The sequence below is a fragment of the Vipera ursinii genome (assembly GCF_947247035.1).
Source record: "Vipera ursinii genome assembly, chromosome: 1".
NCBI classification, from domain to species: domain Eukaryota; kingdom Metazoa; phylum Chordata; class Lepidosauria; order Squamata; family Viperidae; genus Vipera; species Vipera ursinii.
Window position 1 is genome coordinate 113,064,730 of NC_139512.1, and position 129,062 is coordinate 113,193,791.

The following is a 129,062-nucleotide window of genomic DNA, read 5'->3' on the forward strand; positions in this document are numbered from 1 at the left end:
ACAGAGAAGGCCCTCCCCTGGGGGTCGCCAGCCGACATTGTCTGGCCGAAGGCACCCTGAGAAGGCCCTCTCTGTGTGAGCGCACAGGGCGATGGGAAAACGTTCCTGGCAGCAGATGGTCCTGCAAATATCCCGGGCCTAAGCCATGTAGGGCTTTATAGGTAAGAACCAGCACCTTGAATCTCACCCAGAGGGCAACCGGTAGCCAATGCAGCTCACGCAGGAGGGGTGTAATATGGGAGTGTTGGGATGCTCCCATCACAACCCATGCGGCTGCATTCTGCACCAGCTGAACCCTCCGGGTGTTCTTCAAGGGCAGCCCCATGTAGAGAGCATTGCAGTAATCCACCCGGGAGGTGACGAGTGCATGAGTGACTGTACGTAAAGCATCTCGGTCCAGATAGGGTTGCAACTGGTGCACCAGGAGAACCTGTGCAAATGCCCCCCTGGCCACAACTCCTATATGATCTTCTAAACTGAGTCGTGCATCCAGGAGGACACCTAAGTTGCACACCCTATCAACGGGAGGCAACACCTCTCCCCCCATAACCAAAGATGGAAGATCTTGGACTACACGAGATGCCGATATATAAAGCCACTCGGTCTTGGCCGGGTTGAGCTGGAGCCTGTTCTTCCCCATCCAGATTCGTACTGCTTCCAGGCACCGGGACATCACGTCGAGGGCATCACTGTGTTGGTTCAGGGTGGAGATGAAAAGCTGGGTATCATCCACATATTGATGATACCTCAACCCGAAACCACGGATGATCTCGCCCAGTGGCTTCATATAGATGTTGAACGGGAGGGGAGAGAGGACCGACCCCTGAGGCACCCCACAATCAAGGGGCCTCAAGGTTGACCTCTGTCCTCCTACCAACACCGTCTGCGAACGGCCCGAGAGGTAGGAGGAGAACCACCGTAAAACGGTGCCTCCCACTCCCAACCCCCAGAGACGTCGCAGCAGGATACCATGGTCGATGGTAATAAAAACTGCTGAGAGATCTAATAGGACTAAGACAGAGGAATAACCCCTATCCCGAGCCCGCCAGAGATCATCGACCAGCGCGACCAATGCCGTCTCCATGCTGTACCCAGGCCTGAAACCCAATTGGTATGGATCCAGATACTCAGTTTCCTCCAGGACCAACGGGAGTTGCCGTGACACCACACTCTCAACAACCTTCGCAAGAAAGCGAAGGTTGGAGGCAGGACGAAATTATTCAAAATGGCTGGGTCCAGGGCAGGTTTCTTGAGGAGGGGCCTCACCACCGCCTCCTTCAAGGTGGCAGGGAAGCACCCCTCACTCAGAGAAGCATTAATCACTGCCTGGAGCCAGCCTCGTGTGACCTCCCGAGCCACATAAACCAGCCAAGAGGGACACGGGTCCAACAAACACGTGGCGGCACTCAATCTATCCATGATCCTGTTCACTTCATCTGGAGTCACAGGGTCAAACTCCTCCCAAATAATGTTCGCCAGACCCATCGCTTCCCCCTCGTCAGATACTGCCCAGTCGGAGTCCAGACCGGTCCGGATCTGAGCAATTTTGACCAGCAGATGCTGACTAAACTCCTTGGTCTGTCCTCGCAAGGGGTCCTCCCCTGTCCCCTGATTTAAAAGGGAATGGGTCACCCTAAATAGGATGGCCGGACAATTATCTGCAGACGCAATGAGGGTGGCGAAGTAGACATGCTTCGCTGACTCCATTGCCACAAGGTAGGATCTGGTGAAAGATCTTAACTGTGTTCAGTCAAATTCAGACCGACTGGTTCTCCAAATGCTCTCTAGGCCCCTCCTCTGGCGCTTCATCTCCCGAAGGTCCACAGAAAACCAAGGGGCCAACCGGGACCTGCACCGGGTCAGAGGCCACAAAGGCACAATGCGGTCAAGAGCCTCAGAAGCAGCCCATTGCCAGGTGTCAACCAAGGTCTTGACCGGGCTGTGGGAAAGGGAGGCAGGAATCAGTCCAAGTGCCGTCTGAAACCCTTCCGGGTCCATCAGGCGTCTGGGACAGAACCACCTGGTCGGTTCCGCATCCCAGCAGCGGGAGGTGGCATGACGGAGGCCCAGCCGCAGGAGATAATGATCTGTCCATGAGAGGAGTTGAGTAGATGGAGAAACCCCACCCAGACCATTAAGCCACCACCTGGAGATAAAAATAAGGTTGGGCGAGTTTCCCCCCTCGAGGGTCAGACCCTGAATAATCTGGATCAGGTCCATGGCCATCATGGAAGCCATGAACTCTCGGGCCACTTCCGAGGTCTCCCCCAAGGAAGGCAAGTTGAAATACCCCAGAACTATAAGTCTGGGAAACTCAACCACCAACCCCGAGAGAGCGTTGAGCAGCCTGGGCAGGGCCATTGCCATGCAGCTGGGAGAAAGGTACGCGAGCAACAGGCCCAACTGACCTCCAGGGCCCCACCTCAGGAGGAGGGATTCACGTCCGCCTATCTGCAGGGCCGTGGCCTCCCACGGTCAAAGGGCCTCCTTGATGACAACTGCCACCCCTCCGCCCCTACCCTGAGCCTGAGGCTGATGCAGCACACGGAAACCTGGTGGACATAATTCAATCAGAGGGACTCCTCCCTCCGGGCCCAACCAAGTTTTCGTAATGCATGCCAGGTCTGCGTCTTCCTCCTCGATCAAATCCCGGATGAGGGGAGCTTTATTCACCACAGACCTGGCATTCAAATAGACCAGCTTGAGCTCAGGTACCTGTCCTCTCCTACCCCCGGAAAAGCAGGATGAAGCCAGAGGGTCAGAGCACGCCACCACTCGAAGATAGCAGGGGCGGGATCCCAGATTTCGATATGGCCCTCTGTTCATCCATCTGCCACCATTCCCAATCACCATGGGGATCACTGTCCCCACCCCATCCCCTCGGGCCCCAAAACTCCCCACCGTGGCCCCCCCCATCGCCATGACTGTCTACCAACCTGGACTGAGAAAGGTCCGGCAAAATCCCCCCATCTTTCTGCCAGGCCTTACGTCCCTCCCCCCTCCCTAACCCATTAAAAAGTTTAAAAAGAAAATCCCTAAGCCTCCTTTTTGTGCCATGCCACCTCTCGGGGTCCCAGTACCCATCATTAAGGAACCGGTGGCATAGATTAGAGGGCCACGCCTGGGAGAGGGGGGAATCTCTCAGGGCAAGCAGTTTGCCCGCGGAATAAGCCATCAATAAAAGTAAAATAAAAATAAAATAAGATAAAAGCAGGAAGGAAGGAATCGGCAAGAACCAATACAGTGAATATTAATTTATTTATTTATTTATTTATTTATTGTATTTATATACCGCCCTTTCCCGAAGGACAAGTCCACAAAGCTGGACAGTGACTCCTGAGCATGGTCACCCTCTCACAGTGACCAAGATCTTCTGGCATTGGGGAGAAACCACTATCCAGCTCCGAGCAGGTCGCAGAGCGGAAAAAGTCTGATGACTGGGTGATAGTAATAAGTCCATTTGTCAGTGAGGGCATCCATAGCTCCGGCGAAGGACAGATGTAGACACGTCTCTGGCTTCAGGTTCCAGGCCCAGCTGACAACAGTCGGGCCCCCCTGCTGCCCAACATCGCCAGGCCCCACCGCCAACACCTCCAAAGCCACCAAAGGTGTCAAATGGCAGCAACAAAATCCGGACCAGTCATCCATCTCCATCTCTAGATATAACTCACGACCAAAAAGTGCTATAGTAGGCCTCAAGGCACAGATGTCATCCAGGGAAATAGGGTGGTCTCACCGCTGATCTTCGAGTGGCCTTGTCGGCAGCCTCCACCCTCCAAAAACGGCCTCAAAAGGGCCTCTGCAGAGGGGGAAGCTCGCCCTCGGCCCGTTGGTCGGTACGCCTCCACCCCCCGAGGAACCTCCACCGGAGAGGAAAGCCCACCGACCAAATCATCAATTGGGCACTCGGCTACTGCAGGCCCCAGGTGCTTTGCCGCCTGAATTGTCTCACCATCATCACGACCGCCGCAGGCCCCAGGTGCCTCGCCGCCTGGATCATCATCTCCAATGGCCTGAAAAGGAGTTGACACTGTCACTGCAGGCCCCAGGCGCCTCGCTGCCTAGATCATCTCGACCGCCACAGGCCCCAGGTGCCTCGCCGCCCGGATCATCTCCAATGGCCTCAAGAGAGGTTGCCGTGGCCACCGCAGGCCTCAGGCATTTCTCTGCCTGGACCATCACACTACCATCATCCACAGCCTCAAGAGGAGTTGCCGTGGGCCCAGGGGCTCCCAGTGCCCAGCCGAGGCCGTATGGCAATCAGCAGCCTCATCAAAATTCAAGAAGCCGAAGCTCGTTGTTCTGCATCCCTTAGCTCAGCCACGGGTAAAAAAAAATAATGGAGCTGGACTCCGGCTCCGCGAACTCTGTCATTTTGCATGAGACCTAACAGTTAATCTGCAATAGGAGCAGCCAGTGGGTTCCCTTGAGGCCATCTAGCATCAATCTTACCGATTTTCAGAATACCCCAATACAAGTCCAGGGGGAGGCTACTTTCTCTGTGCGGTACAGGGAGTTCCAGGGGCCCTTGGACGTCCTAATGGTCAAGGGACAGAGGAATAGCCTGTTAGGGTTAGACTGGTTCCAAGCACTGGGAATTCGCATTATGGGAATTCACCAGACCCAGACTCTCAGCATCGAATCGGTGTGCAAGGCGTTTGCAGACGTGTTCGATGAAATGCTGGGAAAATACAAAGGACCACCAATTGCGTTCAAATTGAACCCCAACATTCAACCCATCAAAATCAAGCCCCGGATGGTACCATTTGCATTAAAACACAAAATCGAGCAGGAACTCGGCAAGCTAGTTATGCAGGGGGTGTTGCACCCAGTCGAGGGAGCTGAGTGCGAAACCCCCATCGTTACCCCACTCAAGGCAAATGGTGACATAAGAATCTGCACTGATTATAAATGTACAATCAATAAAGTGCTAAACCCACACGCGTACCCAGTGCCCACAGTCAGCAGCATCCTTGCATCACTCCAAGGAGGCGCGATCTTCGCCAAACTGGATCTCACTCAGGCTTATTTGCAACTCCCAGTCAACCCAGAGACCGCAGCTGCACGAACAATAGTCACCCACAAGGGTGCGTTCCGGGTAGACCGGTTGCATTTCTGAGTTAGCGTAGCTCCAGGCATCTTCCAGGAGGTAATGGAGCGAACGCTAAAGGGTATACCGTGAGTCTGCCCATACTTTGATGATGTTCTCATCGCAGGGGACACAGAGGAGATTTTGGCAGAACAACTGCAGGCTGTTTTGGGAAGATTTCGTGCTGCTGGCCTTAAGCTTAAAAGAGATAAGTGCAGCATTGGGGTGCCAGAAATGGAATTTTTGGGGTTTAGAATTGATGCTCAGGGGGTTCATCCCACAGCATCCAAGGTGCAAACAATCAAAGAGTCTTCCACACCCAAAAACAAGGCGGAGCTGCAAGCTTTCCTGGGGTTACTTAACTTTTATCATGCTTTTTTACCCCACAAGGCATCTATTGCTGAACCATTGCACAGATTATTGAACAAGAACTCCACATGGAACTGGACCAAGACACATTTATTTATTATTTATTTATTAATTGAATTTATATACCGCCCTATTCCCGAAGGACTCAGGGCGGTTCACAGGGCAAGTTAAAAACAATACAAAAAGAGAGAATAAAATAGAATTAAATTAATACAAGCCTACAAAATTAAGATAACATTAAAATTGAAATTTAAAATTAATTTAATTTAATTTAATTATTTAATAATTTAATTTAATTTAATTTAATTTAATTTAATTTAATTTAATTTAATTTAATTTAATTTAATTTAATTAATTTATTATTTAATTTAATTTAATTTACCTCAGTCCAGGCCAGACAATTCAAACAACCAGGTTTTTAAGTCCCGGCAAAACGAGCGAAGGTCGGGGGCAGTCCGAAGTTCCATCGGCAGTTCGTTCCAAAGGGTGGGCACACCCACAGAGAACGCCCTCCCCCTGGGAATCACCCACCGGCAATCTCTAACTGGCAGAACCCTAAGGAGGCCCTCCCTGTGGGCGCGCACAAAACGATGGGAAGCTGATGCTGGCAGCAGGTGCTCCCTAAGGTAATCTGAACCCATGCCATTTAGGGCTTTATATGTTATCACCAGCACCTTGAATCTCACCCGGAGGGCAACTGGAAGCCAATGCAGCTCGCGGAGAAGAGGTGTTACATGAGAGTATCAGGAAACTCCCATTACTACTCGCGCAGCTGCATTCTGCACCAGCTGAAGCCTCCGAGTGGTCTTCAAGGGCAGCCCCATGTAGAGAGCATTGCAGTAGTCTAACCGGGAGGTCACGAGCAAATGAGTGACTGTGTGTAGGGCATCTCGGTCCAGATAGGGCCGCAACTGGTGCACCAGGCGAATCTGGGCAAAAGCCCCCCTGGTCACAGCTCCTATATGATCTTCCAAACTGGGCCGTGAATCCAGGAGGATGCCCAAGTTATGAGCCCTATCGACAGGGGGTAACACCTCACCCCCATCATTAAAGATGGAGAAGAATGGTTCACTCGAGATGCCAGTATGTACAGCCACTCAGTCTTGGCAGGATTGAGTCGGAGCCTGTTTCTCCCCATCCAAACCCGAAAGGCCTCCAGGCAACGGGACATCATGTCGAGGGCATCGCTGAGTTGGTTCGGGGTGGAAAGAAAAAGTTGGGTATCATCAGCGTACTGATGATACCCCACCCCGAAACCACAATTGATCTCACCCAGCAGCTTCATATAGATGTTGAACAGGAGGAGAGAGAGGACCGAGCCCTGAGGAACTCCACAAACGAGAGGCCTCAGGGCGGACCTCTGCCCGCCCATCAACACTGAATGCGAACGGCCCAGGAGGTAGGAGGAGAACCACTGTAAAACAGTGCTCCCCACTCCCAACCCCCTGAGACGTCGCAGCAGGATACCATGGTCGATGGTATCAAAGGCCGCTGAGAGATCTAATAGGACTAGGACAGAGGAGCAACCCCTGTCCCGAGCCCGCCAGAGATCATTCATCAGCACGACCAATGCCGTCTCCATGCTGTACCTGGGCCTGAAGCCCGATTGGTATGGGTCAAGATAATCAGTTTCATCCAGGAACAGAGGAAGTTGATGCGCTACCACTCTCTCAACAACCTTCGACAAAAAGCGAAAATTGGAGACCGGACGATAGTTATTCAGAATAGCTGGATCCAGGGCAGGCTTCTTGAGAAGGGGTCTCACCACCGCCTCCTTCAAGGTGGCAGGGAAGACACCCTCACTCAAAGAAGCAGATATCACTGCCTGGAACCAGCCTCGTGTCTCCTCCCGAGCTGAATAAACCAGCCAGGAGGGGCATGGGTCCAATATTTATTTATTTATTTATTTATTTATTTATTTATTTATTTATTTATTTATTTAAATTCCATTTATATCCCGCCCTTCTCCGAAGATCAGGGCGGCCTACAAGCGTGGTAGAGCTCAGCCTCCCCATAATCCTGTCCACCTCCTCAGGAGTCACAGGATCAAACTCAGTCCAGATAATACTACTCTCAAGACCGCTCGATTCCTCCCCATCAGACTCTGCCCAGTCAGAGTCCAAACCGGTCCGAATCTGAGCGATTTTGTCCGCCAGATGCTGGCTGAACTCCTCAGCCTGCCCCTGTAAGGGCTCCTCCCTCACCTCCTGATTAAGGAGGGAACGAGTTACCCTAAACAGGGCGGCCGGGTGATTATCTGCGGACGCGATGAGGGCAGCGAAGTAATTAGACTTCCCCGTCCTCATCGCCACGAGATAAGACCTAGTAAAAGATCTTAGTTGCAATTGGTCAGATTCAGACCAGCTGGATCTCCAACAGCTCTCCAGACTCCATCTCTGACGCTTCATCTCCCGGAGCTCCACAGAAAACCATGGAGCCCATCGGGATCTGCCCCAGGTCAGGGGTCGCAAGGGTACAACATGGTCAAGTGCCTCGGTGGCAGCTGTCTCCCAAGCCTCCACCAAGGCATCGGCCGGGCTGTGAGTGAGGGAGATAGGTATAGACCCAAGTGCCGTCTGGAACCATTCTGGATCCATTAGGCGCCTGGGGTGGAACCACCTAGTTGGCTCCGCAGCCCAGCAGTGAGTGGTAGCATATCGGAAGACCAGCCGTAGGAGATGATGATCAGACAATGACAGGGGGACAATATTTGGCGAGCCCCCTCCCAGATCATCAAACCACTGCCCAGATAGGAAAACCAGGTCGAGAGTGTGACCCCCTCCATGGGTTGGACCCTGAATTATCTGGGTCAGGTCCATGGCCATGAACTCCCAAGCTAACTCTGATGACCCGCCCAGGGATGGAAGGTTGAAATCACCCAGAACAATAAGTCTGGGAAGTTCAACCACCAGCCCTGAAAGGGTGTCGAGAAGCCCAGGCAGGGCCGTTGCAACACAGCTGGGTGCCAGGTATGTCAGCAACAAGCCCAACTGAGCCCCAGAACCATACCTCAGGAGGAGTGACTCACTCCCGCCAAGCTGTATGACAGTGGTCTCCCGTGGGTATAAGGTCTCCCATATAACCACCGCCACACCACCGCCCCTACCCTGAGCCTGCAGCCGGTGCAGCACACAGAAACCTGGGAGGCAGAGCTCAGTCAGAGGGACACCTCCCTCTGAGCCCAACCAGGTTTCCGTAATACATGCCAGATCCGCGCGTTCCTCCTCGATCAAATCTCGGATGAGGGGAGCTTTGTTCACCATGGATCTGGCATTAAAATACACCAGCCTAAGCTCAGGGGCCCGATCTCCCTCACCCCTGGATAAACGGGTATCAACCGGAGGGTTGGAGCACGCCACCGCTTGGAGACAGCGGGGGCGTGATCCCAGATGTTGGTATGTCCCTCCGTGCAGCCGCTTGCTACCATTCCCAATCGTCATGGGGATTTGAAACCTCACCCCACAGCTGGGAAAACCAGAAGTCCCCAACCCCAACCCCGTCTCCCTGGGAACCGTCTCCGGCCTGGACTGACAGCTGGTTGATAAAATACCCTTATCCCTCCCACCCCTATCATTCACTCCCCTCCCTAACCCCCTAAAACAACCAGCTAAAAACATAGTAGGGGCTTTTTAATCTGATTCAGCCAACAGCCCCTATCTATGCCAGTTTCCAGTCCTTAAAAAATCTTTTGGCAAGCAATGCCACAATTACCCATTTTATAGAAAACAAACCAATTTGCATTGCTTGTGATGCATCCCCTTATGGAGTGGGGGCTGTGTTGAGTGACCTAGAGGAGGATGGCAGACAAGTCCCTATTGCATATTACTCCAGGACATTGTCAGCGGCTGAGCGGAACTATGCACAGATAGATAAGGAAGCCCTGGCAATAGTTGCTGGAGTAAAGAAATTCCATGACTATTTGTATGGTAGGAATTTCACTATTTTTACAGATCATAAACCCTTACTAGGTCTGTTTACCACAGACAAGCAGACCCCACAGATTATGTCACCCAGAATGCTCCGGTGGTCCATTTTCCTGTTGGTTTACTCATTAAATTAGTGCACAAGATGGGCAAGGAAATGGGCCATGCTGACGGCCTAAGCAGATTTCCTTTAAACAATACTGAACCAGATCCAGCACCTGCAGCCCAAATATTGGCCATTCAAGATCTGCCAGAATGTCCTCTCAGTGCCAGGGACATTGCAACTGAAACACCAAAAGACAAGATTTTGAGTAGGGTCCAGACGTGGGTGAACACGGGGTGGGAAGACAAATCCCCAGGGCCTGAATTCATGGCATTCTTCACCAGGAGGCACGAGTTGTCCTCACACAAGTACTGCCTATTGTGGGGATGCCGGATCATCATACCACAAACATTGAGAGACAGAGTCATTCACTCACTACACGAGGGTCACCCGGGGGTGGTACGGATGAAGGCATTGGCAAGAAGTTATTTGTGGTGGCCAGGCCTTGACAAGGAAATTGAGGAACAGGTAGCTGGTTGCTACACCTGCCAAAGATCTCAGCCACCACAGCCGCACGCCCCAGTCCACAAGTGGGAGGAAACACACACACCCTGGTCCTGAATACACATTGACTATGCAGGCCCCTTGCACAACCAATCATTCTTGGTAGTGGTGGACAGCCACTCCAAATGGTTGGAGGTGGTACCTGTGAGTAGCATGACCACAACAGGGACTGTCCAAGTGCTCATGGGACTGTTTGCCACTCATGGCCTTCCTGATGTATTGGTCTCTGATAACGGTCCACAATTTACCTCCTCGGAATTTCAGGCATTTCTGAAGACCAATGGGATTAGACACGTCACCTCTGCTCCTTTCCATCCTTCAACTAATGGCTTGGCTGAACGCATGGTGCGCACCACAAAGGACGCATTGAAGCACATCATCCAAGTGGACTGGAAACAATGCTTGGCCAAGTTTTTACTACACCAAAACACCACACCCTGCACTGCTACCTGAAAAAGCCCAGCCGAACTTCGTTGGGGAAGGCGTCTCATAACTACTCTTGGCAGACTACACCCAGAGTGGCAGCAGACATGGAACACCCAAAAGCCCCCAGGGAATTTTCAGAAGGGGACTCCATTTGGGCAAGGAACTACAGGTCTGGGGAAGCATAGGTGCAGGGGGAAGTGGTTGAGAGAACAGGCCCATTGTCATACGTTGTAAGGGTGGACGGGAGCCTCCAATGGAGGAGACATGTTGACCAGCTCAGGCGTCGAGCACCTGAAAAGGTGCCAGCCAGCAACAATCAGGAGGCCCTACCCAGACCTGAACCTACTCAGAGGGACCAAAGAGACACAGTAATTTAATAATTTAATAATAATTTAATTTCTATACCGCCCTTCTCCCGAAGGACTCAGGGCGGTGAACAGGGCAATACATAATAAAAATCAGATACAAAAATTAAAAAACTATTAAAAAACCATTAAACATCATGCCCATAAAATCAATACATATTAAGTTAAAAACTAATTTTAAAAACCCAACCCCATCCCGTCAGACCAGGCCAGCTTGTTCGAAAAAAAATGTTTTAAGATCGCGCCGGAAGGAGCGAAGGTCGGGGGCCGTCCGGAGCTCAACCGGTAAGCTGTTCCAAAGGTCTGGCGCGCCCACAGAGAACGCTCTCCCCCTGGGGGTCACCAATCAGCATTCTTTGATCGGCGGCACCCTGAGGAGGCCCTCTCTGTGGGAGCGCACTGGACGGAGGGAAGTTGACGCCGGTCGCAGGTGTTGCCGTAGGTAATCCGGACCCATGCCATGAAGGGCTTTGTACGTCATAACTAACACCTTGAACCTCACCCGGAGAGCAACCGGTAGCCAATGCAGCTCGCGGAGCAGAGGTGTAACATGGGAGTATCGGGAAACTCCCAAGACGACTCGCGCGGCTGCATTCTGCACCAGCTGGAGTCTCCGGGTGGACCTCAAGGGCAGCCCCATGTAGAGAGCATTACAGTAGTCTAGACGAGAGGTCACGAGCACATGAGTGACTGTGCGCAAGGCATCCCGGTCTAGATAGTGCCGCAACTGGCGCACCAGGCGAACCTGGGCAAAGGCCCCCCTAGTCACAGCTCCAATATGCTCTTCCAAAGAGAGCTGTGAATCTAGAAGGACCCCCAAGTTGCGGGCCCTATCTACGGGGGGTAATAGCTCACCCCCCATGGCCAATGATGGGATAATCGGAATTTCCCGGGATGCCGGCACGAACAGCCACTCAGTCTTGTCAGGGTTGAGTCGAAGCCTGTTCCTCCCCATCCAGACCCGGACCGCCTCCAGGCAACGGGACATCACGTCGAGGGCATCGCTGGGGTGGTTTGGGGTAGAAATAAAAAGTTGGGTATCATCAGCATATTGGTGATAACCAACTCCAAAACCACGAATGATCTCACCCAGCGGCTTCATATAGATGTTGAACAGGAGAGGCGAGAGAACCGACCCCTGAGGAACTCCACAAATGAGAGGTCTCAGGGTCGATCTCTGCCCCCCTGCCAACACCGACTGCGAACGTCCCAGGAGGTAAGAGGAGAACCACTGGAGAACCGTGCCTCCCACTCCTAACCCCCTGAGACGTCGCAGCAGGATACCATGGTCGATGGTATCGAAAGCCGCTGAGAGGTCTAAAAGGACTAGGACAGAGGAACAACCCCTGTCCCGAGCCCGCCAGAGATCATTCACCAGCGCGACCAATGCCGTCTCCGTGCTGTACCCGGGCCTGAAACCCGATTGGTACGGGTCTAGGTAGTCAGCTTCCTCCAAGAACAAAGGGAGCTGATGCGCCACCACGCTCTCAACAACCTTCGCCAAAAAGCGAAGGTTGGAGACCGGACGATAGTTGTTTAAAATTGCTGGGTCCAAGGCAGGCTTCTTGAGGAGGGGTCTCACCACCGCCTCCTTCAAGGCGGCGGGAAAACTACCCTGACTCAAAGAAGCAGTAATGACTGCCTGGAGCCAGCCTCGTGTCCCCTCCCGGGCTGCATAAGTCAGCCAGGAGGGGCACGGGTCCAGTAAACAGAGAAGCATTTCCCAATCCTTGGGTTTTGGATCTAGGCAGACTCCACCAACATCCGGACCAGAGTAATGGGGTTACAACATCTTGTACAAGCCCAGGGAGTCCCCATAACTTCAGGTCCAATGAGGACAGGTGCATCCCCACACCTGAAACACCACCTGCACATGGGGCACACCACAAGCCCAGGTCAAACAACTCAAAGATCAACACCAGGCCAGAAGGGGGGGAACCCCTGAGACGTTCTGGCCAATCCCACAGGCCTCCTGCTTACCTCTCAGAGGATGTGCAAACTTGAGGGGTGGCAGGGGAAGCCTGTGTGGGAATTAAGTGTATATAGTTATGTTGGGGGAGAAAGGTTGGAAATTGGAAAAGGGTATTGTCTTTGCTTATGGGGGAAGGGGTGTTGTGTATGCTGGCATAGCATACACGTGTAACAGCAGAATAAGGAGGCTCGGAGCTCGACAGCTCCGTGCAGGAACAGCGTTCGGTGGGAAAGCTGGATTTAAAGGGATTGGCTGCCCAGCCGGTGGGAAACCTGAGTTTAAACCTATTGGCCAGGCATTCACCTGGTCAGGTATAAAAGAAGGCAGGTAACCTTTGCTCCCCAGTTCGGACCACGCTTTCTCCTAATAAAGGCTCTAACACACCTAACATCTGTGTCTCATCGATCCGCGAACCCTACCTAACACTTAACATTAAGAAAACCAAGATCTTGGCATCCAGCCCTCTCAATTCCTGGCAAATAGATGGGGAAGAAATGGAGGTAGTGACAGATTTTATTTTCCTGGGCTCCAAGATCACTGCAGATGGGGACTGTAGCCAAGAAATTAAAAGACGCTTGCTCCTCGGGAGGAAAGCCATGGCAAATCTAGACAGCACACTAAAAAGCAGAGACATCACCCTGTCAACCAAAGTGTGTCTAGTCAAGGCTATGGTCTTCCCAGTTGCAATGTACGGCAGTGAAAGTTGAACCATAAGAGGCTGAGCACCAAAGAATTGAGGTCTTTGAACTATGGTGCTGGAGAAGACTCCTGCGAGTCCCTTGGACTGCAAGGCGATCAAACCGGTCAGTCCTAGAGGAGATTAACCCTGACTGCTCTTTAGAAGGCCAGATCCTGAAGCTAAAACTGAAATACTTTGGCCACCTAATGAGAACGAAGGACTCACTGGAGAAGAGCCTAATGTTGGGAAAGATTGAGGGCAATAGAAGAAGGGGCCAACAGAGTATGAGGTGGCTGGATGGAGTCACTGAAACAGTAGGCATGAGCTTAAATAGACTCCAGAAGATGGTAGAGGACAGGAAGGCCTGGAGGAACGTTGTCCATAGGGTCGCGATGGGTCGGATACAACTTTGCAGCTAAAAACAACAACAAGGAATTGCTGCTGAGCTTGCCAAAAGACCCCATAGGCAAACGTTGTAGCGAAGGCAGGAACATTGCACTCTTCCCTACTCCCCAACTACTCCATCTCAACTAGGTAAGTAAGATATTATTTGCAAATAGGATATCCAAGTATGACTCGAGGAAATTTTCCCTGCATGGAGGGAGTAGTGGTTTGTTTTACTTTTCAAATTTTTGTAGGGAAGAAATGATGATTAGAAAAAGGCAGAAAGTTATTTTTATTAGGAAGAATTCATTTATCCCATGCTAGATCTTTGGGAGCTTAATACCACCAGCACAGAACATTTGCTTTTCTGAAACTTCATTCAAATTCAATCGCTGATAGGGGCATTTGGGGAAAAAATGTTATTTATTAAATTTATATGCTGACTATCTCACCAGAATGACTTTGAAGTCAAGGAGAGGGCTTGCAACTTCTGTTTGTAGTTATCCACGCTTCTGCACATTGAGATAATCGGCCATTGTACAAATACAGAGCCTATCATGCTTTTATATTTATATGGAACAGATACATTACCTGAAATTTTTGGAATGTGTAAAAAATTTGAACCAGCCCAGAAACTCATTTCCCATTGTTGTGTATATAGAAAGTAAACTCTGAAATAGATTTGGAAAGAGCAAGGACTTTGATTAAATGGAAATGTTGCTAAGCATAGAACTGTTGAGTTAATTTGCAGCTGTTTCTGCTGTTTTCTTTTTATGTGCTTATGATTTTACATCACATTTTAAAATCAGCCAAATTGAATAGGAATAAGATTGTGACTGAAAGAATACTAATTCTGAAATATAGTAAATATCTTTAACAAGTAACATTAAATTTAGCTTTAGTGTAATTTGCTTGTTTACTGTAGCTAAAACTGGAAATTATATTTCTAAAGCATTAGTTTGGATCATTGGAAAGAAAAAAAGATTTAATATTTATGATTCAAAAATATAAATATGTGAGAAACTTGTTTTTAAAGACCTTTGCAGCTTGTTCTCATATATACCCTGCCACAAAGGAATAACTAAAATTATGAAATTTAGAATCTACCAAGCTTCCCTCCCATGGACAGAAGACAATCCATGGGAAATGTGAACCCGTAATCCACAGCTTTAGCAGCAATAATAAATCTAATTATGCTATGCATATTTAAGTTAGCCAAACCCTGGAGCAGTGGTAGCAATCTTCTATCACAATGGCAAGCCCTTTAAGATTATATATTGTTAATCATATAAGTGAAGAAATGAGGAAAACTGTGGTTAAAGTAATTGTTAGATCCAATAATAAAATTTCATTGATAATTGATGAATCAACCACAATAAGCAAAAAACCCTACCCTCATAGTATTTGTTCGATGCTGTATCGAAGGTATGGGAATGAATTCACCAGTAAATTTGTTTTTGGACTTGGTAGAACTTGAAAAAGTAACAGCAGAAGGAATATTTGATTCCTTACTCCAATGTCTTTACTCTTATGGGATGGCAGAAGATAATTTGAAAAAATATTTGATTTCTCTGGCATGCAATGGCACCGCTGTGATGATGGGATGTAAAAGTGGAGTGAAAAAATTGCTGTCAGAACGTTTTCCTTCTATTATAGTTTGGTATTGTGCTAATCACAGACTAGAATTATCAGTAGGTGATGCTGCCAAGGAAACTTCAGGAATAAATAGATTCCAATCATTTATTGATAAACTGTATGTCATATACCATACTTTACCAAAGAATAGCAGAGAGTTGCATTCATGAGCAGAATTACTGGGGACTGAGCTGCTGAAAATTGGAAGAATTTTAAGTACCCGATGGGTGTCATCTAGTTTGCGTACGGTTTTGGCTTTATGGAATAATTTTGAATCACTTGTGTATCATTTTGAACAAGCAATGCATGATCCTACAAGAGATAAAAATGATAAATGCACTTATGATGGCTTGAAAAGAAAAATAACATCTACAGAATTTTTATTGGACCTAGGATTGATGTGTGACGCTCCCCAAGAATTGTCAGATTTAAGCAGTGGCGTAGCGTGGGTTGTCAGCACCTGGGGCAAGGCAACCGGAAGCGGAAATAGAGGGGCGGGCGGGCGGTGACGTCACGGCACTGCTGAAAAGACGCGCCCCGCAGCGGCGTAGACTTTCCAAGAAGAGTCGCGCGCATGCGGGATGCTTCCGGGTCCCTCTCGAGGGTAGCTGGGCGGGGCTCCGACCTGCAAGAGCCGCTGCATTCAAGCTCGCACGTGAGCCCCGCTAAATAAAGCCACGCATGCGCATGAAGCTAGGCCGGCCGGCCAGCGGGTCCGTGTTCGCTCGGCCAAACCTGCCAGGGTGCCTGCGGGGCACTTGCGGTTGGCCTGAGCCTGGGCGGAGAGTTGGCCGCTTCTATTTATTTTATTCAGTTTATGTGGCCGCCCATCTCACCTGCCGGACTCATTTCGCTTTGCAAGAAAGAGCAGCTCGAGAGCGGAGCCAAGCCAACTCTGTGCAGCCCTTGGGGCTCCCTGAGCAGCTCAGTGCGAGCGCCCCCCCAAATGTTGCACCCGGTGCGGCCGGCCCCCCCTGCACCCCCCACGCTACGCCACTGGATTTAAGTTTGGATCTACAGGACCACAACATCAACTTGTATAAGGCAAATAAGAAAATAAAAATACTGGTACAAGTTTTTGAAGAAAGAAGACAGAACTTTGGGCCCTATTATAAATGTGCTTTTGCTGCTGTAAGTGATCTTCACTTTTGTGGAATTTTACTTCGCAAAAGAGATTCAAAAAAGGATCCTCCCATTGACACAAGTATATTTTATACAAAATTGAAAGAGTCAATTTAAAAAAGATTACTTGATAGCAAAGACGATGAGTTGGCGTATTGATCTCATGTACTTGATCAGAAGTACATGAAGATGTTAATACTCAACTGACATTTGTTGAAGTGGAAATTAGAAACTTATCAATCAGACTGCAACTAAATGAAAGAGAAATGATTTGTGGATTCCATGAATACATTCTCGAAAAGACATATGCAGAAAAACTGTTGCATTTGATATGGACTCTGAATACCATTCCTATTTCTTCAAGTGAATGTGAACGTGGGTTTTCGCAGATGAATCTAATTGCCACACCAACAAGAGCTTCGTTAAAGACTAAGACAATATCAGCACTTTTGTTCATCAAACTTGTCGGACCACTCTGAGACTTTTCGATCCTTCAAAGTACATTGATCTGTGGTTACTCAGAGGACGGCATTCGACCATAGATACTAAGAGCAAGGAAAGGAGTCAAGAAGATTTGCCAGATGAGAATTGGACAAAAGTTTGAAATTTTCTATGAACATTTGCCTTAAATACAATAAATTAAATGTATGTTAAGAATTAGTTAGTTTAGTTTATTAGACTTATATACCGCCCTTCTCCCGTAGGACTCAATTCAAGAATTGAATATATAATTGTTTAATTGTATAAATATATAAATAAAATTATATAAATAAAAGATTAACAAGATGAGAGTTCCGGCACCTTTTTTTTTTTTTTTAGAAAAAAAGCACTGGGAATAGTGAATGAGAGTTTAATTTTGGAACTGAGCAGGTCAGTTTCCTACATTCTGTATATGAAGACTTTACTGAAAGGGCTATGATAAACAATACTTCATTTTCTGCAGTAAATAAAAAGCTCCAAAGCAAAAAGGTTTCAGATTCTCTGAATAATAATAATATGACCTTTGCACATCAGAGTGGACTTAACAAGCAACAGGCAAACAACGAAGCAGAAAACAATACATTAATCAAGAAACTACCAAGAAAAAAACCTACACCCCCACCAAAATGACAGGGCAAGCTACTCTTTATGTCCTGCCCTCTGTGAAAGGAGAAAACATTCATGCGATTGTTCAGGTAAGTATAGGTGTGATGTGGGTGCTTTTGGCAAGACTTGCAGAAGTGCTGAGCGAAAGGAGCCAGGCATTTAGGAGCAATATCTTTATAGCCAGAGTTGTAAATTGCAGGAGATTTGTCTGGAGAGATAGCAGCAGTCAGGTAGGTGAGAGGCAACAGAAGAGGAGTTTCTAGAAGCAGAAGGAAAGAACATGCGTGAGCACACAGGCTTACCAGAGGCTGAGGAGCAAGCATCATCCAAGCAGACAGTTCATAGTCCAATACTGCACAATAAGTTGAAAATTACCAAAGGACAACAGAGAGATTTGGTCAGGAATAAGCCAAAGTCAAAATGAAGCAGGAGACAAGATCAGGATTTCACAATGCACAAAGTCAGATGCAAAATTTGTTTCCAACAACGGAGGGCACTCTATGCACAATTTAAATGCTTTCTCCATTTAGTGGGCACAGGTGAGGCTTTGCTTGCTCAAAGGTTGCTAATGAGGCACTACACTTGCTTGCAGGCTCAGCATTTTGCTGCTTATTAGCAAGGTTCCTACTCTTAGGCTGATGGGCTCTGTCCTGCAGCTTAGAGCCTGGTTCTGAGGCCATAGCACTACTGTATGTAAACAGAAAGTGTACTGTTTACAAATAGAAAATAAACACCACACTCATGGGCACTGATAATGTTACTTAGTCAGCTAATGAAATATCTACTTGCAAACAAGGAAGCTCAGGTTGTACCAAGGACTTCACAGAATGGACATGTTCATGATATTGCATAGCCACTTTGATGAATTTTCCTAGGATCCAGGGCAGACTGAAAACAAGACTTCAGCTCAGTGAACACTCTAAAAGCCTGATTACTGATTTATGTACAACTGCATCATTTAATCAGCTTGATGGAGAATTAACAACTAAGCTTACTATGCAAGGGCAAATGACAAAAATATCAAGGAAAATCTAAGAGATATATATTATTTTCTTCCTACAATTTTTGACCCAAAGATCAGACCCACTAATTATAACTGTACTGTAGATGAATAGTATACCTTATGGTAGATTCATGTTCACTTCTTAACATATTGTATACGTATTTTCATTACAGACTAAGAGAAACATTTCAATAATCTGTTCTTTGCATTCCACGTATTTGAGTGCACTTGCTTCATGGAACACACAGTTGAACTCTGTGTCAAAAAAGAAATGCATTATATGTACAGCTTACCAAAAATTAGTGGTACATTGAATGACAACTCTACCATCTGATCACAGAGAATTACATGAACCTAACATCAAGGGCTAACCAGTTACAGTTCCTGGCGGACAAGACTCTTTGTCTCTTGCAAATAACATCCAGGTCTATTTCAATAGAAGTTTAACATCCCGGTTGCAATCCTGCATGTATTTCTTTGACATTGGATAAAATGAATTCCTACTGAAGGATCTGCTAGACTTGCATTTTTTCCTAGCTATAAAAAAGGGGTTTTTAAGTTTTAGTTAACTTTTTTCCAAAACCTTTATTTTTCCAAACGTTGATGTAGATCAAGCTGTATGCCTGCTTGAATGTTTCAAAACATTCTTCATATGCCCACATATTGCAAAGCACTTCTTTTGAAAGGTTTGCCCAGTCCTAATACCAAGTTGTATTTCTTTCTATTAGATGGAGATCCAGCCTAATTTGTTCAACAGTAAATAGTATAAATTGTTCAAGTGAAATCATGGATTCTTTTTGGAAAGCCACTCCAAAATTTGTTCTCTCCAGATGTGTTACATGCTCCATTAGCTATGTCAGTTCTGTTAGACATGCAGGGCAGAACAAATATCAGGTTATCCTAAGGGCAGGTGAATCTGGACTTATTCCTAGTTAACATGAAAAATCTATTTCTGTTTCAGCAGAATAATAATATCAATACTATGGTTTTCTAAAATATCCAAGCACAATCCCTAATGACAACTATAACGTTAAATGCTTTGAGAAAAGATTGCAAGAAAAATATGATTTTGGAATATAACCAAATGTCCTCTGTGATACAGTGCCCCTTACAGAGGCCTTGGTCCACATTTTCTTCAAGAAGCCATTGCTGTACCCAACCATTCTGGACAGTTTTTATCTAGTACCCAATTTTCCCTTTGGGGAGAAGATTGTTGAGAAGATGGTCACACGATAACTTCAGAAGGTCCAAGATGAAATTGTTTATTTGGACCCATTTTAGTTGAGTTTGGGGCCTGACTATGGGACTGAGCATTGCTTGCACTTTTTGATCACCTCTGGCAAGAGCTGGATAGAGGTAATGCATTTATCCTTCTTCTTCTTGACCTCTCAGTAGCCTTCAATACCATCAAGCATGATATCCTTCTGGACTGGCTGTTCTGAGCTGGTACTTTTCCTTCCTCATCAGCCAGTTTCAGTCAGTGCTATTTGTGCACTACATATCTGCCCTTAGCTCTAAATTGTAAGGTACTGCAGGATTAGATACACTCCTGCTTAACATCTACTTGAAACCACAGGATGAGGTCATCCAGAGCCATAGGGTAAGGTGACATTAATATACTGATGACATCCAGCTATATATCTCACCCCTGGTAAAGTAAGTAATGCTGCCAAGGTCTTGTCTCAGCATGTTGACACTATAGGGCAGGGGTGTCAAACTACTGGCCCACGGGCCAGTTTCATCATACTGAAGCCACGCCCACCCCATTGCCGGCAATGCAAAAAGAGTTGCGATACGTTGTGACACATCATGTGACATGGCAAGTTTGACACCCCATCAGCTCAATTCTGGCAACATTGAGTAGCTTTGGGTTGGGTGGGGGCACCTGGATCTTGGAATTTACTATCTTGGTTTTGGATGAGATTGTCCTTCCTCAGACAAACCCAGTGCTCAATCTGGGGAGCATTTGGAACTCATGACTCCTGCTCAAAGTGCAGTAGGTACTTGTGGCTAGGAAGGCCTTTGTACAATTTCAAGTTGCATGCCAGTTGCACCCAGTCCTGAGTCACAATGCTCTATACTGAGTTATTTATGTCCTTGCCATCTCCCATATGGCTTACTGTAATGTGCTTTACCATAAGACTGCCCTTAAAGAGTACTAAAAATTTTCAGCTGGTGCAAAATTCAGTAGCATGGGCAGTTTGGGGTATGCCTAGATATGAGCATGTTACATCTGTGCTCTGCAAGCTGGATTAGTTACCAAATGGTTTCTGGGCTCAATTGAAGATGCTGGTGATAACCTATAAAGCCTGAGGCAGGGTTATTTGAGGTGGGGTTATTTGAGGGACTGCCTCCCCCCAGTGATATCTACATATTCAACAATGAAAGAGACTTACTGCCTCCAAAAAAACCAGCTACACAACACTGGTGACGAAGGTGGGATCCTGCTTCTTTGAAAGAGCTGAAAGTCACTAGGGGGTGAGGCCAGCACAGTGCCTGGCAGGGACTGTGTTTCCACCCCCCCCAGTCGGCCTAGCAAGCCACACTAGCGACCACCTGCCCTGCGGTCCAGTCCCAGGGCCTATGAAGAAGAAGCAGCAAGAGACAATGCGAGGCCAAGCCCCGAAAACTTTACGCCATGTTGAAGGTCAGAAAGCTTGAGGAGTTCGATGTCACTCACCCAGAGAGATGGTCGTCCCACATTTCAAGAGTAGACAACTACCTCTGTGCAATCCAAGTTGTCAAAGATGGCCTGAAGGCCGCAACACTTCTCTCTGCACACCTGCAACGTTTGACATCATGGAGAACCTAGTCACACCGGTGCAGCTGGAGTCCATTACGCAGACCTGGAGAAATGGCTCGGCGACCATTTCTAACCAAAGCTGTCAGTGATAGTGTGGAGGCATGCCTTCGAACAATGAGTACAAGAACCTGGCAAGACAGCCACAGAATTCATTGCGGCATTGAGACAAGCTTTGCACCTGTGCCAATTTTCACACTTGGAAGAAAGGCTTCGTGACCAGCTCATCTGTGGACTCAGGAGCAAAGAGTTACAACAAAAACTTTTTGCAAAAAAGACTCTCTCGCTCCAAGAAGCTTTAAAAGTGGTCATGGCAAATGAAGCCACCGGCAGGGCCATGAAGGTGTTGTGGCCCACCAAAAGCACTCCTCATGAGGAAGCTGTCCACCACGAGGACAATGAGCATCAAGAAGACATTGACTCTGACCACAAAGTCGACAAGATTCAGCAGCACTACGACAAGGAACTGAAGCCCCCTTACAAGGCAGTTCCCTTCCTTCGGTGTTTGGGCTGTGGCGGCCACCACCAATGAGCAGACTGCCGGTTCCAGACAGCCACGTGTTGGGCCTGTGGAAAATCCAGCCACATCGCAGCTGTCTGTAGAGGTCGCCAGAAGGACCACCAATCAGACAATCCGATTAGGAGAGGTACTGTGTGCCCTGGGGCAGCATAGAGTAGGGTTCTACTCCAGTTGCCAGAGCGTTTGCCGCACTGGAGCTCACCACCCCCTTAAACCAAAACTTCGGCTTCACATCGAGCTGCAAGGTATTCCTTGCAGAATGGAACTGGACACTGGTACAGCTGTATCTATTATTTCCCTAGAGACTTTCTGGTTTGTGTGCAACTGCAGCAAGAGATGGGCCAAGCTTAGGCCATCTGATCATTTTAACTGACTTCCAGAATTTGCGAGTAGCTGTCAAAGGCAAGGCCACCTTGGCCATCAAATTCAAGTGGTTTTCAGGGGCCCTAGATGTGATTGTGGTGGAGAGCCAGAGAACAAGCTTAATAGGGCTTGATTGTTTTGATGTGATATGCAGGTTCTGAGGTTTTGCTGGTAAAAAATACAGGAAACCAAAAGTTGCCTTCAAGCTTTACGTTTTTATTCAGCTGAACAAAAAGATGGGCTCCTCTAAATGAGAGCAGCCCCAAAAGACAAGAAATCCTTGTATTTATTCTTTCTGATTACATAAGCAAGCCATCCAGCAAAGCTGACACGCATATGATAAAGATTTCACCCAGTAAGTCTGGCATACTGTAGATAAGAGAGCAGAAGTAACAAACATGTTCCCTTTTGGGTGTTTCCCTAAAGATATAGTATGTTCTTGGGTGGGTTAGGACATTTGCAACAGCCCAAAGACAGTAGGGCCATCTGCACATTCACAATTGATATTTCCTATACTGTCCCCTAATTCTGGGTCAACAGATGCACTGAGCATTCAAGTAACTGGGAACCATCGAACACAAGCAGCGAACTTGGCATCAGTAGGCGAGGAATTTGCAGATAGTTTTGACACAAGCCTGGGAGAGTGCAAGGGCCCTCCGATAGCCTTTAAGCTTGATCCAGCTGTAACGCCTATTAGGATCAAGCCCCGTAGAGTGCCATTTGCACTAAAACAGAAAATCGATGCAGAGCTGGACAAGCTAGTCAGTCAGAGGTGCTACAGCCCTTAGATGGGGATGAATGGGAAACTCCCATTGTCACGCCACTTAAGGCCAATGGGGAGGTCAAGATTTGCACTGATTACAAGTGCACCATTAACCGGGCACTACAGCAGCACGCGTACCCGGGGCCGGTCATTAGCCACATTTGGGCATTGCTGCAAGGGGGTACCGTGTTTGCTAAGTTAGATTTGGCATGGGCCTATCAGCAGTTACCTGTGGATGAGGCCACAGCGTCTGCACAAACAAGTGTGACACATGGGAGCTTTTAAAGTCAAACGCCTTCAATTCGGGGTTAGTGTAGCCCCAGGGATCTTCCAGGGAGTTATGAAGCGTACACTCAAGGACATTCTGGGGGTCTGCCCCTACTTTAACGATGTGCTCATCGCCGGTGATTCCACTGAGGCACTTGCAAGGAGGATCAAAGCCATCCTTCAACGGTTCCGCACAGCGGGACTCAAACTGGAAAAGGACAAATGTAAAATTGGTGTCCCTTCCACTGAGTTCTTGGGATTCTGTATTGATACTGAAGGTATTCGTCATGTGGAGTCCAAGCTGAAGGCAATTCAGCTGGCACCAAGTCCCAGATCCAAGGTAGAGCTCCAGGCATTCCTGGGTCTCCTGAATGTTTACCATGCATTCCTGCCTAGCAAGGCTGCAGTGGCAGAGCCATTACACTGGCTCTTAGAAACCATACAGACGATGGAAAAATTGATTAATGAGAACCAAATAAAGGCTGAAAATAATAGGTACTTTGTCTGGTTAACCAGCTGGATTCCTAATTTGGGTCTATGGGGGCAGAGGTTACTTAGCTTGAGCATCCTGATTATAGTATTGCTTTTGAGCTTATGTTGCATGCAATGTATCCCGCTACTTATTTCATCCTTTAGGGAAGGAATTATGAATAATGGTCAAATTAAATTAATGAAGGTGACGCTAGCCCGGATAAGCCAACCTCCCAGGATTGAGGATATTGAAAAGGCAAATAAAATGCTACAAGAATTTGAAAGATATCAGTCTGTGGAGAATTCCAATGGGTATGTAAAAGAAAAAGAGTGGATTGTGAGATATAATATAATAAATTGTAATTTTCCACAATGTAGACTAGCATACAGCTTATGAATGATAAGATTTATTCTTTGTTCAAATTACCTAGAGTTAGTATTTTAAATATAACCACACACTACTACACATCCAAAGCACAGCCATGCTTAACCGATGCATGAACTCTGCTAGGCAATGATATGCACAGCTTCTGACTTGAGATATGTACCAGGTACTGCATTGAACAGATAAACAAGAGAACTGATAAGGGAATACCCAAGAAGTGAGAAATGAAGGGGATAAGTGCTTAGCAAGTTTGGATGACAATAAGGGCTTAATTAACTTTAAGCATTTAAGTGTGATGACAGCTTATAGGCAGACTGTTAGCATGTGATTGACCTAGGCCTATCAACTGGGCCTGGGAAGGATGGACTGTGCAGCCAGGATAGAAATGTATTTAAACTGCTGAGATCTGTAACTAGCTGTGGTCTCTCTCTCTCTTGCTTGTATGCTTAGAGATCCGCCAGCTTTTGCAAAAGCTCTAATAAAACTTTGTTATTTCCAACCATTTGAATGCGAGACTTGTTTCTCACATTATGCTCACCAGCAACTTAATACTGCTTATTTTGTATTTGGGTTCTTATTGTATGTGTTTCTATTTTTCCCAGTTTCACCATCCTGTATGTCAAGCTACCCACAGACTAAGGTGTAGCAACAAAAATAATTATTGTCAGCAGCAGAATCCATTCTTATGTCAGCTCAACATATCCAGTATAAGAGCACTCCATCTTGCTGGACTCATAAATTCTTGTATATGCCCAAATGTCCTACTCCTCTGTTGGGTAGGGATAAAATATGCAAATTAGAAGCTGAAATTTCTTTTGACAACAATACAATTACACTTAAAGTATCTAAGCAAGAGGGGTATAAATTATAAGCATATTTGCTAGGTCTTAAAGCCACACCGACACAAATACCTTCAGCAGTCACTGATGCAGTAGCCATGGATTTGTTAAGGAAAATAGGATGGCCTTCCTGGAGTATGCAATATATGTTAAGGAAGGCAGAAGCCTTAATCCTGAAGTTTACAGAACCCCCCTCACACACACACACAGATCAATAACTACATTTTGATTCTCACTACCAACCGGAGCACAAAATGGAAGTGAACAGAACCCTACACCATAGGGCTGAAAGTTTGCCTACCAGCAAAGATGGAAAAGAAAAAGAACTAAAACAGGTCAAGTAAGCCCTCAGAACTTGTGGCTATCCCAAATCCAAAAAAAAAGACCCAACAGGAGGTCCTCTATAACAGACAAAGAAGAGAAGAACAAACAAAGCAATATTGTCATTTCATATATTGCAGGAATATCTGAAAAGCTCAGAAGGATTTTCAACCAACACAATATATATACACACGTCTAACCCAAAAATACACTAAGGCAGAAGCTTATCCACCCCAAGAATAAAACACCTAGACACAAACTGAGCAACGTAGTACATGAAGTACAATGCGGTGAGATATGTACAGATCTGTACACTGGAGAAACAAAACAACCACTTCAAAAACAACAAACATAGAACAAACCCTTCAGGACAAGATTCAATCATCTATCTGCATTTGAAAGACAAAGGTAACTCTTTTGAAGATAGCAAAGTCCAGATTCTGGACAGAGAAGACTGCTGGTTTGAAAGAGGGGTCAAAAAAGCCATCTATATTAACAGTGAACAGCCTTCTCTCAACAGAGTGGGAAGGATACGACACCACTTATCTCCTGCGGCCTCGATGTTCAGAAAGAGTGCTAATGACTAGACAACTGCAAAGGAATATAGATCCTTCCATCCTTCCCAATTCAGTCAGAACTGAAGAAGCTTCTTGGATGATAAGTGAAGCTTCTTCAAGGAAAAACAAAGCCCAGTTGCCTTTTGAAAAAGCACTTTGGGATACACCATGGATTTGGGAAACACACATACCTGCAAGGTAAAATGAATGCAACTCCTATAGATGTAGATGTAATTCTTGGGTTCAAACTATCTTGGATTTGGCAAGAAGCCTAATAGGATTGGCACCATTTGGTTGACAATTTGTTTACAATTTGAGCTAATACAGAAATGCCTGGCTGCATTTAACCCTCATTTTATCTGTGAAAAAAACAAATTCACCTGAATGACATTTCATGCAAGATCTCACATCTGTGAACAGAGTTACTGTAATGATTCATCGTACTATACCGAACTTTACACATTATTCGCTACTCTACTGCCTGAGGGATCTAGGTTCTCTGTGATAGACTTTAAAAGATGCTTTCTATTGCATTCCATTAGATGAAGATCATCAGAAAATTTTTGCTTTTAAATAGGAAGACTTAGAGGGATATAAAACTCAAATGTGATGGTGTGTTTTACTTCAAGGATTTAACAACAGCCCCACCTTATTTGGAATTCCTCTTGCAACAGATTTTTGTTCTTGGCAACCACCTAAAACCTCCCTTTGCACTCTCCTTCAATATGTTGATGACCTATTATTTTGTACATCAATTAAAGAAGATATATTCAAGCCACCATAGACTTACTCAACTTTTTAGCTCAAGCAGATTACGAAGTATCCAAAGGTAAGGCTCAAATTACTCAACAAATTGTTACATATCTAGGTTTCATCATAAAACAAGGGAAAAGGCTGCTTTTATCAGAGCAAAAAGAAGCCATTTGTCACTTAGCCTCCACCCAAAATCAGAAACAACAGTGTGGAGTTTTGCCTTCAAGACAAATGGCAAGTTGGTTTTGCTAAAATGCCAAGGTGAGGAGATGCAAATATTCACTGATATTTCTAGATACTTTTAATGGCTGACCTCATGCATATCCTTGCTGAACCAACAAGATTAGGGAGGTCATTAAAACATTAACAAACTGGACTTCTGGTTAGGCATCATGGCGTGATGGATGCAGGAAGATGGGGCTCCATCTTCCATGTTTGATTTTGCCCCACTGGGACCCTAAAAAGGGTTGAAAGTCACCCCGGAGAGGCGACGAAGAAGGAGGGGGATCCTCGTTGATCATGGAGAGATGGCAGTCCTTCCTCTGGATCTGAGGAAGTCTTCAAACCAGATGTTTGAATATGGTTAGAAGTATAGGATTTGTAACTAGAATATTATACTTTGTTATGAGATGGGGTTTTTTAAAAAAGAGTTTGAATAAGGGAAGTTTTTGATTACCCATATATAATTTATTATGAGAAAATTATAAGGGATATATTTTGAATGCTGATGGGAAATTAAAATTTTTAAAAAGTGAAGAAAACAGGATATTGATTGAACAAATGGATTTTAAGTGCAAATACAATTGAGATATGTTCTGGCTAGAAGAGATACTGTATAAACTGACACCATTGATATTATGTGGAAAAATGTGATGAAGATGTCTATATTTAATTGTATATGTATTAACAATAACAAGAATTGTATTTGCCCAGTGTGGAAAAATGCATACCACCGGAAGAAGAGAGGACCAAGGAAGCACTGGATGGTGTAGTATTGGAACTACACTGAGAAAGTTGATATGTACCACTGAATTACCAAACGACCCAGACAACACATTGTTTATTAAGTACTCATGATTGTAAATTTAGAAAATTAATATTTATTTAAAAAAACATTACTAAACCATCTTATTGTTACATTTGGAATGCTTTCTAGCTTTGGGAGAAACTGTGGGCCACATTTCATTGCACAGATAACACAAATAGCAAAATACCTTGGTATTCAATGGAAATTACACACTATTTATACAGTAGGCCCTAAATGAGCTGAAAAATAGAGTAATTGAATTGTTCAATCAAAGGTTTTGCCATTTCCCCAAAAGAGGGAATCCAAGGATGACAGAATCCCAAGACCCCCAATAAGGCTCGAACTTGATGCTTGGTTTGTGGGTGTTTCATTCCTAAAATGGTTTTAACCCTTTCTGGTGCCAACCACCTAATCCCAGGGACAATGATGTATCCTAAGTAGGTCACTTCCTTTTTTAGGTACTGTAGCTTTAAGGGTGAGGTTTTGTGTCCTCTTTGGGTTGGTCTTGTGGGTGGTCTTAGGAGGTGTCTTAATGGGACTCGTGAGCAAGTAAACTTATAAAAATGTATTGTTTAAGGCAGGGGTGTCAAACTCAATTTCATTGAGGGCCGCATCAGCATTGCTGTTGCCCTCAGGGGGCCAGGTGGGTATGGCCAGGTTGGGCATGGCCTACTGGTTGGGCATGGCTGGAGTGCGTATGGCCTACTCGGTGGGAATGGCCAGCTCTACATCGTTCGCATCAAGGGTGCCTATGGGGGCCTGGGCAGGAGTGCAAGAGATCTGAGGGTCTTTGGCAGAAGGAGAGTCTCTGGGCCAGGGCCAAGGCAGTGGGGGCCGTTCCCTCACTGTTTCCCGCATGGCTTCACGGGCCGCATGAAACCACTTTGTGGGCCGGATCTGGCCCCTGGGCCTTGTGTTTGACATGTCAGGTTTAAGGTGTAGCATACAGTAGACAGGCATAATGGGAGTGGTCCCCCTGTGTTCTCCTTCTGTGCAGAATAAAGTATTTTCTATTTTCCACTTCAGTGTGTGTTTTCATTGGGTGTTACACGCTGGACAAGACCAGTTTTCTGAGATAACAGTCCTGCCCTCAAGTGCTTTGGAGGATAGGTAGACTGTCTCTTCTCTGTGACAGCCCCTCAAACATTGGAAGACTGCCATCATGTCCACCCTAGTCCTTCTCTTTGCTAGGCCAGATATACCTAATTCCTCCAGCCATTCATCATACAGATTAGCCTCCAAATCATCTTCATTGCTCTTTTCTGCATTCTTTCTGGAGCGTCAACATCTTTTTGTATTGTGGAGATCAGAACTGGATGCAATATTCCAACTGTGGTCTTACTAATGTGGTATAAAACAGTACTATCACTTTGTGTAATCTGATATTATCCTTCTGTTGATGCAGCCTAGCACTGTATTGGCTTTTTCGCTGGCTCATACTTATTTACTGCTGTTGAGCCAGGCACCACCTATTCTATATCTGAGCATTTGTTTTTTCTTGCCTAAGTGTAAGACCTTACTTTTCTCACCACTGAATTGCATTTTGTTGGATAGAGCCCAGGGTTCAAATCTATCAAGATCCTTCTGTATCTTGAGCCTATCTTTTGAAGTTTGGCTATTCCCCTCAAGATGGTATCATCTACTAATTTGATTTAATGTTTTATCTTGTTGTTTTCATTTCATTGTAAGCCACCTAGAATTGCCAATATTTTGATTGCATCTTTAAAATCTTAATGGATTAGATGTTCTAGATGCAATGTTGCATGTTTATGATCTTCAGATTATTTCATCTATCTATTTGATAGATTCCATATAATTCAGGCATTCTTAAAAACAATGCATGAATCTTTAATATTCAGCAATTGAACCAAATTCATGTTAGCAGTCCTTCTGATGTCAGCTCAAAATGATGAAAATAGAACAAGCCAAAACCATATGGGATAATATTTTAATTTCTTAGTTGCATCACCAATTGTCTTAGTTGCAAGACAATTATAACCTTCTGTATAAGGTATTTTAAGGTGTCCAGTATAATGAAGCATTGACAAATGTAATCAGTGGTGGGATTCAGCCATTTTGCACCAGGAAACAAATTTCAAATTATTTATTGACTTTCCTTTGATTTACCAAGACAAAATAGTCAAGTTTATTATTCCAGACATTCTGTACATAATTAGTTGAATCAGCATCCTTCAATATCCTATTCAGCAAATATTTAATTCTGAAATAGAGTAACCAAAACAAAAAAACCACTCCACTCTAAGGCATTTTTGCAATTCAGCAAATGTTTTTAAAAATGTTTTCTCCAAACTGAATTGATCCAAACTAATAATACTATAGAAAGGCTACTTTGTCCTTCTCAAATAACTAACATGTGCTATTTTTTTCAACTGAGATTATTTCATAGCGTAAGCTATTCACTATGAATAGTTTGGTATAAGTCTGGTGTAATAGTTAAGGCACCCATTTAGTATAGATCCAGTTTGGTGTAACACTTAAGATATCAGACTAGAAACTAGGAGACTTTGGGACTTCTGGTTTTTGCACCATAGCTCATGGCTGCAGGATTGCGAAACTCTGGATCCCATGTCTGTTTTTGTCCTGCCAGGGGACCCTAAATGGTCTAAAGTTGCCTCGGAGAGATGGCAAAGGAAGAGGGGCACCCCGCTGATCATGGAATGGTGGCAGTCATTCCGTTTCGATCTGGGGGAAGCTCTCTGACCCGACAGGAGAAAGGCTAACCTCATGCCAGCGGCTAGCCCAAGCTACCTACAGCCGAAGTCCAAGAGTACTAGCCAGAACAACGGTGAACAGCATGCTTGGAATTGGTGAGAGTATCTGATTTTCGCTCCTTTATTTTGCAACTAAGTCCCTGGGAAAGATCCCCAAAGCAAGAAAACCTCTGAAAGTGAGGAGAGAGGACTATATTCCCATTCCCCCATAGATGGAAGTGACAAATTAACTTTTAAGGATGAAAGAAACATATTGAAATTAAATTCAAAATACCACAATCTGATCAAATTTAGAAACTAAAACAGAATGCTAAGATTATATTCTAAAGGTTTTTGATGAAATTATATATAAAAAAGAAAAATAATAAGAATAATTTCTTGCCTGAAAGAGCTGGAAAACAAATATTCGCTGACACCTAGTGGACAATTAGAACATAGCACATTAAAGAGAATGTCCAGAAACAAAGAGAAATATGTTCCCATGAACTTTAATAGTCTTTCAGAGAAGAGATTATATACTGGGCCAGCTATAAGATTGGAAAGTGTCTGAAGGAAAAGAAATACTTTGTGCTCTAAATTTATGAAGTGTTTACAGAAAAAGAAAAGCTTTGATCTATGACTAATCTTTGAGAGGGAAAGTTACAGGAAGGATTTAAGGTGGCAAAATATATTGAATTGTAATTCTGACTTATTGACAATTAACTTCTGAAAGAAAGAATTATTATAAAACATTGATTTTACTGAAACCTTGACAATTGAAAATAGAGTGGATTATAAAAACTATATATAAAGACAAGAACTATACAAAATTGGACTGTTTGGATTTGAGTTTACAAGATTTACAAGATTTGGATACAAAAATAAATATGGAAAAGATACCTTAGGTATTAGAATATCAAAATAAACCTGAGAAGAAAGAAGACTTAACAAAGTGGACACTGCTAGGAGAATCACTGTTTGGGAGACAAAAAGCATACATCTTACATACTATCTATCCTCTACTCCTAACAACAACTATAAATATACAAGAACTGTTTGACTTGAAAATATTATTTTGGAAAACTATTTGGCAAAGGAAGAAGACCAGAGATGGGCTTAACAGACTTGATCTGCCCTACCAGATGGAACATTATACAAGCAAACACTTGTTTGAATATGGCTAAATAAACAAATAACTGGCTATAAAGGGGCTTTAGAATAAGTGGGATAAGAGATGTAAGTAATATAGTATTTTTGATAAGATACAAAATGTAAAAATACTGGGATGATGTAAGTGAACAAAAAGTTTGAATTGTAAAGATAAATTAAGTTTGAAAAAATTTAGGAATGATTGAAATATTGAAGGGAAATTTGGCTTAATAAGAAGTTTGAAAAAAGGATATATAGTGATTTAACAAATCAACTTTTACAAATAGAAGTGAAATATAAATTAATTTAAAAAGATGTTATAGGTGGGTGTTATGATAGATAACATCTATCATAGTAGTATAGTTTTGTTATAATATATGAAATATGAAAATACTGGGATGATATATTTAAATGGAAAATTTGGATACTTATATGTTAATTACCAAGAAAATTATGATTGGTAAGAATTGTTTGAATATTAAGGAGAAATTTAGCTTAAACAAGATTTATGAAAATAAGATGCATGGTGAATCAATAAGATGACTTTTACGAAAATAATATAAGTTGATAAGAAAAAATGCTATATATGGACGCTATTATTGTTGGTATAAATATAGAAGAAAATGTTTATTTTAATCATTTATATATATAAAATATCAAAAATTATATTTGTTCAATGTTGAAGAAGGAGAATACTACTGGGAGAAGAGAAGATCAAGGAAATATATTTATTTATTTATTTATTTTATTTATTTGATTTATATACCGCCCTACTCCTAGAGGACTCAGGGCGGTGTACAGGGCAATAAAATAAGAATACATTAGATAAATAATTTTAAAACCCAAATCCATCAGGCCAGGCCGGCTTGTTCGAATAGATAAGTTTTTAGATCATGCCAGAAGGAGCGAAGGTCGGGGGCCATCCGGAGTTCATCTGGTAAGCGGTTCCAAAGGATTGGAGCACCCACTGAGAATGCTCTCCCCCTGGGGGTCACCAGCCGACATTCTATGACCGGTGGTACCCTGAGGAGGCCCTCTCTGTGGGAACGTATAGGACGGAGGGACGATGATGCCGGCAGTAGGTGCTCCCGTAGGTAATCCGGACCCATGCCATGTAGGGCTTTGTATGTCATTACCAGCACCTTGAATTTCACTCGGAAGTTAACTGGAAGCCAGTGCAGCTCACGGAGCAGAGGTGTAATATGGGAGTATCGGGAGACCCCCAAAAGAACTCGTGCAGCTGCACTCTGTACCAGCTGAAGCTTCCGAGTGGTTCTCAAGGGCAGCCCCATGTAAAGAGCGTTGCAGTAGTCTAGACGAGAGGTCACAAGTGCATGGGTGACTGTACGTAAGGCATCCAGGTCCAGATAGGGTCGCAACTGGCGCAACAGATGAACCTGGGTGAAGGCCCCTCTAGTCACAGCTCCTATATGATCTTCTAAGGAGACCTGTGAATCTAAGAGGACACCCAGATTGCAAGCCTTATCTACGGGGGGTAATAACTCGCCCCCAATATTAAGAGATGGAATAATCTGAATTTCCTGACATGCCGGTATGTACAGCCATTCAGTCTTGTCCGGGTTGAGTTGAAGCCTGTTCCTCCCCATCCATTCCCGGACCGCTTCCAGGCAACAGGACATCACGTCGAGGGCATCACTGGTGTGGTTTGGGGTCGAGATGAAAAGCTGGGTGTCATCAGCATACTGATGATATCCCACTCCAAAACCACGGATGATCTCACCTATCGGCTTCATATAGATGTTAAACAGGAGAGGTGAGAGGACCGACCCCTGAGGAACTCCATAAATGAGAGGCCTCGGGGTCGATCTCTGCCCACCCGCCAACACCCATTGTGAACGTTCCAGAAGGTAGGAGGAGAACCACTGGAGAACAGTGCCTCCCACTCCCAATCTTCTGAGACGCCGCAGTAAGATACCATGGTTGATGGTATCAAAAGCCGCAGAGAGGTCTAATAGGACCAAGACAGAGGAATAACCCCTGTCCCGAGCTCGCCAGAGATCATTCATCAGAGCGACCAATGCCGTCTCCGTGCTGTGTCCAGGCCTGAAACCCAATTGGTAAGGGTCTAGATAATCAGTATCTTCGAGGAACAGAGGAAGCTGATGCGCCACTACGCTCTCAACAACCTTCGCAAGAAAGCGAAGGTTGGAGACCGGGCGAAAGTTGTTTAAAACAGCTGGGTCCAGCGAAGGCTTTTTGAGGAGGGGTCTCACCACCGCTTCTTTCAAGGCTGTGGCGAAACTGCCCTCTTTCAATGAAGCAGTTATCACTGCATGGATCCAGCCTCGTGTCCCATCTCGAGCTGCATAAACCAGCCAGGAGGGGCACGGGTCCAATAAGGATGTAGTGGAGCTCAGCTTCCTCATGATCTTGTCTACCTCGTCCAGAGTCACAGGATCGAACTCTTCCCAGATAACATCAACAAGACTGTCCATGTTCTCATCGTCAGATTCTGCCCAGTCGGAATCCAGACTGGTCCGGATCCAAGCGATTTTGTCCAGCAGATGTTGGCTAAATTCCTCGGCACGACCCTGTAAGGGATCCTCCTTCACCTCTAGATTAAGGAGGGAGCGGATCACCCTAAACAGGGCGGTCGGGCGATTATCTGTGGACGCGATAAGAGTAGCAAAGTAATTAGACCTTGCCCTCCTCAGCGCCGCGAGATAAGACCTCGTAAAGGACCTTAGTCGCGATTGGTCGGATTCGGATCGGCTGGATCTCCAACAGCTCTCTAGGCCCCGTCTCTGACGTTTCATCTCCCGGAGGTCCATAGAAAACCATGGAGCCCACTGGGATCTGCACCGGGTCAGGGGCCGCATGGGTACAACTCGGTCAAGTGCTGCTGTGGCTGCCTTTTCCCAGGCTTCCACCATGGCATTGGCCGAGCTATGAGCAAAGGAGGCAGGTGGGGGACCAAGCGCTGTTTGGAACCGTCCAGGGTCCATTAGCCGCCTGGGGCGGTACCATTTTGTTGGTTCAGTAACCCCACGACGGGGAGTGGCAAAGCGGAAGGTCAGCCGCAGGAGATGATGATCTGTCCATGACAGGGGTGTAACAATTGGGGAACCCCCACCCAGATCATCTAACCACCGTCCAGATAGGAAAATCAAATATTATTAAATGATATACTAATTATGGAAATATAAAAATTATTACTGATTGTTAATTAAGTATTATTGATTGTATATCTATCCTAAAAAATTATGAACCAAGACAACAGGCTATACACCAGGCACTAAGGTTGTAATTGTAAAAAATCAATAAAGCCTTTACAAAAAGAAAAAGGAGAGTTCTAGTTCTGCCTTAGGCACAAAGCCAGCTGAGTAACCTTGGGACAGTCACTCTATCCCAGTGCTAGGAAACAAGCAATGGGAAATCATTTCTGAAATATTGCCAATAAAATTTGTCCAGTCAGGCACCGGGATTTGAATGACACACACACACACACACACACACACACACACACACACAGACACACACACACACAAAGAGCATCTTCCTTGTATAATGTGATTAAAATCTGTTTGGAATGTGTAAAGCTCTTAAGTTCAATCCATTTATTAGTGATCCATCTCTGTCAGCTCCCCATGACAGACTAACACTACCAGTAGGACGTGAAATTTGTCACTGTAATGCTTTGACAAATGAAAAGCTTTTTTCAGATTTTGCCAGTCTCCTTTTTCTGCGTAGAAATTCTCAACCTGTGACATTCCAGGGATGAAGAGGAGGCAGAAAGAGAAGAACCAACTCTGAATCACAAGTCAGGCTGTTCTCCAAAATGAATACTGGCACAACTGATTTTGGCCCCATCACTACAGTTGGGGAAGTCAAGCTTTACAGACACCCCTCCCCCCCCATGGATCTGGATTGCAGGAGTATTTCTTTCCCTCTTCTCCGTCCCAAACTTTTCAAATACTTTTCTAAGAGGTGTGCGCATCCTCAATCCGTGGTGCGAACATGCGAAGTAAGCACGATGATATTCAGGAAGAACTTAACTTCAGACTGAATCGCAGATTGGCATTTGATCGAATTGCCTCCCGTGACTGCGGGGCTAAAGAATTGGGGCGATCTTGCTTTTTGATGAAATCAGTCAAAATAGAGGCTCCACAGAGAGACTCCAAAACTTGTTTCCCAGTTTACTGAAATCAAACGAAGGGACCTTAATTCTTATCCTTTTGCTTGCGAAGAAATAGGATTTCTATGGAACCAATAAAAGGAGTTTGCTCCCCTTACTGCAGAAAAAGCTGCCAGCCGCCAACTCCTCTTTCGGACTCGAAATTCCGAACTTCCCAGGCTCGGCCGAGTTGGCTCCGCGTTTGTTCTCCACGAGAGCAGCGGCAATGAAACTCTGTCGGCCAATCGGAGAGGGAGAAGGGGGAAATCTCTCTCGCCAGGACCCGCCCAGTCCGCCCTCCCGGTGGTGCTGAAAAGGACAGTGCCAGCTACCCCGAAGCCTCAGTCGGGAGGGTGATGGCTTCCCAGCAAGGAGAAACCGGGGTCAGGCAGAGGAGGGAGGCTGATCCCGCGGCCGATCTCTCCGGCCCTTCGCGGTGGTTTACCTGGGACGAGATCGGGCTGCGCACTGGCCAGGGAGACCCGCCACAGGAGCGCTGGCTGGTGATTGACAGGAAAGTCTATGACGTCAGCCGGTTCTACAGGAGGCACCCAGGGGGTTCTCGGGTCATCGCAAGTTACGCAGGGCAGGACGCCACGGTAAGGCGCGCGGCAGGGGCGAGACAGAGAATCGGGTGTTTCCAATACCTTGCGCCCATTCACTCTTCGTGTCAACGCTGGATTCCTTTTCTTGCTGTTGTTACTTCTTTTTTAGCTTATTTCATTTATATTGCACTAAGATATATGTAAAGATAAACCCATCTATGATGCCAGATATGGATTTCTTCCTTTCTTTTGGAAACAGACTTTTTTTTTCAATTCCTTCTTTCTAACATACTCTAATCCAATTTAATCTAATCACTGATTTTCTCCATGACAAGATTGACTTTTTTTCGGGGGGGATACCTTTTTTTTCACCTTGCAGAATTTGAACTTCAGTTTAAGTACTAATAGATGATGGTCTGAGCTACAATCAGCCCCAGGAAGTGTTTTAACAGATGCAACTGAACTTTTCCAGTGTTGCTGGCATACAATGATTTCGAATGTTGTGCATTTGGTGCTGTCCATTTTTACGAAGTTGCTTGTATTGAATAAACCATGTGTTCATTATGCTGAGATGGTTTTCCTGACAAAATTGCACTAGGCAATTCCATTTCCCTAGCTAGCCCAAACTTGTCTACTATTCTTGAAATTTCTCCTTGGCCTACTTTTGTATTGAAATCGCCCATAATGTACAAAAGATCCTTTTTGAAAGCATATTGAAGCTCACTTTTAAAAAGTTCAATTTTATCATTTGAGCCTACAGTTGGAGCATAGATTTATAGTATGTAGTATGCTATGTAATTCTCAACACATTTAGCCGCTTGTTTGCTTACGTCTGATATTGTTTCCAGAAAAATAAACCATAAACTCGTCTGATTTGAACTGATCACTCCCATATCCAGTATAACTCACTGACACCAAGGATGCCTATATTCACCCTAAACATTTCTCTTTTTACAATTTTAAGCTTCCCAAGGGACATGCCGCTAACATTCCATGATCCAATTTCCTCTCCAAATCATCTTTATTGGGTTATTTAATTTAATAATATTTCTATACCGCCCTTCTCCCGAAGGACTCAGGGCGGTGAACAGGGCAAGAATAAAAATAAAAGATTACAAAAGTTAAAACAAGATTAAATAAATGCCCATATACTAAAATACGTCTTAAAAACCCAATAAAATAACAATAACAACCCCCCCAATCCCCTCATCAGGCCAGGCCAGCTTGTTCAAAAAAATATGTTTTTAGCTCGCGGCGAAAGGAGCGAAGATTGGGCGCCGTCCGGAGCTCAACCGGTAGCTGATTCCATAGCTCCGGGGCGCCCACAGAGAAGGATCTGCCCAAACATTAGTTTCTATCTCAATTTCTTGTATCATCGTATTAAGTTCCAAAGATGTCCATATCATATCATTGATTTCAAGTCCAATGAGATCCATATCATATCGATTCTTGACCATGATTTATGTCTATTTGAGTAAAATGTATATTGTAATTTCTTTGGATTTTTCTCTCTCCATATATCTTGGACATAGAGTTCCTCTGTCATTTTAAAAAAATGCTTTAGGTAATATATGTCCTCCTTTTCTCCCTCGTTTGGCACTTTTGTAGTCCAAAGTTCCATCTGTTATTGCATTAAAGTCTCCCATTATACAAAGATTTTGATAGTTAAAATCTAATATTTTCGTATAGTTTTTGGTAAAATTGTTCTTGTTTATCATTTGGTGCATATATTGCTACCATCAGTATCTGTTTTGATCCTTTATTATTTCCACCATTAATATTCTCCCCTCTTCATCTGTGTAGATTTGTTTGGGGTTCATCGTTTCTTTAATGTATAAAGCTGTTCCTCTTTTCTTTTGAAGTGCTAATGCAAAGTGAAATTTACTAATTTTTGGTTGTTGTAACAACTTATAATGTTGTCTCTTAATGTGTGTTTCTTGAAGACAAATTATATCCATTTTTTAATTTTTGTAATTGTGTAAAGATTTTTCTCCTTTTTGAAGAAGAATTTAGTCCATTTATATTCATTAACAAAATCCCACTCTCCTCCATCTCTTTCAGTTATATCTAGGTCTTAATTTTCTAGTCGATCTTACCTGTCTCTGATCTCTTGGTCTTGCTCCTTCTTCTGTATATGTGTTTTTAATTTCTTCCTCCTGTCTTGGTTTGACTGCTCCTTCTACTGCCATTTCTTCCTGTTTCTTTGCTTCTCTCTTTGTACCAAATTCAGGGTCACCTCTTTCCAAAAATGCTGTATGGTTGTCAAAGAATTTCATTGCTTTAAGTGGTGTGTCCAGTCAATATCTTTTCACATCCCAGTAAATTAAAATCCCTTCTGGAATCAGCCATCTGAAATTCACTCCTTTTTGAATTAACTTCCTAGTTAGAAACTGGTATTCTCTTTGGAATTCTTTATTCTCCTAGGAATTTGTTTGAGGACTACAATTTCTTTTTCCTGTATTTCAAAGGTTCATCTCTTACTCTTCTCAAAATCTCGTCTCTTGTAGATCTTTTAAGAACTCTAACGTGTACTTCCCTGGGGACGTTATTTCTTCTAGCATAGTTTGAGTTGACTCAATAGAGCTGGTCTAATTCTCCTTCCATTTGCTGTTTCCCAGTTCCTAGTGTGTCTGCCAATAATTCGGTTATTAAGCTTAAGAGGCCTTCTTCCTTAACTTCCATTATATTTTGAAATCTTTAAAAGTATGAGGCTCTGTCCATCTCTATCTCAGCGATTGAGTCTTCTAGTTCTTCAATTATTTGGATCAACTTCTGATTTTCATCTTTTAAAACTTCTAGTTTCTGGTCAACCTCAGTTGATTTATATTCTATTTTTTGAATTCTTTGTTGATTATCTATGATGATCTGTCTGAAATTTTCAAATTGAGAATCCATATTGTTAATTTTTTATTCATTTTATCAAAATCACTTTTCAGCTCCTCATGGTTTCTCGATGTGACCACCATGTGAGTAGCCATTGCCTCTTGAACTGCATGTAGGGTCGCTGGAGTGTATTTTTGGAAGGATTAGCCTTTTCTTGTTGGAGCATTGTATCAATTGATCTCTGATAGACTGGACTTACAAAAGCCGAAGAGGGAGCAGGAGATCCTTCCCCTCCCAACTTTAGATAAGTTAGGAGCAGTCATCTATATCTTTACATCATATGTTGTAACCCACCAAGTAAGTCAAAATTTATAATCCAATAGGCTCCTAACAAATAGGAGAGGTAAACAATAAAAATAAGTAAAGGTAAAGTTTCCCCCGCACATGCGTGCTAGTCGTTTCCAACTCTAGGGGCTGGTTCTCATTTCCATTTCAAAGACGAAGAGCCAGCGCTTGTCCGAGGACGTCTCCGTGGTCATGTGGCTGGCATGACTAGACACCAAAGGTGCACGGAACGCTGTTACCTTCCCACCGTAGTGGTCCCTATTTTTCTACTTGTATTTTTACGTGACTTTGAACTGCTAGGTTGTCAGAAGCTGGGACGAGTAACAGGTGCTCACTCGACCCACCAAATTGCCAACCTTCTGATCAACAAGCTCAGCGTCCTAACCCACTGAGCCACCACGTCCCTTAAACAATAAAAATAGTAAATAGTACAAAAGAGCAAAAGGGAAAAAAGAAAAAATAGAAGAAAAAAATCCAAAATTTGTAATGCAAAGTATTCTTTTCAGAGGGATTTCTTGTTATTCACTCTTTCAAAACAGCTTGTAAAGATTCCAGGTCAAGCTGTGTTTGTAATCTAGGGATGTCCGATGACTTCAAACACAGTTTTTATTTATAATTGTAATCCATCCTTTAAGACAGGGCAATCCAAAAAGAGTCTTTCTTTTCCAGTCACAATCTTCAGGACTATAAATTCCAAGGACACCAAAATGTTTAAACTATAAGCAATGTCTGGGCATGCAGCCACGTTTTACTCCAATCAGAGCAAACTGCATGTAGTTCTTCGTTTTGCCACTAGATGTCATTTAGATGTCCCTTCCCACCATACTTTGAAAAAGTTTAAGAAGTTAAAAAACCCGATGGTTTCCAAACAAGAAATAAAGAAAAAATAAAAAATAAAACCGAACGTTTTCCAAGTTATTCTTCTTTTATGCCTCAGTCAACTTCACAGTATTGTTATAAGTCAATTTTAATTTCCCCAAAGCTTAAACCACCGCTTATAGTTCAGGACGGAGGGGTAAGGAAAAAATCCCCCCTCCCTGGAGCTTGGGGCTTTGCTTTTGAATGCTATTTCCCAGAACCGGTATTTCCACTAGTAGAGGGATAAGGAAAGTAGTCTCACCCAGATCAGCTGTTTTGCCTTCTACTTTAAAATTCATTGTCTTTGATGATCAGCTGCTTCTGGCAGACCACATGGGTGTGGTCAGCCTTTCTTCCTGCCAGTCCTGAGGGCTCCTTTGGATCAACTGCTGGCCCATGATCTACAAAGTTTCATCCTTTGGCCAGTCGCCTCTATGGGGCAAAGTTTGGTCCTATTGGACTCCCCAGCTGGTAGAAATTGGGCTTGGGGAAGGGAGATTCATTCCCCAGTGCCCATCTTGCAGCGACGTCTCTGGAAACTCCCCATGATCCAATTTTTTTTTATTTTTTTTTATTATTTTTTTTATTTTTTTTATTCTTTTTTTTCTTTTTTTTTGTTTTTTTGTTAGTTAACCAAATTCTTTATTGAAAAGTTTTAAAATACAATTTTCCTTTAAAAAAAACCCCTTCCCCCTCCCTCCTCCCCCCCTACCTCCCCTCCTCCCCCCTCCCTCCTCCCCCCCCTACCTCCCCCCTCCCCCCCCTACTTCCCAGAGCTGAATACAAGGTATATATATATAAAAAAAAAGCAAACCTAAGCAACCATATACTAACAACTATAAATTCTAAAATCCATCACTCTCTAGCTTATATAGGATAAAACAAACCTTAACAATATTAAATATATGTATAAAAAAAACTAGAATAAGAAAAGGACACTCTCTAGCTTATATAGAATGGAACAAACCTTAATAGTATTAAATATATATTAAAGACAAAAAAAGGAAAAAGAAGAAAAAAACCCCTTCTCAACCCTATACTTATCCTAAATAAACTCCATCCATTTTATCCATTCCATGATATAACATTCTTACAAATAATTTTCCAAATTAACCAAGGATCCCAAATCAAAAAACTTTAAAGTCAACTCTTCTGTAATCGGCCGTTCCTCTTCCAGTACCACAATCCAAAAAAGCTCACCCTTTCCACAGAACCACCAAATATAAAAATATATTGCGTCTACACCCAAATCTTTTCCCCCCTCCCCTACTTGACTACTTGACTATATCGTAAAAGTTCCATAGACTTCTGCAATTCCTGCTACTTTCTCTTCTTAGATCGTTTTGCAGCAGCACGCGTCACCCTCTGTTTTATAGATTCATCCGACGAGGTTGTATCTTGATCTCCTCCAACACCGTTGTCTTCTATCTGACCATCTTCGGCCTCTTGATGCACTCCTTCTCCAGATCCCTTTCCAGCTTCCAAAAGTGTTAATGGCGTTGCATTTAAAACATTATTGTAGAAATCACGCGCTTGCATCACAGTAACCAAACGGTACTTTTTACCTTCGTGCGTCACCATCAACCCCACTGGGATCTCCCATCTGAACCTTATATCTCGCTGCTTGAGCTCTTGCACAAGAAATGTAAAATCCTTCCTTCTCCTTAGAATCTTTGGAGGAATTTCTTTTAGGACCAAAACTTCTTGATTAGCAATCATAACTTTAGTATCATAAGCAGCTTGTATAACTTCATCTCTAGTTTCCCTTTTTGCAAAATATACCACCACATCTCTAGGCAACTTTCTCTGTCTGGCAATCCATGAATTCACACGAAACACTTTGTCCATGCCTCCTTTTATTTCAGATGCTGGCTGTTTCAACACTATTTCAAAAGCCTCAGAAACCAGCTGCTTTAGATCTTCCTTAGTATTCTCCTTTAAGCCTCTAATTCTAATGGCAAACTGCATCTGGAAATATTGAGCAAGACACAGTTCCCTTTCCATTTTATTTTCATTCTCCAATAGTTTTGCTTCTAATATAGCATTCTTTTGAGACAAGTCTTCTAGCTTTTCCTCCAATTCTTCCACACACTGAGCCACTTTAAACACTGAAGTCAAGATGTCTACCCTCATCGCTTTGAGCTTCTGTTCCATCCTCTCCTCCATTCTCTCCTCCAATTTCTCCAATTTCTCCTCCATCTGTGCAAATCTAATATTAATTGATTCCAAAATTACCTGGGTATGTTTTTCAAGAGCATCTTGTAAGTCCTTTGATGTCAATACATCAGGAGGATGCAGCGCCTGCAATAATGATTGTTGCACGGGAGAAGTTCCAGCACTCCGAAGAGTTTTAGGGGGTGGTTTAGCCGCCATCTTTTACCAAATATGACGCACTTTCACTTCAGATTTGTAATCCAAAAAAGTCCATCAAGCTGGAGAGTAAAACATAGTAATCCTCTTTACCATTTCCTCTTGTATCGCTCTGCCTGCTCCTTTAAATCATAGTCATTCCTTCAGGCAGGGGTGGTCGCAGACGGCTGGCTCTGCTCCAAGAAGTCAGGAGCAGAGGCGACGGCCAGCTGGGAGCAACCCAGGCTACGGGGGAGTTCAATCCTTCAGCCGCCCAAGCCATAAGCTCAGGCGGCCCTGGAGAACTCTACCCCTACCTGGGAGCTCGCCCCCTCCTCTTCTCCCGAGGAGGGGGCTTCGGATTCGCCCGAACAGCTGATCGGCGCTGTTTCGGGTGAAAAAACACCAGCTGAGCCGCGGGCAGCCCGGGAAGGCTCCCTCCGTCGCCGTGGAGCCACCGGAAGTCCCCCATGATCCAATTTTATATAACTTTGTCCTGTGTAGGCAACCTCTTTCATCATGGGCACCATCAATTGTTGGGCTTCCTGATGGCTTTCCTCCAACAACATCATAAAAAATCTGACTACTAAAAGCTAACCCTTGCTCTTCTCCAGTAGCTTGCAGGCTACCATCCAGCCTGGAGGGTCCACTTTTGGTATCCAACCTGAGTCATACTGAGTTATTGCCATAAAGTGAGTTTGACCCTGTTTCTTTGGATGATGTGGACAGGATTATGCATAGACTGAACGCTACAACTTGTCTATTGGACCCATGTCCCTCCTGGCTGGTTTTGGCCACTGGGGAGGTGACAGGGGGCTGGCTCCAGGTAGTTGTCAATGCTTCACTGATGGATGGTGTCTTCCCCTCTGCCTTAAAAGAGGCGGTGGTGAGGCCCCTTCTCAAGAAGCCTGCCCTGGACCCAGCCTCCTTGAATAACTATTGTCCTGTCTCCAACCTTCGCTTTGTAGCGAAGGTTGTTGAGAGTGTTTTGGTGCGTCAGCTTCTGCAATTCCTGGATGAAGCGAACTATCTGGACCTGTACCAGTCTGGTTTCAGGCCCACTTACAGCACAGAAATGGCATTGTTTGCACTGGTAGATGATCTCTGGTGGGCCCAGGACAGGGGTTGTTCCTCTGTCCTGGTCCTACTTGACCTCTCAGTGGCTTTTGATAGCATCGACCATGGTATCCTGCTGCGACAGCTTGAGGGGTTGGGAGTGGGAGGCACTGTTTTACAGTGGTTCTCCTCCTACCTCTCGGGCCACTCGCAGTTTGTATTGGCAGGGGGGCAGAGATCTACCCCGAGGCCCCTCACCTGTGGGGTGCCTCAGGGGTCGGTTCTCTCCCCACTCCTGTTTAATATCTATATGAAGCCGCTGGGTGAGATCATCCATGGCTTTGGGGTGAGGTATCACCAATATGCGGATGATACCCAGTTGTTCATCTCCACCCCGAACCAACCCAGTGATGCCCTCAACGTGATGTCCTGGTGCCTGGAGGTGGTGCGGGTCTGGATGGGAAGGAACAGGCTCAGGCTGAACCCCTCCAAGACCGAGTGGCTGTGGATACTGGCATCTCGTATTGTCCAACATGTTCCATATCTTCTGATGGGGGGAGGTATTGCCCCCCTCAGAAAGGGCTCACAACCTGGGTGTCCTCCTGGATTCACGGCTTAACTTGGAGGATCATCTAACTGCTGTGACCAGGGGGGCCTTCGCACAGGTTCGCCTGGTACGCCAGTTGCACCCCTTTTTGGACCGAGATGCCCTATGCACGGTCACCCACGCCCTTGTCACTTCTCGCCTTGATTACTGCAATGCTCTCTACATGGAGCTGCCCTTGAAGTACACCCAGAGGCTTCAGCTGGTGCAAAATGCGGCCGCGCAGGTGCTTATGGGAGTTTCTCCATAGTCCCATGTTACACCACTCCTGCGCGAGCTGCACTGGCTTCCGGTTGTCCTCCAGGTGCGATTCAAGGTGCTGGTAATCACCTTTAAAACCCTACATGGCTTATACCCGGGGTACTTGTGAGACCACCTGCTTCCATTATCAACCTCCCATCGCCCAGTTCTCTCCCACAGAGTCGGCCTCTTCAGGGTTCTGTCAGCTAAGCAATGCTGGCTGGCAACCCCCAGGGGGAGGGCCTTCTCTGTGGGCACACCGACCCTCTGGAATGAACTACCCCCGGAGCTGCGGATGGTCCCTGACCTTCCGTCCTTCCGCCGTGACCTGAAGACATGCATGTTTCAACAATCGGGCCTGGACTGACTATAGTTTTAAATTTGGTTTTATTGGGTCATGTTGTGACTCAGGGCCAGCCTGTGGGTCCGACAGCCGGCTCCGACGTATCGGAGGACTCAGATGAGGGGGAGGAGGGAGACGAACCGGCTGATGATGGTTTGGAGGCTTTGCAGAGTCCTCAGCCGGGGACCTCTTCTCAGCTGCGTGAGCCCGAGAGTGCGGAGGATGATGACCCACAGCTGGCCCTGTTCAAGGACGCCCGACGCAGGAGGCAGTCGAGCAGGAACAAACAAAGAAAGGCTATGGGACTCCTCGGGAGGAGGCACAGGGAGACCACGCCCTGAGCTCTCTATAAAAGGAGTGTTTGGGGAGGGGCTGGTTGCTGAAAGCAACTTTTCCGCTTGAGAAGACAAGCTCTAGTGTTTTTGTTAACTGCGTAATTAAATCTTGGCAGAAGCCTTTTAGCCTTGGATGCTCTCCAGTCTCTTCTTTCTGATAAGGGGTTTGTTAGAAGAGGGCTGGTTCAGAACAGTTTGCTTTCAGCCTCCCACCCCTTACAACTACGATGGAGCAGTTTCTTGCCGAGAATGCTCAGCTCACCCAGCAACTCACTTTGCTGGCAGCTCAAGTGGGGCAACTACAAGCCCAGGTACATGCTGCACCCCCACCCAGGAGGAAATGTCAGATAGCTATGCCGGATAAATTTGCTGGCAATCCAGAACTGTTTCCTGCCTTCCTGGGACAATGCCAGCTTTTTATCAGCGTGAGAGCAGCTGATTTCCCCACTGACCGAGATAAGGTGGGTTTCGTGTTGAGCCTTCTGTCGGGAGATGCAGCTCGTTGGGGCACGCCTCTGTTGGCACAGCCTAGCCCTTTGTTGGATAACTTTGGGGGGTTTTGTGACCATATGCGCCTCATGTATGAGGACCCAATTAAGGCGCAGACGGCCACCCGACGCCTGAAAGCTTTGAGGCAGGGTCAGCGCCCCCTACAGGCCTACATCAGCGATTTCCGGCTGCTTAGCCAGGATTTCGCCTGGAATGAGGCTGCGCTCGTGGATGCCTTCCAGGATGGCTTGTCGGAGGAGATGTTGGATGAGCTGGCCCGCGTGGACATTCCCTCAGACCTGAATGGGCTGATCCATCTTTGTCTGCGGATCGATGCCCGGCTGCAGCAGTGAAAGAGTCGCCGTGCCACCCCACAGACCCATGCCGCTCCTGTTGTGCGTGAGCCCCCAGTCCAGAGGGAGGAGCCAATGGAGCTGGGTGCCACCAGGTCCCGTCTATCGGAGACGGAAATGGACAGACGACGATCGGGGGGGGTTGTGTTTTTACTGTGGGGACCCTGGACATTTGGCTGCTTCTTGCCCGAAGAAGCGTCAGCGGGCGTCAGTGATCAAGCCTGCCCCAAGAAAGTCCCCTGCTTTGCTGTCGGGAAACGGCCCGAGCCCGATCTAGATGGTGTGAAAGATCGGGCGACCCACAACGACCACGCCGAGCGACGCCGTTCCGACGGTGCCTGTGAACCTCCACGGCATTTGATTCTGGAGGCACGTCTGATCCTTCCTGGCAAGCCAGAGGGGATTCCGGTCCATGCCTTAATTGACTCTGGGGCTACCACTAACTTTATGGATTCGGCCTTTGTGGCCAAATGGGCTGTTCCCCAGTGTCCAGTGGATCCGCCCATGCTTGTGGAGACCATCGATGGTCGAGTGCTCCTGTCCGGGCCTATTACGGCCGCCACGCAACCCGTGTGTATGGCCATCAGTACCCATGTGGAGGCCATTCAGTTCTACGTCACTTCGGATCTGCACTTCCCCGTGGTCTTGGGACTGGCGTGGCTCCGGGCGCATGATCCACAGATCTATTGGTCTCAGAACTTGGTCACCTTCCCAAGTTTGCAGTGCGTGGACCACACCCGCCATATCTGTGCCGGCCAGGTGGAGGGTTCCCCAGGGGTTTCCTTGCCTCCCGAACTGTCCGACTTTGCTGACGTGTTCAGCGAGTCAGAGGCGGACCAATTACCCCCGCACAGGCCCTACGACTGCTCCATTGACCTAGTCCCTGATGCGCCTCTCCCAGTGGGGCGTTTGTACTCCATGTCGGAGCCCGAGTTGGCTGCATTGCGGGACTTCCTGACAAAGAATTTGGCTCGTGGTTTCATCCGGCCCTCGTCCTCGCCAGTGTCTGCGCCCGTGCTCTTCGTCAAAAAGAAGTCGGGCGAGTTACGGCTTTGCTGTGACTACCGGAAACTCAACGCCATCACGTTGCGTAACCGCTACCCGCTGCCCCTCATCCCCGAGCTCTTGGACCGACTCCGGGAGGCTAAGATCTTCACGAAACTGGACCTGCGTGGAGCTTACAACCTCGTCAGGGTTCGGCCGGGTGATGAGTGGAAGACGGCGTTTGGTACTCGCTATGGACATTTCGAGTACACGGTGATGCCGTTTGGCTTGACCAACGCCCCCGCTGTGTTTCAGCATTTTATGAACGATATCTTTCGGGATCTGTTGGACCAGTTTGTCGTGATTTACCTGGACGACATCCTGATTTACTCCCCGTCGCGTGAAGCGCATCATCAGCATCTCCGTCAGGTCCTGCAGCGCCTCCGGGAACATCGGCTGTTTGCCAAGTTGGAGAAGTGCCAGTTCTACCAGGTGACCATCGATTTCCTGGGTCACCGCATTTCTCCTGAGGGCATCGCCATGGAGCCGAGTAAAGTCGAGTCGTTGCAGAGTTGGCAACCCCCGCGTCGCGTGAAGGACGTTCAGCGACTCCTTGGAATTGCCAACTACTATCGGACATTCATCCCTGGCTTTGCTGCCTTGACAGCCCCCCTCACCCGGCTCCTGCAGAAGAAGACTCGGTTCCAGTGGAACGCCCCCGAACAACAGGCGTTCCAGGCTTTGAAGGACGCCTTCATGAAGGAGCCCATCTTGAAACATCCCGACCCGCAATGGCCGTTTGTCGTGGAGGCGGACGCCTCCGACATTGCCATTGGGGCCGTGTTACTCCAGGCGATGACGCCCAGCGGTACCCTTTTCCCTTGCGCGTATCACTCTCGGAAATTGAACCCCTCGGAGCGCAACTATACCATCTGGGAGAAGGAGCTGCTGGCCATCAAGGCGGCGTTCGAGGCTTGGAGGCATCATCTGGAGGGGGCGCGGCATCAGATCGAGGTCCGGACGGACCACAAGAATCTGGAAAGCCTGCAGACCGCTCGGAATTTGAATCAACGCCAGATCCGGTGGTCCCTCTTCTTTGCGAGGTTTGACTTCCGGGTGCGGTACATACCAAGCGGGCACAACCAGAGAGCGGATGCTCTGTCCAGAAAGCCCGAATACACCCGAGCGGAAGACAAGCTTCCGCCCAGGACAGTGATCCCCGTCGAGTCTTTTTTTTTTTTTTTATTGAAAAGTTTTATAAAATACAATTTTCCTTTAAAAAAACCCCCCTTCCCCCTCCCTCCTCCCCTCCCTACCTCCCCCCTATCTCCCCCCCTCCCCCTCCCCCTCCTCCCTCCTCCACTTCCCCTCCTCCCCCCTCCCCCCCCCGACTTCCCAGAGCAAAATACAAGGTATATATCTAAAAGTCAATCATAAACAATCATATACTAACAATTATAAACTCTAAAATCCATCACTCTCTAGCTTGTATATAGTAAACCAATCCTTAATAATACTAAGTATATATAAAAAACTAAAATAAAAAAAACTAGCATCATTCCCATCTATGTTCTTCCACAATTCACTATTACCTTAACATATTCTCATTTGCACATTAATAAATAGTTCTTACACAAATTAACCCACATTAACCCACAAAACTTTCTTCCTCTTCCTCTGTAGTAAGTTGTCCATTAATTCCAAATTAAAAAAAAAAAATCTATTACCATACATAGCATCCCAAAACTTTTTTTTTTTTCCCTAAAAAACACAACTACCACTTAACTATAAATATTTTGTGGAAGTTCCATAGATTTCTACTGATCTTATTTTTTTTTTTCTTTTTTGAGCATTTTAAGGCAGCACGCGTCACCCTCTGTTCTCTAAGATCATCCAAAAGAGTTGCAGCTTGAACTCCTCCTGTACCCTTCTCGTCTATCTGTGCATCTTCATCCTCTTGATGTTCTCCTTCTCCAGATCCCTCTGCAGCTTCCAGAAGTGTTAATGGGGTTACTTCCAAGACATTATTATAAAAATCATGCGCTTGCTTCACATTACTCAAACAGTATCTTTTGCCATCATACATGAAGCTCAACCCAACTGGGATCTCCCATCTGAACCTTATATCTCTTTGCTTGAGCTCTTGCACAAGAAATATAAAATCCTTCCTTCTCTTTAAAATCTTTGGAGGAATTTCTTTTAAAACCAAAACTTGTTGACCAGCAATCACAACTTTGGTATCGTAGGCAGTTTGTATAACTTCATCTCTAATTTCCCTTTTTACAAAATAAACCACCACATCTCTAGGCAACTTTCTCTGTTTAGCAATCCACGAATTCACACGGAACACTTTGTCCATACCTTGTTTTAATTCAGATGCTGGATGGTTCAATACTCCCTCAAAAGCCTCAGAAACCAGCTGCTTTAAATCTTCCTTAATATTCTCTTTTAGGCCTCTAATTCTCACAGCAAACTGCATCTGGTAAAATTGGGCCAAGCTCTGTTCACTGTCAATTTTGTCTTTTAAATCTTCAATTTCCAATACTTTTGCTTCTAATAAAGCATTCTTTTGAATCAAGTCTTGCACTTGATCATCCAGCACCTCCACACATTTAGCAACTTTTTGCACTGAGGACAAAATGTCTACCTTCATTTCTCTAAGTTTCTGTTCCATCCTTTCTTCCATTCTCTGCTCCAATTTCTCCAATTTCTCCTCCATCTGTAGAAATTTAACACCCATTGACTCCAAAATTAACTGGGTATGTTTTTCAAGATCCTTCGATGTCAATACATCAGGAGAATGCAACGCCTGCAGCAATGATTGTTGTTGCACCGGAGAATTTCCAGCACTCCGAAAAGTTCTAGGGGGAGGTTTCGCCGCCATCTTTTACTTACAATTGTGACGCACTTTCACTTTAAGTTTTAAGCAAAGTCCATCAAGCTTGAGAGTAAAATAAAATCTTCTTCATCTCTTCATCTTTCCCTCTTGTACTGCTCTGCCTGCTCTTTCCCTTTCATAGTCTCTCCTTCAAGCAGGGATGGTCGCAGACGCCTGGCTCTGCTCCATAAAGTCCGGAGCAGAGACGCTGGTCAGCTGGGAGCAGCCCAGGCTACGGGGGAGTTCAATCCTTCGGCCGCCCAAGCTCCAAGCTCAGGCGGCCCCGGCGAACTCAACCCCCACCTGGGGGCTCACCCCCTCCTCTTCTCCCGAGGAGGGGGCTTCAGATTCGCCCGAACAGCTGATCGGCGCTGTTTCGGGTGAAAAAACACCAGCTGAGCCGCGGGCAGCCCGGGAAGGCTCCCTCCGTCGCCGCGGAGCCACCGGAAGTCTCCAGTGATCCCCGTCGAGTCTTTTGCTGCGGTGCGGGAGCCGGTGGATATACGGGCTCGGATCCGGGAGGCGCAGCAGCAGGAGGCGTGGGTGGCTCAGCGGAAGGAAGAGGTGGGGCCAGATTCGCCTTGGTCGGTCGCGGATGGACTCCTGTATTATCGTGACCGGCTCTATGTTCCAGGAGGGCCACTCAGGGGACTCGTCCTCAGCCAGTGTCATGATAACCCGGCTGCGGGGCATTTTGGCCTGTTCAAGACTCTGAACTTGGTCTCCCGTACTTTCTGGTGGCCCCGAGTCCGACACGATGTCCAGTCTTATGTCACCTCCTGCATTCCTTGCAGGCAGGCCAAGTCAGCGACAGGGGCCCCGCCTGGTTTACTGCAGCCCTTGCCAACACCCAAGAGACCCTGGGGGGCTGTGTCCATGGACTTTCTGACGGATCTACCCCCATCCTCCGGCTTCACGACAGTGTTTGTGGTGGTGGACATGCTGACCAAGATGGCGCACTTCATCCCTTGTCGCGGCTTACCGTCAGCTCGCGCCACTAGTCGCATGTTCATCCAACAGGTGTTCCGGCTGCACGGCCTTCCCGATAGAGTCGTCTCCGATAGGGGGGCCCAGTTTACAGCCCGCTTCTGGCAGGAGTTGATGCGGGCGTTGGACATTAAGGTTTGCCTCTCGTCCGCGCATCATCCACAAACCGACGGGGGTACCGAGAAGGTCATCGGCATCTTAGAGCAGTATCTGCGCTGCTACGTTAACCTGCAGCAGGACAATTGGGTGGACTATTTGGCCATAGCTGAGTTTGCCTTTAACAACTCGCAGCACACCTCCACGCAGATGACACCGTTCTTGGCCAACGTGGGTTATCACCCCCGGTTTTTCCCCCTTTCTCCCGTGGACTCATCGGAGCCGGCAGCGAACGAATTTATGACGGAGTTACAGGCGATCCATCGGTTGGTGCGACAGCAGCTGGAGAAGGCCAAGGCCGACTACAAGAGGTTCGCCGATCGGTCGAGAAGGGATACGCCTCCACTATCGGTGGGGGATCGGGTCTGGCTGTCCACCAGGAACCTACCATCCACTCGGCCGGCGAGGAAGCTGGACCACCGTTACCTTGGACCGTTCCCAGTCGAGGCCGTCATCAATCCGGTCGCCTATCGTTTAACTCTGCCACGTTCCCTGCGCGTGCACCCCGTCTTCCATCGGTCCTTGTTGGTCCCCGAACAACCGGCCTGTCCACTTCACCAAGCGGAACCTCCCCCATCAGGAACTCGTGATGGAGGCAGCACCCCCGAGTACGAGGTCGCCAGCATCAGGGATTCCCGCTGGCTGAAAGGTCGCTTCCAGTACCTGATCGAGTGGAAAGGGTACGGGCCGGAGGACTTCACATGGGAAGACGCGACCGCCGTTCATGCCCCTGCGTTGGTGACTGCTTTTCACGAACAGTTCCCATCCCGACCGCATCCGGATCGGCAGACCCGGGGGAAGGGCCCTGCGGTGCGGGATAGTGTTGTGACTCAGGGCCAGCCTGTGGGTCCGACAGCCGGCTCCGACGTATCGGAGGACTCAGATGAGGGGGAGGAGGGAGACGAACCGGCTGATGATGGTTTGGAGGCTTTGCAGAGTCCTCAGCCGGGGACCTCTTCTCAGCTGCGTGAGCCCGAGAGTGCGGAGGATGATGACCCACAGCTGGCCCTGTTCAAGGACGCCCGACGCAGGAGGCAGTCGAGCAGGAACAAACAAAGAAAGGCTATGGGACTCCTCGGGAGGAGGCACAGGGAGACCACGCCCTGAGCTCTCTATAAAAGGAGTGTTTGGGGAGGGGCTGGTTGCTGAAAGCAACTTTTCCGCTTGAGAAGACAAGCTCTAGTGTTTTTGTTAACTGCGTAATTAAATCTTGGCAGAAGCCTTTTAGCCTTGGACGCTCTCCAGTCTCTTCTTTCTGATAAGGGGTTTGTTAGAAGAGGGCTGGTTCAGAACAGGTCAATTGTTATGTATTTACTTCATTGTTTAATTCTTTTTTAAACTTTGTATTTTATGTTTTTTAAGTTTTTATTGTTGTGAGCCGCCCTGAATCCTTAGGGAGAAGGGCAGCATATAAATTTAATAAATTCTAATTCTAATTCTAAAGTATGTCGGTGAGATTTATTTGCAGGGTAATTCACCACTGCTTTCCCTAACTCTTCTCATTTTTTTGGGCTTGGGACTGGCATATGGTCAATGAATCATCTGTTATTATGGCCAGTAATAATCAAAGTAGTTTTAGCCTTCCTGTGGAGTAGATTTCTTGGTCTGATCCATCTAGTGCAGACATGTCAAACACAAGGCCCGGGGGCCGGATGCGGCCCGCAAAGTGGTTTTATGTGGCCCGCGAAGCCATCCTGGAAACAGTGAGGGAACGGCCACCACTGCCTTGGCCCTGGCCCAGAGACCCTCCTTCTGCCAGAAACCCTCAGATCTGTCCCACTCCTGCCCAGGCCCCCATAGGCACCCTTGATGCGAATGATTTAGAGCTGGCCATGCCCACCCAGTAGGCCATACACACTCTAGCCATGCCCACCCAGTAGGCCACACCCACCCAGGCCACACCCACCTGGCCCTTTGAGGGCAACCGCAATGCTGATGCGGCCCTCAGTGAAATTGAGTTTGACACCCCTGATCTAGTGTATCTGACAAAGGCTGTAACTTCTTGCCAGTTCTAAGACAGAGAGCAGAACAGCTGCATGCAAGTGGCTTTACTTTGAACTGTTTTCTTGAAGGAAAATAATTTTATCCTGGGTCAAACACCTCCTGGGAATTATGCCTGTGATGCCTTGAATTGGGAAGAAGCAAGGTAAAAATCAAGTATAATCACTTAGCCTAAACATGTTTCTTCCAGATTGCCTTTAAACTGGTTCTTTATTATAATATTTTTTTCTCTCTCTTTTTTCTTTATGCTTTGGCTTTAGGATCCTTTCACAGCCTTTCATGTTGACAAGACTCTAGTAAGGAAGCACATGGCATCACTTTTGATTGGGGAATTGGTACCTGATCAGCCCAGCTTTGAACCCAGTAAAAATGTAAGTTTGGAGACAGAGATTTGAGGTAGTGGCTTATGGTGTTAAAATGCAAAGCCTTAAATATTATAAGGCTTGACTCAAAGATCACTTTTGTCATTAAAACTGATCTGCTGTTAAAGGCAACAAAAGAGATTTTTATAAGGTATTCCTCAATCTTTCTGCATTGCCCTTGTATTTCACCCCAATCTCTTGGCATTTATTTTTATTTATTTATTTATTTTTATTTATTTATTTATAAATAAGTGGTTTACAGAGTTAATATTTTGCCCCCAACAATCTGGGTCCTCATTTTACTGACCCTGGAAAGATGGAAGGCTGTGTCACTCTTTAAGCCAGTCAGGATCAAACTCCTGGCTGTGGGAAGAATTAGCCTGCAATACTCCATTCTAATCACTGCACCACCATGTCTTCTAATAACCCTCTGATCACAAATCACTATGTGCATTGGAGGAGTCTCCAAATTGTTGCCAACTTGTGGACACTCAAGAAAGCTATATCAATTTGTCATAAAATTATTTTATTTAACACATTTTATGATTTTATCACTGTATTTCTTTCTCTGTGTGTGTCAGTTTCTCCATTACAGGTAGACCTCGGTTTATGACCACAACTAAGCCCAAATTTTCTGTTGCTAAGCTAGATAGTTGTTAAGTAAATTTTGCTCCATTTTACAATCTTTCTTGCCATGGTTGTTAAGTTTATCACTGCAGTTGTTAAATTAGTAACATGGTTGTTAAGTGAATCTTACTTTGCTTGTCAGAAAGTTGCAAAAAGTGATCACGTGAACCCGGGACATTGCAACCATCATAAATATGAGCCAGTTGCCAAGTTTCTGAATTTTGATCACATGATCAAGTGGGATGCTGCAACAATCATAAGTATGAAAAATTGTCATAAGTAACTTTGAATGGTCATTAATTGAATGATGAATGATGATCCATATGTCTCCAAAGTGGGTAGTAAATTGTCTAGCAGTTTCCTCTTAATGCCTCTAAAAAAGATTTGGCAGGAGAAGGACGGCAATTACCACCAAGAGTTCTTGTTGTTAACTGTTGAGGCCACTGGCTAGCTATGCAGTATTCATGGAGTCAAAATACCTGCAAATTTGTTGCGTTTTTCTCCCATAGAAATTATTAGTAGAAGATTTTCGGGAGCTGGTGTCCACTGTTGAAAAGATGGGACTCTTCAAGCCAAACCAATTGTTCTTTTTCCTGACCCTTCTGCACATTTTACTGCTGGATGCTGCTGGCTGGTTTGTGCTGTGGTATTTTGGGACATCTATAACACCTTTTCTTCTTGCGACACTTTGTTTGACCCTTGCACAGGTAATTTGCTTGATTTTATTTTTAGACAAAATTAAATTTATTTTTAGACAAAATTAAATTTCCCATTAGATAGGATTCCTACAGCACCTTTTAACTAAATTAAAATAAAATAATTTCTCTGTAAGGAAAATAACACCTATTCAGTTGTTATGAGCCTTCAGAATTTTGCTCTGAACTGTTTGGAATAACGAAGGTTGAGCAATTAAGCAATTCAGTTAGCGAAAAAACTACTTTTATTTTGCCCAACAAATATTTCTGCCAACAATTTTATTTTATTCAAAAGGTTAAAATACAAAATAAAAAATAGTGACAAAACTAAACAAAAACATTGAAAAAATGGAAATTTTTAAAAAAGGATAAAAACATATATTATGGTTAAACACTGACAGAACTATTGCAACAATAATAGCTTCCCCCACTTGCAAAGCAGGTCCAAAATTTATATATTTATATTTCCAACCCAATTGACCTGTCATACCTTACATATATGAAAGAAAAAACAGTAAACAGGTTAAACAATAGCAAAATTAATGTTCAAACCACTCTATTAACAGTCTATTGTTGTAATTTACTCATAGAAAGTCTACACAGTTTCTTATTTACCATAAATTACCCCAATCGTTATCTCTGAGCCCAGGATCAAATACCTTTCTTTGTTTGGGTTTTTAATTGGAAACTTTCCCAACAATTGCATCTCATTTTCAAAGTTAATAATTGTAAATAATTCTGCAACATCCATTGTTGAATAATTCTCCCTGACAACACAACATTCTTCTTGCCAAGAAAGTCCAGTCCATCTTTCATCATATCCATTATCTCAGAATTTCTTATATTCCTATTCTTTTTTAATCTTTTCTGGCAATTCTATATATTTCAAACCAAGCACTTTCTTTTTCACACACAGCAACAGATCAGATTCCAATTCCTCAAATTGGAAATCGGGTTCAGCTATTATTTCCTGCCTTTGGATATCCTCTTGACTTTGCCAAACTGTTACTGACTCATCAATTTCTTTGTTTATATTTTCAAATAAAGCCTGTAATTTGGAGAACATTCTTTTTCAGCTGCCTCCCAAACTATTTTGTCTCCTTTTAGAGGCATGAGAAACACTTTTATTCTCAAGGACAGAAGAAGCAAATAAATCATAACAGCTTCTACAGGGAAAGGGTCTCTGCCCCCACCATTAAAGAAAGGGAAATTTTCCCATCAAAATTTAAGAGATAAATACCACTACTTTAAAAAAGAAAAGAAAAAGAAAAATGCTGGAAGAAACAAAATTTATAGTATCATCCTGTGTAAATGTAAGTCCCACCACAACTTCTTTATGGTTAAAAATAAATAGTTTAAAATTTGATAATAAGCAATGGAAGAACAGGAAAAAAGTTGTAAAAGTCCAACAAAGAGTTCTAAAATAGGTCAGAAGTCAACTAGTCATAAATCAAGAGGCTGTGAAGCTTCAAAAATTGCAATTAAACCCAGGCATACTTAAGAAAAATGAGCAACTGAAGGGAAAATGTGGGAAGAGACCAGACCTTCAAATCACACCTTATCAAGAATTGGAGATATCTATACTCCCTGTTCTTCATTGGTGCGTAATCGTCCTAAGTTCTTCTTGGGTCCTTCCTAGTCTCGTGTTGAAAGAATGGAGGGCAAAGCTACCAAAAACCCAACTCTGGTGTTAAAATCTGTTAACCACACCATCATGGGGTAGGGGCCTGCTCAACAAATGATTCATTGGAAAAGAAGGATATTGGGTCCATCTCATCTTATATCTCAAATCTCCCATTCTGAAGAACAGTAATAGCAATAGCTGTAGCACTTAGACTTGTATACTGCTTCACAGTGCTTTACAGCCTTCTCTAAGCTGTTTACAGAGTCAGCATATTGCTCCCAACAATCTGGGTCCTCATTTTACCGCCCTCGGAAGGATGGAGTCAACCTTGAGCCGGTGGGAATTGAACTGCAGAACTGCTGGCAGCTGGCAATCAACAGAAGTAGCCTGCAGTACTGCATTCTAACCACTGCGCCACCATGGTTCTTGATGGAACACAAATAGAAATACATCACTAAAAAAAACAACCATGTCTTCCCACTGTCTATCACATTTGTGGAAGATGGTTTTATCTACAATTATATTGTAGAAAAGCTTTCTTGTGCACATCCTGTTTGGAATGTTTCTCTGGGTGGCTGCCCCTTTGACTGAATAAAAAAAAATCCTAGAATGAATTTTTATTTTAGTTATCCTAGCAATTCTTTCATAGTTATTACAAAAACCACTGCATATAGTGGGAAAGCTCCAATCCAGGAGATATAGGAGTGAGACAAAAGATGACTTCGAATTGAGAGATGTTTGGAGGGAAAGAAATTTGGAAGAAAAAGATTTTACCTTTTTTCCCGATAGACACCAATCCTTTTCTAGGATTGATTTTGTATTAACTACTAATGATTTTTTTTCTAGGATTAAGAAGATTAAGATATGTCCAAGAACTCTATCAGATCATAGTCCAGTATGGTTGGAACTGGAAAAAGAGAGTGGAGATAGGAGGTCTTGGAGATTGAATGAAAATTTGTTCAGATATCAAGAAAATGGGGAAGAATGTAAAAAATAGATGAAAGAATTTTTAAATATAAATATGCATAAGGGTACTTCTATTGAAATGGTTTGGGATGCAAGCAAAGCTTATATGAGAGGAGTGTTAATATATTTGAATAATAAACATAGGCGTAAACCGGAATATAAGCGAAAAGAGTTAGAGGAGGAAATTAAGAGGAAAGAGAAGGCTCTAATGTTGAATCCATCTGATAAGAAGATTAAAGAGGCAATTACTTTGTTACGAGGTCAGTTTAATATGTTGATGGCAGATCAAGTGGCAACCAATTTACGGTATGTTAAACATAATACTTTTTGTAATGCTAATAAGCCGGGTAGATGGTTAGCTTACTTGTTAAGGAAGAAACAAAGGTCACGTAATATAGATAGAATAGATTACAAGGGTAAAGAGGTGTTTCAGCAGAATCTTATTAAAAAGGCCTTTCTTGAATTTTATTCTAAGTTATACGTTAGGGATAAGATTCAAGATGTAGATATAGATAGATATTTACAAGAAGTTAATATCTCTGTTCTTACACAAGAGCCAAGGGAAGGGATGAATCAACTGATAAATGATGAAGAAATTATTTTAGCAATTAAACAATTAAAGGTGGGGAAAGCACCAGAAACAGATGGCTTGACTGTCATTTACTATAAAGATTTACAGTTAGAAATGGTGGAATCTTTAAAAGAATTATTTAGAACAATTCAATCTGGAGGAGAAGTGCCTCCATCGTGGAAAACAGCTTTTATATCGCTGATTCGGAAGGAAGATCAAGATCTTACCCAAACCAAAAATTATAGGCCAATATTGCTTTTAAATACTGGTTATAAGATATTTGCAAAAATTTTAGCAAATAGATTAATGAAGGCCTAGGCCCGGGATATTTGCAGGACCGTCTGCTGCTGGGAACGACTTCCCATTGCCCAGTGCGCTCACACAGAGAGGGCCTCCTCAGGCCGTCGGCTAGACAATGTCAGCTGGCGACCGCCAGGGGGAGGGCCTTCTCTGTGGGAGTGCCAGCCCTGTGGAACCAACTCCCCCTTGAGCTCCGGATGGCCCCGGATCTCCGGTCCTTTTGCCGCGGCCTTAAAACATTCCTTTTTCATCAGGCTGACCTGGACTGACGACAGGGTTTTTTAAAATGTTTTTTAATTTTAATTGTTTAATCTAACTTATTTATTGGGGCTGTTTATTTAATTTCTTTTTACTTTTGTATTGTTGTTTTTATTGTTGTTAGCCGCCCTGAGTCCTTCGGGAGATAGGGCGGCATATAAGTCCCAAAAATAAATAAATAAATAAATAAATAAGGTAATGCAGCAAATTATTCATAGTGACCAAACAGGATTTATAAGTGGTAGACAAATGAAGAATAATGTGAGACATATTGTAGATTTATTGGAATTTTTGGAAAGAAATAACCAGGTCTCTGCAGCGCTGATTTTTTTGGATGCTGAAAAAGCTTTTGATCAATTGGACTGGCAATTTTTATTTAAGGTACTGGAGAAAATGGAGTTTGGGGATAATTTTTTACAACCTACTAGGGCAATATATCAGAAGCAAACAGCTCAAATAATAATCAATGGTAGTTTGACAGAAACATGTAATATTGAAAAGGGTACAAGACAGGGGTGTCTGTTGTCACCTTTGTTGTTTGTTTTAACATTGCAAATATTATTGATTAAGATACGAGACTCAAATAAAATTAAAAGAATTAAAATAAGAGATCAAGATTATAGATTGAGAGCGTTTGCGGATGACTTGGTTATTACATTAAGTCAAACGACTTACTCAGTTGTAGATTTGATGGAGATAATAATGTCATATGGAAAAGTTTCTGGATTTAAGATAAATACGCAAGAAACTAAAATATTGTCTAAAAATATGACTATAGAACAAAAGGTTGTTTTAGAAGAGCTAACGGGATTCGAAATAGTAAAAAAGATTAAATACTTGGGAGTATATCTTTCAGCTTCAAATGTAAAATTATATAAAAATAATTATGAATTGTTATGGTTAAAAATACAAAAAGAGTTAGATAGTTGGAAAAAACTACAATTATTCTTATTGGGAAGAATTGCAGCAGTAAAAATGAATGTTTTGCCAAAATTTTTATTTTTGTTTCAAATGATACCTATACTTAAAAAAAGATTCAAATTTGGAGGAATGGCAGAAAGGTATTAATAAATTTGTTTGGGCAGGGAAAAGACCAAGAGTTAAATTTAAGATAATGCAAGATGTACATGAAAGAGGTGGTCTTAAAATGCCCAATTTTAAATTATACTATGAGGCTGCTGCTTTATCATCAATTAGTGATTGGTTTAATTTAACACAAGGGAGGTTATTGAATATTGAGGGTTATAATCACAACAGAGATATATTGTGGAATGGAGAAGATGGATCAAATATATTCAGAATAAATATGGGACTAAAAAGTTTCATTTAGCATTTGAATAAGTATTAGTTTTACATGATGTATTATCAGTTATTCATTACTGGTTAGTAATTTAGTTATGTTTAAGGGGAATTAAAGCACGATAGAATTTAATATGTTTTTTTTAGTTAGCTTATTTTAGCTTATGTTTGTAAAGTTAATACCCTGTATTCAGCTCTGGGAAGTCGGGGGGGAGGGTTAGGGAGGGCAAGGGGGAGGGGAGGGCGAGTGAGTGAGTTTATGTTATTAAAAATGTATTTTAAAACTTTTCAATTAGAAAAAAGATGGCCATTCTGTTGTGTATCACCCTTTCCTTTTAGTCTCAAGCAGTCTGGCTGCAACATGATTTGGGGCATCTTTCAGTCTTCAGCAATCCAAAATGGAACCACCTTTTTCAGGAATTTGTGATGTGCCATTTAAAGGTAAGTATGGTATATTATTTTTAGAATGTTCCACAGAATTGAAGGGAAGGAATATGGAATGTACCAGAAAACGTTTCATCAGTATCAAATGTGTTGTGTTATTTATAACAGGGGTGTCAAATGGGATTCCCTTTGTCCCATTCCCACTCAAAGATCATAGAAAGCTCTCTTACATTAAATCAAACTATTTGTTCATCTATCTCATTACTGACTACAGATTAAGAATGTAATTTCACTTGTAATAAACAATATGAATGTGCAAATTAACTGAGAGCCAATCCAAATTTAATATCTGAAGGTGGCAAGACTTGATACATATAGGACAGTGGTTCCCAACCATCCTGGCTCCACAGAGTGGCATTGGTGGCCAGGGTGGTTGTGAGGGAGGGGATGGTTTCACATGTGCAAACTAAACCCCTGCATGTACAAATAAAGCTTTGCAAGCTTGCCTACCACTTACACGGCCCAGTTCCCAATAGGCCGTAGTCCGGAACCGGTCCATGGCCGATGGGTTGGGAACCCTAGGATAGTAGATCTGAGATCAAAATCCATGACAAATAAATTCAAGAAAGTTGTTTGTTTTTTTACTTGAATGGAAAAGCATCAAAATGTCTATAGCTGTCTCATTTGGGGTGCAGAATAAAATGAAAATAACAGAGATAGTAAATCCCTTTGAGGACATTGGCACTGCAAAGTTTGAGATAAGTAGATTGAAAGGGTTCTATAGAATTTTGACATACATTTTGAAACATTCCTCTTCTACTCTTTTAAGGCAGAAAAAATAGGAGTAAAAAAGAGCAGCACAGTCTCTTAGTTCTCCAAAACAAAAAGTGTACAGAGCAGCCATATTGAAGTAAAACAGAAAACACTCTAGTCAAATTTAATAAACTAGAGAAAGCAGGTTATGTGCTATGGTGACAATGTTTTTTTTAAAAAAGACTGAAGAATGTTTCTGTATGAGAAGCAGAGTCAGAGTTGGGGGAGCAGAGTCAAGAGAGGAATCATCCTGGAGTCATTATGTTCCCACAAGTAGCCCAACTCCAGCCCTTCTTGAAGTCCTCTAACACTTACGCAGTGACAATTTAATGAAGACCATTAGTTGAATAGTTTGTGTATGGGCATGAGTAGTAAAGCAGCTTCACTGGAATTTAACATGTGGTCCTTGTAATGTATTGGCCTTAATTGCTGAAATCAGTTGCACAATGTAGTGTCCTTAATTGCTGTACTTAACTGAATGATTGCTTAATGGTTCTTGTTGCTGCAACCCAGACTGCCTGTCTCCAAGCTGTTAACTAAGTTTTGGGCGGGAATTGTTACTTTAAATCTATTGGTTGCCGCCTAGAGGTGAACAGTATATATAGCTGTTCAGCACCCATTAGAACTGCTTCTGTTGTTACTTAACAAACATGCTTGCTGTGTCACCACTCTGTCTCATCAATGCCTAACTGAACCAAGAACATAACAGTCCTGATTCTTTGCATGTGACAGTTTCCATCCAATTTTTCCATATCATCATCTTTCTCCTCATTTTTAAAGATGGCTTTCCCCATAAGGTCAATTTGGCATGGGAAAAACAGTCAGTTTTTTTAAAGTAGACATTCCATTCCATAACTTTCTAAATAATGTAATTGTTTTCAGAGGTATCAGAGCTTGAGTATATTTAGATCTTAATACTGTCCATCCAACCAAAGGTGCTTTATGTGTATATATTGATAAGAACTAGGCAAGGGGTTTCATCCAACTGGCAAGATCACGGCTTGCAGCTCCAGTGCTCTTCAAGAAGAAGAAGGATGGATCCCTACGCCTATATGTAGACTTTCACGGCATCAACGGGGTTTGCGTCGAGAACAAATACATCCTACCTTTGATGAAGGACCTATTGGCCCATCTGGCCAAGGAGAAGGTGTTTACAAAACTCAACCTTAGGGAAGCATATTACAGGGCCCGGATCAAAAAAGGAGACGAGTGGAAGACGGCATTCAACTGTCCATTAGGAAGCTACCAGTTTTGAGTCATGCCATTCGGTTTGCAGGGAGCCCCTGCAGTGTTCATGCAACTCATTAATGAGGTTTTGCATGAACTCCTGTACCGCAGGGTGCTTGTGTATTTGGATGACATCCTGATCTACTCCTCCATCATGGCAGACCACGTCAGACTAGTACGGTAGGTGTTCGAAAAACTGCTGAGGGCCCAACTATATGTGAAGCTGTCCAAATGTGAGTTCCACCAAACCCAGTTGGATTACCTAGGGTACCGAATATCAGGGGAGGGGGTGGAGATGGACCTAGGTAAAGTCAGGGCTGTGCTGGAGTGGGAGGCCCCAAGAACCTGCCATCAGCTGCAAAGCTTCTTGGGGTTTGCAAATTTTTACTGGTAGTTCATCCCCTTCTTTGCTGCCATCGCCTTACCCCTAATGGACCTGCTCTGTACCTGACAAGCAGCGGCCAAGCCACTCACCAGTCAACCTCTGGCATGGTTGTTGGCCTACCTAAAGGCCCTCTTTGCTAAGGAGCCAATTCTACTGCATCCGAATCCCGACTTGCCATTCATTGTCCAAGACGACGCCAGCTATGTTGTGGTGGGAGCAGTGATACTCCAGAGAAACAGCCAAGGGAAGTTACAGCCCTGTGCCTACACCTCCTGTAAGCTAACAGATACAGAACGAGCATGGGCAATATGGGAGAAGGAAGTGTTCGCTGTGCAGTGGTGGGCATTGGCAACGTGGCGACATTTCCTGCAGGGCTCAAAGGAACTGTTTGAGGTGTGGATGGATCACAAAAATCTGGAGGCTTTGCAGACACCACAGTGCCTGTCCCCAAAACACAGACGGTGGGTGCAATACTTTCAGCGCTTCTGCTTTTGTTTACTATATGTACCAGGGGACAAAAACTTTCTGGCAGACACACTGTCATGCATGCCCCAATATAACAGCAAGATGGAGGAGGTAGTACAAGCCATTATGCCTCCTTTCAGGCAAGCGGTGGTGCAAGTGGATGCACACCATCCGGCCAGTGACCTGGTCCAGGAAATGCAGAAGGCCACCCAGGACAATCCCTGGCTGCGGGACCACCAAGCCCTGCTAACAAAAAGGGATGGACTGGCATGGAAGGGCAATAAGTTATATGTCCCACAGGTAGTGAGGATAAGAGCATTGCAAAAATGCCATGATGTAAAGCAGGCAGGACACTTCAGATTCCTCAAGACCCTGCACCTAGCGAGACGCCAATTCTGGTGGCCCCAGATGAAGACGGATATTGAAGCCTATGTATGGGGCTGCCCTGTGTGTGCCACTGCAAAGCCTCATACCAGAAGGCCACCAGGGCTGCTGCAGAAAGTGATGGATCCAACCCGACCATAGGAGGAGATAGCAATGCACTTTGTCATGGAACTGCCAGAGAGCCGTGGTTACACGGTGATCTGGACAGTAGTCGACCTTTTCTCCAAGCAGGCCCATTTTGTACCATGTAAGGGTTACTGTCTGCATGGAAACTTGTTAAGATGTTCATCACGCAGGTATACTGCCTGCACGGGATGCCTCGGCGGATAATTTCGCATCAGGGGTTGCAATTTACAGCCCACTTCTGGCGTGAGTTCATCTGTTCCATCGGGTCATCTTAGGGACTCAGCTCGGCATACCACCCAAGTACCAACGGGGAAGCAGGACTATGTCAAGCATTTGAGAGAATGAGTTATCTAGGGGGAAGGGGTGTAATGTATTGACTTTAATTGCTGAAATCAGTTGCACAATGAAGTATCCTTAATTGCTGTACTTAACTGAATGATTGCTTAACGGTACTTGTTGCTGCAACCCAGACTGCCTGTCTCCAAGCTGTTAACTAAGTTTTGGGCGGGAATTGTGACTTTAAATCTATTGGTTGCCGCCTAGAGGTGAACAGTATATATAGCTGTTCAGCACCCATTAGAACTGCTTCTGTTGTTACTTAACAATCATGCTTGCTGTGTCACCACTCTGTCTCATCAATGCCTAACTGAACCAAGAACATAACAGTCCTGATTCTTTGCATGTGACAGTTTCCATCCAATTTTTCCATATCATCATCTTTCTCCTCATTTTTAAAGATGGCTTTCCCCATAAGGTCAATTTGGCATGGGAAAAACAGTCAGTTTTTTAAAGTAGACATTCCATTCCATAACTTTCTAAATAATGTAATTGTTTTCAGAGGTATCAGAGCTTGAGTATATTTAGATCTTAATACTGTCCATCCAACCAAAGGTGCTTTATGTTTATATTCCAAGGTTGCCCAAGTTGGAAAATTAACCCCAATTGTTAGCTTTCAGGATTTAATGCTTGACAATAAGTAAGCATGATAGTTCCAGATTCTAAAAACGGAATCCTCTCTCATTAATTGGAAATTGGCCTTTCTGTAAAGAGATTCTCAGAATCAAAGAACCCCATCAAAATTTTCTAAAGAAGAAATTTATTTTCTGAAAATATTTTTTAGATTTTTAAACTGGAATTCTTCTCAGAATATAAATTAATCTTGGAATAACATACATTTTGAGAGCATTCATCTTTCTCCCAAAGGGTAAGGTTTAATGACACCCATCTATTGATATCTGAAGAAATACACACACACACCCAATTTTATTTATATTACATGTTGTATTCTTTGATACATATATTTAATGCCTTTGGTGAAAATATGAAACTGATATTTAGCAGATGGGTAACCCAATTTTCACCTATTGGAATCAGTTCTGATTTGGGCAAGTTAATAGAATATTCTGCTGTTTTGTATCAATACTAAAATAACTGTATAAGGTTTAGAAATAAACAAAATAATATGGGGATTCATATTCAACTGAGTTATAGAGGACTCCATAGATAATTCTATGTTGTCTAATAGCACAAGTGAAGAGTTATTAAATATACATAAATAAATTGATTATTAAATATTAATTGAAATAATAATGTAGATATTAAAAAGCAAGGGTCATTTCTCATCCAAGAAGCTTCTTGACCTCTGACTGGATGAGAAGCGAAACATCTTCAAAGAAAAAAAATAGAAAGTCCAGTTGCTCCTGAAAAAGCATTTTTGAGACAACCATGACCTGGATGACTAAGAATCTCCATAGACACATCCTTGTCTAGTTTCTCTAAATAATGGGAAAGTGGGAGAAAAATGTCATTACATTTTACTTTAGATGCAGATATAATATCTTAATTCATTTCATGAATTCCAAGGGATTTTCAAATCTGTTTAATACAATAAATATATTTTGCTTTTGTATTTTATCAAAAGCTTTTCAGCATCTAATAATGAGATTACAAATTGATCTTTATTTTTAGTCTATTATATCTACAACTAATCCTATATTATCTGCTGCATGCCTAATTTTTTATTAACCCTGCTAGATCAATAAAAGGGACGCAGTGGCTTAGTGGGTTAGGACGCTGAGCTTGTTGATCAGATGGTCGGCAGTTTGGCGGATCGAATCCTGAGTTCCGCGTAACAGAGTGAGCGCCTGTTACTGGTCCCAGCTTCTGCCAACCTAGCAGTTCGAAAGCACGTAAAAATGCAAGTAGAAAAATAAGGACCACTATGGTGGGAAGATAACAGTGTTCTGTGTGCTTTGGCATCTAGTCATGCCAGCCACATGACCACGGAGACGTCCTCAGACAAGCGCTGGCTCTTCAGCTTTGAAACGGAGATAAGCACCAGCCCCTAGAGTTGGAAACGAATAGCACGCATGTGCGGTGGAACCTTTACCTTTACCTTTAGATCAATTTTAATAACAATTTCCAATCTATTTGCCAACACTGCTATTAAAATCTTTGTATCAACATTAGCAATGAAATCAGATGAAAATTAGCATACCAGGTGTTATCTTCACCTGTTTTTGATACAACTGTAAGATAAGCCTGATTAAATTCTGGTGATAAAATGTTCTGATCAATAAACCTGCTTAAATGCCAGTGATAAAATTCCCTGATCAATAAGCCTGATTAATTGCTAGTGATAAATAAGGTAGGAAAATACAGGACACAAATCTAATAGGGACACAAATCTACAGGTGAGTCAAAAAAGAATAATGATAAAATGTTGTGGAGGCAAGGAAGAGCAAGATTCATTAAAAGTGAGACAGAGCGGAATAAAGTTAGTCCTCAATTTTGTATTCTGTTTTTTCCCTAGACCATGGGTCGGCAACCCGCGGCTCCCAGTCCTCCTCCACCGGCGGAGGTTTGGGGAGCTGCGCACGCAGCTCTCCAAACCTCCACTGCCCCATTTGCAGAGATGCTGCCTTCGTCCATGTTTGACGAAGGCAGCAGCTCTCCAAACAGTTTGCAGAACTGCTGCCTGCGGCGGAGGTTTGGAGAGGTGCGCGCACACCTCTCCAAACCGCCACCATCCTGTTCGTACAGCTGCCGTGCTCGTCCATGTTTGACGAGTGCGGCAGGTCTCCAAACGGGTGGTGGCGCTTTGGAGAGTGTGCACGCACCTCTCCAAACCGCCGCCATCCCGTTCGGAGGTCTGCTGCGTTCGTTCATGTTTGACGAGCGCGGCAGGTCTCCAAACGGGTGGCGGCGGTTTGGAGAGGTGCGCGTGCACTCTCCAAACTACCACCGCCACGTTTGCACAGCTGCCACGTTCGTCCATGTTTGAAGAGCGCGGCAGGCCTCCAAACGGGCGGCGGCAGTTTGGAGAGTGCGCGTGCACCTCTCCAAACCGCTGCCGTCCCATTTGTACAGCTGCCATGCTCGTCCATGTTTGACAAGCGCAGCAGGTCTCCAAATGGGTGGCGGCGGTTCGGAGAGGTGCACGCGCACTCTCCAAACCTCCGCCGTCCCGTTCGGAGGTCTGCCGCGCTCGTCAAACATGAACAAACACAGCAGGTCTCCAAATGGGCAGCAGCGGTTTGGAGAGGTGCGCGTGCACTCTCCAAACCGCTGCCATCCTGTTCGGAGGTCTGCCGCGCTCGTCAAACATGGATGAGCGTGGCAGCTGTATGAATGATGTTGCTTAATGAGTAATGAAATGTCTGCAAGCTCAGAGAGCACCAAGGATCCCTTCATTTCAACCCTGAGCTACAAATATCCTCCTTTATTGAAAAAAGAATGCCTTATTCTCTCGCCGTGGTTACATTTGCGCAAACTGCAAAACTAACCAAAGTTAATATTAACTACATTTTGCTTTTTGTGCAAATGTATTTGCACTTCGCCTTTTAGTGAGTTGTGGGAACAAAAAACGGTGCATGATTACACCAATCGCGCCTATTCCTCGCTTTTTCTCTCACAGTTCAAGGCAGCTAATGCAGAACTGGAATGCGTAACTTAAGTAGCCTCCCAAGGCTCTAACCCAGGCTTGACTAATGCACTCTTCACAGGACAGGATGGGCTGCGCAGAGATCGATGGAGGGCAGCCGTTTGGTTCTCTGCTAAAAGGTCTGCCGAGATAGTTCCTTTCAGAAGGAAAATGGGCGAAGCGGGAGCAAGAAGCCCTGCTTGGAAATGAAAGAAGGCAGTAGGCGATCAGAAGCGAGAAAGTTTTGGTGGCTTCAGGTCCCACTACTTACATTTTACAGAGGAAAATAACTTTTTTTAAAAAAAAAATCATTGATCGTACTATTGCATTTTATTTTCTTCCGACTAGACGTGAGCGCGCATCTTCGTTCTTTTAATTAACTCTTTTAATTAACTCCAAACTACCACCGCCCCGTTTGCACAGCTGCTGCGTTCGTCCGTGTTTGACAAACGCAGCAGATCTCCAAACGGGACGGTGGAGGTTTAGAGAGGTGTGCGCGCACTTTGAACAGCCGCGCTGCAGGAGACGCTCGCAAGGCTTCCTTCAGCCGGGGAAGGGCCCATTGCCTCTGAGGGGGGCCGGGCGGGATCCTCTGAAAGGCTGTTTCCTTCCTCGGCCTGCGAGTCCATCCCTCCCTCCCTGTAAGCTGGCGGCACTGGGCAGCGACAGGTGCGTGCGGCTCAGGATGCGGTGCGGGCGTAGAGGTTGTGTATGTTTTTGCTTGTTCTTCGCATGCTTGTGCATGCCCACATGCGCACGCACATTTTGTGGCTCCCACTTTTTTGTGTGTATGACAGAACCGGTTCTGAGTGGCTCTTTTGCTGTTTCGGGTTGCTGACCCCTGCCCTAGACAAATCTCTCTAAATACACAATCAGCAGAGCAGCACATCTTCCAGTGCTTTGATAGACAGGGTTTGAAAAGGTGATAAAACTCCTTTGCCACCTACTTAAAGTTAATATCAGAGAGCTCAGTACAGTACTCAAATTCTCCCAGCTTTGTCCAAATATGCAATGAATGCTTGAGATTCTTCAAAGCTGCGTTTAATCTTCAAACTGTTTTTGAACCTCTTCAAGATAATTCAGAGTCGGCTGATTCAACCTCTCAAATTTATTTGAAAATCTGATTCAAAGGTTCAGTGGAATCTCCTCTATGTCATGGTTCCGACAGATGAAACCCTTCAAAAGAACTTTGAGGCATTATTTTCCTTAAAGGATCTCTTATTTGGGAAACAAAATATCGGCACTACATAGTTGAACCCAAAAACTAAATTCCCCTCCCCTGGATACAAAGTGACAACATACAATTCCCACCCCCAATAAACAGTCATAAAGCACATTCCCCAATTAGCTTAAAGCACGGGCTTTCTCCCCAGCTCTCCAGCCCGCCTAAAGGTTATCAGTTTGTCCTTGGGTTCCCACGGCAGAGTTATTATTATGGCTAATTGAGCTTGCATCCGAAACCCCCCCTCCCTGCACCAACTAATTCTAAGAATAAGAAAAAGGGGGAAAAGAAAATGGCTGCATTTTCATCTGTTGTCAAAGCAAGAACATCCGATGTTAGCATGTTAACACTCTATATTGCCTCTTCAAAGCAGAATACTGCTGTAGTAAATAGTCAAGTAATCTTTTAAAAGTGCCTGAATGTTTTCTTTCACTCTTCCTGTACAGGGACATTCAGCTAATTGGTGGTCTTTACGCCATTCCCAGCATCATGCTAAACCCAACTGTTTCCAGAAAGACCCAGATGTTGTAATTCATCCTGTTATTTTCTCATTAGGGGAACCTCTTTCTTTGGAGGTAAGAAGCAACAGATTTTACTGAACCCTGGCCTTTCAGATCAGATCAGAAACTGTTTAGCCATTCTACTGTATTGTCAATGTTTAGATTTGAACACAGTATAATTCTTCTGGATAAGATGGCCACAACAAAAGTGAATTTCCATACACCTTTTAAGACTGAGAGAAAGTGACTGGTCAAGGTCACCCAGTTGGCTTTGCCCAAAGAGAGACTAGAACTCAAAATCTTGCAGTTTCTAGCCTGATAGCTTAACTACTACACCAGACTGGTTCTCCTGTTATAGCTCATAGCTATAGACAGGGCTTTTTTCCCCCCATAGAACGCTCAGAATGGTGTTCCGGCAACTTTCTTTACACACACACACACACACACACACACACACACACATACACACACACACACACAAAAGCTGAAGGAAACTGTTCCGGAGAGCCAAATTCTCCTCAGCAGCACACCAAGGAGGCAGCCAGGTTGCAGAGCACCAGAATGCATCACAGCAATGGGCCTTCAGATGGCTCAAATCGAAGGAAATGCGATCTGTACGGGCTAATTCAAAAGTGGGAGGGTAAGAAGGGCCAAGTGTGAACAGGTTGCCTAGCAACCTGCTTAAACAGTCTCTGTAACCGTCAGCTCCTAGTGCCTTGCCTTTTTTAAGCTGGGAATTAAAAAAATGCTAAAAAGAAGGCAATAGAGTGGTATCAAGGAAAATGTATAGATATAGCCAGCAGACATTTAGGGAACCTTTATTTTTCAAACACTGTTCGAATTTTGTTTTAATGCCATGGTGATTCACAATCAAATGTAGTCAGGTTTTTTTTAAAATCCCAAAGCATCTGTTCATTAAATAGAGTATAACAAAGTTTTGGATGATGGAATTATTTTTATCTAAGGATAACTAATGATAACAGCTCTTAAATCTGTTATTTTGTTTTATTTTTGCACAAAAATTGTAAAATTACATTCAGTTATATTTAGAACATGTTGTTAAAATGTATTGGTGTTGAAATAATTAGTGCACACATATACCTAAAACCAGTTTATTGCATTTGGCAATTGTACTAAAAAAATCTCATTGTCAACCAATATAATTCATTTAATTTGAAATCAACTGAAAAATTGATTTAAATTATTTTATTAAAACAAATTAATGGCAATTCTTTTATAAGAAGTTGCCTCAAACAAAATGAAATTTAAATACATTGTGCATTGTGAATGCCTCCTTAAGTAACACCAGCTGCCTGCAATTAGTGCAGGTTCGAGTCCCACCAGGCTCAATGTTGACTCAGCCTTCCATCCTTCCGAGGTAGGTAAAATGAGGACCCAGATTGTTGGGGGCAATAAGCTGACTTTGTAATAATGCCGCTTGGGGTGTGTGTGAAAGCCCTAACAAGCAGGCATATACATAGAATGAAGGCTACTGCTAAGCTTGTAAGCCGCCCTGAGTCTTCGGAGAAGGGCGGGATATAAATGTAATAAAATAAAAATAAATAAATAAATAAATAAATAAATAAAATACCATACTTATTCTATCTTATCCCAAGAGACCTTGAGTATTTTTATGGTGATCAATGTAACAGGAAGATAAGGAAGAATGCTTTGGAAGCATAAGAATGTAATTGTGTTTCTAAATGTCCTACAGTCATGCAAAGGAATAGTACATTACAGAGGAATCTGATTTGTGCTGTGTGCCATGTGTTCAATTAATGTAGCTTGAAAAATAATAGCAGTTGCATATATACATATGGCATGGTGGTTTCTTCAGTCAACAAATTATGAAGCCCACCAAACCTCATAGAACTACAACATGCTACTGAGGTGCTCATCTGAATATTATATAGTATGAATAATATTTACCTTAGAACATTAGCATACTTGAACAAAACAACTGGAGTCATTTAAGATTTTATAGGCTCTTTAACTCAAGCTATCAGACTTTACACCAGGACATGACTCAATTAATTTAGAATCCTTTTTGCACACAAAAATAAAACCATATATACAACAGATGAAAGGCCCTTTGCAATGAAAAAAATGAATGTCTCTAGATCAAGCATGTCAAACTGTTGGCCCACGGGCCAGATGCATCACAACAAAACCGCACCCACCCCATTGCAAGCAATGGGCGGAAAGTACGATACATCATGCAATGTCACATGACATCACGAGTTTGACATGCCTGCTCTAGATAGTTGAATGCTCCAAAATAAATTCTAGACCAGGCCTGTACATGAAGCCTACCAAGCACCCTTGGACAGAGCACAGACTTTTTTTTTAAAAAAAAAGTAATAAAATCACCACCACTGCCCTGAAAGTCATGTTGCCTAGTGCCTCCATGGCTTACCATGACCATGAGGTCCAACACTGTAGATGCTCCTCTAGTCACCAAATCATTGATTAGCCCACCAGCATTCTTTTGCAGACCACAAAGATTTTTAATTTATCAGTGTGGGCCTTTCCCTTCTACAAGTTGCACAGACCTCTTCTAGATTTTCCTCTTGCCTTTCTGAGTTAACTCCTTGGTCTGTCACTGAGCAAGAATTGACTTTGTAGGGAAGCATATTGTCATTTGATATATATTTAAATTATGTTCTACCTTTATTTACCAATTATATAATAGTAGTATGCAATTCACATGGGGAGGTTTGGGGCAAATTACAATAGAAAAAAATATTTTTAAAATCATAAGATTAAAACATAAAAGCAGGGCTTTTTTCTCATAGAATGCTCAGAATGGCATTCCAGCACCTTTTTTTGCAGCAAAAAAGCTTTTGCACAAGCTATGCTACTCCCTCTATTGGCTTTCGAAAGCCAATAGGAATTGCTGCTGAGCATGGCAAAAGACCCGGCCGGCAAACATTGCACCAGCAAGTTGTCTGCAGCGAAGTTGAGTTGGCAGGAACTTTGCATCCCTCCTTGCTGCCCAACTACACCATCTCAACTAGGTAAATAAGAGAGGACAAGGAGTGGGAGGTGGGTTCTGCGGAGTCCATGTGCACTCCTTCCTTGTGCTCACCCATGTCAGCCAGGCTGATGGCCTACCCGGTGCTGGACCTGCGCCACTGTTGCCTCACCTAAGTGGCTGCCCTGCATCGCCTGGCCCGCACCGCCTCCACAGCCCGCCCTGCACATCCCTGCCATATAGAGTGGGCCCTGCTGCTCCCACAACACCAACCGCTCTGGCTCTGGCCCTGGGGGTCAGTCAGCCGCCAACACCTCTTGCGCCCATGACTGCAGCAGCGCTGCCCCCCCACCTCCTGCACCTGCCAGGATGAGAGTTCCGGCATCTTTTTTTTTAAAGTACTGGCTATACATAAATATTATGAATTGGACTACTGGGTAATTATCTCACTGGAATGACTTTATAAGGGTGTACAAAAGGATTCTGAGGAAAGCAGCAAGCTTTTATGGCCATGAGTGCAATCCTAAGAAGGTGTGTTAGGGAAGCAAAGTAGCAGGTTGTCTGCTTGTCCAAAACCCTAACAGCTCAGGTAGGATAAAACATGGAGAGTGCTATGGAGCTAAAGCATCTATTTGTTTCTGTTTGCTCCTTCTCTGGTTAATGTTATGAATTCAGCTGACTATTGTGTGAATTACCTCAGTGGATTGTTTCAGATTTGATAAGCATATTCTGCCTTGGCTCTTTCTTAAAATAGCAGTAGCAATAGTACTTTGACTAGTATACCATGTCACAGTGCTTCACAGCCCTCTCTAAGTGGTTTTCAGAGTCAGCATATTGGCCCCAACAATCTAGGTCCTCATTTTACTGACCTCGGGAGGATGGAAGGCTGAGTCAATCCTGAGCCAGTGAGAATCGAACTGTCAGCAGCCAGCAGTCACCAGAAGTAGCCTACAGTACTGCATTCTAACCACTGCGCTCTAAAACAAAGAAAATATAGAATTACTTATGCCTCACAGGCTGAAATAGAAAATGTTTTATCTTTGAGGATAAAAATCTCAAAAAGAAGAAGCTGCCTCTTTAGATAAGATTCTGGATTCCCTTTCTGTTGTTAATTCACACCTACTGATACCAGTCAGCACATTAATTGAGCCAGCGATAGGATAGTGTGGCTGAAGAGCTGATATTGGGACAATGGAGCACTTTGAACTCAGAAGATCCTGGTCCATCAATAATGCTTTCCTTTGGGGCCGTCTACTAATGGAAAAATTAGTAAAAGTTTTATATAGTGTTTCTGCTACCAAAAGATACCTCTTCCTGTCCTGGCTAAAAAAATCTAAAGTTAAGAATGCTCTTTCCATATTTATATAGTAGGACTTAGTTCAAAAGCCACCTCACTCTGCCATCTGTTTCTGCATCTGGAAACTTTGCAAATAAAGACTACAATCTACTCTAACTACCACAATTACAGTCTATTAATGTGACAGTTGTGTGCATCTCACTTTTCTTCCCTTTTTCTTGCCTGAGTATTTATTTCAGAGAGCAGCTGAAAAAGACGTTATAAAAATGGAGCCTTAAAGTATAATTATATAAAACTGACCCCTTCATGGATTACTGCCTTGTCGTGGCGAAGGGGCTTGCGTAATTCAATGAAGCTATGAGCTATGCCGTGCAGGGCCACCCAAGACGGACAGGTCATAGCAGAGAGTTCTGACAAAACGTGATCCACTGGAGAAGGAAATGGCAACCCACTCCAGTATCTTTGCCATGAAAACCCTATGGACAGTACCAAAAGGCAAAACGATATGACGCTGGAAGATGAGCCCCTCAGGTCGGAAGGCGTCCAATATGCTACTGGGGAAGAGCAGAGGGCTAGTACTAGTAGCGCCAGAAAGAATGAAGCGACTGGGCCAAAGCCGAAAGGACGCTCAGCTGTGGATATGTCTGGTGGTGAAAGGAAAGTCCGATGCTGTAAAGATTTTTTTCTCCATAGGAACCTGGAATGTAAGATCCATGAATCAAGGCAAGCTGAACGTGGTCAAACAAGAGATGACAAGACTGAACATCGACATCTTAAGTATCAGCGAACTAAAATGGACAGGAATGGGTGAATTTAATTCAGATGACCATCAGGTATACTACTGCAGGCAAGAATCCCTCAGAAGAAATGGAGTAGCCTTCATAGTCAATAAAAGAGTAGGAAAAGCAATACTGGGATACAATCCTCAAAATGACAGAATGATCTCAGTTCGAATCCAAGGCAAACCATTCAATATCACAGTAGTCCAAGTCTATGCCCCAACCACCGGTGCTGAAGAGGATGAAATTGACCGGTTCTATGAAGCCCTACAGCACCTTATAGAACTAACACCAAAAAATGATGTCCTTATAATCATGGGGGATTGGAATGCTAAAGTAGGAAGCCAAAAGATAACCGGAATAACAGGCAAGTTTGGCCTTGGAGTACAAAATGAAGCAGGGCACAGGCTGATAGAATTTTGTCAAGAGAATATGATGGTCATAGCAAACACTCTTTTCCAACAACCCAAGAGACGGCTCTACACATGGACATCACCAGACGGTCAACACAGAAATCAGATTGACTATATGCTCTGCAGCCAAAGATGGAGAAGCTCTATACAGTCAGTAAAAACAAGACCAGGAGCTGACTGTGGCTCAGACCATGAGCTTCTTGTTGCAAAGTTTAGGCTTAAACTGAAGAAAGTAGGGAAAAGCACCAGGCCAGTCAGGTATGAATTAAATCATATCCCCGTTGAATATACAGTAGAGGTGACAAATAGATTTAAGGAATTAGATCTGATAGACAGGGTGCCTGAAGAACTATGGACAGAGGTTCGCAACATTGTACAAGAGGTAGCAACCAAAACCATCCCAAAGAAAAAGAAATGCAACAAAGCAAAATGGCTGTCTGAGGAAGCTTTGCAAATAGCTGAGGAAAGGAGGGAAGCAAAAGGCAAGGGAGAAAAAGAAAGATACGCCCAATTGAATGCAGAATTCCAGAGAATAGCTAGAAGAGATAAGAATGCCTTCTTAAACAAACAGTGCAAAGAAATAGAAGAAAACAATAGAATAGGGAGGACCAGAGATCTTTTCAAGAAAATTGGAGAGATGAAGGGAACGTTCAATGCAAAAATGGGCATGATAAAGGACCAAAATGGCAGGGACCTAACAGAGGCAGAAGAGATTAAGAAGAGATGGCAAAATTACACAGAAGAACTATACAAGAATGAGCTTAACGTCCCTCATAATCACAATGAGGTGGTCACTGACCTCGAGCCAGACATCCTAGAATGTGAAGTGAAGTGGGCCTTAGAAAAGCTGAGCAACAACAAAGCTAGTGGAGGTGACAGTATTCCAGCTGAGCTATTCAAAATCTTAAAAGACGATGCAGTAAAAGTGCTACACTCAATTTGCCAGCAAATTTGGAAAACTCAACAGTGGCCACAGGATTGGAAAAGATCAGTTTACATTCCAATTCCAAAGAAAGGCAGTGCCAAAGAATGTTCAAACTATCGCACCATTGCACTCATTTCTCATGCTAGTAAAGTTATGCTTAAAATGCTACAAGCTAGACTCCAGCAGTATGTGGATCGAGAACTACCAGAAGTACAGGCAGGATTTCGAAGAGGCAGAGGAACTAGAGATCAAATAGCCAACATACGCTGGATCATGGAGAAAGCTAGAGAGTTCCAGAAAACATCTACTTCTGCTTCATTGACTATGCTAAAGCCTTTGATTGTGTGGATCATAACAAACTGTGGCAAGTTCTTAAAGAGATGGGAGTACCAGAACATGTTATTTGTCTCTTGAGAAACCTATATGCGGGCCAAGAAGCAACAGTGAGAACTGGACACGGAACCACTGATTGGTTCCAAATTGGGAAAGGAGTCCGGCAAGGCTGTATACTGTCGCCTTGCCTATTTAACTTATATGCAGAGCACATCATGAGAAAGGCAGGGCTAGATGAATCAAAAGTTGGAATTAAGATTGCTGGAAGAAATATCAACAACCTAAGATATGCAGATGATACCACTCTAATGGCAGAAAGTGAAAAGGAACTGAAGAGTCTCTTGTTGCGAGTGAAGAAGGAGAGTGCAAAAGTTGGGTTGAAACTAAACATTAAGAAAACCAAGATCATGGCATCCGGCCCTCTCAATTCCTGGCAAATAGATGGGGAAGAAATGGAGGTAGTGACAGATTTTATTTTCCTGGGCTCCAAGATCACTGCAGATGGGGACTGTAGTCAAGAAATTAAAAGACGCTTGCTCCTCAGGAGGAAAGCCATGGCAAATCTAGACAGCACACTAAAAAGCAGAGACATCACCCTGTCAACAAAAGTCAAGGCTATGGTCTTCCCAGTTGCAATATATGGCAGTGAAAGTTGGACCATAAGAAAGGCTGAGCGCAAAAGAATTGAGGCCTTTGAACTATGGTGCTGGAGAAGACTCCTGCGAGTCCCTTGGACTGCAAGGCGATCAAACCGGTCCATCCTAGAGGAGATCAACCCTGAGTGCTCTTTAGAAGGCCAGATCCTGAAGCTAAAACTCAAATACTTTGGCCACCTAATGAGGAGGAAGGACTCACTGGAGAAGAGCCTAATGCTGGGAAAGATTGAGGGCAATAGAAGAAGGGGACAACAGAGAATGAGGTGGCTGGATGGAGTCACTGAAGCAGTAGGCGTGAGCTTAAATGGACTCCAGAAGATGGTAGAGGACAGGAAAGCCTGGAGGAACATTGTCCATAGGGTCGCGATGGGTCGGACACGACTTCGCAACTAACAACAAATATAAAACTGGCAAAGCCTTTGGGAAAGAAATTCTAAAATAGCAAAAGTGGTAGCGTACAAAGAAAATTTATATAAATTGTTTTATAGATGGCATTTAACACCAGTGAGGTTAGCAAAAATGTTTAAAAATATATCAAGCAATTGTTGGAAATGTAAACAAAAAACAGGCACTTATTACCATCTTTGTTGGACATGCTCTAAAGCTAAAAGATTCTGGTTAAGAATACATAGATGGTTAGAGAAAATGATTAAAAAAACATATAGATTTTAAGCCAGAATTATTTTTGTTAGACGTAATTGTAGGACATTATGAGAAAGAGTGTATATATTTAATTTTACATATATTAACTGCAGCAAGAATTGTATTCGCTCAACATTGGAAAAATGAAGATTTACCAATGGAGGAAGAGTTAATTAAAAATCATAGAGTGTCAGAAATGGATAGATTGACACTGAAAATGAAAGAGAAAGAAGATTCAGTTTGTTTTAGAACATATGATACCTTTTATCATTGGTTAGAAAAATGAGGTAGAGAGAAAGGAACTTAATATGTATTGGTAAGTTAAATGTTGGATCCCTGACGATATGTTGCTGATAAAATATTAAGCACTTATGATTATAAAAATTAATATATATATGTATGTATGTATGTATAATTATCTAGTGAAGGATATTTGTTTTTTCATGACTTTCTTTCTTTTACAGTTGGGTTTGCAGAAAAAGAAATACATGCCTTATAACTATCAGCACAAATATTTTTTCTTCAGTTGAGTATCTGATTTTTTCTCCTACCTCTAACTAAGTGTAAATGAAGGGTTTTTTGTGTAAAAAAACAACTTTCACAAAATAGCTGTGGATCATCTTTGGACTCTATCTTTTCCATCATGAGTTCATGGACAGATTATATATGCATTCTGCATAATGCCCAGCCCAGTGCAGATTAATAACAACTCTTATGACGTATTAGTAATAAGTGTCTATGGCATTCAGCTTTTTGGTGCTTTTTCAAGAGGCAACTGGACTTTGTTTTTCTCTGAAGACATTTCGCTTCTCACCCAAGAAGCTTTTTCCATTCTGACTGAATGGTGGAGAATGGAAGAATTTATATCCTTTGCAGTCTTATTAGTAATAAGATAAAGAGAAGGAGGAGGAGGAGGAGGGGGAGAAGAAGAGCAGTGGCAGCAACTGCAGAACATTGCAGAGGATGAGGAGGAATTCTTTTCTTTCTCAGAGCAAACAGACACCCCTGTACATTTAAGGTGGAGGGAGGCGTCCTGATTCTAAGTCCACGTCTTCAAAAGCAGCCTACGCCTAAACAGTGCAAAGAGAGCCGAAGGGGCTACTGCACTTTCTCTTGCAACTGCTCAATTATTTGGTGCTCTAACAGGACCATCCATAATCAAATTAGAGTGGAAGAAAATTGCCATGGAAGAGAGACTGGAAAATAATGCAAATAATGCTTGACCAGCAGTTGCTTTTCTTTTTGAAACTACTTTATTCATAAGAGCATCAATGGTGCCTGCTGGATCCCACCTCTGGCCCAACAAGTTCAGGAGGCCATTCTCACAATGACCTACCAAGGAAACCCACTGGTCTCCCTTCAGACAGGCAGACTGCCATCCAGGCTAATAGCCATTGATTCGCATGACTTCCATGAATTGGTCCAACCCGTTTTTTGAAGCCAAACAAGCTAGTGGCCACCACCTATAACTGCTTACAGCAGTTCAGAGGGGACCTCTGTCATATGATTTTTTTTTTACCTGTCTCCAATTAAATTGACTCTTCAGTCTGAGTCTCAAGAACCACAAAAGCCCTGGACTCTGAACAAGTGGTTTCTGTTTTTTTAAAAAAAATATTTTCCTTTAAGGGTTAGGGAGATATTTTATTTTGAAATAAACCCAAGATATAAAGGTGAAATGTGAAACTTACAAGTTTATCTGTGTTTTTATATTGCCTCTACTTTATATTTTATTCTATTGCTATTTCTATATTGTTATATTAATTACAGTTATTATAATGACTGCTATTATTATACTCTATTACCAGACTTGATAGTAATATTATATAACAATGTTTTCTTCTTACAAACATTGTTCTCCCTTAATTCCTCTCTCTGGAATTTCTTCTCCTTTTCTTCTTCTCAGCAACTAGAGCACTTGCAACTTTTCTTATCTTTTCTTCTGACTATTCACACACACACACACACACACACACACACACACCTTGAAGGAAAATCACCTTTTATTCAGCTGATTCCAATAGAAGGGAATATTTGTAGCTCAGGGTGGAACTATGGGGTCCTTAGTGATCTCCGAGGTCAGTAGTTTTCTTGCAGACATTTCATTACCCAGCTAGGTAACATCATCAGTGCTAGAAGGTAGTGCGGTTTGCTCTCTTTATATATTCTAATAGTGGCTTGCCCTGTCTCTTGCTTTAGGTTTTATATTTTTGTAAGTTGCCCTGAGCTGTGTTTTACAAGATGGGCAGCTGTGCCCTTTATAAATGAATACATAAACTTAAAAGCGGGTCTCACTGGATTTACCAGGGCTTTCTTCTAAATAAACCTGAGTAGATGAAGGTAGTATTTAGATTAAGGTAGTATTGTCCACTTATCACCAGGAATAATAGAGATATTTTTAACTCTTTCAAGTGGATTTTAGTCAATTGGTTCTAATGGAGTCAACACAGTTTGAGTGGCACAATTCAGGCAGTGTCTGCCATGTACATGTTTTGGGGTTTGATTTATGATGAGATTTCCAAGTACAATTATAATGTTTCCAAAATGTTAAATACAAAATATTTGAGGAGTGTGGTTGATACTTCCTGTTTCTATATATCTCCTCTGTGTTTAAAAAGGACAATTAATGGCTATATGCATCTTGTTTCCTTCTACAGTATTGCCACTGATTGTAGGGCTAACTTTTTAAGTTTACTCATTGTACTTTATATTCCACCGCAAACTCTGGAGGGTGAGTATACAAATAATCCATTTTGTTGTTGTTGTTGTTGTTAGTTGCGAAGTCGTGTCTGACCCATCACAACCTGATGGACAACGTTCCTCCAGGCCTTCCTGTCGTCTACCATCTTCTGGAGTCCATTTAAGCTCACGCATACTGCTTCAGTGACTCCATCCAGCCACCTCATTCTCTGTCATCCCCTTCTTCTATTGCCTTCAATCTTTCCCAGCATTAGGCTCTTCTCCAGTGAGTCCTTCCTTCTCATTAGGTGCCCAAAGTATTTGAGTTTTAGCTTCAGGATCTGGCCTTCTAAAGAGCAGTCAGGTTTGATCTCCTCTAGGATTGACCGGTTTGATCGCCTTGCAGTCCAAGGGACTCGCAGGAGTCTTCTCCAGCACCATAGTTCAAAGGCCTCAATTCTTTGGCACTCAGCCTAAATAATCTATACCAAATATTAAAATACTGAGATTTTCCGCCCCATGGTAGGTTTCTAGGTTTAGAATTTTATTTCCTTAAGAGGGAATGAAAAAGCTAAACCATTTTATTTATTTATTTATTATATTTTTATACCGCCCTTCTCCCGAAGGACTCAGGGCGGTATAAATATAAAAACAAAATACAAAAGTTAAAAAACGATTAAATATTATGCCCAAGTTTAAAACAGTAATTAAAAGCATATTAAAACCCCAACCCTAACCCATCAAACCAGGTCAGATTGCACAAATGAATAAGTTTTTAGATTGCGCCGGAAGGAGCGAAGGTCGGGGGCCATCCGGAGCTCAACCGGCAAGCGGTTCCACAGGTCTGACGTGCCCACAGAGAACGCCTTCCCCCTGGGGGCCACCAATCGACATTCTTTGATCGGAGGCACCCTGAGGAGGCCCTCTCTGTGGGAGCGCACTGGACGGAGGGAAGTTGACACCGGCCGCAGGTGTTGCCGTAGGTAATCCGGACCCATGCCATGTAGGGCTTTGTAAGTCATTACCAACACCTTGAATCTCACCCGGAGGACAACCGGCAGCCAATGCAGCTCGCGGAGCAAAGGTGTAACATGGGAGTATTGGGAGACTCCCAGCACAACTTGCGCGGCTGCATTCTGCACCAGTTGGAGCCTCTGAGTGGACTTCAAGGGCAGCCCCATGTAGAGAGCATTACAGTAGTCTAGACGAGAGGTCACGAGCGCATGAGTGACTGTATGCAAGGCATCCCGGTCCAGATAGGGTCGCAACTGGCGCACCAGGCAAACCAGGGCAAAGGACCCCCTAATCACAGCTCCAATATGCTCTTCTAAAGAGAGCTGTGAGTCTAGAAGGACCCCCAAGTTGCGTGCCCTATCTACAGGGGGTAATAGCTCACCCCCCATGGCAAGAGATGGAATAATCGGAATTTCCCGGGATGCCAGCACGAACAGCCACTCAGTCTTGTCAGGGTTGAGCCGAAGCCTGTTCCTCCCCATCCAGACCCGGACCGCCTCCAGGCAACGGGACATCACGTCGAGGGCATCACTGAGGTGGTTTGGGGTTGAAATAAAAAGCTGGGTATCATCAGCATACTGATGATACCCAACTCCAAAACCATGAATGATCTCACCCAGCGGCTTCATATAGATGTTGAACAGGAGAGGCAAGAGGACCGATCCCTGAGGGACTCCACAAATGAGAGGCCTCAAGGTCGACCTCTGCCCCCCTGCCAACACTGACTGCGAACGTCCCAGAAGGTAGGAGGAGAACCACTGAAAGACTGTGCCTCCCACTCCCAACCCCCTGAGACGTCACAGCAAGATACCATGGTTGATGGTATCAAAAGCCGCTGAGAGGTCTAAAAGGACTAGGACAGAGGAGCAACCCCTGTCCCGAGCCCGCCAGAGATCATTCACCAGCACGACCAATGCTGTCTCCGTGCTGTACCTGGGCCTGAAACCCGATTGGTACGGGTCTAGATAATCAGCTTCATCCAAGAACAAAGGGAGCTGCTGTGCCACCACGCTCTCAACAACCTTCGCCATAAAGCGAAGGTTGGAGACCGGACGAAAGTTGTTTAATAATGCTAGGTCCAAGGCAGGCTTCTTGAGGAGGGGTCTCACCACCGCCTCCTTCAAGGCGGCGGGAAAGCTACCCTCACTCAAAGAGGCAGTGATCACTGCCTGGAGCCAGCCTCGTGTCCCATCCCGGGCCGCATAAATCAGCCAGGAGGGACACAGGTCCAACAAACACGTGGTGGAGCTCAGCTTCTCCATGATCCTGTCCACTTCTTCAGGAGTCACAGGATCGAACTCCTCCCAGATAACATTGACAAGACTGCCCGTATCCTCATCATCAGACTCTGCCCAGTCGGAGTCCAGACCGGTCCGGATCCGAGCGATTTTGTCCGACAGAAATCGACTAAACTCCTCGACTCGACCCTGCAAGGGCTCCTCCCTCACCTCCTGATTAAGGAGAGAGCGAGTTACTCTAAACAGGGCGGCCGGGTGATTTTAGGACCATATAAAAATTGGCATGCAGATATTGTTAATAGGAAAGTCAATGCCACCCAATTCTAAAGTGCTTCCAGATGAACTATTACTGGCTATCAAAAGGCCTTTTATGAAGAAGACATTAAATTTTTGTATAAGGAAACAAACATATAGAAGGCATAAGGAAAGTTGGAGGCATAGAGTTGGACAATGACATTGGTTGAACTAAGAATGTACAAGAATTACAATCCAGTTTTCTCAAGTAGTGATTTTGAGGGCTTTGATTCAGGAATTATTGATGGTGGCTTGAACACAAATGTAAAGTCATGGTTCATCTTTCTTTTTTTAAAAAGGTCTAGATGGATTGGAAATCAGGTTGGACTTACTTTTTTTCTAATAGAGATGATGGCAAAAAAGACTTTTCCAGCCTTATTTGCCATGCACTATTGTCAAGCATCCTAATTAAAAATGGATGAAATTTTGTGGCTTAACCAAAGCTAAAAAAAATTCTACATTTTCACCTGATATCACATAAACATGTCAGTGACTGAAAATAACGAGGGTGGAGGTTCATTCTCTCAGCCTGTAGGCTGGTTTCTGAACGTTTCATTAACAGGCTAGGTAACATCTTCAGCAGAGTTTAGGAATGGCATTGTTGGTATTCTTCTGCTTGTAATGGTTTCAGGTGGTCAGTAGATCTTGTGATGGTGAAGTCATGTCAACTGAGGGTCACATCAGGGTCTTGTGATGACTCGGGTTTGGATTGTGTCAAGTGAGGAGGGTCTTGTGATGAGTCCTGTGATGGGGAGGTCACATCAGGTCAGAGTCATTGGGAGGTGAAGTGCTGGTTGGGGGGGGTGTCCATGGGTTGGTTGAAGGTCATTGCTGTTGCTGGTTGGTTGTACAGTTGATTTGAATTCTCAGGGGTTCATAGGTTAGTTGTAGATTGATGTGTCTATTGATGGAATTGTTTGTGGAGTGCATGGTCAATGATTCTTGTATTGCTCCAATCAAATTGGTGCTGTGTGGTGTCAATGTGGGTAGAGATCATGGCATTTAACTACCAGCTGGTGTTCATGGAACCTGGTTTTCAATTGACATGACGTTTGTCCCAATAGAATTGGTTGCAATTGTTACAGTTGGTTTTGTAAATTACATTATTTCTTTCATCCTTCTGTATCTTTTCTTTGGTTCTGGATAATTCCTGGCACAGTGAGGCTGTGGGTTTGTGGATTATTGCTATTCCTAGAGGATGGGGAATTCTGGTTGTCATTTCTGACACCCCCTTGTGTATAGTAGGGTTCATTTTTGCATGGTGGTTGGCTGTGTGGTGCATTGTGGTTTGGCTGCTGTGTGTTGGAATATGAAGTTTTTTAGATAGGCATTGTAGAGAAAGATGTCAGGCAGCCCTTTCTCTTCTGCTTTTCTTAGTGTTGTGGTGCTGCAGTGTGTCTTGGCCCTTCTGAAGAGGGTCTGGACACAGCTTCTTTTGTGTCTAGTGGGGTGGTTGCTCAGATCCTCAGCTTCACAATTCCATCAACAGACTCATCGATCTACAACCAGCCTACGAACCCCTGAGAATTCAAACCAACCACACAACCAACCCGCAACAGCACTGACCTTCAACCAACCCATGCAAGTCCCCCCTCAAACAGCACTTCACTTCCCAATGACCCTGACCTGATGTGACCGCCCCATCACAGGACCCTGACCTGATGTGACCCTCACCTGACATGATCTCACCATCACAAGAACTACTGACCACACAAAATGCTTATAAGCAGAAGAACACCAATCCTGACATCCCCTAAACTCTGCTGATGATGTTGCCTAGCCTGGTTCTTTAACCCACAAGCTTAAAGAATGAACCTCCACCCTCATCCCTCCATCCAAAGTACAGATAGTTGCCACTATTGAAAACTGAAAACAACATTTTTAATGAGCTCAAACAGATCCACATACACACCAACATTGAAGCTTACAACCACCCATTTTCTTGTATTGATAGTCACTATATAAAAAGATTGTTTTTGCTGATTAATTTTTAAAAATCCTTATAACAACATGCAAAGAAACTTCTCTCCTTTTCCATCATTTTCAGGAATGATGTGAGCTCAAAATATTGCACTTTTTAAAAAAACAAGCATACTCAATCTTGTCTGGTGAATTTTTCTATGGGTCTTTTCAATCTGTTAAATCTGTCAATCTATTAAAAAAAGCAGCCAGGATAGAAAATGGCTTTGTCTAAGTGGCAGTAAACAAATCAGATTTTCCAGAAGATACACATCTAGAACTCATTACTATTCCATGTAGGGTGCCTACTTGAAATAAGGGAAGATGCTATTCTAATGTCTGTTCCTTTTCTTCTTTTCTGCAGGAAATGGCATGGACATTTGCATATTTTATCCGATTCTTTATTGCCTTCAACCCCATATTGGGATTCAAGGGTGTTCTGGGATACTTCGTTCTTTTGAAGTACTGTTCATCATATGTACTATTTTCTTTGTGTTTCACCATTCCTTCACAGACCCTGACTATTCACTAGATCAGGGGTCTTCAAATTTGGGCCTTTTATGACTTGTGGACTTCAATGTCCAGAATTTCTCAGCCAGCATACCTGGCTGAGGAATTCTGGGAGTTGAAGTCCAGAAGACATAAAAGGGCCAAGTCTGAAGACCCCTGCTCTAGATTACCCTTTCCCAAACTTGCCCACTTCCATATGTGTGGGCTTCGGTTCTACCATTGGCAGTAATGGCTTTGTTGGCTGGGGAATTCTGGCAGTTGAGTTGAGTGCCCAGGCTGTGGAAGGCTGTTCTGAACTTACCCCAAAACATCCCCCCCCTGTTTTTAGGACACACACACTCATTTTCTTCCTGTTGAAGACTGGTGCACATACATTCATCACTTACTGACTGCAGCATACATTTTTTTACAATCTGCATATTTGAATCAATCATCACATATATGCAAAGCATCAAAGTGGTTCTTCATTTTGACTGAACCTTAGATGAAGTGCCACTTTGATGTAACTCAATGAGTTGAAGCAGTCCTCAATTCTAAGTGCCATACTGAATTGTCTACCACAGGACAGTGATTTTCCAAAGGCTTGAGTACCCGGAGACAACAGGACTAGCCATCTTTCTCCCAATAGCAGCAGAGATTTTCAAAGAATACTAAGTTTGCAAACAGCACTTTCTAATCACTTTCAGAAATTTCTGATTAACTACTTCTAAGCTATTAGAAAGACAAGTTTGAAAATGCAGGATAAATTTGCCTTTCAACCTAAAACAGAAGAAAGCTTTGATTATAAGTTTATCTGAAATAATCAGCCAAAAGTTAAATATGATTTTGATCTTAGAAAGTAACAGATAGGCTAAAGATCCACATAAAATTGGAATAGCAAAACTTTTATAATAAGATTTTGGAATTAATTATAAAGTACATAGAGCTTCTTGTGGGAAATAGATCCTGTTTTGGTTTTTATAGAACATGATACTGATAAATAATTTCATTATTTCAAAAACTGGACATAAGAGGGGACTAAAGATTTTAAGTAGAGGAAAGATATACAGGCCTACAAGATAGTACAAAATGTTATGAAAATAAAAACAATGAAGGACAAGAACTGAATTAGAAAATAGTGGCCATAATATCAGTAGTGTCATAATGATGATGCTTTAATGGATAAACCATGTCCAAAGGATGTTATCAAAGAAATGTCATTTTTAGAACAAATTTTCATAAGATGGAGGTTTACAACGCCACTTGCTTGGTCTGGTTCCCAGCAAGCCATGAACTAGTATTGGCCTGCAGCCCTGGGGATAGGGACCCCTGCTCTAGTGAATGATTTGCATTGTAAGCCTAGCAAACAAGCCAATAAAATGTCCCATTGTTCTATTTAATGGTTGATTTGTGTAGATATAGTTTCACTTTCTGACTTTGCTTCATTTCTGTCTCTCAGGGTTCTTGAGAGTATCCTATTTACATGGATATCGCAGATGAGTCATATTCCTATGCACATTGATCATGATAAAAACATGGATTGGTTCTCTACACAGGTAAGAGAGATCTCAAAGATAAAATTGATGGCTGCACATGATTAAACTTTAATCTTAAAGTTGCACTTGTCTGTAATTTTATTATATGACAATAATTCACAGATCCATAATAATCCAATTACCACAGCATCAACTATAATCTGCATAGGTGAAAACTGAATTACTTTTTGGAAGTTATTTTTACCTATTTTCCTATCATAGAAAAATTTGAAGTGTGTTTAGAAATACCATGTCTTTTCTTACAGGTTATGATTGCCCTCACTTTTAGTTGGACTTTATAAAAATGGAAATGAGATGAACAAAACAAATATCTTTTGGACTCATTTTAAGATAATAGCACCAAAGAGAAACCAGCCAGTGCAGAAATCATTTCTCTCTTTTCCATTCCCAGCATCAGGTTTTCATCAAGATCAGGACATTCTTTTTAAAGAAGGAGGCTTGTGAGTTTGAATCTTACCAGACAACCTGGTTCAGTCTGGAATAAGCAAGGAGAAGATTTGAAAGTAACTGTTGACAAGAAATGTTTCACTAAATGACAAATAAACATATTAGTAGAATTACATTTTAATTCTCCATGTTTTCAAAACTGTACAATGGGGACTATCAGATTTGATACCAAATGAATATTTAAACTAATATAATTTTTATTGAAAAGTTTTAAAGTACATTTTAGACATAAACCCCATCCCCCCCTAACCCTAACCCATACCCTAAGCCACCTAGTACCCCTACCTCCCACACACACACACCCGACTTCCCAAAGCTGAATACAGGGTATTATTTGTAACAATCTTAATCTAAAATATACTAACTAACTTTAATTACACTTTAAATCCAATCGCACTTTAACTCTCCTTAAACATCACAATATATTTCCATTACAAATATTCTTCACATATAACAAATTCTAGCATTTCTACCTAATTCAAAACTTTCAAAATTCATTCTTCTATAGTAAACAAATCAGCCTTCTTCCAATATAACACTACCAACAATTTACTATAGTTATTAAATTTAGTTTCTATAATAATACAGTCTATAGTAATACCCTACAAAAATAATTATAAAAAGAAAAAAGAAAAAAAGTTAATTTTTTCTTAAAAATCTTACATATTCCACCAAATTACTTTAACTTTTAAAATTGTAATCTTTTACAATTCCACCATACATAATAATACATTGCATTATCACAACCACATCTCCAACATTTAGACTAACAATTTAAATACATACATACTAATTTTTAAGATCTACTGTAAATACCATCCCCAAATATCCACCATTATTAGTTCTTGATTATCCTACTATCTTTAACAAATTCCATTACTAAATCTTGTTTCTATCAATGTCCTCCTTATATACGCTTAACTTTAATCTCTACTGTTATTGTTATTATTATTCCTTGCATCTAGACACAGCCCGTATCATTCTTTGAGTTTTAGGTTCTTTTAATAAAACCAAAAATTGCACAGCTTCCGAAACTATTTCTTATAGCAGTCGCTCTTCTTCTTCCTTTCCCTTTTAACTTCTGAGGATGACGGTAAGCCTGCTTTCAATACATTAGAATAAAATTCACGTGCCTTCCAGACTGTGTAAAGACAATATCTTTCTCCAGCATAATTCACCACAATGCCCATTGGTACCTCCCACCTAAACTGAAGCTGTTGTTTTTTTAATTCATCTGCCAGAAAAAAAAAATCTTTCCTTTTTCTCAAAATTCTTGGAGTTTAGTTTTAGTTTAGTTTTATTTAATTTATATACCGCCCTTCTCCCTGGGGACTCAGGGCGGTTCACAGGGCATATAAATAAAAATACAATACTATACAAAAGTTAAAACAAAGATTAAATCAGTGCCCAATTAAAAAACAATAATACAATTTAAAATGACAATTTAAAACCCAACTCCCCCATCAGGCCAGACCGGCCAATTCAAACAAATGGGTCTTCAGACCACGACGGAAAGTTCGGAGGTCCGATGCCGTCCGGAGCTCCACCGGCAGTTGGTTCCACAAAGCCGGGGCACCCACAGAGAAGGCTCTCCCCCTGGGGGCCGCCAGTCGGCATTCCCTGACCGGAGGCACCCTGAGGAGGCCCTCTCTGTGGGAACGCACAGGGCGGAGGGGAGTTGAAGCCGGCAGCAGGTGGTCCCCGAGGTACCCCGGACCCATGCCATGTAGGGACTTAAAGATCATAACTAAAACCTTGAACCTCACCCGGAAGACAGCTGGTAACCAATGCAGCTCGCGGAGCAAAGGTGTAACATGGGAGTACCGGGAAACTCCCAAGACAACTCTCGCGGCCGCATTCTGTACCAGTTGGAGCCTCTGAGTGGTCTTCAAGGGAAGCCCCATGTAGAGAGCATTACAGTAGTCAAGGCGAGAGGTCACGAGCGCATGAGTGACCGTGCACAGGGCATCCCGGTCCAGATAGGGCCGCAACTGGCGCACCAGGCGAACCTGGGCAAAAGCCCCCCTAGTCACGGCCACTACATGATCTTCTAGGGTAAGCCGTGAATCTAGGAGGACTCCCAAGTTGCGAGCCCTATCCACGGGGGGTAAGAGCTCACCCCCCATAGAAAGAGATGGAACATTTTGAATGTCCCGGGATGCCGGAATGCACAGCCACTCAGTCTTGTCAGGGTTGAGCTGAAGTCTGTTCCTCCCCATCCAGACCCGAACCGCCTCCAGGCAACGGGACATCACAGCGAGGGCATCACTGGGGTGGTTTGGGGTCGAAAAGAAAAGTTGGGTATCATCGGCATATTGATGATACCCAACTCCAAAACCACGAATGATCTCACCCAGCGGTTTCATGTAGATGTTGAACAGGAGAGGCGAGAGAACCGACCCCTGAGGAACTCCACAAACGAGAGACCTCGGGGTCGATCTCTGCCCCCCTGCCAACACCGACTGCGAACGCCCCAGGAGATAGGAGGAGAACCACCGAAGAACCGTGCCTCCCACTCCCAATCCCCTGAGACGCCGCAGCAAGATACCATGGTCGATGGTATCGAAAGCCGCCGAGAGGTCTAATAGGACTAGGACAGAGGAATATCCCCTGTCCCGGGCCCTCCAGAGATCATTCACCAGAGCGACCAATGCCGTCTCCGTGCTGTACCCGGGCCTGAAACCTGATTGGTAGGGGTCCAGATAATCCGCTTCATCCAGGACCAGAGGGAGCTGATGCGCCACCACACTCTCAACAACCTTCGCAAGAAAGCGAAGGTTGGAGACCGGACGAAAGTTGTTCAATACAGCTGGGTCCAAGGCAGGCTTCTTGAGGAGAGGTCTCACCACCGCCTCCTTCAAGACGGTGGGGAAATAACCCTCACTCAAAGAAGCAGATATAACCGCCTGGAGCCAGCCTCGTGTCCTCTCCCTAGCTGCATAAACCAGCCAGGAAGGGCACGGGTCCAACAAACATGTGGAGGAGCTCAGCCTCCCCATAATCCTGTCCACTTCATCAGGGGTCACAGAATCAAACTCTTCCCAGATAACATTGACAAGACCGTCCGTGTCCTGATCGCCTGACTCTGCCCAGCTGGAGTCCAAACCGGTCCGAATCCGAGCGATTTTATCCGACAGATGTTGACTAAATTCCTCGGCACGACCCTGCAAGGGATCCTCCCTCACCTCCTGATTAAGAAGTGAGCGAGTCACCCTAAACAGGGCGGCCGGGCGATTATCTGCGGACGCAATGAGGGTAGAGAAGTAATTACACCTCGCCACCCTCATCGCTGCGAGATAAGACCTAATGTAGGTTCTTAACCGCAACCGGTCGGGTTCGGATCGGCTCGACCTCCAACAGCTCTCTAGGCCCCGTTTCCGACGCTTCATCTCCCGGAGCTCCGCAGAGAACCATGGAGCTCGCTGGGATCTGCGCCGGGTCAGGGGCCGCAAGGGTACAACCCGGTCAAGTGCCTCAGTGGCTGCCCTTTCCCAGGTTTCCACTAAGGCATCCGCCGAGCTGTGAGCAATGGAGGCAGGTGGGGACCCCAGCGCCGCTTGGAATCTATCAGGATCCATTAAGCGTCTGGGGCGGTACCATCTAATTGGTTCCGTATCCCCACGGCGGGGGGTGGCAAAACGGAAGACCATCCGCAGGAGATGATGATCGGTCCATGACAGGGGCATAATAAATGGAGAGCCCCCACCAAGATCATCCAACCACCGTCTAGATAAAAAAATCAGGTCAAGAGTGTGGCCTCCCTCATGAGTTGGTTCAGAAATTACTTGCGTCAGGTCCATGGCCGTCATGGAAGCCATGAACTCCCGAGCTAGCTCAGATGAGCCTCCCAGGGATGGTAGATTGAAGTCTCCCAAAACTATAAGTTTGGGAAACTCAACCACCAACCCTGAGAGGATATCAAGCAGCTCGGGCAGGGCTGCCGCTGTACGACTAGGCGAAATGTACGTCAGCAGCAAACCCAACTGCGCCCCAGAACCAAATCTCACAAAGAGAGATTCACACCCGACTATCTGAGAAACGGTGGTCTCCCGCGGACATAAGGTCTCCCTAATAATAACCGCCACTCCCCCACCCCTACCTTGAGCTCTAGGCCGGTGCAGCACCCGGAAGCCTGGTGGGCAGATGTCAACCAAAGGGACCCCACCCTCTGGGCCCAACCAGGTCTCCGTGATGCAGGCCAGGTCCGCATGCTCACCCTCAACTAAATCCCTAACGAGGGGAGCTTTGTTAACCACGGACCTGGCATTCAGATACACCAGCCGGAGCTCAGGAGGCTGCACATCCTCGCTCCCGGAACCTCGGGGAAGAAGCAGAGGGTCGGAGCGCCTCACCGCTTGCAAGTAGCGGAGATGGCCCTCCCGGTAGCGATACGGCCCCCTGTCTATCCGCCTGCTGCCATTCCCCGTCGTGGGAATTGGTAATCCCACGACCCGCTCGTGAGCTCCGGAGACAGCGACACCCCGTTCTCCCGCCGCGTGGTCAGACCCAAGTCCGGCCTGAACCATGGTTGATTGGCCACCCCCCAAGGCCAGACAACCCTTATCACCCACCCCCCTCCCTAACCCTATAAAAAATCTAGATAAAAAAGTAATCAGAGGCCTTCTGTTAACTTTATATTGACGGCCCCTGCCCCTGCCCGGCCATCTCTCAGGGTCCCAAAACTCGGGCCCGTCATCGAGGTTGAAGATGTCTAAAGAGGCGGGTCGCACCCAGGAGAGGGGGGCTCCCCTGAGGGCACACAAATCCGTGCTAGTATATTTCCGCATAAGTCTAGCAAGTCCAGGAAAGGCGTCCCATTAGTGGGAGGATCGAAGCATAAAGACAGGTATCTTGGTCCACACCCAACTTCACTGCCACTCAGTTGGGTGCCCCCAGAGACAGGCCACCCCCTGCCCTCTCACGACGGGTTGCAACTCTGTTCCTGGAGGTGGGCCAGATATCCTCTGGGTAGGCCACCCCATAGAGCTCTCACCTCCATGGGGTCGCAGATGGAAAAAGTCAAGCCACTCTCCCACCGTGGCCGATACCCAGTTATGTCCCAAAATCCAAGGGGAGAGGGGAAGGTAGGCAGACAAGATGATAAGTATATATGTCCATATGTCCGAGACAAAAAGGGCAAGCAGGCCAGGGTAGTGAAGATGGTCCAAATCGCGAACATCGCTGCAAAAGCAGTCCAAAGGCGGTGGGGGAACCACGTCATCCTAGTACCATTATGATGATCCGCGGTCATCTTCTCCGCCACTGAATGGACTGAAGACGCCGTCGCCGCCAAGATGACTAACAGTCGCCCTTTCCACCGTCGAAACGGCCCGAGGGCGACAGTGCCGCTAAAGAGCAGCCCAAGGTGAAATAGGGCAACGTGGAAATCCCACCGCTGGCGAAAGGGCCAAAAGCCGAGAAAGCTCGAAGTCAGTCGCCGGCAAACAGGCACACAGTCCAAGAAACGCTGGTGTAGCCGTAAGCAGTCCAAAAGCAGGCCCCAGAAATGTCTCATCAGCTGTTGGGCCGCTAAAAACGGCCAGAACATACCATCTTCGCCGTCGCCGCCGAACACGTATTGCCGCCGCTGCTGCCAAGTGCAGGCCGCCGTCGGCGCCAGGCGCGGCCCAGACACCACCGCAACCAGCGCCGGGGACACCGCCCACGCCATTGCCGCCATTGCCGCCATCACCATCATTGCCGCCATTACCGCCTTCGTCATCACCCGAAATCGCTGCCGCCCGAGCAGATTCACCGGCGTCCACCCCGACAACCGGGGCCAGTCCGGGAACGCCTAGGCGGCCCAAAAGGCCCGAGGAGCAGGTAAAAACGCTGGCGTCAGCCCCGAGCAGCCGCAGACAAACCGGGGAGAAACAGCTGACAAGGAAGAAGACAGCCGGCGTCGGCCCAAGCGGCCGCAAATGGTCCGAAAAAGCAGCCGCTGGAAAAGACCGCCGGGAGACAGCAAGAAGCAGGCGACAAACAGCAGGGCAAGCGGGCGGCCCCAAGCAGCCGTAAATGGTCCGAAAAAGGCGGCAGCAAAGAGAAACAGCCGGCGGACAACAGGAAGCAGCCGAAAAACAGCAGGGCCAGCAGACGGGCAGCTCAGCAGATGGAGTAAGTCCTTGCCAGCTTCGTCGACCTCCTAGTTGTCTCGCTGCCTAATTCCCCAACCCCTCAATCCCCATACTCAAAAAGCCCGAAGGCTCATGAGGGGCTCCCAAGGGACGCCTAACAGCTGGTGCTCGCAGAGCTCAGCCGAGCACATCCGCCATCTTGGGTGGGGCGGGAAAAAAAAAAAAGAGGAATCTCTTTCAGAATCAAAACCTCCTGATTAGCCGCTTTAAGTCTTTTATTATAAAAAATTTGAATGATCTCATTTCTAATCTTTCTCTTTGTAAAGTACACCACCACATCCCTTGGCAGTTTCCTTTGTCTGGCAATCCAAGAATTAACACGGAATACTATGTCTGTCTTCCAAAAAAGGTCTTCAGGTTGAAACCCCAAAATAGGCGCCAGAGCATCCACCAACGTCTCTTCCAGATTTTTCTGCGAGTTCTCTTTCAAACCTCTGATCCTCAAGGCAAATTCCATATCTCTATATTGCATCATCACTATTTCATCTTCAAGTTTTTCCATTTTATTATCCACTTCACCCATTTTAGCCTCCAGCATCAGATTATTTTGTTTCACTTCTTCCACACGTTCATCCAAGTTCTCAATACAGCCTGAAAACACTTGAAGTGCCATCAAAGTATCCTCCCTTATTTTCTTGCTTTCCTTTTCAATAAATTCTGCCACCTTCTAAAATATTTTTTCAGACTGAATTTTTAAAGCATCGTTTAAAGCATATTGTAAATCTTTTAAAGTCAATACAAATGCAGCAGCTTCGGAGGGTAACTTCAAAAACTGTGTTCCAGATTGCTGAACAAGCAATGCCTCCACACTTTTAAAAACAGGTCTATGCGGTTTGGGGGCCATTTTTGCAGCTAATAACTTTCAATACACACTTTCACTTTCTAGTCCATTTGTTACTTTGTAGTTTAACTGTGAAATAACCAAATCTTGAAAATGACTTTTTAACACCTCCAAATTTTAGCTAGCTCTTTTAAAGTTTTAAATGTCCATTTTACATATTCCTACTCAGTATCCAAATGGTCATTTTACTTTGAAGAAAAACACTTTCACTTCTTGTTACAAAAAAAATCAGTCAGGCGCCATCTTCCCCTTCTTTCAAAACGATCGTTGGAACAGGAAGAGAGTTTAAGTTTCAGAGTTAAAGCCTTGTACTTGCTATTTATACAGCTCCTGCATCCGCTCTGCTGCTACAGCCACTCAAGATGACAATCAGATCCGGCAGGAGTGGATTCAGCGTCTTGTTCTGCAAAAGCAGAAGAGTCCTCCGATCCAGAGCATTCCAAGGCTTCGGGGGAACTCTCACCCTTCATGCCCCAGAACAAATGTTCTGGGGTGCTAGGGGAGCTCTACCCCTACCTGGAAGCTCCCCCTCCCCTCTTTGCCCAAGGGGAAGGGTTTTCGAGTGGCAAAAAAGCTGATTGTCGGCTATTCTGCCACTTCAATGGGATCAAAGGGTTGGCGGTTGAATCCGACCGTCTGCGCCGCTGAAGCGCCACCTGGAAGTCTAAACTAATATAATTTAAGTCTTCCAAAATTCAATATATTTGTCTAGAAATACATATTATATACCAATATATACATACAAACATACATGAATATAAATCATGGACATTTGCCTGAAAATTGTTCTTCCTTCATTCACAGTATGTCTGGACTAAAACCTCTCTTTCTCTCTTCTCCCAGCTTCAGGCAACATGCAATGTGAATCAATCGTTTTTCAATGACTGGTTTACGGGGCACCTGAATTTTCAAATTGAGCACCAGTGAGTACAGATTTTGGGCAATGAGAAAGATTTTAAGGTATCCGTGAGAAACTGCTTCATAGTTCATATAAAACAAAAAGATAGTAAAGGGATCATAATTTTCTGCCTTCCTTTCTGCCTATAGTCTCTTCCCTACGATGCCTCGGCACAACTTTTGGAAGGTGACTCCTTTGGTGAAATCCATGTGTGCCAAACATGGTATTGAATATCAATCAAAATCCCTCTTCACTGGCTTTGCTGACATTGTGCAGTAAGTATCAGACTGCAAAGACTATTAGCTGAGAAGAATATTTGGGCATCTAGAAAACATTCCATATATAAAGGTTAGCCAAACAGCAAATCAAATGAAGAATCTGCATGGTTGTCCCAAAGGTGCTTTTTCAGGAGGCAACTGGACTTTCTTGTTTGTCTTTGAAGATGTTTTGCTTCTCATCCAAGAAGCTTCTTCAGCTCTGACTGGATGGTGGGGAATGGAAGGATCCAGTCCTCTGACCATCCAGTCAGAGCTGAAGAAGCTTCTTAGATGAGAAGTGAAACATTTTCAAAGAAAAACAAGAAAGTCCAGTTGCCTCCTGAAAAGCACCTTTGGGACAACCAGGACTTGGATGACTGAGAATCTCCATAGACAAATCTGCATGGTTTTTCTCTTAAGGACATGTGAAATGTGAACTTGCAATGATATAGACATATATATAAGTGTGAAGATGTCAACTGAACACTAAGTCCATTGGGTAGAGGCTTCAAAAGCAATCTGCTGTGCAAAGTATTAGACTGTTAATGAGAATAAAGATTTCAGATGTAGATCCTTTAAAGGAAAAAAAGTATCAGAAAGAGAGAAATGCTAATCATTAAGCATGTGCTCTATTACATGCTTCTTTCATAAAATTAGTTCTAATTAAAAATTAGTTATCAGTTAACATCAAAGAGCCTTTCATACTGTATGTGGTAGCTCTCTACAATACTTGGGTGATCTTGAAAAAAGATAAGCAGCATCTAAGTTGGTAGTATTTTGATAGGAACCATCAAGAAAAAGGTGTAAGCTAGACCAAGAATCCCCAACCCCCTTTCCATCGACCGCACCTGGTTGGAGCATGCTAGGAACTGGTCTGCAAAAACAACCAAAGCTCCATCCACGAGATACAAGTAGCATGTAAAGTTGCAAAAAAAAACCCTCTAGAAACAGGCAATGGCAAACTATTTCCATATGGCTACTGTGAAAATGGCCTCCAGAGGATGGACAGAGTCTGCCTTCTCCCTATCACCATGACCTTTCAATTTGGGTGGTTGGATAAAGTGCTACTTTATGATAATGATATATAAGTCCATAAAGCATCAATGCAAACTAGACATAACTGTCAAGTCACATCAATACCTAAAAGAAGATGTAGGAATCACGGAGAGATTTTTGTGCTTCTCACTCTGTCCTCAATGTATTGTACTCGTTCTGAATTCAATCCTCTGCTTGAATCAGAAGCATGATTTTTCTCTGAATAGGTCTTAATTCTCATAGCAATGAAGCAGGACTTACTTTGTGGGGTTTTTTCAGTTCCTTGAAGGTTGCAGGTGAAATCTGGTTCAAAGCATATCACTTTGAAGAGAAAATACCAAATTCTAAAGTCTGCCTTCAACAAGGGAAGAAGGGTGAAGAGACATGAATGGATCTGAAATGGACCTGACAGGCTTCAGGGACAGAAAATCTAAAGTAATTTGTGGATGAAACAGAATGCTTGGAGAGATTTTGGGTCTCAGCTGAGCTTTTGGCATGTTTCCTAATGAATATAAACATTGCAAGCAACACATTTTTTTCTTTCCCGCTTTTGGGTCTTGAATACATCATAAAGATGCAGGCTTCACAAAAATGTTCATTGAATTGCTTTGTTGCTGTTTTTTAAACTTCATAGCTGTTTTACAATGGTCAGAAAAATAAACCTAATAGTTGTTATAATGGATCTTGGATTAGGGAATGAGACTAGGCCACATCAATAGATACAAAACATACCTAAGATACTAAGAAACCTATTATGTCATGGGCTCTTGGTGCAGGAAGGAAGACACAAGGCTGAGTACAAGATGACACATATTTTATTCTTGCTAGAACTGTACTGGAACTTGGACCGCAACCGGCCACAATATATAGTCTAGCCCCTAGGCGGCAGCCAATAGGTTTGAACCCACTCTTGCCACCAGGGGCTAACCAATTGCAGGACCAGAGACAGCCTGTCTGGGTTGCTGGAGAGCCATTAGCTGTTCTAGCAACGCACGTGATATAACACCACAAGCCCAATACATAACACCCCTCGCCTCTTAGATCAGACTATTACAGCCTTGAATAATCTTAACAGCTGTTAAGACTTCTTAATCAACTCCAAACAACTGTAGTGATAATAATAAAATAATATTAATAAAATAATAAATCATAATTTCACTGTGGCTACAATGAGTTTAAACAACGTCTGAACAGGCTTGCCAATGCAGTAATAGCTACAATGAAATTAAACAACATCTCATGAACAGGCTTACATTACAGTAATGGCAGTTCCACAATGCACAAGTTTCTGTAGTTAGTGGTACAAGTTTCACAACACTATACATCACTTTATTTTACAATGTAATCTGAGAGATACACAGAAGGCTTGTGTGGCCTAGAGGAACATCTTGGAGTTCCTATCACTTTGTGGTCTACCAGCTTGCCCAGTGGGCTGGGTAGACCCATGTCCCCTTGTGCTCCAGTGTCAAGGGGAATCGAAACGCTCTGGCTGGCTCGCCAGGTTGGCCCACCCCAGAGATAGTCTGTTTTGCAGAGTATGCACAGCGGTTGCTGAGGTTCGGCTGGCTCGCTTGGTCAGGGGTTCCATGTTGCACTTCCATGCTTCCCGGTTCTTCCTCGGACTCCACCTCCGCTGAGAAGGGAAAACCCTGGTGGTTCCAGTGGGGGCTGTCTTGGCTGCAAGTTTGAGGACCTTGGGAGGGACTTATGCCACAGTCCTCACTTAGTGACTATTCTGGAAAACTTTTCCTGAGTTGGTCAATGTGTCTTCTGACCAATCGCCCTCCTTCCAACCCCATTTCATAAGATAGGGGTCCGGATGCCTTGGTTATTTCACCAGGAACCCATAAATTCCCCTGACCATAGTTCCTGGCCCAAACCAAATTGTTCCTGGCCCAAACCAAACCATGTGCCCCTTGGGGGTTTTGTTCGAGAGGTTTCTGTTGCCACTCTGTCTGAATGCAACCTGTCCAGTTTAGTAATTAAACATCTCCCCCAACGTATTTCAGCAGGACTTTTACCTGTAGCAGTGCAGGGTGTAGAATGCTGGCATAGTAAGAAGTCTACCAATCTGTGATGCCATTCACCAGTGACAATGTGCTTGAGTGCCTCCTTTGTTGTCCTCACCATGCATTCAGCTTGTCCATTAGAAGATGGATGAAATGGTGCAGACGTTGCATGTCTGATGAGATTAGCTCTAAGGAAATCCTGAAATTCAGCAGCAGTGAATTGGGCCCCATTGTCAGAAACCAAAATATCAGGCAACCCATGTGTTGCAAAGAGTTTTCTCAGCACCTGGATGGTCCTAGCAGTAGTCATGTTAGGAACTGGAATTACCTCCAGCCATTTTGAGTGGCTATCCACTACTATCAGGAAAAGCTGCCCCTGAAAAGGCCCAGTGTAGCCTATGTGAATCTTAGACCAGGGAGTGTGCGTTTCCTCCCACCTGTGAGGCCTAGATTGCTGACATGTATAACAACCATGGACTTGACCCTCGATAGCCTTATCAAGGCCAGGCCACCAAAGATAGCTCCTAGCTAAAGCTTTCATTCTAACAATGCCTGGATGGCCTTCATGTAAGGAGTGTAAGACCCTGTCCCTTAGGGAAGTGGGAATTATGACTCTGTTCCCCCATAAAATGCACCCTTTATGTGCAGACAATTCATGCCTCCTGAAAAAATAACTTTGAAATTCAGAGCCTGGACTTTTTTCCAACCAGCCCGTGTATACCCAAGACAACACTCTACTTAGAATTTTATCTGTGGCAGTTTCAGCAGCAATATCTCCAGCATGGAGGGGAAACTCAGGTATGTCCTGTATGGACAATATTATAGCAGCAGGAGCTGGATCAGGATCCATTAGTGTTAGTGGTAGTCTGCTGAAGCCATCAGCATGGCCCATTTCCTTTCCAGGTTTATGAATTAACTTAAAATTGTATGCAGACAAAAAAATAGACCATCTCAACATTTTTGGAGAAAGTATGTGGGGGGTTTCTTTGTCTGTTGTGAACAGTCTCAACAGAGGTTTGTGGTCAGTGTAGACAGTGAAATCCCTGCCATATAAATAATCATGAAATTTTTTAACTCCAGCAACTATAGCCAGGGCCTCTTTGTCAATCTGTGCATAGTTGTGCTCAGCAGAGGACAAGTTCCTAGATAAAATGCAATAGGGACCTTTTTCCCATTTTTCTCTATGTGGCTTAAGACTGCCCCCACCCCGTAGGGAGATGCATCACATGCAAGACATACAGGTTTAGACTCAATGTAATGAGTTACAGTGGACTTTTCTGATAACAGTGCTTTCAAATCCTGGAAACTTTTTTCGTGTAAGTTAGTCCATTTCCAAAGGGCTTTTTTGTCAAGCAGAATGTGGAGGGGTTCTGCTATTGCTGCTTAATGAGGTAGGAATGTGTGATAAAAATTTAAGAGACCCAAAAATGCTTGCAGCTCTCCTTTTGATTTGGGTCTAGGAGCCATTTTAATGGCCTTCACTTTAGAATCAGCATGGTGAATACCATTTGCATCAATGCAGAACCCCACGAATTCTGTTGATAAGACCCCAATACTACACTTGTTCTTTTTTAATTTGAGGCCTGTATCATGAAGCCTCTGCAAAACAGCCCTGAGCCTTCTGGCCAACACTTCTGGGGATTCCCCAGCAATATGAACATCATCAAAATAAGGGCAGACGCCCTGAATACCCTTAAGTGTACGTTCCATATTCCCTTGGAAAATACCCAGTGCAACACTGACTCCAAACTGTAATTGTTTGAATTTGAATGCCCCTCTGTGAGTCACGATCATTTGAGCCCCAGCTGTGGCCTCATCAACCGGCAATTGCTGATAGGCCTGTGCTAAATCAAGTTTAGCAAAAATGGTTACCCCTTGCAAGGAGGCTAAAATATGGTTGACTACAGGAACCGGGTAAGTGTGTTGCTTGAGGGCCTTATTTAATGTGCATTTATAATCAGCGCAAATGCGAACTTCCCCGTTGGCCTTCAGTGGGGTGACAATAGGAGTTTCCACTCCCCCCCATCGACAGGCTGTAACACGCCCTGTTCTACAAGCTTATCAATTTCGTAATCAATTTTATGTTTTAAAGCAAAGGAGACCCTGCGAGGTTTAACCCTGATTGGGACAACGTTGGGATCTAACTTGAAAGAAATTGGAAGGCCTGTGTATGTCCCTAGGGTTGAATCAAAAACATCTGTGTATTCCTCGCACACTGACATGAGGTCTGCCATTTGTGTCTGATTTATGCCAGTAATCTGAATACCTAAGGCATCAAACCAATCAAGTCCAATGAGACTTGTTCTCTGGCCTTCTACTACTATTCCATCCAGGTGCCCCAAAAACCCTTTAAATTTTACCAATACAGTGGTTTCACCCTTAACTTTAACGTAAGCATTTTGAAAGTCCGTTAAAATGATATCTGAGGGTCTTAGTTTGGCCCACTGGTTACTGCGCCTACACACAAAGTTGAATGTGTCTTGCGAAATGATTGAGACAGCAGAGCCACAGTCCAACTCCATTTTGCATGGAACTCCTTGTAGCTCTACTAAGAGCTTAAGTTTAGGCTTCAACGGTTGGCACAGTTCCTGTTAGCACAACACACCACACCCTGCACGGCCACAGGCAAGAGTCCAGCAGAACTTCAGTGGGGCTGGAGGCTCCTCACCAAATTGTACAGACTGCACCCTGACAGAGTGGCTGCTGAGACTGAGCATCCCAGAGTCCCTAGAGAATTTCTAAATAATGACTTGGTTTGGGCAAGGAACTATGGGCCAGGTCATTTTTGGATTCTGGGGGTGGTGGTTGACAGAACTGGGCCATTGTCCTACATTATTGGGGTGGAGGGGAATCGCCAGATCAGGCATCATGTAGATCAAATCAGGAAGCAGGTTCCTGAAGGGTCTCAGGGTGACCACTCACAACAAAGAACAATTGAACAAAATGGGGAAGCCCAGGAACAAGCAGAATATTGGGACCAGGGCTCAACCTTGACCGATGATGTTTTGGAAAGCCAGCAAGAGCCGAGACGGTCTATCAGGACCCACAGACCACCAACATGTCTTGCTGATTATGAACAATCCTGAACAGGCCAGAGCTGGTCACCGCTCGGGTTGATGTTGTGTTTGTAATGAATTATGCATGCCGATTGTTTATATATATATATGTGTGTGTGTCATCTTTTAAGGGGAAGGGGTATAATGTATGGGGTGTGAGCAGCAGCTCTGCAGGTACCACCAAGTGGTGCTGTGCTGTGGCTGGATCAGCTGAAAGGGTTTCGGCAGGAGATATGGACGGATGGATTGGCCAGTGTGTCACCTGGCTAGATATATAAGGGGTCCAGGTAACCCCCTTGTCCAGTACGCGCCTACCACCTATAAAGAGCTGACATGCAGTATTCATCTGCCTCTTCATTGCCATGCGGTCCACAACCCACTACACAATAGAAAGGGCTATGATAATCAATACTTCATTTTCTGCAGTAAATAAAAAGCTCCAAAGCAAACAGGTTTCAGATTCTCTGAATAATGATAATATGACCTTTGCACATCAGAGTAGACTTAACAGGCAAACAACAAAGCAGAAAACAATACATTAATCAAGAAACTACCAAGAAAAAAACCTACACCCCCACCAAAATGACAGGGCAAGCTACTCTTTATGTCCTGCCCTCTGTGAAAGGAGAAAACATTCATGCAATTGTTCAGGAAAGTATAGGTGTGATGTGGGTGCTTTTGGCAAGACCTGCAGAAGTGCTGAGTGAAAGGAGCCAGGCATTTAGGAGCAATATCTTTATAGCCAGAGTTGTAAATTGCAGGAGATTTGTCTGGAGAGATAGCAGCAGTCAGGTAGGTGAGAGGCAACAGAAGAGGAGTTTCTAGAAGCAGAAGGAAAGAACATGCGCGAGCACACAGGCTTACCAGAGGCTGAGGAGCAAGCATCATCCAAGCAGACAGTTCATAATCCAATACTGCACAATAAGTTGAAAATTACCAAAGGACAACAGAGAGATTTGGTCAGGAATATGCCACAGTCAAAACGAAGCAGGAGACAAGATCAGGATTTCACAATGCACAAAGTCAGATGCAAAATTTGTTTCCAACAACGGAGGGCACTCTATGCACAATTTAAATGCTTTCTCCATTTAGTGGGCACAGGTGAGGCTTTGCTTGCTCAGAGGCACTACGCTTGCTTGCAGGCTCAGCATTTTGCTGCTTATTAGCAAGGTTCCTACTCTTAGGCTGATGGGCTCTGTCTTGCTGCTTAGAGCCTGGTTCTGAGGCCATACCACTACTGTATATAAACAGAAAGTGTACTGTTTATAAATAGAAAATAAATACCGCACTCATGGGCACTGATAATGTTACTTAGTCAGCTAATGAAATACAGTATCTACTTGCAAACAAGGAAGCTCAGGCTGTACCAAGGACTTCACAGAATGGACAGTTTCATGATATTGCATAGCCACTTTGATGAATTTTCTTAGGATCCAGGGCAGACTGAAAACAAGACTTCAGCTCAGTGAACATGCTAAAAACCTGATTACTGATTTATGTACAACTGCATCATTTAATCATATAAAGAATTTACAGCTTGATGGAGAATTAACAATTAAGCTTACTATGCAAGGGCAAATGACAAAAATATCAAGGAAAATCCAAGAGATATATTATATATTATTTTCTTCCTACAGTTTTTGACCCAAAGATCAGACCCACTAATTATAACTATACTGTAGATGAATAGTATAAAAGGTAAAGGTAAAGGTTCCCCCACACATGCGTGCTTGTCATTTCCAACTCTAGGGGCCGGTGCTAATCTCCGTTTCAAAGCCGAAGAGCCAGCACTTGTCCGAGGACATCTCCGTGGTCATGTGGCCGGCATGACTAGACGCCAAAGGCTCACAGAATGCTGTTACCTTCCCACCATAGTGGTCCCTATTTTTTTACTTGCATTTTTATATGCTTTCGAACTGCTAGGTTGGCAGAAGCTGAGACAAGTAACAGGCAATCACTCTGTTACGCGGCACTCGGGATTTGACCCGCCAAACTGCCAACCATCTGATCGACAAGCTCAGCATCCTAACCCACTGAGCCACCGGGTCCCTTAGATGAATAGTATACCTTATGGTAGATTCATGTTCATTTCTTAACATACTGTAGACGTATTTTCATTGCAGACTAAGAGAAACATTTCAATAATCTGTTCTTTGCATTCCACGTATTTGAGTGCACTTGCTTCATGGAACACACAGTTGAACTCTGTGTCAAAAAAGAAATGCATTATATGTACAGCTTACCAAAAATTAGTGGTACATTGAATGACAACTCTACCAGCTGATCACAGAGAATTACATGAACCTAACATCAAGGGCTAACCAGTTACAGTTCCTGGAGGACAAGACTCTTTGTCTCTTGCAAACAACATACAGGTCTATTTCAATAGAAGTTTAACATCCCAGTTTCAATCCTGCATGTATTTCTTTGACATTGGATAAAATGAATTCCTACTGAAGGATCTGCTAGACTTGCATTTTTTCCTAGCTATAAAAAACGGGATAATAATAATAATAATAATAATAATAATAATAATAATAATAATAATAATAATAATAATAATAATATAAAGTTGGAAGGGACCTTGGAGGTCATCTAGTCCAACCCCCTGCTCAGGCAGGAAACCCTATACCATTTCAGGCAAATGGCTGTCCAGTCTCTTCTTAAAAACCTCCAGTGTTGGAGCATTCACCACCTCTGGAGGCAGGTTGTTCCATTGGTTAATTGTTCTAACTGTCAGGAAGTTTCTCCTTAGTTCTAGGTTGCTTCTCTCCTTGACTAGTTTCCATCCGTTGCTTCTTGTCCTGCTTTCAGGTGCTTTGGAGAATAGCTTGGCTCCCTCTTCTTTGTGGTAGCCCCTGAGATATTGGAACACTGCTATCATGTCACCCCTCACCCTTCTCTTCATTAAACTACACATACCCAATTCCAGCAACCGTTCCCTATATGTTTTAGCCTCCAGCCCCCTAATCATCTTGGTTGCTCTTCTCTGTACCCTTTCTAGAGTCTCGACATCTTTTTTACATCGTGGTGACCAAAACTGGATGCAGTATTCCAGGTGTGGCCTTACCAAAGCATTGTAAAGTGGTATTAGTACTTGATCTTGATTCTATCCCTCTGTTAATGCAGCCTAGCACTGTGTTGGCTTTTTTGGCAGCTGCAGCACACTGCTGGCTCATATTGAAGTGATTGTCTACTAAGACTCCGAGATCCCTCTCACAGTTACTACTATTTAGCAAGGTACCACCTATACTATACCTATGCATTTGATTTTTCCTGCCTAAATGTAGAACCTTACTTGTTTCACCATTGAATTTCATTTTGTTAGATAGTGCCCAGTGTTCGAGTCTGTCCAGATTTTAAGTTTTAGTTAACTTTTTTCCAAAACCTTTATTTTTCCAAACGTTGATGTAGATCAAGCTGTATGCCTGCTTGAATGTTTCAAAACATTCTTCATATGCCCACATATTGCAAAGCACTTCTTTTAAAAGGTTTGTCCAGTCCTAATACCAAGTTGTATTTCTTTCTATTAGATGGAGATCCAGCCTAATTTGTTCAACAGTAAATAGTATAAATTGTTCAAGTGAAATCATGGATTCTTTTTGGAAAGCCACTCCAAAATTTGTTCTCTCCAGATGTGTTACATGCTCCATTAGCTATGTCAGTTCTGTTAGACATGCAGGGCAGAACAAATATCAGGTTATCCTAAGGGCAGGTGAATCTGGACTTATTCCTAGTTAACATGAAAAATCTATTTCTGTTTCAGCAGAATAATAATATCAATACTATGGTTTTCTAAAATATCCAAGCACAATCCCTAATGACAACTATAACGTTAAATGCTTTGAGAAAAGATTGCAAGAAAAATATGATTTTGGAATATAACCAAATGTCCTCTGTGATACAGTGCCCCTTACAGAGGCCTTGGTCCACATTTTCTTCAAGAAGCCATTGCTGTACCCAACCATTCTGGACAGTTTTTATCTAGTACCCAATTTTCCCTTTGGGGAGAAGATTGTTGAGAAGATGGTCACACGATAACTTCAGAAGGTCCAAGATGAAATTGTTTATTTGGACCCATTTTAGTTGAGTTTGGGGCCTGACTATGGGACTGAGCATTGCTTGCACTTTTTGATCACCTCTGGCAAGAGCTGGATAGAGGTAATGCATTTATCCTTCTTCTTCTTGACCTCTCAGTAGCCTTCAATACCATCAAGCATGATATCCTTCTGGACTGGCTGTTCTGAGCTGGTACTTTTCCTTCCTCATCAGCCAGTTTCAGTCAGTGCTATTTGTGCACTACATATCTGCCCTTAGCTCTAAATTGTAAGGTACTGCAGGATTAGATACACTCCTGCTTAACATCTACTTGAAACCACAGGATGAGGTCATCCAGAGCCATAGGGTAAGGTGACATTAATATACTGATGACATCCAGCTATATATCTCACCCCTGGTAAAGTAAGTAATGCTGCCAAGGTCTTGTCTCAGCATGTTGACACTATAGGGCAGGGGTGTCAAACTACTGGCCCACGGGCCAGTTTCATCATACTGAAGCCACGCCCACCCCATTGCCGGCAATGCAAAAAGAGTTGCGATACGTTGTGACACATCATGTGACATGGCAGGTTTGACACCCCATCAGCTCAATTCTGGCAACATTGAGTAGCTTTGGGTTGGGTGGGGGCACCTGGATCTTGGAATTTACTATCTTGGTTCTGGATGAGATTGTCCTTCCTCAGACAAACCCAGTGCTCAATCTGGGGAGCATTTGGAACTCATGACTCCTGCTCAAAGTGCAGTAGGTACTTGTGGCTAGGAAGGCCTTTGTACAATTTCAAGTTGCATGCCAGTTGCACCCAGTCCTGAGTCACAAAGCTCTATACTGAGTTATTTATGTCCTTGCCATCTCCCATATGGCTTACTCTAATGTGCTTTACCGTAAGACTGCCCTTAAAGAGTACTAAAAATTTTCAGCTGGTGCAAAATTCAGTAGCATGGATAGTTTGGGGTATGCCTAGATATGAACATGTTACATCTCTGCTCTGCAAGCTGGATTAGTTACCAAATGGTTTCTGGGCTCAATTGAAGATGCTGGTGATAACCTATAAAACCTGAGGCAGGGTTATTTGAGGGACTGCCTCCCCCCAGTGATATCTACATATTCAACAATGAAAGAGACTTACTGCCTCCAAAAAACCAGCTACACAACACTGGCAATGAAGGTGGGATCCTGCTTCTTCGAAAGAGCTGAAAGTCACTAGGGGGTGAGGCCAGCACAGTGCCTGGCAGGGACTGTGTTTCCCCCCCCCCCCCAGTCGGCCTAGCAAGCCACGCTAGCGACCACCTGCCCTGCGGTCCAGTCCCAGGGCCTATGAAGAAGAAGCAGCAAGAGACAATGCGTGGCTAAGCTGCAAAGACTTCACGCCATGTTGAAGGTCGGAAAGCTTGAGGAATTCGACGTCACTCACCCAAAGAGATGGTTGTCCCACATTTCAAGAGTAGAGAACTACCTCTGCGCAAACCAAGTTGCTGAAGATGGCCTGAAGGCGGCAACACTTCTCTGTGCATGCCTGCAACGTTAGACATCACAGAGAACTTAGTCACACCAGTGCAGCTGAAGTCCGTTATGCATACCTGAAGAAACAGCTCAGCGACCATTTGCAACCAAAGCTCTCTCGCTCTAAGAAGCTTTAAAAGTGGTCATGGCAGATGAAGCCGCCGGTGGGGCCATGAAGGCGTTGTGGCCCGCCAAAAGCACTCCTCACGAGGAAGCCATCCACCATGAGGACACCGAGCATCAAGAAGATGTCAACTCTGACCACAAAATTGACAAGATTCAACAGCACCACGACAAGGAACTGAAGCACCCTTACAAGGCAGTTCCCTTCCTTCAGTGTTTGGGCTGTGGCGGCCACCACCAACAAGCAGACTGCCAGTTCTGGACAGCCATGTGTCAGGCCTGTGGAAAATCCAGCCTCATTGTTGCCATGTGTAGAGGTCACCAGAAGGACCACCAATCGGACAATCCAATCAGGAGAGGTACTGGGGCCCTGGGGCATAGAGCATAGAGCAGCCCCAAAAGACAAGAAATCCTTGTATTTATTCTTTCTGGTTGCATAAGCAAGCCATCCAGCAAAGCTGACACACATATGATAAAGATTTCACCCAGTAAGTCTGGCATACTGTAGATAAGAGAGAAGAAGTAATAAACATGTTCCCTTTTGGGTGTTTCCCTAAACATATAGTATGTTCTTGGGTGGGTTAGGACATTTGCAACAGCCCAAAGACAGTAGGGCCATCTGCACATTCACAATTGATATTTCCTATAGGTAAAAGTAAAGGTAAAGGTTCCCCCGCACATGCGTGCTAGTCGTTTCCGACTCTAGGGGCCGGTGCTCATCTCCGTTTCAAAGCCGAAGAGCCAGCGCTTGTCCGAGGACGTCTCCATGGTCATGTGGCCGGCATGACTAGATGCCAAAGGTGCACAGAACGCTGTTACCTTCCCACCTGTCCCCTAATTCTGGGTCAATAGATGCACTGAGCATTCAAGTAACTGTGATCCACCGTACACAAACAGCGAACTTGGCGTCAGTATGTGAGGAATTTACAGATGTTTTTGACACAAGCCTGGGAGAGTGCTAGGGCCCTCCGATAACCTTTAAGCTTGATCCAGCTGTAACGCCTATTAGGATCAAGCCCCGTAGAGTGCCATTTGCACTAAAACAGAAAATCGATGCAGAGCTGGACAAGCTAGTCAGTCAGAGGTGCTACAGCCCTTAGATGGGGATGAATGGGAAACTCCCATTGTCACGCCACTTAAGGCCAATGGGGAGGTCAAGATTTGCACTGATTACAAGTGCACCATTAACCGGGCACTACAGCAGCACGCGTACCCGGGGCCGGTCATTAGCCACATTTTGGCATCGCTGCAAGAGGGTACCATGTTTGCTAAGTTAGATTTGGCACAGGCCTATCAGCAGTTACCTGTGGATGAGGCCACAGCGTCTGCACAAACAAGTGTGACACACGGGAGCTTTTAAAGTCAAACGCCTTCAATTCGGGGTTAGTGTAGCCCCAGGGATCTTCCAGGGAGTTATGGAGCGTACACTCAAGGACATTCTGGGGGTCTGCCCCTACTTTGACGATGTGCTCATCGCCGGTGATTCCACTGAGGCGCTTGCAAGGAGGATCAAAGCCATCCTTCAACATTTCCGCACAGCAGGACTCAAACTGAAAAGGGACAAATGTAAAATTGGTGTCCCTTCCACTGAGTTCTTGGGATTCCATATTGATACTGAAAGCATCCATCCTGTGGAGTCCAAGCTGAAGGCAATTCAGCTGGCACCAAGCCCTAGATCCAAGGTAGAACTCCAGGCATTCCTGGGTCTCCTGAATATTTACCATGCATTCCTGCCTAGCAAGGCTGCAGTGGCAGAGCCATTACACTGGCTCTTAGAAACCTTACAGACGATGGAAAAATTGATTAATGAGAACCAAATAAAGGCTGAAAATAATAGGTATTTTGTCTGGTTAACCAGCTGGATTCCTAATTTGGGTCTATGGGGGCAGAGGTTACTCAGCTTGAGCATCCTGGTTATAGTATTGCTTTTGAGCTTATGTTGCATGCAATGTATCCCGCTACTTATTTCATCCTTTAGGGAAGAAATTATGAATAACGGTCAAATTAAATTAATGAAGGTGGTGCTAGCCCGGATAAGCCAACCTCCCACGATTGAGGATATTGAAAAGGCAAATAAAATGCTACAAGAATTTGAAAGATATCAGTCTGTGGAGAATTCCAATGGGTATGTAAAAGAAAAAGAGATTGTGAGATATAATATAATAAATTGTAATTTTTCCATAATGTAGACTAGCACACAGCTTATGAATGATAAGATTTATTCTTTATTCAAATTACTTAGAGTTAGTATTTTAAAATATAACCACACACTATTACACATCTAAAGCACAACCATGCTTAACCGATGCATGAACTCCACTAGGCAATGATGTGCACAGCTTCTGACTTGAGATATGTACCAGGTACTGCATTGTACAGATAAACAAGAGAACTGATAAGGGAATACCCAAGAAGTGAGAAATGAAGGGGATAAGTGCTTAGCAAGTTTGGATGACAATAAGGGCTTAATTAACTTTAAGCATTTAAGTGTGATGACAGCTTATAGGCAGACTGTTAGCATGTGACTGACCTAGGCCTATCAACTGGGCCTGGGAAGGATGGACTGTGCAGCCAGGATAGAAATGTATTTAAACTGCTGAGATCTGTAACTAGCTGTGGTCTCTCTCTCTTGCTTGTATGCTTAGAGATCCACCAGCTTTTGCAAAAGCTCTAATAAAACTTTGTTATTTCCAACCATTTGAATGCAAGCCTTGTTTCTCTCATGCTTGTTATTGAAGTAGCTCGAGGGCAAGGACCACGCGGAGACAGCTGGCTCAGGTTGACATTTTATTTTGGTACCGGACAGCTGACAGGGAAGTGGCTCAGCTCTTTTATAGCCAGCCGGTGGCTGGCTGTCCAATCTGCTTGTCGTCTTCTTCCCGCCGGAAAGCTGGTCCAATCAGCGGCGGCTGGGTTTGACAGCTTGGAGTCCTCACGGCGGCTGCGCTTGCGCTGTAGGCGGCTGTGCTGACAGCTGAGAGCTGTCAGCTGCCGCGCGTGCGCAGTAGCCTGTGGCAGCTTTTGACAGCTTTCAAAAGCTGCCGTGTGTATTTCTGTCAATCGGTTTTATCTCACGGATTAAACATTTCAACGTGTTGTAGTTGTTTAGGTAGGCCTGGGTTTTTCTTGCTCGCCCGAAGCAACAGAGGGGTGTCTCAACCTCTGGCTCCCCTTCCCCCTGTTCTGGCTGAAAGGATGGTTGTATTGGCACAGTCTCTGGAAGTGCTTGGCTGGTGTGTTGCTGTTCGGGTCGCGGTGGTGTAGCGTGCGAGGAAGCCTCTTCCCTTGAGAGTTCTGGTGCCCTAGTGGTTAGTTCCATTAGGTTTTGAGGGCTTTGCTTCCTCAGTTGGCCGATGTGCATTCGAATGTGGCAGTCTTTACCAATGTCTATGATATACGACAAGGGACCCGTTTGATCAATGACAATCCCCTTCACCCACTTATGTCCCCCCCATAGTTCCTTGCCCAAACGGTCTGTCTGTTTTCCAAGGATCTTTGTGGGAGGGGTTGCTCTGCCTCGGCATTTGCTCTGTCTGGGTGCATTCTGTCGAGCCTGGTAACAAGGCGTCTCCCCCAACGCAGTTCCGCTGGTGATTTTCCCGTGGTTGTGCAGGGGGTGGCATGTTGGGCTAATAGGAACTGGGCTAACCACCGGTGCCAGTTCCCTTTGATGATTTTTTGGAGGGCATCCTTTGTTGACTTCACCATGACTTCAGCCAGACTGTTAGACGAGGGATGGAACGGAGCCAACGTGACATGCCTAATAGAGTTCTCCATGGTGAATATCTGGAATTCACGAGAAGTAAATTGGGGGCCGTTATCTGAGACCAAGGCATTGGGGAGGCCGTGTGTGGCAAAAAGCCCCCTAAGTACCTGCACGGTGGCGGCCGTAGTAATGCTGTTGACCGGAATGACTTCCAGCCACCTGGAATAGCTATCAACAGCAATTAGGAATACCTGCCCCTGGAAGGGTCCTGTGAAATCTACATGTACCCGGGACCAAGGATTCCTGGTTGCTTCCCATCTATGGATTGGGGCATGTGGTGGTGCTGGCCTTGCTAGCTGACAGGGGTAGCATCCCGCTATGTACTCTTCTATGTTTTTATCGATGCCCGGCCACCAAACATAGCTCCTAGCTAGAGCTTTCATTTTAACCATTCTTGGGTGTCCCTCGTGAAGTGTGCGCAATATTTGTGGTCTGTGTTTTTCAGGAACCACAATCCTGTTGCCCTACAGTACGCATCCCAGATGGGATGACAGTTCTTGTCTTCTGGCGAAATATGCCTGGAACTCTTGTCCGGGGCATTTGGTTGGCCACCCTGAGGTTACCCAATTTAACACTCTGCTGATGGTCCTATCTTTGGCTGTGGCAGAAGCGATATCTTTTGCGGATAAGGGGCATTCTGGTAGTTCTGTGATTGCTAGGATGTTCCCTGTGGGGGCTGGGTCGGGGTCTTTGCCAGGCAAGGGAAGCCTGCTGAGTCCATCCGCATGACCCACTTCCTTTCCCGGTTTGTGAATTACTCTGTACGAGTAAGCCGATAAAAAGGTAGACCATCTTAAGATTCTAGGTGATAGGATTTGGGGCGTTTGTTTATCCCATGTGAATATCCCCAAAAGGGGTTTGTGGTCCGTAAAGATGGTGAATTGTTGGCCATAAAGGTAGTCGTGAAATTTCTTCACACCGGCAAAAATTGCTAAAGCCTCCCTGTCAATTTGAGCGTAATTTCTCTCAGCCTTGGTCAGGGTCCTGGAATAGAATGTGATAGGCTTTTGTATTCCATTTCCCATTAAGTGGCTAAGGACTGCCCCAATTCCGTAAGGAGACGCGTCGCAAGTGATGCATAGGGGCAGATCTTCCATGAAAAGTGTGACAGTGGAGCTTTTACACAGGAGGTTTTTTAGGTGCAGGAAGCTGGAGTCATGTTGTGGCGACCAGGTCCAGGGGGTTCCCTTATCCAGCAGTCTGTGTAAGGGTTCGGCTATGGTTGCCTTGTGGGGCAAGAATGAGTGGTAAAAGTTCAGAAGCCCTAGAAAGGCTTGTAATTCTTGTTTGTTTTTTGGAGTGGGGGCGGATTTGATAGCGCTAATTTTGGAGTCGGTAGGGTGAATTCCTTGGGCATCGATCCTATACCCAAGGAACTCGGTGGATGAAACCCCTTTAGAACACTTTTCTTTTTTTAGTTTAAGACCGGCTGTTCTGAATCTGCTTAGCACAGCCTTTAATCTTTCTGCTAAATTTGTTTCTGATTCGCCAGCGATTAGTACATCGTCGAAGTATGGGCAGACCCCGGGAATCCCCTTCAAGGTTTTTTCCATTATTTCTTGGAATATGCCCAGGGCAGCCGATATGCCAAACTGCAGGAACTTTACTTTGAAAGCCCCGCGGTGGGTTACGATGGTCTGCACATCTGCGGTTTCCTGAGTGACCGGGAGTTGCAAATACACTTGCACCAAGTCTAACTTGGCAAAGATGGCGCCGGATCGGATAGAAGAGAAGACGTCTTTCACTGCGGGGACCGGGTAAGCGTGCGAATTTAATGCTCGGTTGAGGGTGGCCTTATAGTCGGCGCAGAGCCGAATTGGGCCATATGGTTTAATCGGGGTGACTATTGGGGTTTCCCAGGTTCCCCCTTCAGTAGGCTCCAGGACTCCTAATAGTACCAGATGGTCCAGTTCACCCTCAGTTTTATTTTTGAGGGCGAACGGGACTCTTCTGGCCTTAATTTTTATGGGTAAGACTTCGGGGTTGAATTTTAAGGAGACCGGGGGGCCTGTGTATTTCCCCAATGAGCCGTGTATTGACTCCCATCATAGCGATGCCCAAGGCCTTAAACCAGTCCAGGCTGATTAGACTAGTTCGGTCCCCCTGGGTAACTAAAATGGTTAGCGGTCCTCGGAATTGTTTAAATTCTACCATAATTCTGGCCTTCCCTTTAAGTTGAATAGGGGGTTTTTGTTAGTCAGCCAGGTGTATCTGGGGGGGGGTTGTAATTTGCGGCTATGGCGGCAAATTTCCCTGAAGATTTTTAATGAAATGAGGGAGACCGAAGAGCCGGAATCCACCTCCATTTCACAGGGAACCCCTTGTAGTCAGGCTTCAATTTTGACTTTGGGGTTCAATAATTGGTGGACTCCCTGTGATCCCTTGTCCTTGTCTATAGCCTATACTAGGGACCCCGGGGGCTTTTTGCTATAGGCCGATGTAGGTCTCGTACCTGAGGATGTTGCCTCAAGTTCGTGTAGGTTCTCGAGGTTCCGGCTTTGGCATACGGTTCGGATGTGCCCGGTCTTGCCACAGCCATGGCATTTGGCATTACAGAATCAACAGGTGCCTCTGGGATGGCTTCTCCCGCAGCTGGCACAGGCGGATTGCGGTTCTTTGGGGTTGTTTCTAGAATAGTTAGCATTTTTGTTGCTTGCCCTTCCCCTGCGATCGTCGTGACGGGTCTGAAGTTTCTCGAACCGATGTTGAATAGCGTCCAGATCAGTCAAGTCTTCGTATTCCCCGTTGTCGCTGTGGACTATTTCATCTTGGTGCACAGAACCATAGTGTCCGTTCCCAGTCTGTGAGAGGGTTCCTTGGTGGCTGTCTTCATACGGCAAAATTTCCATGGTGACCTCCGCCAAGCTTAAGGAGGGCTTTGCGATGATCTTCTTTTGAAGATGTTCGTCCCTGAGCCCTATGACAATTTGTTCATGGATCCGGTCCTCCAGATCCGGGAAACGGCACCTTCGGACGGTGTGACGGACTCCCGCAATGAAGTCGGTCACCGATTCATCCAGAAGCTGGCACCGACGTGCGAAATGTACCCGCCAGAATAGCTCGGAGTGAGTTGGCATAAAGTGCTTGCAGAGTCTATCCATCAGTTCCGTGTAGGGCACTTCTGCCACCAGCTCCGGGCTGAAGAGGCCGACGGCAATGTCATACACGGCCAGGCCGCTCAGGCACAGAAGGGCTGCTGCTTTGGACCGGTCCTCCGTGATCTTATTGACCAGCAGGAACCCCTCTACTTGTCCCCAATGCGACTCCCAGCGCTCGGGGTAACGAATGTCAAACTCTCAGATGTGTCCGAGGTTGGCCATGCTGTCTAGGTCCGGATCACTGCTTTGCAGCATTGGAGGAAGTTATAACTTCTCCGCTCGTGACTTCAGCAGTGACTAGCTCTTGGCCGTCGGAAAGGTTCACTTTCCTCGGCTTCATGACTTCAGCTCTGCGAAGCAGATCCCACCTTCGTCGCCAGTGAAGTAGCTTGAGGACAAGGACCATGCAGAGATAGCTGGCTCAGGTTGACATTTTATTTTGGTACCGGACAGCTGACAGGGCAGTGGCTCCGCTCTTTTATAGCCAGCCAGTGGCTGGCTGTCCAATCCGCTTGTCGTCTTAGAAAGCTGGTCCAATTGGCGGCGGCTGGGTTTGACAGCTTGGAGTCCTCGTGGCAGCTGCGCTTGCACTGTAGGTGGCTGTGCTGACAGCTGAGAGCTGTCAGCTGCCACGCATGCGCAGTAGCCTGCGGCAGCTTTTGACAGCTTTCAAAAGCTGCCGTGTGTATTTCTGTCATCGGTTTTACCTCACGGATTAAACATTTCAATGTGTATTAATAACTTAACAGTATAACATTAAATACATAACAGTTATGTACATAGGGGATGTCACACACAGATAAGCCATTGACACCACCAGGTAGCAGGGTGCCCTGCAGGATTGGCAGGCATCCTTTGGCGGGAAATCTGGATATTGGGATTGGTTCGATGTATACCTGGCTAGTTATATAAAAGGTGCAGTTGCCCTTTGTTCTCCCAGTCTGTGCTGAAGCAATAAAGTGTACTATGTGAACCCTGTTGTCCTGAGTCATCCATCTTGGCCATGCGGTCCAGAACTCACGATCCAACACTGTCAACGAGGATGGGATGCTGTTTCAAATAGCGCAGAAGTCTAGGAAGGAGGGAAAGGCAAATCTTTCCCAGGAAACCTCCTAACGCTGCAGACGCGCGGAGCAGAAGGAAAAAATCTTCCGAACATCTCTAACAAAGCAGCAATTCAAGGACCAGCAACATGGCCAAATTCGGGACCACTGAATTCCACTTCAACATCGATGAACCCGAGTGATGAGAAGCACATCTTGGACAGATCAAAGGGTTCTTAATACTCAACAAGATTACAGAAGACAAGATGAAAGCAGTGGCGCTTCTGTGTCTCAGCAGTCAAGACGTATATGATACGGCTGAGGTTTTGGCTGAGGTGAGGGCTTTCAAGGCAGCCATGGAACTAGGCAAAGCCGCACACCTCTCCAGCGGCAGCTCAGGTGTGATGATCCATCATGAGCGCGTTTCGAGCAGCGGAAGCGGTGACACGGATGGTGAGGCTGAGCTAGATGAGGTACAACAAAAATAAGTGAAACGTCCATCGCGGCGAGTGAACGACAGAGGTCACTGGAGACATGCACCGACCAGCAGAGGCTCAGCAGGCAGTTACAGCAGCAAGGAACAAAAGAGAGCCAACTCGCCCAACCAGAAGTGTGCCAGCTGTGGGGGAAATCACCCGCAGGTGTCTTGCAGGTTCAAATCCGCAAAGTGTCGCTCCTGTGGCAAAATGGGTCACATCGTAGCCGTCTGCAAGAACCAAAGCCGGGACAGCCTCAACGAGTTACAAGCGATGGCATCAGCACTCGAAGGTACTGTTACCCCTCGGCGCAAAAGCCGGCTCATCCCCCCAATCCTGGAAAGAGCATGCAGTCTGTGTCTCACACGGAGATCCATCAGCTACTCAAGCCAAAAATAACAATACAGGTCCATCTGCAAGGGGTACCTTGCATGATGGAGCTGGACTCCGGTTCTGCAGTCTCAATCATTTCTTATGAGACATTTAAGGGGATTTGCGATAGGAGTAGAAAGAGGGTTCCTTTGAAGCCCACATCATTAAAGCTGTCAGATTTCCAACACACTCCCATTAAATTCAGGGGAATGGCCACCGTGTCCGTGGGGTTTAAGGATTTTCAGGGTCCCTTAGACATATTGGTGACTGACGGGCGGAGAACTAGTTTAGTGGGGTTGGATTGGTTTGATGCCCTGGGTATTTGGTTGGGGGGAGTGAATAGCATCCAGCCCAAGTCTCTCAAATCCGTCTGCAATGAATTTGCAGATGTGTTCGATGACAGGCTGGGAAAGTACACAGGTCCCCCCATCAAGTTGAAATTAAATCCGACGGTCTCACTGGTGCGTATCAAGCCTCGGAGAGTCCCGTTTGCTCTCAAGCAGAGGATTGAGAGCAAATTAGACAAGCTGGTGGAACAAGGAGTTTTAGAGCCAGTGGATGGGGGCGAGTGGGAAACCCCTATCGTGACACCATTAAAGGCAAATGGGAAAATTAGAATTTGTGCTGATTATAAGGCTACAATCAACCAAGCCTTAAATCCGCATGCTTACCCGGTTCCAATGGTCTGCCAGGTTCTCTCAGCTGTTCAAGGTGGTGGGGTTTTTGGTAAGCTTGATTTGGCGTAAGTGTACCTGCAGCTGACTATCTCCAAAGAAACAGCAGACGCTCAAACCATAGTGACACATAAAGGAGCTTTCCACGTTAATCGTTTACAGTTTAGCATTTCAGTAGCTCCTGGAATTTTCCAAGAAGTCATGGAGAGGACTTTGAAGGGTATTCCTGGCATGTGTCCTTATTCTGATGATGTCCTCATTGCTGGAGAATCTGAGGAGATCCTGGCTGACAGGCTGCATGCTGTTTTAAGCAGTTTTCGCACTGCTGGGCTCAAGCTTAAAAAAAGTAAGTGCAGTATTGGAGTTGCCTCCACTGAATTTCTAGGGTTCAGGATTGATGCTAAGGGCATTCACCCTACAGACTCCAAGGTCAAGGCAATTAAATTGGCTCCCACACCCACCAACAAGGCAGAATTGCAGGCTTTTCTGGGGTTACTTAAATTTTATCATGCATTTTTGCCCCACAAAGCTGCAATCGCAGAACCTTTAAACAGACTGTTAAATAAAAAAAACCCATGGAATTGGACCAAGGTCCATGAACAGAGTTTCACTAGCCTCAAACTACTACTGTCCAGTGACTCAACCATCACACATTTTATTGAGAATAAGCCCATTTGCATCGCGTGTGATGCATCCCCTTATGGAGTGGGCACAGTATTAAGTCACATTGAGGACAATGGGGAACAAAGACCAATTGCATACTTTCAGCCCCCGTCCGACGAATCACCAGAAAGAATGAGTCCGGAACGAGAGCTGGTTCTCCTGAGCCACGTTTATTACCTTCACAAACAGTCACTCGAAGACAGACGAAGTCAGCGTTGATTCCACAGCACAATCAGCACTGCTAAATAGCCGGCAAAGCCGACACCCACCACCACACCCTTAATTGCTTAACCACGCCCTCACCCCCTTGGCTCCCACCCTTTGGCACCCGCCCCCAGGTACGTATCCTCCCTGGCCCCGTCCCACCACCATTGCAGCCGGTAAGCCACCCCCCAGCCCAAACCGCCCTCCTCTTCCCCAGAGCTCCGCACAACCTCGCCTCCCCCCTCAGGTCCCCAGACCGCCGTGAGTTGCGCCGCTCGGACCATCCGCCGCTGGTGCCTGTCACGCAGTCCCCTGGCAGGCAAGGAGGCCGGCAGAGCGTTGGAACGTGTCGTCTGCGGGAATGGGTTCCCAGGGGAATGCAGTGCCAGTGCGTGTCCTGAACCCCTCCCCGTTCCGCCGGTAGACTCTGCCGCCTCCTGGTCCTCCCTGGCGCCCGTCCTCGGTCTGCTGGTCAGGTGCTGAGCAACTGCCGGCTGCACCACCGTACGGCTGCTCCCCGGCCTTCCAGATGGCCCCGGAGGCTGCTGGGCCGCGTTGGCGGCCGCGCTCTTCCCTGGCTTGTTGGTGGGATGTGGGCGCCGGCGGCTGTTCCCGGGCACCGGCAAGACGCCCTGTGGCCTCTCCAGGTGCCGGGCGGGTGGCCGCTGAGCCGACTCGGCGGCCGCACTCCTCCCCGGCTCGTCGGGGGAATGTAGGTGCCGTCGGCTGCTTCCGAAGGCCGGCGGGTCGCTCCGCAGCCTCTCCAGCTGATGGGCGGGTGGCTGCTGCGCCGTCTCGTCGGCTGCGCTCCTCTCTGGCTCGTTGTGGAGGCGCGGGCGCTGGCGGCTGTTCCCGGGGGCCGGTAAGTTGCTCCGTGGCCTCCCCAGGCGTCGGGCGGGCGGCTGCTGGGCTGTCACGGGTTAGAAGTGTGCACTTCCCCGGCTTTTTGGGAAACCACGGGCACTGGTGGTAGATCTCGGGGGCCGGTGGGTCACTCCGCGGCCCCTCTGAATGTCGGGGGTGCCGGGCCCGACACATACTACTCCTGGACACTGTCAAAAGCAAAAAGAAATTATGCACAAATTGACAAGGAAGCCCTGGAAATTGTGTCAGGAGTCAAGAAATTCCATGACTACCTGTATGGTAGAGAGTTCACAATTTTTACTGACCACAAACCATTGCTGGGGTTATTCACCACGGATAAACAAACACCACAAATTCTTTCCCCAAGAATGCTCAGATGTTCCATCTTCCTATCCGCCTATGCTTGTAAACTGGTACACAGACCGGGAAAGGACATGGGCCATGCTAATGCATTAAGTAGGTTGCCTTTAATGAGCATTGATCCTGACCCAGCACCGGCAGAGCAGATCCTGCTCATCCAAGATCTTCCAGAATGCCCACTCCAGGTGAGAGATATTGCTGCTGGCACCACTGCAGCCAAGGTACTGAGCAGTCACCACTTGGGTAGCGTCTGGGTGGCAGGATAAGAGCCTGGGTCCGGAATTCCAGGCATATTTTATGAGGAGACATGAGTTGTCTTCCCATAAAGGATGTCTGTTGTGGGGTTGTAGGGTCATTATTCCTGAGAAATTGAGGGAAAGGGTTTTGCAGTCTTTGCATGAGGGTCACCCAGGCATTGCAAGGATGAAGGCACTAGCTAGAAGCTATGTATGGTGGCCTGGTCTGGACAAAGGCATAGAGGAGCAGGTAGCGGGGTGTTACACATGTCAGAGAACAAGGCCAGATCAGTCTCAGGCCCCCATTCACAAATGGGAAGCAACACACACCCCTTGGTCTAGATTGCATATTGACTTTGCTGGACCTTTTCAGGGGCAATTGTTCCTAGTGGTAGTTGACAGTCACTCTAAATGGCTAGAAGTAGTTCCAGTCTCTAGCATGACTACTGCAAAGACTGTTCAAGTGTGAGGGGGCTATTTGCCACTCATGGGTTGCCTGATGTGTTGGTCTCTGACAATGGCCCACAATTCACATCTGCTGATTTCCAAGCATTCACCAAGGCCAACTTGATTAGACACGTCACATCAGCGCCCTTCCATCCATCATCTAATGGGATGGCAGAGTGAATGGTGAGAACAACAAAGGATGCACTGAGGTGCATCATCGATGGTGACTGGCATCAAAGGTTGGCTCAGTTTCTTTTAGCACAACATACTACACCTTGCACATCGACAGGAAAGAGTCCAGCGGAATTACGTTGGGGTCGGTGACTCATAACTAAGTTGGACAGACTTCACCCTGACAGAGTGGCAGCACAAGAAGACCAAACCCAAATGAACACCACCAGAGAGCTGCACATCGGTGATTTGGTTTGGGCTCGGAATTATAGTCCTGGACACCGCTGGGTTCAGGGAGTGGTAGTTGACGAAACAGGTCCTGTATCTTACATTGTTGAGCTGGAGGAGGGCCATGAGGTGAGAAGACATATTGACCAGTTGAGGAAGCATCAACCAGAAAAGCCACAAACGGTGTCCTCAGGGCCAGAGTCAGGCAGAAAAAAACAATGATAGGAATCAGGACCTAGCTGGCTACCCAACTGATGACTTTTTGTTAGCAGGCGTCCCAATTGATGACTCCACGACTGACCCAGGGGACCTGGACACCGAGTTAGCTGTGAGAAGGTCAACTAGAGAACATAGGCCTCCCGGGTATCTCAAGGATTATGTAAGGTCTTGAGGTTAGGGTTATTATTGGGTAACAAATCAAGCCTCACAATGCAGGTGTTGTATTGTTATTCTTTATTTTTTTCTTGTTTATTATGCTTATTTCCTTGCATGGGGAAGGGGTGTTATGTACATAGGGGATGTCACACAGAGATAAGCCACTGACACCACCAGGTGTCAGGGTGCCCTGTCAGGATTGGCAGGGCATCCTTTGGCGGGAAATCTGGATATTGGGATTGGTTCGATGTATACCTGGCTACTTATATAAAAGGGGCAGTTGCCCTTTGTTCTCCCAGTCTGTGCTGAAGCAATAAAGTGTACTATGTGAGCCCTGTTGTCCTGACTCATCCATCTTGGCCATGCAGTCCAGAACTCATGATCCAACAATGCTCACCAGCAACTTAATACTGCTTATTTTGCATTTTTTTATTGTATGTGTTTCTATTTTTATTCTTATTGTATGTGTTTCTATTTTTCCCAGTTTCACCATCCTGTTCCTTTAATAAAGGATACAGATCTACACACATGGTCTGTTCTATTGGAGGATAGGCGAGATTAGCTGCATGTCAAGCTACCCACAGACTAAGGTGTAGCAACAAAAATAATTATTGTCAGCAGCAGAATCCATTCTTATGTCAGCTCAACATATCTAGTATAAGAGCACTCCACCTTGCTGGACTCATAAATTCTTGTATATGCCCAAATGTCCTACTCCTCTGTTGGGTAGGGATAAAATATGCAAATTAGAAGCTGAAATTTCTTTTGACAACAATACAATTACACTTAAAGTATCTAAGCAAAAGGGGTATAAATTATAGGCATATTTGCTAGGTCTTAAAGCCACACCGACACAAATACCTTCAGCAGTCACTGATGCAGTAGCCATGGATTTGTTAAGGAAAATTGTCTGGCCTTCCTGGAGTATGCAATATATGTTAAGGAAGGCAGAAGCCTTAATCCTGAAGTTTACAGAACCCCCCTCACACACACACACAGATCAATAAATACATTTTGATTCTCACTACCAACCGGAGCACAAAATGGAAGTGATCAGAACCCTACACCATAGGGCTGAAAGTTTGCCTACCAGCAAAGATGGAAAAGAAAAAGAACTAAAACAGGTCAAGTAAGCCCTCAGAACTTGTGGCTATCCCAAATCAAAAAAAAAGACCCAACAGGAGGCCCTCTATAACAGACAAAGAAGAGAAGAACAAACAAAGCAATATTGTCATTCCATATGTTGCAGGAATATCTGAAAAGCTCAGAAGGATTTTCAACCAACACAATATATATACACACTTCTAACCCAAAAATACACTAAGGCAGAAGCTTATCCACCCCAAGAATAAAACACCTAGACACAAACTGAGTGACGTGGTACATGAAGTACAATGCAGTGAGATATGTACAGATCTGTACACTGGAGAAACAAAACAACCACTTCAAAAACAACAAACATAGAACAAACCCTTCAGGACAAAATTCAATCATCTGTCTGCATTTGAAAGACAAAGGTAACTCTTTTGAAGATAGCAAAGTCCAGATTCTGGACAGAGAAGACTGCTGGTTTGAAAGAGGGGTCAAAAAAGCCATCTATATTAACAGTAAACAGCCTTCTCTCAACAGAGTGGGAAGGATACGACACCACTTATCTCCTGCGGCCTCGATGTTCAGAAAGAGTGCTAATGACTAGACAACTGCAAAGGAATATAAATCCTTCCATCCTTCCCAATTCAGTCAGAACTGAAGAAGCTTCTTGGATGATAAGTGAAGCTTCTTCAAGGAAAAACAAAGCCCAGTTGCCTTTTGAAAAAGCACTTTGGGATACACCATGGATTTGGTAAACACACATACCTGCAAAGTAAAATGAATGCAACTCCTATAGATGTAGATGTAATTCTTGGGTTCAAACTATCTTGGATTTGGCAAGAAGCCTAATAGGATTGGCACCATTTGGTTGACAATTTGTTTACAATTTGAGCTAATACAGAAATGCCTGGCTGCATTTAACCCTCATTTTATCTGTGAAAAAAAAACAAATTCACCTGAATGACATTTCATGCAAGATCTCACATCTGTGAACAGAGTTACTGTAATGATTCATCGTACTATACCGAACTTTACACATTATTTGCTACTCTACTGCCTGAGGGATCTAGGTTCTCTGTGATAGACTTTAAAAGATGCTTTCTATTGCATTCCATTAGATGAAGATCATCAGAAAATTTTTGCTTTTAAATAGGAAGACTTAGAGGGATATAAAACTCAAATGTGATGGTTAAATACTTCAAGGATTTAACAACAGCCCCACCTTATTTGGAATTCCTCTTGCAACAGATTTTTGTTCTTGGCAACCACCTAAAACCTCCCTTTGCACTCTCCTTCAATATGTTGATGACCTATTATTTTGTACATCAATTAAAGAAGATATATTCAAGCCACCATAGACTTACTCAACTTTTTAGCTCAAGCAGATTACGAAGTATCCAAAGGTAAGGCTCAAATTACTCAACAAATTGTTACATATCTAGGTTTCATCATAAAACAAGGGAAAAGGCTGCTTTTATCAGAGCAAAAAGAAGCCATTTGTCACTTAGCCTCCACCCAAAATCAGAAACAACAGTGTGGAGTTTTGCCTTCAAGACAAATGGCAAGTTGGTTTTGCTAAAATGCCAAGGTGAGGAGATGCAAATATTCACTGATATTTCTAGATACTTTTAATGGCTGACCTCATGCATATCCTTGCTGAACCAACAAGATTAGGGAGGTCATTAAAACATTAACAAACTGGACTTCTGGTTAGGCATCATGGCGTGATGGATGCAGGAAGATGGGGCTCCATCTTCCATGTTTGATTTTGCCCCACTGGGACCCTAAAAAGGGTTGAAAGTCACCCCGGAGAGGCGACGAAGAAGGAGGGGGATCCTCGTTGATCATGGAGAGATGGCAGTCCTTCCTCTGGATCTGAGGAAGTCTTCAAACCAGATGTTTGAATATGGTTAGAAGGATAGGATTTGTAACTAGAATATTATACTTTGTTATGAGATGGGTTTTTTTAAAAAAGAGTTTGAATAAGGGAAGTTTTTGATTACCCATATATAATTTATTATGAGAAAATTATAAGGGATATATTTTGAATGCTGATGGGAAATTAAAATTTTTAAAAAGTGAAGAAAACACAGGATATTGATTGAACAAATGGATTTTAAGTGCAAATACAATTGAGATATGTTCTGGCTAGAAGAGATACTGTATAAACTGACACCATTGATATTATGTGGAAAAATGTGATGACGATGTCTATATTTAATTGTATATGTGTTAACAATAACAAGAATTGTATTTGCCCAGTGTGGAAAAATGCATACCACCGGAAGAAGAGAGGACCAAGGAAGCACTGGATGGTGTAGTATTGGAACTACACTGAGAAAGTTGATATGTACCACTGAATTACCAAAGGACCCAGACAACACATTGTTTATTAAGTACTCATGATTGTAAATTTAGAAAATTAATATTTATTTAAAAACATTACTAAACCATCTTATTGTTACATTTGGAATGCTTTCTAGCTTTGGGAGAAACTGTGGGCCACATTTCATTGCACAGATAACACAAATAGCAAAATACCTTGGTATTCAATGGAAATTACACACTATTTATACAGTAGGCCCCAAATGAGCTGAAAAATAGAGTAATTGAATTGTTCAATCAAAGGTTTTGCCATTTCCCCAAAAGAGGGAATCCAAGGGTGACAGAATCCCAAGACCCCAAATAAGGCTCGAACTTGATGCTTGGTTTGTGGGTGTTTCATTCCTAAAATGGTTTTAACCCTTTCTGGTGCCAACCACCTAATCCCAGGGGCAATGATGTATCCTAAGTAGGTCACTTCCTTTTTTAGGTACTGTAGCTTTAAGGGTGAGGTTTTGTGTCCTCTTTGGGTTGGTCTTGTGGGTGGTCTTAGGAGGTGTCTTAATGGGACTTGTGAGCAAGTAAACTTATAAAAATGTATTGTTTAAGGCAGGGGTGTCAAACTCAATTTCATTGAGGGCCGCATCAGCATTGCTGTTGCCCTCAGGGGGCCAGGTGGGTATGGCCAGGGTGGGCATGGCCTACTGGTTGGGCATGGCTGGAGTGCGTATGGCCTACTCGGTGGGAATGGCCAGCTCTACATCGTTCGCATCAAGGGTGCCTATGGGTGCCTGGGCAGGAGTGCAAGAGATCTGAGGGTCTCTGGCAGAAGGAGAGTCTCTGGGCCAGGGCCAAGGCAGTGGGGGCCGTTCCCTCACTGTTTCCAGCATGGCTTCACGGGCCGCATGAAACCACTTTGCGGGCTGGATCTGGCCCCTGGGCCTTGTGTTTGACATGTCAGGTTTAAGGTGTAGCATACAGTAGACAGGCATAATGGGAGTGGTCCCCCTGTGTTCTCCTTCTGTGCAGAATAAAGTATTTTCTATTTTCCACTTCAGTGTGTGTTTTCATTGGGTGTTACACGCTGGGCAAGACCAGTTTTCTGAGATAACAGTCCTGCCCTCAAGTGCTTTGGAGGATAGGTAGACTGTCTCTTCTCTGTGACAGCCCCTCAAACATTGGAAGACTGCCATCATGTCCACCTTAGTCCTTCTCTTTGCTAGGCCAGATACACCTAATTCCTCCAGCCATTCATCATACAGATTAGCCTCCAAATCATCTTCATTGCTCTTTTCTGCATTCTTTCTGGAGCATCAACATCTTTTTGTATTGTGGAGATCAGAACTGGATGCAATATTCCAACTGTGGTCTTACTAATGTGGTATAAAACAGTACTATCACTTTGTGTAATCTGATATTATCCTTCTGTTGATGCAGCCTAGCACTGTATTGGCTTTTTCGCTGGCTCATACTTATTTACTGCTGTTGAGCCAGGCACCACCTATTCTAAATCTGAGCATTTGTTTTTTCTTGCCTAAGTGTAAGACCTTACTTTTCTCACCACTGAATTGCATTTTGTTGGATAGAGCCCAGGGTTCAAATCTATCAAGATCCTTCTGTATCTTGAGCCTATCTTTTGAAGTTTGGCTATTCCCCTCAAGATGGTATCATCTACTAATTTGATTTAATGTTTTATCTTGTTGTTTTCATTTCATTGTAAGCCACCTAGAATTGCCAATATTTTGATTGCATCTTTAAAATCTTAATGGATTAGATGTTCTAGATGCAATGTTGCATGTTTATGATCTTCAGATTATTTTACCTATCTATTTGATAGATTCCATATAATTCAGGCATTCTTAAAAACAATGCATGAATCTTTAATATTCAGCAATTGAACCAAATTCATGTTAGCAGTCCTTCTGATGTCAGCTCAAAGTGATGAAAATAGAACAAGCCAAAACCATATGGGATAATATTTTAATTTCTTAGTTGCATCACCAATTGTCTTAGTTGCAAGACAATTATAACCTTCTGTATAAGGTATTTTAAGGTGTCCAGTATAATGAAGCATTGACAAATGTAATCAGTGGTGGGATTCAGCCATTTTGCACCAGGAAACAAATTTCAAATTATTTATTGACTTTCCTTTGATTTACCAAGACAAAATAGTCAAGTTTATTATTCCAGACATTCTGTACATAATTAGTTGAATCAGCATCCTTCAATATCCTATTCAGCAAATATTTAATTCTGAAATAGAGTAACCAAAACAAAAAAACCACTCCACTCTAAGGCATTTTTGCAATTCAGCAAATGTTTTAAAAAATGTTTTCTCCAAACTGAATTGATCCAAACTAATAATACTATAGAAAGGCTACTTTGTCCTTCTCAAATAACTAACATGTGCTATTTTTTTCAACTGAGATTATTTCATAGCGTAAGCTATTCACTATGAATAGTTTGGTATAAGTCTGGTGTAATAGTTAAGGCACCCATTTAGTATAGATCCAGTTTGGTGTAACACTTAAGATATCAGACTAGAAACTAGGAGACTTTGGGACTTCTGGTTTTTGCACCATAGCTCATGGCTGCAGGATTGCGAAACTCTGGATCCCATGTCTGTTTTTGTCCTGCCAGGGGACCCTAAATGGTCTAAAGTTGCCTCGGAGAGATGGCAAAGGAAGAGGGGCACCCCGCTGATCATGGAATGGTGGCAGTCATTCCGTTTTGATCTGGGGGAAGCTCTCTGACCCGATAGGAGAAAGGCTAACCTCATGCCAGCGTCTAGCCCAAGCTACCTGCAGCCGAAGTCCAAGAGTACTAGCCAGAACAACGGTGAACAGCGTGCTTGGAATTGGTGAGAGTATCTGATTTTCGTTCCTTTATTTTGCAACTAAGTCCCTGGGAAAGATCCCCAAAGCAAGAAAACCTCTGAAAGTGAGGAGAGAACTATATTCCCATTCCCCCATAGATGGAAGTGACGAATTAACTTTTAAGGATGAAAGAAACATATTGAAATTAAATTCAAAATACCACAATCTGATCAAATTTAGAAACTAAAACAAAATGCTAAGATTATATTCTAAAGGTTTTTGATGAAATTATATATAAAAAAGAAAAATAATAAGAATAATTTCTTGCCTGAAAGAGCTGGAAAACAAATATTCGCTGACACCTAGTGGACAATTAGAACATAGCACATTAAAGAGAATGTCCAGAAACAAAGAAAAATATGTTCCCATGAACTTTAATAGTCTTTCAGGGAAGAGATTATATACTGGGCCAGCTATAAGATTGGAAAGTGTCTGAAGGAAATGAAATACTTTGTGCTCTAAATTTATGAATTGTTTACAGAAAAAGAAAAGCTTTGATCTATAACTAATCTTTGAGAGGGAAAGTTACAGGAAGGATTTAAGGTGGCAAAATATATTGAATTGCAATTCTGACTGATTGACAATTGACTCCTGAAAGAAAGAATTATTATAAAACATTGGTTTTACTGAAACCTTGAGAATTGAAAATAGAGTGGATTATAAAAAGTATATATAAAGACAAGAACTATACAAAATTGGACTGTGTGGATTTGAGATTTGGCCGGCTTGACAAGGCTAACTACAGAGACTATGGCACTCATGATGGATTACTCGAAAGGGGGAGACAACATGGATGTGACATATTCATCAAAAAATGATAGAAAACCACACTTAACATCTACTTCTGAAGAACTCATCCTGAAAGATCAAAGACCTCTAGAAGCAACGTTCCAAGATAAGACAAATATTTCCAAGAGGAAATTTATGCAATGCGACAACAGATATAAATCACAATAGCTTTAAACCATGAGGAGATTAAACACAAATTTGATAACATAAATGAATATACTTCTAATTTAAATTTGCAATCAAAAACACCCAAAGAATGATGATGAAGAATGAACAAACAAATCAAATAACAGAATGTAAACTAGAAAAAAATGACTTAATTTGCAAAGCCACAAATGTAGGGAATTATAACTTAATACAAACAAGAAAAAACTTACAAGATTTGTATACAACAATAAATATGGAAAAGATACCTTAGGTATTAGAATATCAAAATAAACCTGAGAAGAAAGAAGACTTAACAAAATGGACACTGCTAGGAGAATCACTGTTTGGGAGACAAAAAGCATACATCTTACATACTATCTATCCTCTATTCCTAACAACAACTATAAATATACAAGAACTGTTTGACTTGAAAATATTATTTTGGAAAACTATTTGGCAAAGGAAGAAGACCAGAGATGGGCTTAACAGACTTGATCTGCCCTACCAGATGGAACATTATACAAGCAAACACTTGTTTGAATATGGCTAAATAAACAAATAACTGGCTATAAAGGGGCTTTAGAATAAGTGGGATAAGAGATATAAGTAATATAGTATTTTTGATAAGATACAAAATGTAAAAATACTGGGATGATGTAAGTGAACAAAAAGTTTGAATTGTAAAGATAAATTAAGTTTGAAAAAATTTAGGAATGATTGAAATATTGAAGGGAAATTTGGCTTAATAAGAAGTTTGAAAAAAGGATATATAGTGATTTAACAAATCAACTTTTACAAATAGAAGTGAAATATAAATTGATTTAAAAAGATGTTATAGGTGGATGTTATGATAGATAACATCTATCATAGTAGTATAGTTTTGTTATAATATATGAAATATGAAAATACTGGGATGATATATTTAAATGGAAAATTTGGATACTTATATGTTAATTACCAAGAAAATTATGATTGATAAGAATTGTTTGAATATTAAGGAGAAATTTAGCTTAAACAAGATTTATGAAAATAAGATGCATGGTGAATCAATAAGATGACTTTTACGAAAATAATATAAGTTGATAAGAAAAAATGCTATATAGAGATGCTATTATTGTTGGTATAAATATAGAAGAAAATGTTTATTTTAATCATTTATATATATAAAATATCAAAAATTATATTTGTTTAATGTTGAAGAAGGAGAATACTACTGGGAGAAGAGAAGATCAAGGAAATATATTATTAATTGATATACTAATTATGGAAATATAAAAATTATTACTGATTGTTAATTAAGTATTATTGATTGTATATCTATCCTAAAAAAATTATGAACCAAGACAACAGGCTATACACCAGGCACTAAGGTTGTTATTGTAAAAAATCAATAAAGCCTTTACAAAAAGAAAAAGGAGAGTTCTAGTTCTGCCTTAGGCACAAAGCCAGCTGAGTAACCTTGGGACAGTCACTCTATCCCAGTGCTAGGAAACAAGCAATGGGAAATCATTTCTGAAATATTGCCAATAAAATTTGTCCAGTCAGACACCGGGATTTGAATGACACACATACACACAAAAAGAGCATCTTCCTTGTATAATGTGATTAAAATCTGTTTGGAATGTGTAAAGCTCTTAAGTTCAATCCATTTATTAGTGATCCATCTCTGTCAGCTCCCCATGACAGACTAACACTACCAGTAGGACGTGAAATTTGTCACTGTAATGCTTTGACAAATGAAAAGCTTTTTTCAGATTTTGCCAGTCTCCTTTTTCTGCGTAGAAATTCTCAACCTGTGACATTCCAGGGACGAAGAGGAGGCAGAAAGAGAAGAACCAACTCTGAATCACAAGTCAGGCTGTTCTCCAAAATGAATACTGGCACAACTGATTTTGGCCCCATCACTACAGTTGGGGAAGTCAAGCTTTACAGACACCCCTCCCCCCATGGATCTGGATTGCAGGAGTATTTCTTTCCCTCTTCTCCGTCCCAAACTTTTCAAATACTTTTCTAAGAAGTGTGCGCATCCTCAATCCGTGGTGCGAACATGCGAA

At 44.3% G+C, this 129,062-nt stretch overlaps 1 protein-coding gene across 1 annotated transcript; it reads left to right on the forward strand.

The window, feature by feature from the left end:
- Positions 1 to 36,077: 36,077 nt before the first annotated feature.
- Positions 36,078 to 96,737, forward strand: LOC310631679 (acyl-CoA (8-3)-desaturase-like; the record flags this gene model as incomplete). Its single annotated transcript, XM_083348328.1, is given in 13 exon segments — positions 36,078 to 36,320; positions 53,328 to 53,438; positions 54,566 to 54,763; positions 60,109 to 60,210; positions 69,144 to 69,272; positions 77,681 to 77,741; positions 79,871 to 79,899; positions 79,903 to 79,944; positions 84,762 to 84,859; positions 86,346 to 86,442; positions 94,711 to 94,790; positions 94,915 to 95,040; positions 96,337 to 96,737. Coding segments are annotated over 13 exon segments (1,425 nt in total). The 3' UTR covers positions 96,446 to 96,737.
- Between the last annotated feature and the right edge of the window lie 32,325 nt (positions 96,738 to 129,062).